This window comes from Tursiops truncatus, chromosome 15 (genome assembly GCF_011762595.2).
Source record: "Tursiops truncatus isolate mTurTru1 chromosome 15, mTurTru1.mat.Y, whole genome shotgun sequence".
Lineage (NCBI taxonomy): Eukaryota > Metazoa > Chordata > Mammalia > Artiodactyla > Delphinidae > Tursiops > Tursiops truncatus.
The window spans coordinates 24,987,614-25,111,582 of record NC_047048.1 but is presented as its reverse complement, the minus strand read 5'-3'; the positions used below and the strand labels follow the sequence as shown (position 1 = coordinate 25,111,582).

Here is a 123,969-nt window from a genome sequence, read left to right as displayed (position 1 = left end):
AAGGAAGGAAGCCCCTTCCTGTGGTAACTGATGTCATTTCTCAGTTTTGGATAGTGGGGGAGGAAGACCGGGGTGTTGGGATCTGAGTTCGTATTGGTGAGTCTGGACAGTGAGGAATGCCAGGATTTGGGGAGCACACACCCCAGGACCATGCTCCAAGGACACATGCAGGTGGAGCGGCCAGCGCTGGCTGCGTGTCCCCTACCCGCCCCCCGCCTCCAGGCTGCCTTGTCTGAGGAGCTGGGAGGTGAAGGTGCTCAACGAAAAGCAGCAGCGAGGTTGTCACCCTTAGAATGAGAAGCACTTGGATGTGCCTTGTGGGGAGTCGACTTTAGATGTGGGTGTGTTTCTGTCTCAGGGCCTGGCCCTGAGTATTAAAATCCTGGGTCAGATGCTAAATGAGTGTGCGATCGGCATGTGCCTTCCACGTCAGGAAGAGGGGCGGGTGCAGCATTAACCCTGAAGAGAGTGAGCCAGGGTGTGGAGGGGGGTGGGAGGGGGCCTGCACACCTGCTCTTCCAGGTGAGTGCCCCAGCGCCGTGGAAGAAGGGGAGAAGCAAGCTTTGTTGTGCACCTGCTGCGTGCCAGGCCCGGGGCTCAGCGCTTTGCACAGCTCTCCTCGTGGGAAAGGAGCCCCGGGCCAGAGAGCATCCCCAGCAACGCTTGCCTGCTCACCTCGCTGCTCTTCTTCCAACCTCAGGGTCCTCTCTCTCTTCCCAGACGTCTGCGTCACCTGCTCCTTTCCCTATTTGACAGGGGCAGCTCTGTGCAAGCAAGGCTGTAATCTCTTTATTTCTTGCTGAAGGCTCATCTCTAGAGCAGGGCATGTGGCACGTGCTTAGTGACTGCATTCTCCAACCTGGGACTGTGCTGTCCCTGTGCCGGGCCGGAACCCAGAGTGAAGTCACTCGGGCCCTAGAACTTGCCCTTCTGGAGTTGCAGCTTCCTTGCTGGTACAACTGGGATCTTTGTAGCCACCTGGCCAGGTGGCTGTGAGGATGAAGACAGTCATGCCTTGCCCTTAGGATGCCTTCATACGTGGTGATGCCGTCCATGCATTCATTTGTCTGTTCATCCATCCACCTATTCATTCCCTCCATCCATCCAGTCATACAGTCAGTATCTATTGACCCCTCCTACGTGCTGTGTACCACGCTGGGTGCAAGGGAAAGCACAGCCAATACAAATGCACAGATCTCTCGTCTCAGTTCAAGAAGGAAAGGAGCCCTTTCCTTCCCTTCTGGTGGGATTCTAGAGTGGAATTCAGCTCTTATCCATGAGCGATGTGCTAGAGCTAAAGGAATGTGCGAGAGGGAGTGTGGTACAGTGGTTAGGACGTGGGCGGCTCTGGCACCAGCCTTCCTGGGTTCAGATCCCTACTTGCTTACACTCTGTCTCAGTTTTGTCACCTGTAAAAGGGGCCTAATGATAGTACCTTCCTCAGCACAGCATCCTAGTAAGGTGTGGGGTGACTACTGGAAGGTAGTCACCCTCCAATTGTGAGGATTAACTGGGTGACAGGCATTTAGAGCAGGGCTTTGTGTTTGCTGTGACCAGTGGGACTCGGGTGAGGTTTAAGGACTTACCGAGAGAGGCACTGACCAAGGAAGGTCTGTACACAGCTTTCCTGCCTCTTAGCTGTGCTCACTCGCCAGCCAGGCGCTGCTGGCAGGAGCCACAGCCAGGGGATTAATGGCCCGGGTGGCCCGCTGGCTGATGTCCAAGGAGCCATGGGGTGGGCCCAACAGCAGCCTTGTTAGTGGGCTCTTGCGGGCGCTGGTTCCACGGCCCACACTCTGCTTCCTGGCAAAACACCTCCCTCCATGAAGGAGGCTCTTGTGGCCCTGGAACAACACCACGTGACCATGCCAAGCACACAGCTGCCACCTTTGCCTTTAGTCGCTTTGCCAGGGCATCAGCTGACTCGGCTCCAGGAGGAGACATGAGAAGTGCTGTGTCTGGCCCCTTCCCACGCCTCGCAGTAGGACAGACACCCACACAAGATGACTTGGACTTTGGTGTTAGGCCCAAGGGGAGATCCCCGCTCTGCCACTTACTAGCCAGGTGGCCTTGCCAGGTCACGTCCGCTGACCGAGCCTCAGTTTTCTCATCTGCAAGATGGAGCAAAATCACTAGTAATGATGGCATTTTGTTGGCATGACAGGGGGCGGGCAAGGGATGCAGGCCCCTACCCCATTTTGAAGGTGTCAAAATGAACTATGAAAAAAAAAAAATGAACTATGGTCACATCTTGAAAAGGGGAGGCAGCCATGACTGGACCTGGATTTAGATTCCTCTGGGCCAAAAACCCTAAGTCAGGATGGACAATCAGAAAGTCCCCATGAGGTTAGGAGGTCAATAGGCACAATGAAAAAGTGTATACAGAACAAAGATGACAACTCAAGCCTTAAACTATTCAAAGGAATATAGAAAAAAAAAAAAATGTCCCCATGAGCTGTCTGGGACAGGGCAGGCCCTGTGTCCGGGCAAGTAGGTGTGTGTCCATGGGCCTCTCCTGACACACCAACACAGCCGTTGCCCAGGTATCGGTGCATTATTGATGGTGGAGACCCATGACTCAACTGGCAGTGTCTGGAGACATTTTTGTCACAACTAGAGGAGAAGGTGCTCCTGGCTTCAAGTGGGTGGAGGCCAGGGAGGCTGCTGAACATCTGACAGTAAGCAGGGTGCCTCCACATGGAATTACCCACCCCGCATATCAATAGTGAAGAGGTTAAAAAGAAATCCTGTTGTATCTACCCTCCTCTGCTGCCCCTCAGAGGCCCGTAAACACAACAGTATCAAGAACAATAGCGAACGGTTATTGAGCACTTACTTTGTACCCTGCTCGGCTCCGACCCTCTCTGAGTATTAACTTGCTCTCTCCCAGCTGCAGTGCCGGGCGTCAGTGCAGACCCCTGGGCAGCCGTAGTTATGATCCGGGGATTTGTCTCATTTCTCATGCTGTGCTTTTCAGCTGTGTCCCTGTGACCTCGGGCTTGGCTACTTCAGGCTCTCACCTCTTTCCTGGTGCCTGAAGCCATTTTTATTAGAATGCTGATCGCTGTCACAACCGGGCCTGAGCCTTGTGCACTGTGTACTGCCCTTCATGGAAGCAAGCGCTGGACCTTGACCCACCCCTGACCTCGGCCTTCCAACAGCGTCTCCCCCACGGTGCCTGGCGGGTGGAAGTGTGACCAGAAACGCCCGAGGTGTTCCAACAGCTGCTGGGGCAGATTTAGTCCTGAATAAACAAATGGATGAAATGCACCAAATCCTGAGCAAATTCTCCCGGTAGAGCCCAGGAGACCTGGCTCTTCTCATCTCCCTTTTGGAATTGAACTGTGTGCTGGGCGAGGGCTTGTGCCCAGAGAGGCTCTTCCCTGGTGTGGGCTGTGGCTTGTGCATCTGTTCAGACATGATGCTCCCTGGAGCTCATGCATGAGGGTGAAGTAGCAGTTCTCAGTCCTGGCTGCACGTTGGAATCATTTGGGCTGGAGACCACACCAGTGGTTGTGAGGGCAGGGGGAGGTGGGTGTGGTTACAAAATGGCAATTTGAGGGGTCCACGTGGAGACGGAAGCAGTCAGCGTCCCGACTGTGGTGGTGGATGCAGGAACCTGTACGTATGATGCAATTACATAGAAGTAAACACACACACACCCAGTGAGTACAAGTAAAACTGGGGAATCTGAACAGGATCGGTGGATTGTACCAATGTCAATTTCCTGATTGTGATATTGAGCTGTCGTCTTTTAAGATGTTACTGTTGGTTTCTCAGGTGAATTCTACCAAACATACAAAGAAGACTCACACCCATCCTTCTCAAACTCTTGCAAAAAATTGAAGAGGAGGGAACACTCCCAAAGATATTCAATGAAGCCACCATCACCCTGATACCAAAACCAGACAAAAAGACCACCAAAAAGGAAAATTACAGGCCAATATCTTTGATGCATATAGATGCAAAAATTCTCAACAAAACATTAGCAAACCAAATCCAGCAACACATAAAAAAGATCATACATCACAACCAAGTGGGATTCGACAAAGTGGGATTCACCCAAGTTCACAAGGACGGTTCAACATATGTAAATCAATGTGATAGGCCACGTAAACAAAAGAAAAGACAAAAACCACACGGTCATCTCAATAGATGCAGAAAAAGCATTTGACAAAATTCAACATCCATTCATGAGAAAAGCTCTTACCAAAGTGCATATAGAGGGAACATGTCTCAAGATAATAAAAGCCATTTATGACAAACCCACAGCCAATATAATACTCAATGATGAAAAGCTGAAAGCCTTCCTGCTAAAATCTGGAACAAGACAAGGATGCCCACTCTCACCTCTTCAACATAGTATTGGAAGTCCTATCCACAGCAATCAGACAAGAAAAAGAAATTAAAAGATACCTACATTGGAAGGGAGGAGGCAAAACTCATTATATGCAGATGATATGGTATATAGAAAACCCTAAAGACTGCACACAAAACTGCTAGAGTTGATAAATTCAGCAAGGTAGTAGGATACAAGATTCACATACAGAAATCAGTTGCATTTCTTTACACCAAAATGAAATATTAGAAAGGGAATGTTTAAAAAAAAAAAAACTTTTAAAATCACAACCCCAAAAATAAAATACTTAGAAATAAACCTTACCAAGGAGGTGAAAGACTTATATGCTGAGAACTATAAAACATTAAAGGAAATTAAAGATGATTCAAAGAAATGGAAAGATATCCCATGCTCTTGGATTGGAAGAATTACTATTGTTCAAATGGCCATACCACCCAAAGCAATCTGTAGATTTAATGCGATCCCTATCAAATTACCCATGACATTATTCACAGAACTAGAAAAAAATAATCCTCAAATTCATATGAAACCATAAAAGACCCAGAATTGCCAAAGCAACCCTGAAGAAAAAGAAAAAAGCAGAAGGCATAATTGTCCCAGACATCAGACAATACTACAAGGCTACAGTAATCAAAATAATATGGTACTGGCACAAAAACAGGCATATGGATCAATGGAACAGAATAGAGAGCCCAGAAATAAACCCACACACCTACAGCCAATTAATCTTCAACAAAGGAGGTAAGAGTATACAATGGGAAAAAGAGTGTCTTCAGCAAGTGGTATTGGGAAAGTTGGATAGCTGCATGTAAATCAATGAAGTTAGAACACATCCTCTCACCATGTACAAAAATAAAATGGCTTAAAGACTTAAACGTTAAGACATGACACCATAAAACTTCTAGAAGAGAACATAGGCGAAACATTCTCTGACATAAATCGTACCTATGTCTTCTTAGGTCAGTCTCCCAAGGCAATAGAAATGAAAACAAAAATGAACAAATGAGACCTAATCAATTTACAAGCTTTTGCACAGCAAAGGAAACCATAAGCAAAAGGAGAAGACAACCTACAGAATGAAGAAAACATTTGCAAATGCTGCAACCAACAAGGGCTTAATTTCCAAAATACACACACAGCTCATACAACTCAACAACAAAAAACCCCAAAACAACCCAATCCAAAAATGGGCAGAAGACCTAAATAGACATTTCTCCAGAGAAGAAATACAAATGGCCAATAGGCACATGAAAAGATGCTCAACATTGCTAAATATTAGAGAAATGCAAATCAAAATGCGGTACCACCTCACACCAGTCAGAATGGCCATCATTAAAAAGTCTACAAATAACAAATGCTGGAGAGGATGTGGAGAAGAGGGAACCTTCCTACACTGTTGGTGGGAATGTAAGTTGGTGCAGCCACTGTGGAAAACAGTATGGAGGTTCCTCAGAAAACTAAAAATAAAATTACCATATGATCCAGCAGTCCCACTCCTGAGTATATATCTGGACAAAACTGTAATTCAAAAAGATACATGTACCCCTATGTTCATAGCAGCACTATTCACAATAGCCAAGACATGGAAACAACCTAAATGTCCATCGACAGATAAATGGATAAAAAAAGATGTGGTACATATATACAATGGAATATTACTCAGCCATAACAAAGAATGAAATAATGCCATTTGCGTCAACATGGATGCAACTAGAGATTATCATACTAAGTGAAGTAAGTCAGAAGAGAAAGACAAATACCATATGGTGTCACTTATATGTGGAATCTAAAGTATGACACACATGAACCCATCTATGAAACAGAATCATGGACATAGAGAACAGACTCTGCCAAGGGGGAGGGATGGAGCGGGAGGTTGGGGTGAGCAGATGTAAGCTTTTATATATGGAATGGATAAACAACAAGGTCCTGCTGTAGAGCACAGGGAACTATATTCCATATCCTATGATAAAACATAGTGGAAAAGAATATTTTTAAAAAGAATGTATATATATATGTATGACTGAATCACTTTGCTGTACAGCAGTAATTATCACATTGTCAATCAACTATACTTCAAAAATAAAAAAGATGTTCTTATTGGGGAAAAGTAGTAAAGGGTACACAAGTAGTTTTCTGGATTATTTTTTACTGCTTGTCAATCTACAATCATCTCAAAATAAAAGGTTACTCTGTAAAAGGTACACACACCATTGTTCCAGCCCCAGCCCCAGGGATTCTCATTTCATTGGTCTATGGTGGAGCCTGGGCACAGGCAGTTTTTTGGGGTCCCCAGGTGAGTCCAGTGGGCAGCCAGGGCAGAGAGCTGCTGTCGACTTTGGCTCCAGGGTAGATGGGGCTGGATGAGCCCTGATCAGGCTGACCTGTGGGTTGCTGTGTCCTCTTGGGTCTGGGGTGATCGGGCATTTTCTCCTCCCAGAGAGCAGAGAGGGGTCTAGACTCAATTCCATGGGGCCACTGATGACCCCGGGTCACTGTGTCTCCAGGGCCTGGCAGACTCTCCGGGTTGGTGGGGCGGGAGGAGGATCCAGGGGCTGGGCTCAGACCAGGCCTGACTCCTGCGCCAGCCTGTAAAACAGGCCCCTCTGGGCCAGCAGCTGGGCCGGGCTGCCGCTCTCTGCCAGCTGCCCCTCGTCCATGACCAGCACCCTGCAAGGGAGAGGGACACAGCCAGCTCTTTGGACCCCAGCCCAGGGTCTTGGCCGCTCTGAATGCCCAGTGTGTCTGCTCTAAGCAAGTCTGGGCTTCCACGCGGCTTACTGACCCCGACGGCCCAGTTGGAAGCATCTGCTGGGCATGTGTCTTCGGGCTTATCCTTCCCCTGTGGGCATCAGTCTTGCCACCTGTACAACGGGCACTTCATAATCTATTCCAGTGCCCTTCCAGCTCTAAACCCTGATGCCTTCCTCTGCCTGCAGGGGTGCCCTGGGGGCCAGCTGCGAGGGGTGGGGTGTGGGGGCCTACCTGGCACAGTCCAGCACGGAGCGCAGGCGGTGGGCGATGAGTAGTACCGTGCACTGCGCAAACCAGCTCCCCAGGGCGGCCTGCATCTGGCGCTCCGTCCCCGGGTCCACAGCAGCCGTGGCCTCATCCAGGATGAGGATCTGGGTTTTTCGGAGAAGGGCACGTGCCAGACAAAGGAGCTGCTTCTGGCCTAGGCTGGGAATGAGTGGGACAGGCCAGATGTTTGCACATCAGGACTGACCTGCAGGGGGTGCCCACAAATGTGTCCTCATGGCAGCTGCGGGAGTGGGGGATGTGTGCCTGTGTGTCCCCAGACGTGGGTCCCTAGTCTACAGAGCTGGTAGGAATCCCCATCCTGCCATTTTTGAGCAGAGTGACATTAGGCAAGTCATTGAAACCCTCTGGGCCTCAGTTTCCCCATCCGTGCAATGGCTATCTCTGTTTCTATTCTGTGGTCTTCACTATGTGCCAGACACATCCTATATGCTTATGTATATTAACTCATAAAGACCACAAAGGTAGGTATTGTGTCAATGAGTCCTTCCACACTGGGTTGTGAGGATAAGACAAATCATATAAAAGCCATGCATGTCACAGAGTAAACCCTTCTTTTACTCCAGTTACAGATGAGAAAGTTGAGAGTCAAGGTCACACAGTCAGTGAGCCCCCAGAGCCTGGAGACTCAAGGGTGTTTGGGGCTGTTTCCTGCCATGTTCAGCTTCCTCAGAGTAAACCCTTTAGGGAACCAGGACCTACTACGGCCATGTGGGTGTCAGGTGCCTGGGCTTTGCTCCAGACTCACCACTTATGGGGTAGGTGAGTTGGCAACTCTCAAGCCTCAGATTCCAATTCTGTGAAATGGGATTAGTGAAAGTGCAGCTTTGAGGATTAAAATGAATATTGAAATGAATATTTCTTACATGCCAGGCACTGTTGCAACAACTTTACACATAGCACTCATTTAATCCTTGCACAGATAGGCAGGTTCTAACTATTATTCCCATTTTACAGATAAGGAAACTGAGGCACTGAAGATTAAGCAACCTGCCCAAGATCCTACAACTATGTCTATGCTCCTGGCTACCAAGCCCTGCTGCCCTTCTAGTGCCATTACCACCCACGGTCCCTCACCCTAACATCTTCTGGGTCAGGTGGGTTTTAGAATCCAGAATGTCTTGACTTTTAAAAAGGCACACACCTGTACATCTGTGTTCACAGCAGCACTATTCACAATAGCCAAAAGGTAGAAACAACCCAAGCGTCCATCAATGGATGAACGGATAAGAAAAATGTGGTCTATCCATACAATGGAATATTATTCAGCCTTAAAACTGGAGGAAATTCTGGCACATGTTACATCATGGATGAACACGGAGGACATTATGCTGTGTGAGATAAGCCAGTCACAAAAAGACAAATACTATAATATTCCACCTAAATGAAGTACCTAGAGAAACAAAGTGAAATGGGGGTTGGTGGGAGGGAAGAATAAAGAATTGTTGTTTAATGGCTACAGAATTTCGGTTTCACAAAATGAAAAAGTTCTGGAGGTTTATTGCACAATGATGTGAATGTACTGAACACTATGGAATTGGACACTAAAAAATGGTTAAGATGCTATGTGTATTTTACTACGATTTCTTAAAGCTTTTAAAGGCGTACACCCTATGTTACTTGACGACCCCAGTGAGCGTGGGGTTAGCACCCAATATCAAACACAGTATCTTTGCAGCAAAATAAATGCTGAGTGAGATAAATACAGACCAGAAGTAGCCTCGTGTCAGTAGAGGTTGAGTTTTGCCACCAAATAAACTTAGAAACAAATTTAGGAAAAAGAAAAAATATCTCTTGATATTCAGAGATTGTGTTGGAGTTTGGAACGGCTGATGAGGGATGGGATTTGTACTGTGATTAGGAATAGAATGGGGTTGATCATCCTATGTGGGGAGGTGACTTCCAGGGCATATTACCCTGGGGGGGACCTTGGCCACACCTGCCTCTCCCCCAGCATCTCACAGGGTTTGGCTGGGGTGCGGCGACCCTACCTCAGGTTGTCGCCTTGGTCGGCACACTCATAGTGCAGCTGGCCGGGCAGGCTGGCCACCGCGGCTCTGAGCTGCACCGTCTCCAGGGCCGCCCAGATGGCTTCGTCTGAGTGCTCGTGTAGCATGTCGAGGTTCATTCGCAGAGAGCCGGGGAACAGGATGGGGTCCTGGCCGGAAGGGACAGTGGGTCAGAGCTGGGCCAGCCATGCCTCCCACCTATCCCCCTCCCCCCACCTCTGCCCACCCCTCCCCAGGCCTCACCTGGGGGATGATGGTGATCCTGGACCGAAGTGTGTGCAGCCCCACTTGGGCGATGGGGACCCCGTCGATCCAGATCCCGCCCTCAGCCGCCTCTAGGAGCCGCAGCAGGCCCCCAGCCAGGGAGGACTTTCCTGCCCCTGTCCTGCCGACGATGCCCACCTGCCGGGGGATGGGGGAGTAAGGCCCATTCTGACCAGGCCCGGCCAGAAGGCAGGCCATAGCCCACAGGGTTCCTGGGCATGTCTTTGCTAGATGTTTCCCCTGCACCCAAGACCCATCCATCTATCCATCATCCTTTGAGCATCCATCCTTCCATCTGTCCATCTGTCCACCTGTCCATATATCCATTCATCAATCCATCCAACCTTCTGTCTGTGCATTCTTCTCTATCTTCCCCTCATCCTGATACACCTCTCCCATCTTTTCATCCACTTCCCCACCCTTCCTCCTATTCCTTCATCCTTCCTCTTCCTTCCATCCATACCCTCATCCTTCCCTCTGTCCTTCATCCTTCCTTCCACACACCATCCTTCCATCCATATTCCTATCCTGCCTTCCATCTCTCATCCTTTCTTCCACTTCATCCTATCCATCCATTCATCCTTCCATCCATGCCTCTTTCTTCTTTCCATCCAGCCCCCAATCCCAGCCATCCATCCTTCATCCTTCCATCTATCTGCCCATCTTTCTATCCATCCCCCATCCTTCCTTGACACTTGGTGGGGGTTCAACACTCTTTGTTTAATAAGTGAACGAAGCATGTGTGTCGCCCACTGTATGACAGGCACTCTTTTAGGCACCAGGAATACAGAAATTAAGGAGTCCTTGCTCCAAAGGGCTCACCATCTGGTCTTGGAAACAGTGCACCTGAGTAAACTTGAATACAGTGTGATGAACAAGCACTCTCTATAACCAGGCTCTGGCCTGCAGCAATGGAGGTAAGCATGGAGGTGCTGCTGTTCATGTTGCCTGGGATGGAGGTTGATGGGGTAATCAGAGAAGGCTTCATGGAGGAGAAGATACTTGAGTGGAATCTTGAAGGATGACTAGGAGTTCAGGGAGGGGGAAGATGCCAGGTGAACCACACCAACTGCTAGCCTGTAAGCTCCTCGAGGGCAGTACCATGTACCCACCTGGCCCAGAGGCTGCTGCTCCACAAATGTTGGCTAAGCCCTGGCAGGGCAATGAATGAAGTGGAGAAAGGGCCTTGAATGCCAAGCTCAGGAGTTTGGGCTTTACCAGAAGGAAGCTGGGAGAGAGAGGAAGGTCTGGAGCAGGGAAATGACATGCTCAAATCAAGATCACAGGAGAATAGATTGGAGGGGGTGAAACAGGAAGCTGAGGGCCTGGAGCAGTGGAGGGGAGGGCAGGGAGGAAGTGTCACCAGGTGGGGAGGGCAGAGAAGGATTCAATGAAGCAGCCTGACTAATCATCTGTAAATGAGGTGATATTAGGTGTGTTGTCAGAGTGAAAATGCAAATAATAATGAATAAAAGCATTGGTGAGCACTTCTGTAGCATTTGCTATGTGCCAGGCACTGTTCCAGGCAGTTTCTATGTATTAACCCAGGTAAACTTCTCAACAACTCTATGAGGTTGACATTATTATTCCCACTTTACAGATGGGAAACTGAGACCAAGGCATGCAGTGACTTGTCCAAGGTCAGGCACGGCAAAGCAAGGAACTGAGCCCATGCAAACTGGATAAGTATGTGGAACATTCAGCACCTCACCCAGCACATAGTAGGTGTTCAACTAATGATAGAGAAAGAAGAAAGAAGTTGGGGTGATGCCTCCTCATCTGGGACACCAAGGTGGGTGGGTTTCACCAAGATGGAAGCAGGTTTGGGGAAGATGATAAGTTCCCTTTAGGGCGTGGTGGGTCTGAAGACTGGGGGACCTGAGGTGCGGACGTGGAGCAGGCAGCCGGTGCTCAGGACCTGGACTCTGGGTGATGCCCAGCCTGGCCACGGCCCTGAGGCCTCTCCAGCCGCCCTGTGGCCTGGCCACCACGAGGAGGAAGTTGTAGGTGAGCCACTCACCTTCTCTCCTGCGTGGATCTTGAAGGACACTCCCCGCACGGCCAGCGGGAGCTCGGGTCGGTATCTCAGCCCAAAGTCCCGGAACTCGATCTGCCCCCCACGAGGCCAGGGGGGCCGGGCTGCACAGGTGGCCGGCCTCCAGGGTGCCTAGGGCAGGAGGGGACATTGGGTCAGAGGAGCCTTTCTCCAGGCTTCTCACAAAAGGGCCTGCCTCTCTGACCCTCAGTTTCCTCTTCCGTAAAGTGGGCTTATTTACTGCTACTTTACAGGGTTGTTATGGGGCATGGAATGCAGCAAGGCTAAAAACAAATAATATTTGGTATAGTGAAAATAAAAAAATAATGATGTTGGCTACTCTTTATCTATTTTTGTTATTAGCCATTATTAATTTTCAAATATTCTCTCTTTCGCTAGTAGAGGTAGACACTCTCCTTTTAGGGAAAAGGGCAAGTCTGTGCAGTGGGGAGACCAGTGCTGCCATTTGCTATTCCTGTGACCTTGAACAGGTCACTCCACTCCCTTGAGCCTTGGTTTCCCCATCTGTGAAATGGGGCTAATTAGAGTGTGGACATGTATTGAGTGTTTGCGGTGTGCCAGACACTGTATGAAGTCCTTTATTGTGGGATGACCTCCTAGTACACCCAGCACCGTTACGTTGCTGCTATGTTTCTCTACTGTTCCTGCTATTCTGTTTCAGTAGTGCTATCGTGTTACTGTTGTGCTGCTGTCATGTTTCTATAATGTTGCTACCAAGCTGCTGTTATGTTACTGTCATGTTGCTGTTACTCCTGGTCCCCTGTCACTCAGAGTGCCCTGCCTTGCCATTCAGAGGAACCAGGATTTGACCTCGTCTCAGACCCTACCCTCTTAACCATTCCTGCCACCTTGGCTGTGACTGCAGTCTGCAGTGGTGGGGGCTCTAAAGCCGGTGGCAGATGTCAACATGGGTCCACCGTCCTCTGCTGTAAGTCCTGGATGGTGCCCGCTCCCCCTCCATCTCTTGCCCATCACCTCCTTGGGCGTCTGGGCGTAGTCCTTCAATCGTTCCACCGACACGATGCTGCTCTCCAGGTCTGTCCAGCTGCGAACAGCCCACTGCAGCGTCTGGGTCACCTGGTTCGAGAAGACACCTCAGGACAGCTTCAGCAAGGCCACCCCACAGGTGAGGCAGGGGCTGGGAGGCGGGACCCGGAGCAGACGAGGGGGCAGAATTTGGCTGTAGCCACAAGGATCCCTCTTTTCCTTTAGTTGAACTGGAGTATATGGACCAGAAAGGAGCCCTCGGACATCAGCTTATCCAACCCTTCTTGAAACAGGTAGGGAGACAGGACCAGAGAAGGTGTGTGGCCCTCTCAAGGACACCCAGCAGGATCCAGCCCAAAGACTTCCATTCAGAGAGGTTTCCCTCCACTTAACACTGATTTCCCACTTGGTACCACACCAAGCTCCTCCCCAGAGTCTGCTCGCCCTGCCCCCACCCCTTCCCAACCTCATTTCCCTCCAGTTTTGTCCTCACACTCTCTCCAGCCACACCGCTTTCTTGTTGTTCCTCTAACACACCAGTCGCACCCCTCCCGCCATCGCAGGGCCTTTCCTCCTGCTGTTCCCTCCACCAGGACTGCTCCTCCCCTACTCCCCCACTTCCTTTAGGCCACAGATCTCAAGCCCCCTTCTCAGAGAGGTCTTCTGGGCCATGCAAAAGAAAAGCACCCTCCCCCCAATCATGTTCCCTCCTGTTACTTGCTTTAGCCTTAAGCTTAGTTGCCTCAACTGTAAAATGAGGACAGTAATAGTACCCCTGGTGGGCTTGTGGGCAGGATTAAATGAGCTAATATTTATAAAGCTCTTAGAACAATGTCTCATTCATAATGAATGCTATTTACATATATGTATATATATATATATTTTTTCCTTTACAGATGTCATAACCTGACATTAAATATTGTTATTAATAGTTAACAAAACGTTAACAATGCACTGGAAATGGACTCTGTCTACTTTATCTCAATGAGTCTTTATAGTGTCTGAAGTGAAGGGATTACTGCCCATTTTTCAGAGGAGCACAGCGAGGCTCCAAGGTCCAGCCTAGGCTCTTGCAGAGCCGTGTCTTCCTCACTGGTTGGTAGTTTGGACTCAGGTCCTTGAAGGTCCCACTGGCGGAGGTCTGTGTCCATTCTGCCCGCACCCCAGAGCCCAGGTTGGGGTGTCGGAAGTACCTGCAGGGCGGCTGAGACAGAGAAGCCCACGAGGCCGGGGCTGAGGTGGGCCTTGCTCAGGACTGCGCACAGGGCGGCCGCAAACACCAGCCCATTCCCCACGAGCTCCAGGTTGGAAGCGAGCCACCTGCGAGGGGACAGGTAAGAGTGGGGTCAGTGGGGCCTCTCTGTGCTACCTGCCTCCCTGGGCACAAGGCCTGGACAGCATGCCGGCTCGAGTGCCCATGGGGTCCCAGCAATGGTCTCCTCCACACCCAGGCCCCACAGTAGGTGCTCAAGTAAGCTCTGCTGTGCTGCCACTTTTCTGTCCCCAGGCTATGCCAAGCCATGTCCCCTGTGTTCCCCCTGCCTGAATCCGACCTCCTTCTTCACATGGCCAACATCTTACCCTCACACAGCCAGCTCAAGCCTCACCTCCTCAGAGAGCCCTCAGGACGACTCCTCCCTTTTATCACTCTGTATAGCTAAACTAGTTAATCAGTCCTTGACTGTCGGCCTCCATCAGCAGGCTCATGAGGGCAGCAACTTTGTCTTTTTTTTTAATTAACTAATTAATTAATATTTCATTTTTGGCTGCATTGGGTCTTCATTGCTGTGCGTGGGCTTCCTCTAGTTGCAGCGTGTGGGGGCCACTCCTCGTTGAGATGCGCGGGCTTATTGCGGTGGCTTCTCTTGTCGCGGAGCATGGGCTGTAGGCGTGCGGGCTTCAGTAGTTGTGGCACGTGGGCTTCAGTAGTTTTGGCTCGTGGACTCTAGAGTGCAGACTCAGTAGTTGTGGCGCATGGGCTTAGTTGGTCCGCGTCATGTGGGATCTTCCCGGCCCAGGGCTCGAACCTGTGTCACCTGCACTGGCATGTGGATTCTTAACTACTGCACCAGCAGGGAAGTCCATCAACTTTTGTCTTGTTCATGGCTCTGTCCCCAGGACCCAGCACAGGACTGAGCACGTAGTAGGTTCTCAACAAATACATATTGAATGGATGAGGAAATTGAATTCCTACTTCTTTTTCCTTTTATTGAATTCCTACTTGACCATTCATTCATGCATTCATTCAGCAGATATGTATTCAGCACCTACTGTGTGCCATGCATGCTGGAGATGCTGGGGACACAGCCGCAAACCAAACAGATAAAAATCCCTGTCTTCAGGGAACTCTGGGCTTCACTGCATATAACACCTAGTCCTCTTAACAACCCCACGATGGGAGGACTGTTGTCCCCATTGGACAGATGAGGACACCAGAAGGGTTAGGTACTTGCCCAAGTCCACAAACATAACAAACACCGGGATTTGAAGCCACATCTGCCTGACTGAGGGTCTGCCACTTCCTAGATGGCTGACCTTGGGGGAGTCCCTTCACTTCTCCGAACCCCAGTTTACCCATCTGTGGGATGAAGTAACGTCTGGCTCATTATAGTTGTGAGGATTAAATGAGATACACCCATCGTATATGGCGCAGAAATCATTGACCCTTCCACAAAGTAGGTGCTTTGTAAATGTTTGTAAGGTCCCTCCTCCCTAGGCTAGGACCCCAGGAAGGGGCAGGGCAGCTCACCCAGAAGGCACATGGCATTGAGACACTGCCCACAGCTGCAGGGCCTCATAGCCCCAGCTGGCTGGAGATCTGGGCAGAAAGAAGGAAGGAACTGACATTTATTGAATTCACACCCACTGTGTGCTTGACCCTCTCCACACTCTGGCACCAGACTGACTGGATTCAAATCCTCACTCCACCATGTATTTGCTGTGTGGCCCTGGGCAAGTTCCTAAATCTCTCTGTGCCTAAGATTCATCATCTATAAAAGGGTCTCTGCCTGGTGGAGTTGTTAATAGGATTAAATAAATTAATCCACAGAGGATGCTGAGGACTGTGCTGGGCATGTGGTAAGCACATTACAAGGATTAGCTGTGAGTGTATTTGTTTAATCTCAGTAGCCACTCCATGAGTGCAAACTCACTTTGACAAATGAGGCTCAGAGAGGTTATGTGACTTGCCCAAGATCATCCAGCTAGTAAGTTGCAGAGCTGGGATTTGCACCTGTGTCTGTCTGTGCTCAAAATTTGTGTTCTTATTCTTGCTTAGTACCGAAAGGAGGCCGAGGATGCTTATGTAGCTCCTTTGTCACCAAGGCAACAGAGGCTGGTCTAGTGGCCTGGCAACAGAGGCTTCTTCCCTTTTGCTGACACCTGTACTTCCTGCCCATCTGTGGTTGGGGATCCCTCAGGCCAAGGTCCATCTGCTCACACTGTGAGCCATGTGCACCCATGGGGTCTAGGCTCTGCTTTACCCTCGACTCGCTGTGTGACCTTGAGCAGGCCACGTGACCTCTCTGACCACACAGTATGACCTTAGGTCTCATCCTCTGGGGACACAGAAGGATTATAGGTTCTTCTCTGCCCCCTTCCTACCTGTCAGCCACCAGCCGCGGGAAACTGACTCTCTGGCTTTCATCCATGTGTGCGTCGTTCTGAGCCACAAAGCAGCCCTGGACCCGGAAGGCCCTGACCACTGCTCCGCCCTGGAATGTCTCGGCCACATGGGAACACACGGATGAGTACCTGGCTGATTCCAGGCGTCTGAGCTGGCATGAGCTGGCCACATACAGGCTCTGAAGTGGGACAGTGGGGAGCAGAGAGGTCACAAACACAGAGAGACAGTTTGAGAAGCATAGGGAGCTCTGTTACCAGCTTGCTGTGTGACCTTGGGTCAGTGGCCTCTCTTCTCTGGGCTCCAATTTCCTTGTAGAATCAGAGTTCCATGGGTCTTTTTAAAAATCACCTGAGAATCTTCAAAAACTCCCAATGCCTCACCCCCGAACTATTGAATCAGAATCTCTGGTGGCATCAACCTCTCTGGTGGCATCACCTTGGCCTTGGAATTTTTAAAAAGCCTTCGAGTGATTCTCATGTACGGCCAGGATGGAGTCTGGTCTATTTACTATAGACCTAGTCTATAGTAAATATCTCATTCTCAGCTCTAAGGCCAACTGCTTCACTTAGGGCCAGTCATTGTGGGAACAAAGCCACAAAGGGCAAGGAAGGCAGCTTGACAAGTCAAATTCATTCACTTAACTCGAAGGTTACATGCCAGGTGCTGCGAACACCATGACGCACAAACAATATATATCGTTATTTGGTTTGAGGTTGGAAGCTGTCTGCGGCTGGCAGGCAGGAAAGAACCTGCATTTGCTGATCACCCAGGCTGCATGCCAGGCGCTTTCCAAATACAGTTGACCCTCGAACAACATGGGCTTGAACTGCACAGGTCCACTTATTTGTGGATACTTTTCAATAGTAAATACTACAGTGCTACGTTCTGCACTTGGCTGAATCTGTGGCTATGGAGGAACTGTGTATGCAGAGGGCCAGCTATAACTTCTAAGCAGATTTTTAATTGCAAGGAGGGTCAGTGCCCCTAATCCCCACGTCGTTCAAGGGTCAACTGCAGTATTCAGTCATTGTGAGGTGGGCATTAGGGTCGTTCACAGTTTATAGGTAAGAACACCAGAGGCTCAGAGGGATTAAGCAGCTGGTCTAAGCCTCTATAGCAAGCAAGTGGCAGGACCTGGATTCAAACACATCTCTGTCCGACTCCAAAGCTCTAGAGAAGCAGTTCCTCCCCCAGGTCAAGAGGCTATAGAAAAGACTTGGGATAGTTGTGGAGGGCAGCGATGGCCATGGTTTTTGTCTGGCTACCATGTTTTGTTTTGTTTTTTCTACTTCTGATTTTTGTCTGGCTACCATGGTTTCTTCTACTTCTGATTTCCTTGGTGGGGATGGGGGGTTGGCGGTCAATCATGAGACCTGATCATGGAGGTAGTCACATGACACAGCCCTGCTAGGCAGAGTAAACTATTCCTTTGGTCACAGTGATGAGCTCAGGGATGACACATGCCTCATGAAAGGCCAATCAGAATCTTCCCTGGGATGGATGTGTGAATGCTGAGCTGGAGAAAAGTTGCTTTGTGTCGGGGGTTGCTGAGGTGGGAGGCTGTGAGTATAGGGTTGCAAGGGGGCCATCAGACCTGCCCCCTAGAAAAGGAGTGTGTGCAAAGTTAGGCCAAGCAGAGCTGAGCCAGTGATTCTTAAATATTAGCATGGATCAGAATTACCTGGAAGGTTCATTAAAACCCAGATTTCTGGGCCGCAGCTCCATAGTATCTGAGTCAGTAGGTCTTGAATGGGGCCTGCGAATGTGCATTTCTAACTAGTTCCCAGGTGAAACTGATGCTGCTGGTCTGATACCACACTTCAAGAACCACTGAGGGAAGATATGGAAAGAGTGACAGCATCCTAGTAAGAGCTGACCCCCTGCACCCTGGGAGCATAAGCCATTAATTCTGTTCTTGTGTTTAAGCTAATTTAAGTTGGTCTCTGGTTCTGGCAACTGAAAGAGTCGAGCCTAATACAACGGTCTTTGAGAGCTTGCAATGCCTTCTTGGTTTCCAGATCACTGAGGAAGAGAGAGCTGATTTCAGCAACAGCAGCAGGATAAACTGTTAGACGTTAAGAACTTTGATGTGAACATTTGGGAGACAGAGATGAGAGTAAGTGTTAGAAACAGACTGTGGTGTCTCTGTCTCTGAGAATTCTTCTAGGGGCAGCTCCTAGATGTCCAGCTGGGCAGAACTTCTTACACTGAGTCCTGCCCAGAGACAGGGGACTGGTGGAGGTGACCTCGGCTGGCCCCAGGAGCCTCTCCAACCTCCCCTTACCTGAAACCCAGCATAGAAGAGCAGCAGTGGCACGATGGCCACGACAGCCAGCGGGGTGGTCACTGTCACCACCAGGCCAACCTCCAGGAGTCCGAAGGCATACATCAGTAGAGACCGGAATTTGTCTGGGATGTCCACGTCTACTATGTCTGTCTCTTTGGAGAAGCGGTTCAGCAGGTTCCCAATGGGCGTCCGCTCAAAGAAGCCAATAGGAGACTGTGCTACGTCCCACAGGAGCCCCCGGAAGAGCAGGCTGGATGCCCGGATCCCTCCTAGGAGCACTGTGGCCATGGAGGCAAAGAGCCCGATTGCTGGGGAGAGAGAAGGGGTCAAGGCATAAGGGCTGGAGACCCCCATCACCCTGTGGTGGCTATGTTATGAACTGGCCACCCTGATTTATCCTTTGATGGGACCACCATGCAGTGGGTTAAATAGTGTCTCCCCCCAAATTCATGTCCACCAGGAACCTCAGAATGTGACCTTATTTGGAAAGACAGCCTTTGGGGCTTCCCTGATGGCACAGTGGTTGAGAGTCCGCCTGCCGATGCAGGGGACACGGGTTCGTGCCCCGGTCTGGGAAGATCCCACATGCTGCGGAGCGGCTGGGCCCGTGAGCCATGGCCGCTGAGCCTGCGCGTCCGGAGCCTGTGCTCCGCAACGGGAGAGGCCACGCGTACCGCAAAAAAAAAAAAAAAAAAAAAAAGAGGCCGTTTGAAGATGTTATTAGTGAAAGAGCTTGAGGTGAAATCCTGGATTTAGGGCGGCTTCTAAATCTGATGACTAGTGTCCTTATAAGAAGAGGAGAGGACACACAGAGACACAGAGAAGAAGATGATGTGAAGACGGAGACAGAGACTGGAGTGATACACCACAAGCCCAGGAATGCCAAGGATGGCTGGCAACCAGCAGAAGCTAGGAGAAAGGCATGGGACAGTTTCTCCTTCAGAGCCTCCAAGAGGGACCAATTTTTGCTGACACCTTGATTTTGGACTTCTGGCTTCAGAACTGTGAGAGAATAAAAATTTCTGTTGTTCTAAACTACCAAGTTTGTGGTAATCCGTTTTATGGCAGCCCTAGGAAACTAATACACCCCCTTCCTCCCAATGCCAATCTGTGTGCTTGGAACGGAGCTAACTTCACTCTCTGTTTCTGGGGTGGGGAAAATTTCATCCCTAGCCAATCCGAACCATTGCAGTTGGCTCGGGGTGAACACATGACCCAAGTCAGGCCAATGAGACCTGGGACTCTGCTGGGACTTCTGGGAAGAGGTACTCACTTTGTGGGATACTATGTTAGCACCAGGGGAAGTAGCCTGCCTGGACAGGAAGCTATTATAGAGGAAGAAAATGAAGCTAATCTTCCAGTATTTGCTGGACCCGTGGATCCAGCCATACCTCAAGCTAGTTACCTATGGATTCCAGTCCACAAGCCAATAAATTCTCTTGTTGCTTAAGCTAGTCTGAGACATATAGTTTTAAATAGTTAGTATATTATACCTGTATAGTTTGTAGCTATATTAACCTCAAATAGAGCAGACTTTAGAGTAAGAAAAGTTATCAGGGATAAAGAGGGGCATTACATAATGATAAAGGGGTCAGTTACTCAAGAAGACTTAACAATCCTTAATGTGTATTGCCTAACAAAAGGGCATCAAAATATGTGAGGCAAAAACTGATAGAACTGCAAGGAGAAATAAATGAATCCATTATCATAGCTGGAGATTTCAACACCCCTCTATCAGAAAAGGCAGAAAATCCAGCAGGGAGAAAATCAGTAAGGACAGAGATGAACTCAACAACACCATCAATCAACTGGATATAATGGACATAAACAGACCACTTCATCTAACAGCAGCAGAACACAAATTCCTAAGCTCACATGAAACATTCACTAAGATAGACCACAATTCTGGACTATAGAATACACCTTAACAAATTTAAAAGAAGAGAAATTATACAATGTCTGTTCTTAGACCACAGTGGAATTATACTAGAAATAACAAATACCTGGAAAATCCCCAATACTTGAATATTAACACATTTCTAAGTAACACGTGGGTCAAAGAAGAAACCTCATGAGCAATTTTAAAATATTTTGAACTAAATGAAAATAAAAACACAACTTATCAAATTTTGGGCATGTAATAAAAGCAGTACTTAGAGGGAAATGTTTAGCACTGAATAAATATATATTAGAAAAAAGAAAGCTCTAAAATCCATCGTCTAAGCTTCTACTTTAGGAAACTAGAAAAAGAAGAGAAAATTGAATCCAAAGTGAGCAGAAGAAAAGAAACAATAAAAATTACAGTAGAAATCAGTGAAATTGAAAACAGGAAGTCAATGAAACCAAAGCCTAGTTCTTTGAAAAGATCAGAAAATTGATAAGCTTCTAGCCAGGCTAAGAAGAAAGAGAGAAGACACAAATTACTAATATCTGAAAAAATTTTAAAAGGGACATCACTACAGATCCCATGGATATTAAAAGTATAAAAAAGGAATACCACAAACAACTCTCTGCCCATAAATTTGAAAACCTAGGAGAAATGGACCAGTTCCTTGATAGACGCAATCTACTAAAACTTATGCAAGAAGAAATAGACAATCTGAATAGGCCTATAACTATTAAAGAAATTGAAGTGACAATTAATAACTTTCCAAAACAGGAACTGCCAGTCCCAGATGAGTTCACTAACAAATATTTAAGGAGAAATTATACCAATTCCCTACACTCTCTTTCAGAGGGTTGAAGCTGAGGGAATACTTTCTAACTTATTCTATGAGGGCAACATTTCCTAATACCAAAATCAGACAGACAGTACAAGAAAACTGTATAGACCAATATCTCTCAAGAACGTACATGTAAAAATCTTCAACAAAATATTAGCAAATTAAATCCAACAATGTATGAAAAGAATCGTACATCATGAACAGGTGGAATTTACCCCAGATATGCAAGGCTGCTTCAACATTTGAAAATTTGGGACTTCCCTGGTGGTCCAGTTGTTAAGACTCCGTGCTCCCAATGCAGGGGGCCCGGGTTTGATCCCTGGTCAGGGAACTAGATCCTGCATGCCACAACTAAAGATCCCGCCTGCGACAATGAAGATCTTGCACGTGGCAATGAAGATCCTGCGTGTGACAACTAAGACCCAGTGCAGCCAAATAAATAAATAAATATTTTAAAAATCTGAAAAATCAATTAATGTAATCTATCACATCAATAGGCTAAAAAAGAAAAATCACCTGACCATATCAATAGATGCAGAAAAAGATTAGACAACATCCAGTACCTATTCATGATAAAACAAATAAACAAAAACAACCCCCCCAAAACAAAACCCAAAACCTCTCTCAGTAAAATAGGAATCGAGAACTTCCTCAACTTGATAAAGAATATCTATTAAAAACCTAATGGTGAGAAGCTAACCTAATGGTGAGAAGCTTGGTGCTTTCCCAGTAAGATCTGGAACAAGGCAAGAATGTCCCCTCTTACCACTCTTCTTCAACACCCTGCTAGAAGTCCTAGTTAATGCAATAAGATAAGGAAATAAAAGGTATGCAGATTTCCAAGGAAGAAATAAAGCTGTATTTGTTTGCAGATCTCATGATCATCTATGTAGAAAATCTAAAAGAACTGACCAAAAACTCCTGAAACTAATAAGCAATTATAGCAACATTCCAGGATGCAAGGTTAGTATGAAAAATTCAATCACTTTCCTATATGCCAGCAAAAAAAGGAAAGCCCACAACTAGAAATACAAACTGTACGAAAGGAAAAATCTCATTGGTAAAAGCAAATATACAGTAAAAGTGCTAAACCAACCACATATAACGCGAATAGGAAGATTAAAAGATGAAAGTCATAAAATCATCTATATCCACAATAAGTAGTTAAGGGATATACAAAACAAAAAGATGTAAAATATGATGTCAAAAACAGTAAATGTGGCAGGGAGAGGAAAAAAAAAAGCAAGGTTGTTAAATGCTTTCGAACTTAAGAGATCAACAACTTAAAAAACCCACACATATATGGATTGCTATATTTAAACCACATGCTAACCACAAACCAAAAACCTATAATAGACACACACACAAAAAAAGAGAAAGAAATTCAAAAATAACACCAAAGATAGTCATCAAATCACATGGGAAGAGAACAAAAGAAGAAGAAAGGAACAGAAAAGAACTATAAAAATAACCCCAAAATAATGAACAAAATGGCAGTAAGTACATTAAATGTAATGGACTAAATGCTCCAATTAAAAGACATAAAGTGGCTGAGTGGATATAAAAAAAGACCCACATGTATGCTGCCTACAAGAGACTCATTTTAGACCTAAAGACACACAGAGATTGAAAGTGAGGGGATGGAAAAAGCTATTCCATGCAAATGGAAATGATTATAATAGATGACTATGAACAATTATATGCCAATAAAATGGACAACCTAGAAGAAATGGACAAATCCTGGAAATGTACAACCTCCCAAGACTGAACAGGAAGAAATAGAAAATATGAACAGACCAATTACCAGGAATGAAATTGAATAAGTAATAAAAAAAAAAAAGTCCAGAACCAGATGGTCCAGACTCTTTAGAGACAAGTTAATACATATCCTTATCAAACTATTCAAAAAATTGCAGAGGAACGAACACTTCCAAAATCATTCTACAAGGCCAGCATCATCCAGATACCAAAATCAGACAAAGATAGAACAAAAAAAGAAAATTACAGGCCAACATCACTGGTGAACATAAATGCAAAAATTCTCAACAAAATATTCGCAAACCAAATTCAACAATACATTAAAAGGACCATACACCATGATCAAGTGGGATTTATCCCAGGGATGCAAAGATGGTTTAATATCCACAAAGCAAGCAATGTGATACACCACATTAACAAACTGAAGAGTAAAAATCACACAATCATCTCAATAGGTATGGAAAAACCATTTGACAAACTACAACATCCATTTATGATAAAAATTCTCAACAAAGCAGAGGGAATACACCTCAACATAATAAAGGCCATACACAACAAGCCCACAGCTAACATCATACACTGTGTTGAAAAGCTCAAAGCATTTACTCTAGGGTCAGGAACAAGACAAGGATGCCCATTATCACCATTTTTATTCAACATAATATTGGAAGTCTTAACCACAGCAATTAGACAAGAAAAAGAAATAAAAGGAGTCCAAATTGGAAAGGAAGAAGTAAAACTCACCATTTAGAGATGACATGGTACTATACATAGAAAATCCTAAAGATGCCACCAAAAAACTACTAGAACCCAACAATGAATTCAGTAAAGTTGCAGAATACAAATTTAATATACAGAAATATGTTGCATTTCTATACACTAACAGTGAACTATTAGAAAGGAATTTAACAATCCCATTTACAGTTGCATCAAAAAGAATAAAATATCTCAGAATAAATCTAGCTAAGGAGGTAAAAGACCTTTACTTGGAAAACTGTAAGACACTGTTGAAAGAAACTGAAGATGACACAGATGGAAAGATATACCATACTCATGGATTGGAAGAATTAATATTGTTAAAATCCTCATACTACCCAAGGTAATCAACAGGTTCAATGCAATCCCTATCAAAATACCAATGGCATTTTTCACAGAATTAGAAAAAAATAATTCTAAAATTTGTATGGAAACACAGAAGATCCTGAATGGCCAAAACAATTTTGAGAAAGAAGAATAAAGCTGGAGGTATCACACTCCCTGATTTCAAACTATATTACGAAGTTACAGTCATCAAAACCATATGGTACTGGCACAAAAACAGACACACAGATCAATGGAACAGAATAGAGAGCCCAGAAATAAACCCACATTATATGGGCAATTAATCTACAAAAAAATATGCAAGAATATACAATGGGGAAAAGATACCCTCTTCAATATTACTCAGCCATAAAAAGGAAGGAAACTGGGTCATTTGTAGAGACATGGATGGACCTAGAGACTGTCATACAGAGTGAAGTAAGTCAGAAAGAGAAAAACAAATATCGTATATTAACACATATATGTGGAATCTAGAAAAATGGTACAGATGAACTGGTGTTTGCAAGGCAGAAATAGAGACACAGATGTAGAGAACAAACGTATGGACACCAAGAGGGGAAAGCGGGGGTGGGGGTGGGATGAATTGGGAGATTGGGATTGACATATATACACTAATATGTATAAAATAGATAACTAATAAGAACTTGCTGTATAGCACAGGGAACTCTACTTCACTGTACAGGAGAAACTAACACAACATTGTAAAACAACTATACCCCAATTAAAAAAAAAGACATAAGGTTGGATTGGATTAAAAAAAAAAAGACAGCCTCTTCAATAAATGGTACTGGGAAACATGGACACTACATGCAAAAGAATCAAACTGGTACCTGCAAAAGAATCAAACTGGACTACTTTCTCATACCATATACAAAAATAAATTCAATATGGATTAAAGGCTTAAACATAAGACCTGAAACCATAAAACTTTTAGAAGAAAACAGGCAGTATGCTCTTTGACATTGGCCTTAGTAATATTTTTTTGGATATGTTCCCTCAGAGATGGGGGAATGCGGGGAGGGGGAACTGGATGAAGGCCGTCAAAAGGTACAAACTTGCAGTTATAAAATAACTAAGCACTAGGAATGTAATGTATAACATGATAAATATAATAAACACTGCTGTGTGCTATGTATGAAAGTTGTTAAGAGAGTAAATCCTAAGAGTTCTCATCACAAGGAAATGTTTTTTCTATTTCTTTAATTTCATATTTATATGAGATGACGGATGTTCACTAAACTCACTGTGGTCATCATTTCATGATGTAGGTAAGCCAAATCATTATGCTCTACATCTTAAACTTACACAGTGCTGTAAGTCAACTATATCAACAAAACTGGGACGAAATATTATGGTATACAACTCAGGAAAAAAAGACTCTGTGGTATTGGTGAAAGAATAGACAACGAGATCAGTGAAACAGAGATGAATAGGTGGAGAACAGAGAATTTTAGGGCAGTGAAACTATTCTGTATGATACTGTAACAGTGGATATATGTCATTATACATTTGTCCATCCCATGGAATGTACAACACCAAGAGTGAACCCTGATGAAAACTGCAGACTTTGGCTAACTAGGATGTGTGGATATAGGTTCATTTGTAACAAATGTACCACTCTGGTGGGGGGATGTTGGTAATGATGGAGGTTATAGATGAGTGGGGAAATCTCTGTACCTTCTGCTCAATTTTGCTGTGAATGTAAAACTGCTCTAAAAAAATAAATCTATTTTTTAAAAAGGAAGAGAAGATGGGAGGAGATGATGGTGGGGATGTGATGCAGGGCTCTACCTCCTATGGGGGATGGGGGTGGGGCAGTGGCAGAAGCATGGGATTGGGGTGGGGTGCTGGAAGTCACCAGCAGTCAGACTTGGGGCTGTCCTCAGCTTGGGAGAGGGGCAGAGTCCAGTGGACCTGCTGCCCCACCTAAGTGCTCAGCTGCCCCATCATCTGCAGGTCAAGATTCTGCCTTTGCTGATGAGGCTGGAAGAGACTCTGAGGCTTCTGTAAAAGTAGGGATGTCCCCCACTTCCCCAGCCCCATCTTAAGGATGCAGGTCTGTGTTTGGACCCAGGACATTTGCACAGATGTTCAGGAAGGACAGGGTGAGCCAGGGAGGTGTGGGTGAAGGAGCCCTGAGAAACCCTTGGGTGGAGCTGGAGGATGGAGAGTGAGGAAGGCTGGCAGGGGTACCTTGGAGGCAGCCCAGGAGCCCAAAGACCCAGCCCCGCAGGGCTGCGTGAGTCTGCCGTCCGTCCACGGTGGGGTCATCTGCCCACAGGCTCAGCCAGTAGCCACGGCAGAAGGAGGCCACTTGCTGGCATAGGAAGAGGAAAAGTGCATGGAGGCAGAGCGGGGTGCCCACAGCTCGTAGGTAGGTCAGGTACATGGTAGCCTTCACCTGTAGCACACGTAGGAGAGATGGGGGCACAGAGACACCCCAGGGGGAGAGAGGAAAGGCCAGGTGGGGCTCCCAAAACTTGCCAGTGGGGCAGATGGAACCACCATGCAGTACCTCCCACCTGGAGCATCCTCTCCCCTCCAGGCCCACCCAGCCTCAGGACCCCCTTCCTCTATGGCTCCCAGATGGCAGTGGGAGCCTTAAAGGGGACAGGCTGTGGCACTTTCTGAGTTTGGAGTGATTTATTGAACACCTACTATGGGACAAGCATGTGTCTCCATCCTCATCATAATTCCCACCTGACAGATAGGGAAACTGAGGCACAGAGAGGTTAAGCCACTTGTTTAAAGTCTGGTTCCTACAAATCTGAAATTCTCCATGCAGCTGCAGCCAGAGTGAACTTTTGAAAACATCCACTTGCTGTTGAAAACATCTTGCTGTTGCTAACCTGCCCTGGACTTTCTCTTGCTCTGAGAAGAAATTCTAAACCTCTTGTACACTCTTTCACCTTACCGTCTACGCACTATCCGCTGGTTTCATGGGATCCCTTTCTTTTCTCTGGCACCCTGAGCTCCTTCTCACCTCAGAGTCTCTGCCCCTGCTGTTCCCTCTGCCTGGAATGCTCCTCCCCCTGCTCTTTCCATGGCTACTTCCTTCGCATCCTTCAGGGATGTCAAATGTCACTCCTCAGAGCATCCTATCCAAGCAGGTCCCTGATCCTTGGTCGGTCCCTGTCTCATCACTTTCTTTATTTTGTTTATAGCATTTATCACTACCTGATATCACCTTGCTTATTAGCATAATTGTTTTCTCACTCTCTCCCCTGCCCCCCACCACTAGCCTGCAAGGTCCACCAAGGCAGAAACTTTGTCTGGCACACAGTGGGGGTTCTGCAAATGTCTTCTGGATGGATGAGTAGGTGGATGGTTGAGTGGGCGAATGGGTGAGTAAATGGGTAGGTGGGTGGGTGGATGAATAAATGAGTGGGTCTGTAGGAGGGTGGGTGGATAAATGAGCGGATGGATGGATGGATGGCAGGGTGGCAGATGGGTGGATGGTTGTGTGAGATGGATAGAAGAGTGAGTAGATGGGTAGATGGATGGATGGGTGAGTGGGATGGATGGGTGAATAGGTGGAAAGGTAAATGGATGGATGGATGAATGAGTAGGTAGGTGGGTGAATGGGTGGGGGATGGGTGGACAAAGCAGCATAGGAGAGAAGAAGTAGTACAAGTTTCAGATTCAGACTGTCCTAGGTTTGAGTCCCAAGTTGCTCACTTGCTAGCTGTGAGAACACAAACGTCTAAACTCTTTAAGAACCCAGTTTCTTCATCTCTACAATGGAGCTATCACCATCTGATTTTAGGGTGGTTGTGGGCATTAAGAAGTATGAAGTATCTAGAATCTTACGTGGCACATAGTAGGTGTTCAATAAAGGTGAGTCGTCCCCCCAGCCCCATCCCCCCCCAAGTGCTGTATCTCTTGGGAGGTCCTGAGTCCCCAGGGGCAGCAGCGGCAGTGGATGTGGAGAGGGGGAGGGAGCAGCGGGTGGTTACCCTGCCATATTGCATGCTGTCCTCTCCTTTTGGCTGTCCTGCCCCCTCAGGATCATCTAGGGGAACCCCTCTCTGGGCCTCTGAAGTGGCGCTGTCCTTCTCAGGGACTAACTTCATGGACCTGTCATTTAGAGGAAATGAGGAAAAATCAGTGTCTCTCTTCATGGGGTGTATATGCCCAACCCTCATGGCCACTGGAAGCCACTGAGCCACTCTCTCATTCATTCATTCAACTAACGTACTGAGCACCAACTAGGTGCCATGCCCCAGTCCTCCCTCTGTGGTGCCCAGCTAGATGCCACCTATCACCCCAGAGTCAGGCAAGCCTGTTCTTCCGACGCCATCTCATTGAATGAACTTATTTGCCAACTTTGGAACCTGGTTTTCATTTTGGTCTAAGCTTTGCTGCAATCATTTTGCACCTGCTGTTTATTCTCAGATTTGTCAGTCCAGGTTTGCAGGAAGTCAGCTTTGCACAATTCAGATGCTGAAGGTTTCTTGAGTGTTCCTTTTATCTGTGGCTGAGTAGGCTGACAACCTTAAATGTGAATTACCATCTGCTAACTGTGAAACCATGGGCAGCTGACAATCTCTCTGTGCCTCAGTTTCCTCAGGTGTAAAATGGGGATAATCTATGTCTCCCTGGCTGCCTATCTGTCTGTCTATCAATCAATCTATTTATTCACCTATCCATCTTTGTGATATTGTGATTTATGTTAAGAAATATATACTTGGTCTTTGACCCCATCCCTGGCACAGAGTTCCTAAAACCCTTGTAAATTCCTAAGTGATAAGAGCCCTAGGAGCATCTTTTGTTCTACTGAGGTGACTCTGGGTGGGCTCCTGGGTGGCTCCTGGTTGGGGGCTGGTCACCAGAAAGACTAAGCCATGACTAGAAGCTTGGAATTTTCAGCCCCACCCACATTCTCCAGAGAGGGAAGAGGGGCTGGAAATGGAGTTAATAATGGATGATGCCCACACGAGGAAGCCTCCATAAAACCCCAACAGTATGGGATTCGGGGTGCTTCCAGGTTAGTGGACACATCCACATACCCAGAGATTGATACACCAAGCTCCACGGGGACAGAAGCTCCTGCATGTGGGACCCTCCCAGACCTCGTCCTGTGAATCTCCTCAGCTGGCTGTTCTGTCTCCTTTGTCACATCCTTTAATAGACTGCCAAATGTACGTGTTTCCCTGAGTTCTGTGAGCTGTTCTGGCAAATTACTTGAACTCGAGGAGGGGGTGATGCAAACCCCCATTTTGTCCCCAAGTAGGACAGAAGTTGTGGAAACCCTGGAGACCTACTACTTGCAATTGGCATCTGAAGTGGGGGGAGCAGACTTGAGGGACTGAGCCCTTAACCTGTGGGATCTGACATCTCCAGATAGTGTCAGAACTGAGTTGTGGAGAATTGCTTGGTGTGAAGGTTTGCGGGGGGGCAGGGGGCACCCATCTGGTGTCAGAGTGAACGTTGTAGTTGTGTGAGAGTAGTGGAGAGAAAGAGGGAAGACTAGCAGGTTTTTCCAATACAATATTTATCTATCTACATCCATCTGTCTATGAACTCTACCTATCATCTATCTGTCTATTCATCCATTCATCATCTATCTGTTTGTCTGTCACCCTATTTGTCTACCTACCTACTTACCTCTCTACCTATTATCTACCTATCTGGTCTTACTTAGGATACTGTGCACTGTGAAGACGGTGGGCCGGTCCAGTGTGTGGCCCAGGAGTACTCTGGCTGGCTAGCTGGGATGGGAGGAACTGGGGCCCAACCTCAGGGACCGAGGCCCTCCGGTTCCCCCTGCAGTTCCCTAACAGCTGGCACTTAAGCTCACACTCTCTGGTTCCCAGTAGTCTGTTGTTCTGTTTCACAAGGTCACTTTCCATAAAAAGGGAGAGCACAGGAGTCCAGCTATGGCCTGGCTAAAGGGGGCAGCAGGCCTCCTCCTGGTGGCCCCCACCAGCACCAAGCGATGCTGATGTCCTTCAGAGCATGAATGACAGGGCCTGGCACGGACATTAACAACTATGGCGTGGATCCTTCTTTGGAGCTGGCCCTGCCCCACTCCAGCCATGACAACTCTGATAAACTTTAAGGGATTCATCACATCTGAGGGCAAACTGGTCATCCTGTGAACAGAACATGTGGGGACTTAATCATTGTGGCTAATTGACTGTCAAATAGTCTCTGGTGAATTATCCCACGGCTGAGCCCCATGGTGGGTCTTAAGCAGATGTTCAATCCAGAATGGTTGAGATGCAGGTGGTGACACAGCCGCCTTGCTTCAGCCTCAGCTTTTGTGCCCTCCCCAAGCTCTGCACCAGAGCAAACTCACCTCTCCGGTCCACCCTCAGGCCTCCCACCTCCAGCAGAGCCTCTGCGGTCCTTGGCACTGGCCGGGGGTTCCGTTTCTGCAAGGTCAAGGGAGCCGTGTCACTCTATGGGGGTCGGTACCTCGGAGTCTGGATGCCAGCTTTGACACCCATGGGCTGTGCAGCCTCCGCTCGCTGAGCGTCCATTTTCTCTGATCTGCCCCCTCCCCCCTCTCTCCATCCTCCCTGGGTTCTTCCAGGAACATTATTCATTCATTCACTTATTCAGTTGGCAAATATAATCAAGCATCGGCTATGAACTTGGGGCTGGGAAACAGCAGGAAACACTGCACATAGTCCAAAAGCTCGGGTCTCCCCAATACCCTTGCATAAGCAATCCATTGTGTCTGCGATGTTCTTTTCCAGGTAGCTCTCACCCAACCTCAGGTGTCATCTCCCCCAGGGAAGGACCCTCCTGCCCACCATCCCCAAGCCGGGAGGGTTCCATCTTCAAGCTCCAGGAGGTTGACACCGTGAACCAACACTTAGGGTTTTTACCGGGGTGAGCCAGGGCTCAACAGAGGAGGCAGAGCCTGGGACGGGGGACCTGGCTGTGAAACCCCCTCTGTCATGCGGGGACAGCACACAGCCTGCAGTTGGAGGTTCAAAGCCCAACACTGCCACTTATGAGCCGGGTAAACTTGGACGAGTTCCTTAACTTCTGGGCCTCAGTCCTCATCTGTAAAGTGGAGCTAAGTACAGTACTGACCTCACAGGGGCTAAGTGGTGATTAAATGAGTGAATGGAGGGGCCCCTGGCTGTTCTTTATCACTCACTGTGGCTGCGCTTGGATCACTGACTTCACTTCCAGAACACTGTCATTTTTCCAGTGGGCACTGTGTTCTCTGGATTAGTAGAAGCCCTAGCTGGCATGTTGGGGGTCTCTGGCCTCAAGGCACCAAATGACCTCTTTGCTCAGTCTCTGTAGCAGTTTCAAGCACAGACCCTGGAGTTGAACACACCCAAATTCTAATGTGACCTTGGGCAAATTATTTAACTCTCTTCGGCCTGAGTTGCTTATCTGAAAAGTGGCAGCCGTAATTGCAGGGGTCCCCCAGGGGTGTTGTGGAGACCACATGAGACAATGCATGTTTATAGAAGCACTTAGCACAGCCCCTGGCTCACAGAAGGTGCCACGGGCTCTTACTGGGGGCTGGGTGGCCTTGTGGGAGAGTGTCTGCCTCCAGGCCTGGGCCTGCAGGGAGGGTGTGGCCAGAGTGCTTCACTAGCCAGTGGGATCTGTGGAACCTTCTCCCCAAGGGTGACAGAAGCCAGGCACAGGGTAGCCCAGCCAGTACCTCCTTCTCCTCCATCTCCTGGCTGTCTGGCTCCATCCAGAAGGCCCGCCAGGGTCCCCTTCCTGTGCAGAAGCTCCTGGAAGGAACCCATCTCTGCAATGGCCCCATCTTCCAGCACCACGATCCAATCAGCCTGGGGCAGGACGTGGAGTGCGTGGGTGACGAGAATCCGTGTCTGGGCAGGAAGGGATGGAATTTACACTCGTGCGCTTGACCACTGTTCCAGAGCTGGGGGAATGGGCCGGGAATGTCCTGGGGCTCAGAGTGGGGAAAGCTCTCCTTCTTGTGCTCCTGCCCTTTTTCTCAAAAATAGCATGTCCCAACAGTGAAATAGAGGGACTCCTTCAACCTGTCTCGAAACCAGAAGACACGGAGTTCAACTGAACGTGGCCAGTGACCTGAGGCAGAGCTGTGGTAGTTTAACCACAGACCCAGAAGCAAGAAATGACTGCTTGGACTTCCCTGGTGGCGCAGTGGTTAAGAATATGCCTGCCAATGCAGGAGACACGGGTTTTGATCCCTGGTCTGGGAAGATCCCACATGCCACGGAGCAACAAAGCCCATGTGCCACAACTACTGAGCCTGTGCTCTAGGACTCATGTGCCATAACTACTGAAGCCTGTGCACCTAGAGCCTGTGCTCTGCAACAAGAGAAGCCACCACAATGAGAAGCCCGTGCACCGCAACAAAGAGTAGCCCCTGCTCACTGCCCGCACAGCAGTGAAGACCCAGCACAGCCAACAAAAGAAATGACTGCTGCTGTGAGCCACTGACATTTGGGGGTTGTTTGTTATGCAGCACTGTCACAGCAAAAGCTGACCATTACAAAGAGGAACACTGGATTCATGGAGAATGGTGGTAAGTAGACTTGGGTTAGGACTATCTCTGCCTTTGCTCTATGCCCTCTGAGACATTTTCCCAAACTTACCGTTCCCTGGAGCAGCCCATCAGGCCCAATGACCTGTTTGAAGACATGCTGGCCAACATGGGCGTCCAGGGCTGCCAGGGGGTCATCCAGCAGGTACACAGCAGCCTTCCTGTACACAGCCCGGGCCAGGCTCAGCCGCTGCTTCTGGCCCCCAGAGAGATTCATGCCCTGTGGCCATAAGAGAGAGACAGGGACCTGCGTCTACGCCTGCTGGGTGAAGCTGGTGTGACAGGGGCCAGGTCTGCTCATCAAAGTGAGCTGTGGCTCATGGGGCCTGTCCTCTAGGGCCACCTCCAGCTTGAAACGCTTGCTCTCAAGCCAACATCCCCCCCAGCTTCCACCCTGCCTGGCTTCTCCCCTTTCCAGACAAGCTTCCTGCACCCACTGCTCCCTCCACTTGAGTCTGGCTTCTGTTCCCATTTCTCCACTGATGCAGCCTTCCTCAAGGACACTGGTCACTCCCCTGTTGCCTAATCCAGTGGTAGCTTTTCAGTCCTTATGTTCTTATTTCCTTCCTTCCTTTCTTTTCTTTTCTTTTCTTTTCTTTTTTCTTCCATTCTCTTCCTCCCTTCCTCTCTTCCTTCCTTTTGTTCTTTCACTTGTTCATTCATTCCACTCATATTTACTGCATGGCTATTATGTACCCAGCAGTGTTCTAGGCTCTGGGGACACAGCAATGAACAAAACCTCATCCCTGCTTTCATGGATCCTTCACTCTAATGAGGATGGGGTGGGATAGAGATAATCAATAAACAAACACATAAAATGTTATCACCTATCAGATGGTGTTATACACCATGAAGAATAATAGAGAAGGGGAAGGGTGTAGGGTGTACTGGCATGAGCAGGGTTGCTGTGCTGGGTAAGGTGGTCAGGGAAAGCTACTCTCCACTAAGAGACTTGACGGGATGAACCATGTGAACTCCTGAGAAACAGCTTTACAAGCAGAGAGAACAGCAGGTGCAAAGGCCCTGAGGTAGGAGCATACTTTGGGTGTTCCAGGAACATCGTGGAGATCCATGTGGCTGGAGAGAAGCAGGAAAGAGGGAGCATGATGGGAGATGAAGTCGGAGATAACTGGGGTCAGATCGTGGGGTTGCGCCTTGTCAGTGATGGTCAGCACTGTGGCTATAACTCTGAGGGGATGGGGAGACCTGGAGGGTTCTGAGCAGACAAAGGACATGAACTGACAGATCTGAAAAGAATCCCTTTGGCTGCTGCACTGGGATTAGCCTGTTAGGGGTGAGGACAGAAACAAGGAGGGCAGTCAGGGGCTCCTGCAGCAATGTGGGAGAGCTGATGTGGGGACTGGAACATTCTGGATCTGCCTCAAAGGTGGATCCAACAGGATTTGCTGATGAATTAGATGTGGGTGTAAGAAAAAGAGAGGAATTGAGGAGGACACCAAGGTTTTGGATCTGAGCTCTGAAAGGATGGAACTTCCACCACCCAGGATGGGGCGAGCTTCGGGGGAGGAGGTAACGGGAAATCACGTTTGGTTTAGGATGTGACACAGCTGGACAGACGTAGCCGGCAGCAGGCACCCCCTCCTGATACCCCTTTCCCTTGGCTGCACGATGCCTCATCCTCCTCCCTAGATGTTCCTTCTCAGCTGATCTCTCTGGCTCCTCCAGACCCTTTCCAGGGCCCTCTCCTCTACCCTAGAGGAAACCTCACCCATTTACTTGACTTAAACTTCCACTATTCCACTCTCAATTCCCTAATCTGGGGGTCAGGAAGTGTTTTCTGTAAAGGACCAGAAAGTAACTACTTAAAGCTTTGTGGGCACCCCACCCCACCCCCACTGCCCTGGTCTCTGTCACAACTGCTCATCTCTGCCCTTATCGTGCAAGAGCAGCCATGGACCACAGGTAAATGAATGTGCATGGCTGGGTCCCAATAAAACTTTATTTACAAACCCAGACGGTGGGCCAGATTCGACCTGTGGGTCATAAGTTGCCATCCCTGCCCAACCCACAGCTCCGGATGCATACATCCTGTTTATTGGACATCTCTGCCCAGACCCTTTGGTGAGGTCCAGAGAGGAGAAGCAGTTTGACCAGTGTCACCCAGAGAGGCAAGGCAGGAGCCTGGATCACCTCATTCCCAGTTGTTGGAGAGCCCCTCACCACCAAGCCCTGCCATGTCTCCCAGCCTCTCCTCGGTCTCTATTTTCAACCATTCACTCATTAATAACTATTTATTGAGTGCCTGCTATGTGCTTGGCTCTGAGCTGGGCCCCTTTTCTCCCCTACCTCCCTGCCCCCACCCCAGTGACCCTCCCACCACACCAACCCACAGGTCAGGGTGGCAAATGACCCTCAGCCGCCATGCCTCCCTGGCCCAAGAAGGCCCTGAGACCCTCACCTGCTCCCCAGTTTGGGTGTGGACTCCTGCAGGGAAGCTGCCCACGTCTGGCCACAGGGCACAGGCCTCTAGGACCCTCTCCAGCCACGGCAGGTCCAGCTCCTGCCCAAAGCACACGTTGTCTACCACGGACATGTTCTGGACCCAGGCCTCCTGCGGCACGTAAGCCACCGGACCCTAAAACACAAGGAGGCTGATGGGGACGGAGGAGGAACGGTGGGAGCTAGGCTCTTGGTGGTGGTGGAAGGCGGCAGGGAGCTTAGCTGTGAGACGGGGAACGGAGGAGCAGAGACGGGGACATTCCAGCAGACAGGCAGGGGTGCAGCCTCACCTTGATGCTCACGGACCCCTCCACCTTTGACAGCTCCCCAAGGAGGGCGGAGAGCAGGGAGGACTTTCCTGCCCCCACTGGACCGACGACAGCCAGGAGGCAGCCCTGGGGCACCGTAAGGTTGATCCTGGCAACACAGAAGGGGTGACGTGTCCCTGGGTAGGATTCAGCCCGAGTCTGCGCAGAATTAGTGAACCCCAGACAGAGCCAGCCTCGGCTGCTGATGACACACCCGGGGTGGGGGGGCCGCTGAGAGGATGTCTGGGGGCCATCCTTCCCTCTCCCGATCCCTGTCTGGCTATGCGAGCAGCCATTCTGCATGTGATCATACATGTGCCCACATACATGCACGCACATGTGTATGTGCACACTCACTACACCACACATGCATGCATGACAAGCACAGACGCATGCAAGCACACATAGGGCACATGTGTCTGTGCACACATATACTACATACACAGACTGCACACACACAGATACACACCCTCACACAAGTGCACATATGCACACCATATGTGTGTACACACAGACATATGCACACAACATATACACAATCCATGCACACACAAGTGCATGCACACACACAAACATGCTCTCACACACGCCCGTGCATACACACATCTGCACGCACGCATGTACACCCGTGTGTAAACATGTACCCACACTCACACAGGGTTTATTGGGTAGGAGGTTTAACCAGCATCTCCTCTTGCCCAGGTCATTGCCACAAGCTCCTCACCACTCTTCCTGCTTCTGCCCTCCCTCCCCGCCCCTTTCTGTGTCATGCAGTCTGTCCTCCATGCAGGGGCCCAAGGGACCTGTTCAAACCCAAGCCGGCTCATGACACTCCCCCGCTGAATCCCCTGGCGGTTCCTGTTTCACTCAGGGTAAAAGCTGAGGTCCTAACAATCATGAAGGACACCCAGCATCCCATTGCTGCAGCCATGCTGACTTCCTGCTTCCCAAACACACCTGGGGGGGTTGTGCCCTGCAGGTGTCACGCAGCAATGTCTAGAGACACTTTCAGTTGTTACACCTGGTGTGGCTGCTGCTGGAATCTAGTGGGTAGATACTGGGGGTTCTGCTAATCATGCTACAGTGCACAGGACAGCCCCCATGACAAAGAACTATCCAGCCCTGAACATCAGCAGTGCTGAGCTGGAGAATCCTGGGTCCAGGCATACTCCTGCCTCAGGACCTTTGCACTTGCTGTTCCCACTGCTTAGAAAGCTCCTCTCCCAGGCACGTGCAAGGCTCATTCCTTCCCCTCATTTGACCTCTGTTTAAATGCCAAGCCTTCCCTCACCGCACACACCCCTCCTTTGACATCGTGCTCTGCCTCCCGACCCTGATTTCTCATTTGTGCACCCTCCCACCCCCGATCAGAACATCAGCCCCAAGAGCACAGGGTTCTTATCTGTTTTCTTCACTCTATTCCCAGTTCCTAGAACAAGGCCTGGCACATAGCAAGTACTCAATAAATACAATGAAATGAGCAAATGACAAGAAACACAAATACGGCCCTGGGTGTTTTCTTTCCCTTCACAGGGAGTTTTGGGGTTGGCGGGGGTTTTCTGCCACAGAGACCCAGCCAAATAGTTGGGGGCTGGAGGTGACAATGACCAGTCTGACACAGGAGGCACATAAGCGCCCACAGCTGACTGGGCCGGGCCTTGGAGCTGTTCTTGGCCAGGCCTCCCTTGGCATCATCGTGACCAGCCTGGGGACCAGACAGCCATCTCCTCCCTGTTGGGCAAGGCTCAGATGCCCTGTTCCCCCTCCGTGGGCAGGAGCTCTCCCTTTCCCAGCTTTCCCATCCTCCCCCACTTCGTCAACGGCAACAGGAAGGTTGTTACCAGGGAAACCACCTGTACCTGTGCAGGCAGGGAGGGCTTTCCTGGGACCAAGCGAAGGTGCCTTCCTGTATTCTGATGTAATCCTCTCCAGTGGCTGCAGGGCATTAAAGACCAGTTATAAGAAATGCTCCCGGCTGGCCCCTCCTCTAAGAGACCCCCAGGCAACAGGAAATCTCTTCCACTAAACAAACTGTCCCGCCACTCACTGGCTTGTGTGTGACCCTGTGATGGTCATGTTCTCTCCCTGCCGGATGGTTATACAACTCGGGTCGGCAAACCATGGCCCAGGGGCCAGATCCTGTCTGCTGCCTATTTTTATAAAGTTTTATTGGAACACAGCCATGATCATTCATTTATGTAGTGCTATGGCTGCTTTCACACTACAAAGGCAAAAGTGAGCAGTTACAACAGAGAACAAAGGGCCTTGGAAAGCCTAAAATATGTACAATTGGGTCCTTCATAGAAAAGGTTAGTGGGCTTCTGATACAATTTATCACCTGATCCGGGACTCTGGAGAGTGAAGGGAGTGTTATTAATTCCACTGGGACCACAGATGTAACCAGGGACATATGGTCTCCCTATGTCCCTGGGTCTCAGATGTTTTATCTATATAATGAGGGAGGAGCCAGATTTAGTGGTTTTGGACACTGAATACACATTTAGAATCACCTGGAAAGATTTTTTAAAACACAAAGCTCTCCATGGCTCAGCCCAAACCAATAAATGACAATCTCCATGGGGGTGGGGCCTGAGAATCTTACATCTAATGAGCAGTTGACACCCGTTGACACCCCCTGGACTGGATGGTCTCTAGGGGAGGGTTGCAGACAAAATGCAGGACGTCCAGTTACATCTGAATTTTGAATAAACAATGAGTACTTTTTTAGGATAATTATGCCGCCACATATTGCATGGGAGCTACTAAGACTAAAAAAACCTATTTTCTGAGTATGCGAAATTCAAATTTAACTGGGAGTCCTATGTTTTTCTTTTGTGAATCTGGCTACCCTACTCTGGGGTCTTGTCTTTTCTTAATGGTCTGGGGTGTGGGGATGCTTCTCCATTTCCCCATCTGTAAAATGGGTGGGTCGTAGAGGTACCCACCCCATAGTGCTGGGTGAGGAGCGAGGGGGTCTCCACTAAGTAAAGCACTTTGAATGTGCTGGCTCGTGGTAAACACTTGGTCAGCATTAGCTGTCGGTGTCTGTGTTCATCTCACTGTCACACACCTTTGGGGGAACAGCAGGGACTGAGACTGTGGGGGGCGGTATGAGGCTCTGGCCGCAGGCAGGTGACCAGGTGTGTCAAAGTCATGACTCAAATAACCCTTAGGGGTCTCTGGTCCAGGGTCCGTGGGGCCCTCCTGTGGGGATAAAGGCACGACATCACGGACCCTAAGCTATTTATTGGGCAGCTCCTGAGACCGGGGACCTGCTATCTTTTGGTGGCCCTCAGGGTGATCCTGGTGGAGATGGGGTGACACAGTGGGGAACGGAGCCAGCAGTGGGGGAGTTACTGCCCAGGGCCACACAGCTGGGTGAGGCAGACCTGGGGTTTGAATGCAGAGCCCACCTCTGAATGCCCACATCGCACTGCTTTGGCTGAACAAAGCTTTGCCCGGCTGAAAACGTGCCCGGAGCCGTGAGGAGCCTCAGAAACAGCAATTTTGGGTTACTTAGAGGCCTCTTTGCTGACTTCTGTGGGGTTTTCTCCTAATAATAATTCTAACTAAAATGCACTGAATGCTGACTTTGTGCAGGGCCCTGCTCTAACTGCGATGCTTCAAAGGACTCATTTAACCCTCACAACAATCCTATGCAGAGGTGCTGTGATGATCATCATGTCCATTTTGCAGATGGGAACACTGAGGCTCAGAGAGATTAATAACTGGCCAAGGTCTCCCATGTTGGGGTCAGTGCTGGAGCCAGAGTTTGGATTCAGGCACAATGTCACAGGATATATTTCTAATCACCATGTGGGTGATTTCTAGGTAAGCAGCTTGATGCTTTCTTAGGTACAAGGGGAGAGCCCTTACATGGCATCTGTTTCCTAGTCACACGGCCGATGGCCTGGTCTGCACATGCCAGCACACGCCAGCAGCCCCTCAGCTGGGCCTGGCATTCCATCTGTGGGAAAGGGGAGCCCTGCTGGTTCCCTCATCCCTCCCACCCCCTTCCTGCTGAACTCAGCTCTCACCACATCTGCAGGACCTTGAGTCCACGGCCTCAGGGTCAATTTCTTCCAGGCAGAGGAAGGCAGCCAGACGGTCAAAGGACACCCGGGCCTGGAAAAACCAAAGCCCTAGGTCAACTGTGCCATAAGGGCAAAAAAAGAACTCGGGCGTTGGGTGCCTCAAGATGGTGGGAAAGCTTCCGGACTACCGAGTCCTACACATTTGCAAGGCATCAACACAAAGCTTTCTGGGTCACGGAAAACGATGCACGTGAGGTTGGCACAATGAGGTAGTGGTGACCTCCCACCTCCTTGCTTCCATTCTGCAGACCAGACCCGGGAAGAGGATGGTGGCTTTTCCAGTTGGCCATCATCAGGAATGATTGCAAACTTTGTCCACCTTGGAGGCACCCTCTCCACTCCCAGCCCCAACCCCATCTTCCGTGATGAAAGGATAGTTAAATAGGGATGGCTCAGCTGGACCACTTTTCTCATTTTCATCACACGGTGTGAGTGCAGACAGTAGAGGAAGAGAAATGAAGTGAAATTGCTTTGTATAAAAAGGGAACCGGACTGAATTCTTGCATGTGGAATTGCTGGAAAGGTGAGGCTGCCTATTTTGAGGATGTTTGCTGGCATCTTCCCGCTGTTCCCTGTGCCCTCCTGTCTCTTTCCCTGCTTCGTTTCCTTGCCCCGGCACAGCCTGCTACACCCCTACACGGCTCCTCCAAGACGGCCTCCCCTCCCTGCCACCTCACCTGGACAACGGAGTGGATGGAGAAGGGCAGGAAAGCCTGGGCCTTGTTGAGAATGTTGAGAACCGTGAGGGTCACGAAGGCCTTCTCAGCGTCCATGGCATTCTCCTCGGCCACCAGAGTATGGACAGCAAACACAACCAGTGCCACCTGGGTGGGAGACACAGGAGGTGACATTGAGCTGCTAAACGTGGCCAGGAAAGGCAGGCCAGCTGTGGTATCTCAAAGGGTCCTTGTGGCCACACCTGCCATGTGGGAATGGGTTCCCCTCCACCCAGATCTCCCCCCAAATTCTTCTACTGATGAAAGGAGTTGCGTGCATGTGACCCCTGTTCTAAGAATCAGAAACTCTTGGTTCCAGGCTTTGGGGGACACCACAGTTTTCCATCTTGGTGGCATTTGTGTGGTTCTAGACATGGGTGGAACTTGTGACTCTAGACTCTCTGGGAAGATGACTCTGAAGTTGCAGGTATCAACAGCCACGGAGGGCTCTAGGTCCTGGTGGCATTTGTAGTTCCGGATGTCACTAGGGGGTGGTTCTGTTCCAGGGGTTGGTGGTGTTTTGGTTCCAGGTGTCGTCGATATGATGATGATGATATGATGACCAGCAGGTCAGTGCCCCTGTGATCCTATATGGGGAGCCCTTATCCCCACATCCAGCACTCCCTCCCCCAGTCCATGCTCTGCAGGGAGACCAGAGTGACATCACCAGAAACGTGGACACTTGGAAGGACACCAGAGACACAGAGAAGAGGAGGCTGGAGGTCCTCAAGGCGCCCAGCTCCTGGGCCCGGATGCTCAGGACTCTGTCCAGAAAGGCTCCCTCCCAGCCGTGGTACTTGACCGTCCTCACGTTCCTGAGGATGCAGTTGGTGAGCCGTGCCCGAGAGTCCTTCTTTCTCATTTGCTCTTCCTGGGACCAGAGGGAAGAAGAGAAGAGGGGACAGGGGCAAGTCCGGGATTTTCCTTCTCTGCAACCGCCGCAAGCCGCCACCACGCCCACCCCACACCTCTCTCCTCCCCACTGCCATGCACCAGTGCAGGGCCCAGGACCTGCAGGCTTCCTGCCCCCTTCCTGCCTGGAGTGTCCCTTCTTCCAAATGCCAAACCTGATGGTGGTTCCTCTTCTTGGTGATGAAGAAATTCAGAGGGAGAAGGCTCAGGAAGACGGCGATGGCGGTGAGGGCAGAGGGTCCTAGAAGCTGGAGACAAAGGGCAGGATGTCACGAGACAATTCCAGAAGCCCAGCTGTCAGTACAGGGGTGGAGGGAGGCTCAGACTTGGGCCCTAAGGCAGGGAGGTGTCAGAGAGTCCAATGAGTGCAGCCACCAGGTCTTAGAGACCAGGACTCATGGGCTCCTTAGAAGGAAATACCTGTGGAAGATGGAGTCCATCTTCATTAGGGAGGGGAGAGAGGGGGAAATGATGCACCTCACACAATGGAGTGGGAACGGGGTCATAGTCAAGATGAGTCATGCACCTAGATGGGCAGGGCAAGGGCGGCGCCTGGCTAGAACGTGAAGACAGACTCTGGAATCGGGATCTGGGTTCAAATCCTGACTTTACACATACTGGTGTGGCCTTGGGCAAGTTACTGACCCTCCCTAAGCTGCAGTTTCTCACATTAAATGGAAATGGAGCTGTTCCCACTGCCAGTAGTGAATGCTGGTGTCATACAATCAATGATTATCCCCTGACAAGGGTTGCCAGATTTAGCAAATAAATATATTTAACGGCCTGCCCAGTGAAATTTGAATTTCAGATAAACAGCAAATAAGTTTTTAGTATAAGTATATCCCATGTCATGTTTGGGATATATTTATGATAAGAAATTCTTCTGTTTATCTGAAATTCATCTTTAACTGGACGTCCTGTATTTTGTCTGGCAGCCCTACCCCCCAGCTTTGTGACTTGGGACAGTTATCTTCCCTCCCTCGTTTGTTTCTCTATCTGGAAAATGTGGAGGTGGCGAGTAGGGTAAATGATTTTTAAGTGGCTATGATTTGAGATTCCTCCTGAGGTCATTTGGGTCCATTCTCTAGACAAGCCCCACCCCCCTCTTCAGTCTGTGGGCCTCATTTTCCCCTCTCAGCCCCTAAGAATGTTTACTTTCTAATCTTGACGCCCTAGCGAGCCAGTGTTTCATTTACGCAGCAATTGCGCCTCCCAATGGCCAAATGGAGAGATGCCCAGAAGGCAAACACCTGCCTACAGCCAGGGCTGGGAGAGTATTCAAAGGAATGTGAACAGAAGGTTAAATAAACTCTCTCTGGCAAAAATGCTACAAATGCTAACTGTAGCAACCCCAATTCCTACCCCTCCCCCTTTACCAGGGCCTCATGGTTACTTTCTGATGTTAGGACCACCTGCCAAGGGTCAGGGAAAGTGATGGGTGTGTTGTCTGCAGTTTCACTTGAGTCACCCATCGGCCTGCTTAACTGCCCTGCATTTTCCCCAGTGTCCTTCCTCCCTTTCTCTCTAATAATAACAGCTAACATTTATGCACTTACTGAGCACCCTTTGTATGCTAGGTCCTAGACTGCAAGGTAGCAAGTCAAAAAGTGTCCAGGCCCCAAGCCCTTATGGTGGGGGCACTGGAGCAGTAGCAGAGGTACAATAATGATGATAACACACAGCTGATATTCTGGAGCATTCCACACTCACTCACAATCAATATGCTGTTGATACACCCACCCAGGGGCCTGTGAAACACAGCACATGGGCCAGATCTCTCCTGTTTATATGCCGACCTCAAGCCATACAAAGATTGGTAATCGGTCTTACATTTTAAAGTGATTGAAGTAAATCAAACGATGATGATTTCATGATATGTGTTAATTACATGAAATTCAAACTTCAGTGTCCATAAGTAATTTTATTGGAACACCACCAGGCCTGTTTGATTAGTATTGTCTGTGGCTGCTTGCGCACTAGAAGGGCAGAGTTAAATAGTTTTGAGAGAGACCCTATGGCCCCTAACGTCTAAAATATCTACAATCTTCTCCTTTACAGAAAAGTCTGTGAGCCTGGAACCAGCCCACATGGAGCAGAGCTGAAGAAGATCTTCAAATGAACTGCCCCATCCCCATGCATAACCAACAAGACAATTAAACACCTATAGGGTATAGCTGTGTCCCAGATGCTATCTAAGTGCTTCACAGGTATTAGCTCATTTAATTCCTCAGCAACTCAAGGGCTGGGGCACTTCGGTTAATTATAATCCTCACTTTGCCGATGAGGAAATGAGGCACCGAGAGGCTAAGTTACTTACCGGGAGGTTTTACAACTAGCAAGTGGTGAAAGCAGGATTCGAACCCAGGCAGTCCCACTACAAAGTCTGTGATTTTAATTAAAAAGAAAATCCTGCACCACAAAACAGACGTAAGAAAGTTAGAAAAAGTTCTGATTTTTTTTTGCCTGGTTGGCTACTTTATGCTCTTTGAAAACCAAGTAGTAAATTCTTTCCCCTAAATTTTCTTTCCATTTTTTTTGTTGTTGGTAGTGGTGGTGGTGATGATGCCCTACCATTACTGGTAACTTCAAAACATGCCTAATCCGCCCACTTGGTACCCCGATATCACACCCAAAAAGTGCCAATGTCATCACCATCATCATCATATAGACAAGGAAACTGAGGCCCCAAGAGGTGAGCATCCTGCCCGAGGTGAAGTGAAGGTCATCCTCGTCTAAGACTTTGCCCATTACGTCAGCCCGCAGGGTGCAGGTGGAGATAGGATTAAGAAGGAGGCGAGGAAGGGTGGGGGAGGATTCAACTCAAATCCCAGCTCCCTCTGCCCCAGCACACCTGCCAGAGGTAGAGAAAGCAGATGATGATCCAGATGAGCGGCAGCCACAGCCCGTTGAGGTAGGTGATGCTCTCCGTCAGCCGCTGCACATCCACAGACACCAGGTTGACCACGTCCCCCACTGCGCTGGCCTTTCTGGAGCTGCTAGACAGAGCCAGGACCTGGGAGGGGCAGAAGGTGGAGACCTGAGTCAGGAAGGAGGGAAGGAGTGGGTGAGGGGCAGTTAGGGAGGCCCATGGAGGCAGGGAGACCCACGGAGGGAGGAAGGGCCCAGGAGGGAGGGAGGCCCACGGCTTGGACTGAGCAAGAGAACAGCCACCCAGCAGGCCGGGGTCTAAGCTGTGCTGCCCCTGCTGGCTGAGGCAGATTTCTTTACCATCTGAGCCTCAGTTCACTCATCTGTAAAGTGGGCTAATAAAATCTCCTCAGCTAACTTCCCATTGTGAGACTCCGGGGAGAAGACAAAAATGAAAATACCCTGAAACCCCTAAAGCACTGGACTAATAACAATTAATAGCATACTACATAAAAACCTTGGATTCATGCTGATAATGGTGGTCATCTGCTGAGCACTAGATCCTAGGCACTGTGCTAAATAAACTAACAGTTTCACCATTTTCCATGATGGGGCACATCAGACAACAGTATGGAGCAGGTACTGCCATATTTCATTCAATCCAAAACACTGTGGATAAAGTACTCTCTATTTTTGTATCACTATGGGAAAAAAATCAATGCCAACTAAATTAAAACATCTTGATTTCAGAAGTTGAAAAGAGAAAAAAAAGTGAGACTAGAATCAGTGAGATGCAGAATTATTAACCCCATTTCACAGCTAAGGAAACTGAGGCACAAAGAAATTGACCAATTTGCCCAAAGCCAGAGGGCTCCTAAGTGGCTGGGCCAGGATTGGAATCCAGGATGACAGAGGCACGACGTGGGCTAGACAGGGTGTTAGACTGACCCCTGCAGGCATTCAGTGTGCCTCTCAGACACCAAGCTGGTTTTCTGGCAGCCCCAAATTTGCCCTAACTCTGGGGTCACAGTGGACCCCTTCCAGACTGTTGAATGCTACGTGCTACTCGCAATCCTCTCTCTGCTGAGTGTGTCAGGGAAGAAGTGAGGGGGTGAAGTGGTGAGCTGGAAATGATTGAGTGTAGAAATTCTGAAAAAAAACCTTCAAATCTTTACTGAGCACCTGCTCTGTAGGGCCTCACTCTGAGGTGAGTACTGTGATCAAGAGAGGCAGGGCCCTTGCTCTCTTCGGAGTGGAGTTTGAGCTGGGGAACAAAATTAAATAAAGATTTACATAGTTCATCCTTTAATAGTAATTATGATGAGTGCCATGAAGAAGTGTTTTAAAATATAGGCTTTATCATTATTCAGGCATGGCAAACCCACAGATCAGAGAAGACTGCCCTTGACAAGAGGGTTTATTATACTCACAGATCTCAAGAGGAGGGGGCACCCCACGCTATGAGGGGCCACTTGGGGAAGCACCAGGATGCTGCAGGGTTGGGGGGACCACAGGCAAGAGCTTGTTGTGGTTTTCATGGGAAGGTCAGGCAGGGTAAGCAGGCTTAGGATTGGCTAGTTTGAATAATTCCACCAGGCTCTGGGCATAGGAGCTGGGCCTCATTGTCTGGTACCCTGCCCTGGGGCGATTAGGGCAGGGGATAGTGGCCTAGAGTGTTAGGGCCCAAAAAGGAGGCAGTTGGGGTGTGAGCTCTGGATTGGTTGGCTTGCATGTGAAAGAGATGCTTTCAGATGAGTCACTTAGCATCTCTGGGAACTGGCTGACCCTGGGAGGGACAGAGGGGCAGCCCCTCCAGGGTCAGCAAGACCCCAGATGTCAAAGCACCAGATACAGAAAATAGGAAGACACAGTTAAAACAGAAGCAGCCCAGAGGGCAGAGTGGAGGGGTATGGCCTCATAAGGTGATGAAGGCGGCTGCCCCAAGGGTGGGGACGGGAAGAGCAAAGGCTTCAAGTCATCTTCCTGCAGCCTCAGCTCCATGTGTGGACTCCCAAGACTGGACAGGCCATACCAGCTCAGGGGGATGTGGCCTGAAACTCAGGAGCCAGTCACATGGCCATCCAGGAGCTGATCCCTTTGCCCCCTTCTTTCCCAAGTGCCTTCTTTCCCAAGTGACAGCTCAGGTGTGAGAGAAAGGGGCTTACACAGGACTGGGTTGCCCTTGCTCAGATGCTCCAGACCCCAGAGGGGCCAACGTCTCTTAGAGCAGCAGCCTCATGGGTTTCGGTTCCAAGGTCCCCCAAGGGGACAAGAATCACTGCACAGAGAGAAGCCCAGTGCTATGGCTTACCTCCGGGTATCATAGTTCATTGGCAGAACTTCCAGCCCAGATGCAATTTACCAGTGGGTCAGGGGTCATTTTCACTGTAAGCAGTGTTACCTGGTAAAATAGCTGACAGTCCACCTTTATCCAGTTTCCACACAGCCTGTAGGTTAGCCCTTTATCCTCAGGGGGGTGAGTGTTCACTACATGAAGAGTTGTGGAAAGGGTGCCCAGGCAGTGGGAACAGCAAGTGCAAAGGCCCTGAGGTGGGAGATTGTTTGGCGTGCTTGAGGAACTGAAAGAAGACCTGTGGGGCTGGAGGAAAGTGAAAGAAGTGTGAAGGAAGTGTGTGATGTAATCAGATAGAAGAGGTCCCAGGGTCAGATCATGCAAGGCCTTATAGAAATAGCCAAGAAGGTGAGGGTGTAGTGTGAGCAACTATGAGTAACGTGATGAATGAGTGTGGTTTTAGGCACTGATGACAGTAACGGTTCAGGAACATTCCTCTTCTTGGCTGGAACACTTGTCTGTAAATTGGGACAGGATGGAGAGAGAGGAAAGGCCACACCACTCCCCTGGGGCTCACCTTTCTGTACACCAGGCCCGTGATGGCCATTCGCAGCCTCATCTGTAGCACCTTGAGTCTGTACATGTGCTGCTGCTCGAACAGTGTTTGCAGGCAGGCGGAGAGGAACATCAGCACGGCGAGAAGATAGCCCTTCCAGGCCGGGGTCTTGGGGTCACCAATAAACTCCAGGAAGAGGCTGGTGAGAAAGGGCACCCATGGCTATTGCCTCTGCCTAAGCCTGGTCAGGTCTGGAGGACCAGAGAAACTCTAATTTGAAAGGAAACGTGCATCCCAGTGTTTACTGCAGCTTTATTTACAATAATAGCCAAGACATGGAAGCAACCTAAATGTCCACTGAATGGATAAAGAAGATGTGGTATAGATATACAATGGAATATTACTCAGCCATAAAAAGAATAAAATAGTGCCATTTGCAGCAACATGGATGGACCTAGAGATTATCATACTAAGTGAAGTAAGTCAGAGAAAGACAAATATCATATGATGTCACTTATACGTGGAATCTAAAAAAAATGATACAAATGAACTTATATACAAAACAGAAATAGACCCATAGACATAGAAGAGAAGCTCATGGTTACCAAAGGGAAAAGGGGTGGGGATAAATTAGGAGTTTGGGATTAACATATATACACTACTATTACAAAATAGATAACCAACAAGACCTACTGTATAGCACAGGGAACTATACTCAATATTTTGTAATAAGCTGTAAGGGAAAAGAACCTGAAAAAGAATATATTTACAATATAACTGAATCGTTTTGCTGTACACCTGAAACTAACACAACATTGTAAATCAACTGTACTTCAATAAGAAAAAGAAAAGAAAGAAAGAACAGTAGAAAAGATAAGCACCAGAAAAAAATTTCTGTTGTTTAGGTCACCCAGTTTGTAGTACTTTGTTATGGCAGCCCTAATGCGCCACCTCTTGAGTCTGGGCTGGCTGTGCAACCAGCTTTGGCCTCAGGAGAAAATGCAACTTTTGCTTTGTCTTGGAACCCTGCCAAATGGCCCTGTGAACAGGCTGGAATCAATCTTTTGAGGATGAGAGACCACCAGAGCAGAGACAAGATGTCCCAGCTGGGACTGTCTTGGACCAGCCAGTCCCCAGCCAGCCCCACAGGTGACTGCAGACAGATGAGTGAACCCAGCCAAGAAAAGAAGAATCGCCCAGCTGAACCCAGCTTGAATTTGCTGACCCACAGGATCATGAGCTAAAGAAGTGGCTTTAAGCCCCTCACTTTTGAGGGGCTTTGTTGTATAGCAAAAGCAAACTGATACAGTCAGGCTAGAATTCACTCGTTTTCCCTCCTCCCCAAGATCACTCACTTTCTCGTTTAATTGGTCCTTCCTGAGTATCCTTTTCACCCACCCTCAGTGCCCTGAGCACCAGAGGTCTAGGCAGAGGCAGAAGGAGGGCTTCTTCTCCTTCTCCAGGGGACCTTCAGCCCTCCTGGCCCTGGACGGACACCGTTAAAGGGACCACCAGCCTCAGCGAGGCACCCAAGGCCTGGACCCACCTGAGGAGCTTGGGCACCGTGAACCTGAAGACATCACTGATGATGAGGCTGAGGGTCCCCAGGAGGAAGGTGGAGCGGCCCACCTGCCAGATGGCCCTCAGCAGTGGGCCCCTCTTGCCCCCTTGTTGCTGTAGGAGGGTCTCCGTCTCTGGGGTCTCCGCACCACGGTTTCCTTTCCTTTTAAATGCTGTCGCCTTGGTGTGCCTTAGGGGAGAGGAGAAATCAGCTCTGGGTCCTTGTAATAGACTGAATGTTTGGGTCTCCCCCACCCCCACCCCCTCACCACCACCCAAATTCATGTTGAAACTAATCCCCAGTGTGATGGTATTAGGAGGTGAGACCTTTGGGAGGTGATTAGGTTATGCAGGTGCAGCCCTCATGAATGGGATTAGTGCCCTTGTAAGAAAAAAACCTAGAGAGTGCCCTCAGGTGTAACCCCATTTCATACATGAGGAAACTGAGGTTCAGAAGTAAACTTGTCCAAGGGCACACAGCTGAGAAGTGTAAGAACTGGGATTCGATCCCAACCTTCAGAGCTCAGCACTTTTTTTTTTTTTCTTGCGGTATGCAGGCCTCTCACTGTTGTGGCCTCTCCCGTCGTGGAGCACAGGCTCCGGAAGCGCAGGCTCAGCGGCCACGGCTCACGGGCCCAGCCGCTCCGCGGCATGTGGGATCTTCCCGGGCCGGGGCACGAACCCGTTTTCCCTGCATCGGCAGGCGGACTCTCAACCACTGCGCCACTAGGGAAGCCCTGTTGGTTGCTTTTACTAGAACCGGGTGCAACTAGTCTCTTGGCCCACTTTTAACAGATATGAGTTTCCTGTTGTCCAGCAAAGCAAACCGCCTAGCCCCACTCCACCTGAACGAGCTGAAGGATCAGTGGTGTGCCTGGGTCTCATTTTTCAGAGAGGTGGGTTGAGACCCCAGAAGTCAGCCTTTTTACCCCCAAGGCCCAGCCAGCAGTGTGAATACCCCTCCACCACAAGCCAGTCGTCCAGTCCCTCCCTCCCTCCCCCTCAAGAATACTCTCAGCATCTCCTCAGGATGGAGGGGAGGGACAAATCTCAGCAGGCAGTCCAAAGGAAAAGTGGTATTTTTAGCACAAGAGGCTATAAGGAACCAGTCTTTACCACCCGGTTAGCTAAGAAATAAGCAAATGTTAATCTTCTACCCCTGTCTTGAAGCCTACCCCCGCCCCCCAGCCTCCCCTTCCGGTATTTGCAATTCAGCCATTTTTCTAAGCCTGCACTCACCTCTCTCCCTTGTCACCTCTGTAGCCCTGAAATGTGCTCTCCTTGGCGCCCACAATTTGCCTGGGGTCGGGCAGGTCAGAGGCAAGGCCAGCGTGGCGTCCGGGCCGCGCACCTCGATGCCAAATGTTGGGTGCTTGTCCTGACTCGACTGGTGCTGCACACCCACTGGGCTGGACGACCACTGGGCAAGTGCCAAGCAGGGCCACCCCCACCTCCGGCCCCACCCCAACTGGGACCCAGGTGGGTAGACTTTTTGCTTGTATTTTCTTTTTACTTGTATTTCCCCCAGCACCTAGTTCAGCACCTGAATGTATAGGTGCTCAATAAATACTTGTCCAGTGAATGGGAAAAAACAGATGGAGTGATGTGTGCAAAGGGCCTACTGCTTGATATTAATAAAGATTTGTGGAAGGAAGGAAGGAAGGGAAGGAGGGAGGGCGGGAGGAAGGAAATGATTTGGTTTGGTTGATAGAACCTGGCCTTTGAGCAGGAAAACTGAGGTCCAAATGCCCTTCCCTCTGAGCCTCAGTGTTCTCATCCATAAAATGGGGTGGGTGAAGAGACCACTGTGAAAGCCTCTTTCCAGCTGGATGTTTTGCTCTGTTCTGTTCTAGCTGCTCACCCCAAAATTCTGAGTCACTGTGTTCAGCCTGCAGGCTTGGGAAAAAACTTCTTCCTTTCTAGCTGGTCTCACTTTCCATCAGGGAAGGTCTCTAGACTGGTGGCTGGTCTTTGGTCTGTGGCCCCAAAGCCATTTAGTGCAGGACCCAAAAATGACCACAGGCCAAGGCAGGAGGTGTGAGTGAGTGGCCAGGTGTAAGCTGGGGGATATAAAAGGGAGTGGTGGCGACTGCAGCTCATATGCCCTGTTCAATGGGGAAGCTGCTACCCAGATCCACCCTCCTGTTGCCATGCAGGGATGTGGCCATTCTACTTTAAGAGAGGCCAAAATTCCAGATTTTCATGTGACATCTCCAACATTTTAAATGTTCATGACTTATTAGAAAGCAAAACAAAGAAAAATCCTTAAACAACAAGACACCGTGCTGGCCAAACACACCTGTGACCCTGACTTGGCCAGCAGACAGATTGGTCTGTGACCTCTTAAGATGACGTCCTCTCCCTTCCCCCAAAGGTTGCAAAATATTTTAGAAATAAAACCAAAGTTCTCTTGGTGTGTAATCAGTCAGCTTAGAAAATGCCTGAACCAGATCTGCCATCCTCCTCTCTTTCTGTCAGTTGTTCACGGATCCTCAAACTCTTCTGGAGAATGTTTCTGTGTGCTATAGCTCTAACACTGGGTGACTATCATTCCCAGGCTGGCAGGGGAGGTGAGAGCTGGGAGAGGGTGGACAAGACCTCCAGGGTCCTTTTGAATTAATTCTGCCACTCAAAACTCACTTAAGCTGTACTTAAACTCACAGTACAGTAAGATATGCCTGGGGTGAGAGTGAGAGCTGCTGTTTTGAGTTGCTCATATTACTTACCCCTTTTGGAAAACATACTCCCTTCCTTTGGGGAGCAGCTCCTCCCTGTGTGGCTCTGAAGGGACTGCCAATTATGGGTCCTGCTCTCCAGCCCTGGGATTGGCCCCTGAGAGGCACAGGATTCAAGCCAGCCAATAAAAGGCCTTCCTTGGGATTTTCTATGTGGATGGTAGTAGGGGTTGCTGAGTTGGCATGATACAGGACAAGCGTCATGGAGAGACCAGTGCCCAGACAACAGCTGAGCTGAGAGATGGAGGGAAAGAATTTGGACATCATTCAAGTCCTGGATCCAGCCACACCTGAGGCCAGACCTACCTTCTCAGCTATGTGAGCCAGCAGACTCTGTCTCTCTCTGGCTCCTTCTAATTTGTGGGATTTAGCCACCTACAACAACCACCACAAAATCATAGAGTATGCAGGGGGACCCTGTAACTCTTCCCACAGAGCTACTTTTGTCTGTGCCCTGAAATACCTGGCTCCAGGGAGGTCAAGCGACTTGTCCAAGGTCATCTACCACTCGATGGCAGGGCTACATTTAACCCGGGTTTAATTAATCCTATTGGAGGGCTTATTTCTCTAGACCAAAGTTTCACAAACCAGGTTCCTCAGGCTCTGAGCACTTCTCAGAAGTTTCCAGAGATGCCAGAGAGGGCAAGAGTGAGGCAGAGTGGGCAGGACTAGTAAAAGATTGAAATCCTCTGGATAACTGATATTGCTGGACCTTTTACCATTTTTAAGAAATTCGCTAAGTTCTTTACTATGAATCATTTTTTTTTTTTTTCATCTCCCACAAGCTATGAGCTAGGGCTAATGGCATCCCCCTTGAACAGATAAGAAAACTAAAGGCCAGGAAACTAATCACTCAGGTTAAGTAATAAGTGAGTAGTTGCCTGCATGTTATGGACCATACCTACCTCTCCACCCCCAGTCTTAAAATAGTCCTTCTGTTCCCTGCCTCCATCCCACCATCCGAGCTTCCTTCTGGGAGCCTGGAGAGGTTCCCCCTCTGTCAATATCCTTTTGGAACCTGCAAAGCACTCTGGGAGGAAAAGCATCTTGAGCCCGGCCTGCTAATGCTTAGTGAGGTGAGCTGACAGGGAGGGGACCGTGGTGGTTGGAGCCTGGAGTAGGGGCGTGGTTGTATTTGGGGTCGAGTGATTTGCTGACCGAGCTTTGGGCTGAGCTCCCATCTTCCACACACTCACCGCTGGGCTGCACTGCAGTTCCTTGTCCATTCCTTTTCAAGCTGGGAAACAAGTTCTTTTGAGGAGTTTTCTCTCGCAAGCGACCAGAGGTCTTTTGGTCCCAGCGGCCTCCAGTAGCCCCTCCAAACTAACCTGTAAAAGAGGATCACCAGAGCAAGCTCCTCCTGTGTCTGCCCCTGAAGGGTCCTGGCTTGGTAGCTGTGTGACCCTAGGTAAGTCACTTCACCTCTCTGCACCTCTGCTGGCCCCTCGGTACAAGGAAAGCAATTTACCTAACTGCACTAACACTGGGGGGCACTTCTCGGTCTACAAAGAACATCTCATTTAATTCTCATGTGAGCCTATACAGTAGATTACTATTGATCCATTTTACAGAAAAGAAAGAAAACAGAGGCTCAGGGAGATTAAGTGACTTAACCAAAGGTTGACATGTGACAGGGGAAATAAACCTCCCTAGGAGTCAGAAGTCCAGAGTTGAAAACTATTACTGTGGAGGAAACCTGAACTCCTCCCTCAGCTTTAAATGTACCCATTCTCCTCCTCGGTCACTGCTCCAGCCACCTGGCCTCAGGACCTTTGCACATGCACGTCACTCTGCTTAAAACTTTTTCCCTGCCACTTCTTACTTGCCCTTCACCTCTGGCCTAGACGTTATTTCCTTAAAAGCCCACTTGATGACCCACAACACCCAAGTCCTGGTAGATTCTCCCATTGCAAGATCCTCTAGTTTCCTGAGCTTTTTCTTTATAATGCTTGCTGCAATTATCATTATTTAATTTTTCAGTCTGATTATTTATTTAGTCTTTCTCCTCCACTGGACAGTAAGCTCCATAGGGGCAAAGACAGTACTTGCCTTGATTCTCCCTCTTCTGTATCCTCACATCCTGGCTCAGGGCACAAGATTTGTCAAATAAAAATCACTACTTTTCAGCCCTGTGACCTTGGGCAAGTCACTGCCCAGCAATGGACCTCAATTTTCTCACCTTAAAATAAGAGTGTTTCCCATCACTTGGGACTGGTATATGAGATGACTGTAGTTGGTGCATTGTTGGAGGAGGTCATCGAGAGGATGTGACCACTTGTGGACCTGTGACCTGGACCCAGGCAATCTGAGGCTCCTCCCTCCCCTGTCCTTGGAATGTACATTCCGCCCACTGTTCTCACACTAGGAGCTACTTCAAGGATGCAGTAGTTAAGTGTTATAGCATCTGGACGGTGTATGTGTCTGAACCCTGTTAAGGCCTCTCTGTAAACTGTTGAGATTCTGGTGGGCAGGTGTGGAGATCTACTTATATTGCGGCACTCAAGACAAGCCTCATATGTAAGTTCTCTTCCTTGTTAACCCTGCCTCCTACCAGTCTGGAGTGGCTGCCTCTTTCTTCCGTCTCTCCAAGCCTACCGTCTATTGGGGCCAGTTTTCAAACCAACACGCACACACAAGAAATTAACGACTGCAGACTTCCACAGCAGGAGTGTTCTTATCTTTTTAGGTCTCTTTCATCTTTCTCATGACACCAAGGAGAAGGTGTTGTTTGGAGCTGGTCTTGAGCTCCTCTTTGAGACTTTCCAGTTCCCTTTTCTAATGCAGAGCAAACTCAGGCAAGCAACAGTTTGGATCCAGAAATTATTCACAATACTTGGTTTTCACTAAAATTATTTTTGGTGTTCTACATGGCAAGGGATTCTAGATTTTTCTGATTTTGGTAGCGATAGAAAGTTTCCTTTTTAAAAGGTTATTAAAGTAGAAAAAAATGAGTTGATTCAAAGAAAATTCATTAAGTAAATAGAGTTTGAGCGATACCCCAATAAGGCAAAAAGCTTGAAGAATGGTCCATAAGTGCCTACATTTGGGAAACAGAGGGCTAGATTCTCTCTAGAGATGTTTAGCAGATTTCTATGCTCTTTTCACCAATTCCACACCCTCAGAGTATCCTATTCTTCATTTATTTAACAACCACTTTATATAATACTCATTATGGGCCACATCCTTTTCTAAGTGTTTCATAAACCTTATCTCACTTAATCCTCAAAACCCTATGAGGTAGATGCTATTATGATCCTCATTCTACTAGTGCAGAGACTGAGGCACAGAGAGGTTAAGTAGCTTGCCCAAGGACACACAGCCAGGAAGTGGTGGGGCTTGGATTCAAATCTGAGTGCGACTGTGATCTGACTGTGGTGTGGTCAGGAGAGGGCCCAGTAGGTGGGTGCATCCTCAGTACCTGGTGTGCTGACCCTGGGGAAACATCTCTCTTCTCCACCAGCCTGGAAGCCTCTAGTGAATAAAGAATTGGTGTTTTACATCCTCATCCTCGGTGCTTAGCACATAATAGGTGCTTATTAAATGTTGGTGGAATGACTAAATAGATAGAGATATGATTTTATTGAGTGCCTTCCATGTACAGGCACTAAGCACTTTACATTTAATGAAGGCAGTGATGTTCCCATTTTACAGAGGGGAAAACTGAGACTCCAAATGCTTGTGATATGGCCATCTAAGAGACAGAGCCAGGATTCAAACTCAGATCTCACCCCAGTGAGTGAGTGGGAATGGGATGTGGATGGTGGACACACTAAAATCTGAGAAGGAAGCATGGAGTCTGGGATGGAGAAAGCCAGGCTGACCTTGGTAGGCTTCGGAGGAAACCTCCTGGGGGAAAAGCTGTGATGACAAATAAGAGGAGCAAATGCAGGTGGGTGGGAGCACCACCCCAGCCCCTTCCCTCCTACTTTACTTACCCAGAAACCCACCAGAACATGGCCTTGGAGGGGAAGGAGGCCCCAGCCTTTGGACATGGATTCTGCAAAGACAAATGATTTAGAAGGGGGAGGACTTGGTCTCATAATCCATGGCCAGTATGTGGTAAGGAGAACCAAGGGCAGGAAGACAGGATGAACTGGCCATGAGCTTAATACTGAAAGCACAGACTGAGATGTCCTGCCTACTTATCTACAGTAGATACCAAAGGGCATGGTGCTTCCTAGCAGGCAAGGCAAAAAAGGGATTTGGCCACAGGACTGAAAGTGCCTACAAGGTAAGAATGAACAGTTGCTCAGAACAACTTTAATAATACTGAGACCAAGAAGTTCTCAAAGCAAGGACCATGCATGACACAGACAAGAATGTCCTCAACAATATCCTTCAGTGAATGTGGGAAGGAGGTGAAGAGGAAGTGAGATTTTACCAGCAGCTCCAGGAAGACTGCACAGATTACACTCTTCACCAATAGGGCCTGAGAGTGCCCATTTTACCACGTCTTTGCCATCGCAGCTTGTTACCAATTTTTAATTTTTTTCCTGCTACTCTCATTGGAAAAAGTCCTATACAGTTTTAACTTAATTATTCAAATTGTTGAGCATCCTTTTAGATGATTTCTCAGCTCAGCTGTCTTTTTCTCAGAGAATTCTTTCCTGATTTCACAGACTTATTCAGGGTTACCTGTTGTAAACTCTCATAGACCATGGACTTCTCCTGCAGAGCATTTCTATTGGGCAAGTCACTTTAATCTTGAATCTTTACAACCAGTCCCAGTTGCAGTTTTCCACACGTTTGTGTAATTGTGTGATTAATGTCTAGTTCCCCTACTTGGGTGTTAGCTGCATGAGGACAGAGACATCGCTTGTTCACCATAGATCCTCAGTACCGAGCTGGGGCATAGAGCATGTTGGCAAACTGCAGCGCCCAGGCCAAATCCGGCCCACTGCCTGTCTCTGTGAATAACATTTTATTGGAACACAGCCATGCTCCTTTGTTGACATAGTGTCTGTGTCTGCTTTTGTGCTATGAAAGCAGGCTTGAGTAGTTGCCATACAGACACTATATGGCCCACAAAGCCTAAAATATTCTCTATCTTGGACAGAAAGAGTTGGCCAACCCATGGAATAGGGTAGACATGTAATATGCTTTTGGCTGAATGAATAAAAAAATTAAAGGCCTGTGCTCTAGTTTAACTTCCTTCCATCACTTGGGGGCGCTGAGATGGAACAGAAGAGGAACAGGGACAAGCAAGGCACTGGGTTGGAGGTGTGGTGACTTACAGGCTGCGGGGGACTTTTAGGGAAGAAGGGGGGTTGATCGGCGAAGCAAGACAGCACAAACTCTGCCACCACCAGAGACAAGTATAGGTAGGTTGACAGGTGGCGGAAGGGGTCGCTCTGGAAATCCTGTGGGAGAGAAAGCAGAAGACCCACTGAGTCTGAGCTCTTGAGGAACAGAGATTGGGGAGGGTGTGGGGAAGGGGAGAAGGGGTGGAGGCTGAACAGGGTTTCTGATGCTGGGAGCAGTGACCAGGCAGGGGGCCGGAGCCGCCAGTTTTGAAAGTCAGAACCCCCAGTGTTCCTGGCCTTCTCGAAAACACCTGGTTTATGCATATTCTGTCCATACAAATGGCAGGTGGGGTGTTTGCCCTTAGCCAGGTGACAGCTGGCTTTAGGTACCCGGACATGAGTTGAAGGGACACTTTGACTTTCTCCTTGTGCAATAAAGGACCCCCTTCCCCTCCCCCCACAATCTCCGGTCCCACTCCCTTGTGGCTAGTGTTCTCTGGTTTAAGAAGGGAGCTGGTTTCATGGAGCATTTACTCTGCCTCGGGCACATGCTGGAGTCTTTACATGCACTGTCTCGTCAAGTTCCTCCCGACCCTGACCCCAGCTGGGGTTTACCTGCTCTGTGTTACTCGTTGGGAAACCAAAGCTCAGGGGAGTGATAGCACCTTGATCAAGGTCACACAGATGATCTGATCTAGATCATGAGCTTTTGCTGCCGTGCCATGATTGCTTTCGCATCCCTTGCCCCTTCTGGCCAGAGGACCCTAATTTTTTTCCCCATGCTCAGGTATGGGGTTTATGCAGAACTGATTCCATCCCAGGGGGTGGGCAGGTGATGGAGGCCTGACTAATGAGTACCATCTAGTCCCCTGGCTACTGATGGAACATAAGTCTGGAGCAATTGGGGCTTTTCTTGCCATCCCAGTGGAAAATGAAGCAGAACCAAGGGACAGAGAGAAATGGAGATCTGGTGGTGTTATCTAAAGGTCTAAAGGTCAGAATGCCTGGCAGGTCCCACATCTATGAGCTAATAGATTCCCTTGGACTTTTTTGCTTAAGCTAGTGTGAGTTGAGTTTTTGTGGCTTAAAACAAGAGCCCTAGCTTCAAATCACAATTTTTCTACTAAATTTTTTATACTTCTTTGTTTTTATTTTTGTTTTTTGGGGGCAGATAGTAGACAGTTTGATATTCCAACTACATTATTCCCCATAGTGTCATTTTTACCATCGTTTCTATTGGAAAGTTTGTTCTGAATTTGGGTGAGATGGACTTGGCTCTGCAGACCTGAGCTGCATGACCTTGAGGAATTCACTCACTTCTCTCAGCCTTAGTCTCCTCATCTTTAAAACAGGACGATTAGAGTCTTCACTGGATTCCTGATGTCAAGTGCTTGCCACAGGGCCTGGCACATGGAGCTCCAGAGCATAGGTGGTCCCAATAGTATTATTTCTACGCTGTGTTCCAAACAGCTAACTGATAAGTCAACTGTGGAAACCCATCCTTTCATAAATCAGTGGATGGCCTGTGGAATTTTCCCATTAGTTACGAAAATTGCTTTGTAAAGAAATCTGTCCTTAAGGACAGAAGGTGTTTCTCTGCCTTCTACTTTTTTTTTTTTTTTTTTCGCGGTACGCGGGGCTCTCATTGTTGTGGCCTCTCCTGTTGCGGAGCACAGGCTCCGGACACGCAGGCTCAACAGCCATGGCTCACGGGCCCAGCCGCTCCGCGGCATGTGGGATCTTCCCAGACCGGGGCACGAACCCATGTCCCCTGCATCGGCAGGCAGACTCTCAACCACTGCGCCACCAGGGAAGCCCTCTGCCTTCTACTTTGACGAGCAGGACAGAGTAACCATTTGGCTCTTGAAATGATGACCAGCAGCCTCTGATTGGTTTCCTTATCCGACGTCCTGGGTGAGTGCGCCAGCTATGCAAGTGGTTGTCAATTGGGGAGATTTTGCCCCCAGGGGACATTTGCCATTGTCTGTAGACACAGGTTACCATAATGGGGTGGTACTACTGGCATCTAGTGGGTGGAGGCCAGGGATGCTGTGCAACATCCTACAGTGCACAGGACACCTCCCCCCGCCCCCACCCAAAAGAGAATTACGTAAAGGGTGCTGAGGTTGAGAAACCCTTGTTGAGGTTATATATTTTTCTCTGTGCAGATCATGCCCCCTAACATGGAAACGCTGCCTCCCAGGTAGGGAAACAAATATGGGTGAGTGTGCAAAATGAGTGTGTAAATATGGGTAAATGGGAGCATGGGTGAGGGTGAGAATAGGTGAGAATGAGGGGAAACGTGCAGGTACATGGAGTCAGAGTGAGTGCAGGTGTGTGCTGGAGGAGGCCATCCAGAGGTCGTGACCGCTGGCTGACCTGTGAGCTGGACCCAGCAATTGGAGGCTCCTCCCCCCTCCCCTGTCCTTGAAATGTGCATTGTGGCCACACTGTTCCTGCACTAGGAACTACTTCAAGGATGCAGCCTTTCCTTGAAAGAGCAATGTGTTGATGAGACCCTCTGGACAGTACATGTGACTGAACCCTGTTAAATCTTCTAAAAACTGTTAAGATTCTGGCAGGTGGGTGCAGAGATCAACTTCTCTTGCATCACCCAAGACAAGCCTCGTAGGTAAGTTCCCTTGCTCGTTAAAATCGTCACCTACTGATCTGCAGTGGCTGCCTCTTTCTTTGGTCTCTCCAGGCCCTCCGTGTATGGGGCCGGCTTCTAATTTCACCCGGGAACCCCTGAGGTTTCAAACCAACAGTGTTTCAATGCCTACGCAGTGTGTGTGAGTGTGTGCATGTGGGACATTTGTGCCTGAGTCCTGTAGGAGCTTGAAGGCATAGCCACACCTGGGTGGCAGTAAGTGTGAGTGGACGTGTGCAGGCGAGTGTGTGTGTGTCTGTGCGTTTGTGTGTGATGTTTCAGAGTCTGTGGTTGTGTGATGCGTGAATGGGTTCATACAAGTGTGTGCAAGTGAAGTGTGTGACTTGAGTGTGTAAGACAATGGGAATTTGTGTTGCTAAAAAGGTATGGGATGATGGGAACTTCGATGTGAAATGTGTTTGTGTGTCACTTGAGTTTAAGCACTTGTGGTGTGTGTGTCTCTGTGTAGAGAGTAAGCCATGGGTGGAAAGGCGAGGAGGAAGGATGGGACCCAAGGCCTGAAACTGCCCTACTGGTTCCCAGGTGGCCCAGGCCCCCACTTACCCCTTGTGAGGCCTGCTGGGCGGTGCTGGTGGCTGGGAAGAGAAAGCAGAGCAGCCAGTACCCAAAGAGCACCCCGGACGCCTGGACCCCCTTCTTCCTCTCAGTGTGGATCAGGAACACGGCGAAGCTCTGGATCAGAGAGTCAGGTGGGAGGTGGACAGAGGCAGGGAAGGGTGGGGGAAGAGAGGGTAGAGAAGGAGCCCCGCTTTGCCCCATGCCCTCCACCAGGGCACGAAAAGCAGCAGCTAGGGACAAGCCAGCATGTCTGGGGATGTCATTTACCATTGTGGTGAGCCACACGGTGGGGTGTATGAGGAACTCTAGGGCCTGGGGTGTTCCCTGCTGGATTCTCCAAAGAGTCACAGACACGCTGGAGGTGCACAGGATTATGAGGGCGAAGCCAAGCACCTGGGGAAACAAATTTGGATAAGGCTGGTGGGAGGCTGGGAAGAAAGATGGCAGCCAACTGGACAGTGCCCCCACATCCAATTGGACAGTGGCTCTGGATGGGGCACTGTAACGTACCAATGTGATCATTAAACAGTGCTGACGTGAAAGAAAAAGTTGTAAGGGGTGATGCAGTTCAATCTTGACCTGTAACTGTCATATAAATAATGCACCACAAGGGCCCAAGCCAACTCGGTGGTTTCCAAAATGCCAGCGGCGCTCCCATAATGCACGGGAGGATGCTTTAGGGATGAAGGAACAGCATGAAATGAAATTTACTCTCTAGGTGAAAAAGTTATACCCTCTTTAAGTCTCTTTCCCTCCCTACTATTAAATCAAGGAGGAACTCTCTGTTGGGACTGATATGTCTCCAGGCCTGCTCTAAGACACATTGGTCTCTCTTTTGAACAAGAGAAATCAAGAAAGTGGGCAGACCTGGGCACACTGGAGAAACTATTGAACATTTCAGTTAGTCTCAAGCAGGGGTCAAACTACCACCTGCAGGCTGAGTTTGGCCTCCTGCCTGTTTTTGTATCACCTCTGAGCTAAGAATGGTTTTGACATTTTTCAATCACTGAACAAGACTTTAAAAAGTCTAATATGTCATGACATGTGAAAATTATATGAAATGCAAATTTTAGTGACTATAAATAAACTTTTATTGAAACACGGTCACATCTATTTGTTTACCGTTGTCTGTGGCTGCTGCAAGAACAGAATTGAGTAGTGGGGACAGAGACCACATGATCCTCAAAGCCTCAGACATGTACTATCTGGCCCTTTAAGGAAGAGTGTGCCAACCCTGGATAGGTGGTGGGCAACAGGTCAAAAATTTACAAGGTGGTATGGGAATAAATGAACCTTGGAGGGCATTCTTGTAGAAGTCTGGAAAACGGGAGGATGAGCAGAAAAGCTCACACTTGCAATGCCAGTGTTTTTCTAACACTGTCAAATAAATACATAACAATTTTAAGAACTGTTCTTTAGTACCGCCAGTGGGGAAACACAAAAATCAATGCATAGCTGTTAAACATTTAAAAGGTTCATCCTAGCATGGCCCTAGAATCACCTTGTGTATCCCAGGAGTGTACACTGCACACTTTGGGGAATGCTGGGCTGTGATGGCCATAAACTGGATGTGTGGGTGTCCGGGGCTGTGTTTGTGGATATATGGTTTTTATTATTACCAGATCTGTTTGGGAGAATCTATTCCACTGAGTTTCCCTCTGTAGCCTCTGGAGTATTGCTCTGTTTGATTAACAGGGTCCCTTCTTGTCCCCACACTGTGTGCTCCTTGATAGAAGAAGTGCCTACTTTGGGGTCTCTGCCAGGTTCCAGCCTGTTTCCCCCGACCCCCTACTATTGTCTGGTTACAGGCTCCCAGGGGCAGTGGCTACCATTTTGGCCTTGAAGAGGTGGGACATCTGGAGGTAGCCCTTGTCATGGCGGTGGATGTAGAGGAGGTAGATGGGGCCAAGGACCCAGAGGTACATGGGGGGCACCCAGACCCCTGCTGTTTTCAGGAAGCACAGGCTCAGCAGGCGGTCAGCGGCGGGCTGGGGCTCCGTCTGGTTCCAGACCTGAGGGAACACCAGGGTGACTCTTATGATGGTACAACACAGGGATCCCAAACTCACCTGCTTAGGGGGCCAGGCAACTCTTTGGACCCCTAACATTTACATGAAAATGTGCTAAGCACTCTTTAGAGTACTTCATAATTCTCAACTTCTTTAGCCCTAACCCCAATCTTATGAAGTAGATGCAGTCATACTGATTTTGCAGATGAGGCAGCTGAGGCCCAGAGAGGCTGAGTAAGTTGGCTGATGTCACCCAGTTGGACAGTGGTGGTGCTGGGATCTGAACAAAGGCAGTCCGGTCCTAGAATCTGGGAGACCTGGGCTCTCTGACGAGTGTTGGGCACAGACTCATAACCACTGTAGGAGGTGGGTATTACTGTCCCCATTTCATAGACCAGAAACTGAGGCACGGGCTTGGGGGGTAGGGGAACAGACTCCTTCAGGCTCACACAAATAGAAGTGGCAGAGCTGAGTCCATGCTGGCCTGTCTGAGCCCGCAGCTTGTTCTACTGGAGATCGCCATCTGTAATTCTTAACTCAGACCTTCTGCTGGCCTTTCCTTATCTGAGAAGTGTGAATGTGAGTTTAGAAGACGCTGCTTTAATTCTCCCCCTACTGCATCACTGCCACCCTCCCACTAAAACCCTTTGATGAGACAGGAACCAGAGAGGGGTGGGGGGTGGGGTCTTGTAGGCCCCTTTAACAGGGCTGGGTTCTTCGGGGGACCAGCTTGGTTGAGGGGGTCGCCCCGCCCTGCGGTTAGACTGGCAGGTCTCTTCCCCTCCCGGCCGGGAGTTTGGAGGTCTCTCCCCTCCCCTGCCCAAGAGATCTCTCGAGCCCGAAAAGGAGAGTGGGGCGGGATGGAGACACTCACCTCCGGGCCCGCGCAGGGCTCGCCAGGCGCGGCCATCGGGCGCCGTGCGTCCGTCAGTCCGTCTGTCAGACTGTCGGTGGGTCCCTGGACAGCTTCCTTGGCCGCGCTCCGCCGTGCAAGGGGCGGGGATTCGAGCGCCGGGATTGCAAGGCCTCGGGCAAGGTCCGGCCGCGCGGCGGGGGTGGGGCGCAAAGGGGTGAAAGGAGGCGAGGTGGAGGGGCGCTAAGGGAGGCCCCAGCAGGCAGCGGGGGAGGGGTTCCCGGAGCCCCAGAAAGTGCAGCGGCATCCCCATATGACCCCCCTTCTCCCTGGAACAAATGTCATCGCAAGCTTCCCGAATACTGTGGACCAACAATTCCAGGAATTTATCCTGATAAGTGAACCCAACAGGTGTGCACATGTCCAACAACCGGCACGGGGGATGGGGGCACTGCCTGGTTAGTTAGAGCCGCAGTCTCCTCACCTGTGGGATGGACATTGTCTGCCTCTACGGTGGGGGGAAGATTTTAAGATGACTAACAAAGCGTCTAGCACAGTGCCAGGCACACAGTAAACGCGCAAGCGGAGTTAGCTCTTATTAGCATTAGTAGTATTATTTCATCCCTAGGTTACTAAGCTGTGGTTCAAAGCGCCATTGCAGAAGCCTGTGATATGTTTCCAAAGGAAAGAAGTATATGCTTAAATTGGGGAAAGTGGGGAAGGAAGTCAAGTCATTTACCTTCTTCCTCTGGGTCTTAAAGCAAGGTGTGTCCCCAGCCACGAGTTCTTTTGAGAGATGACTCTATGTAACATATATGCATAGATGAAAAGATGGAAATGCTCTAAAGCAGTGGTCATGGGAATCCTAATTTTCCTTTTTCCTTGCATTCCCTTTTCTATTTTCTTTCCTTCTGCAATGAGCATGTATTCCTTTCAAAATAGGAAGGAAAGACTCAGCTTTTTCAGACCGACAAGCACAGGTGCTCAGTTTGAGTGAAGAATTCAAATCCTTTGCGCTCTCCATGCTGCCCTGTTACTTCTTGTCTTCTTTTTTGTGCCTCCGGCAGGGCTTCCACAGCATGGGTTCCCTGGCCTTTTCCCCTTTCCTTTTCTGAGTTTCTCCAGCCCTGGCCTGGGGCCTAGGCAGTATGCCTTCAGCTGTCCTCCTGCCTGGGAGTTCTGGAAGAGCAGGGACACAGAAACTCAAGGATCTGTCTTGAGGCTGAGTGTGGATGGTCTGCTGTTTACATTCAGATCACGTCTGTTTATTTGAGGTGGTTTTGGTGGAGGCTGATGGAAATTATGGGGAGGCTTGAGCCCCCTCTCCCTGAAACCCCCGCTGCAGTTGGCATTGCCACAGTCCTAGTGCTTTATTTCTTTGTATACCTGAAGATGAATTTGAGGGGAATGGTGAAAGTTTGAGGGAGAATGGTTAGGAAGGCAGGAAGAACACAGAGGAAATCAGTAGGTGAGCCAAGAACAGAACTCGGGCATCCCAAAGCCTGCTTTCCAGCTCTCTGAACAACACATGGCTGTGTGCCGAGCCCTAGATAAGTCCCTTTCCCTCTCTGGGCCTTGGTTTACCATTCTGTAAGATAAGAGGATTCCATAGGCCAGCATTTCCTAATCGATGGCTTTCACCCGCCTGGTAATTTGCTAAGACAAACCAGGGATTTATGTTAGGGACAGTAAAGGGCATCTGTTTCCATTGTAATGATAAATAATGAACCTCAGAAAATAAAACCATTATTTAAATAGTTTCTCTTTATAATTGAACAGTTGAGAATCTCACTGTATTTGTAGTGAGAATGCAGAGTGAGAAGCAGAAATCTGATGCGCTCATGATTGAAATCCTCAGTGGGTGTATCGTTGCATTGTAGCCAATGTGAAGGTTTTGACAATTGTGTAGTTTAAAATCATTGTGATTCATAATTGTATTATATTGCTTGAGTTTTAGCCACAATGGCAAATTTCAGTGGGAAATCTTCTCTCTTACCTCATCACTTAGAAACAAAGTATTAAAAACTATCAAAGTAAAGCACTTGATGTTTTCAGGAATAAAATGGAAGACTTTCAAATATCAGGTCAGAAAAGCAATTTTTGTCTATTTTGATGTGGTGACTTGTAGTTCATCTACACTATGTTATACATTCAGTCTTAGGACAAAATATAACGTGCTGATTTTTGAACTTATTTGCAGACAAATCATGCATCGTCTCACGGAGCTAGTTCAAAGTAAATCAAACTGCATGCATCTCTTGCTTACTGGGGGAAAACCCTCAAAGTTTGTTTCTATACAAATGTAATTAGAGCTGGGATTAAATAAAATTTAAATACCTTTTAACTATTATGCTGAACTTAAATGACATGTTTTTCTTTTAAAAAAAAAAAGCTAATTCATCATTTATCACGGAAAAATACATCAGTTGACACAAATCCCTAAAAGGGGTTTGAGATTATACTTGTGAAATTTACCGTCAAAAAGATTTGGGAAAGTTGTTGGATACTTCGATCAACAGTCTCTCGTCCTTTCCAGTTTCAGTGCTACTGAATTCCAAAGTAGGGTTTAGCTTTGTAGTTTATGACTGTATGCACACACCTTGCAACTGCACCTGCCAGACGGTGCGCGGAGTCCTCCAGGCCTCCAGAGGGCACAAATGGTCTCGTTTTGTTGCTGAGCATGCGCCATAATTCTTTTGCCTGGGGGAGTGGGCGTGGGGCCGGATCGCGCACGCGCGGCCGAGTCGGGGCGGGGACTGGGCTGTCAGCCGCCAGCGGAGGAGGAAGCCGCGGTCCGCGTGCGGTTTGAGGGGCGGGACCTGGAGGCCTGCGGAGGGTCTGGCAGCAGAGGCAGGGCCATGCGGGAGCGCCGGCGCGTGGGGCCGCCGGGGTCGGTGGTGGTGGTCGCCACCGTGATGCTGCTGCTGAGCGGCGTGGGGCCGGCGCGCGGCTCCGAGGACATCGTGGTGGGCTGCGGGGGCTTCGTCAAGTCGGACGTGGAGATCAACTACTCGCTCATCGAGGTGAGCGCCCGCCCCGCGGCCCAGAGCTCGCTGTGTGACCCCGGGCCAATCGCTCAACCTCTCTGAGCCGCGGTGGCCTCGCTTCTGACACCAGGCAGTTGCCACCAGCCCCCCACTCTGGGAGTCCTTTCCTTTTTAAAGGCGCCGCTCTCCGCGGGTCTCCACTATCTCCTCCCCAGTCGCGCTGGAGTGGGGGTTCTTATCTTGGGGTCAGCTACGGAGTGGGGGCGGGGTCGGGGCCCCGAAGGTATGTGCACATGGGTGTGAGGGACATTTTTGGTGACGATGATGGTGGTCTAAAACTTTTATTAGGTCACGCAAAACTAAGGATCCTGCAAATCAAGACCCCAGATTCTTCAAAACCTAAACTCCAGATCCGCAGAATCCAGGCCCCAGATCTCTTAAAACCCAGTCTCAGCAGGACCCAGACCCCTTAGGACTGATACCCCAGATGCTCAAACTCCCAGGAACCCAGACTTCCTGAAACTCAGATTTCTGAAACCTATATTCCAGAACCTAGAGACAGCAAGTCTTACCCACACAACAGAGAGTCCCTGCAAAGTTCTAATCCACTGCTCCTCCAACCACCCTGGGGAGCTTTTAAAGAGCATGGATTCCCATCCCAGAGATCCTGACCCAGTAGATCTCTCTTGGCATCTCTGGGGCTGGGAAACTGTATTTTTAATTTCCCTGGTTTCTCCCATGGGACCCCTTTTCCTCTGAAAATGGAGAGTTGTCAGCTGCCTGTACTGGGTAGTTATTGGAATTACGCTAGAGATTTGTGCAGAAGTCTTTTTATTAAGTTGCAAAGCCCTGTTCAGTTAGATGATTATTAGCCTAGTGGAATTATGACCCAGAAAGCTTGTGAGAGGAAGGGAGATAGATAGAGGTAGGGATAGAAAGTCACTTGCAGGACAGATGGAGGGAGGGCTGGCCTCTGTTTCAGGAGGTTACTGATGATGGGGCAGAAAAGGGAATTTGAGAGAGAAAAAAGGAAGTGGCTGAAAAAGAGAAGGGAGAGGGGACTAAGACCCCAAAGGCTGTCTGTCTGAAAGCACATTGAGCTGCTTCTGTGCTGGTAGCTGGATGGCTGCAAGGGTTGGACCATTGTGTTCTACAAAGTAGGTTACTGAGGATTGGGGGAGGGGTAGGAAGTAGATTCCCATCCCACTAGCTCTTTGACCTGGCCTTGCTCCAAGTCCCAATTTTTATTCCTGTAAGATGGTGTTGGGTGAGAGGCAGCAGAACCCAGCATCATGTATTTTCTGAAGAAGTTAATCAATCGTCACCTTCAAGATGATTGGTCTTAAGAAGTCAGGCGTTTAATGAATCTACCCACTGACAGTGGCAGGGCTCCTAGGATCTCTGGGTGCCCATGCCACCTCCTGGGTTGTGGGCACAGGACATTCCAGAAGCCGCCTGGAAAGGCTTTGCAACTTGTAGTTTCCTGGGGCTCCAGGAGGGAAGTGAAGGCAGTAAGGGGCACTCCCACCCCACACACTAATAGTGACCTTGAGAGCAGAGGGCAGGTTTTGTGACCTGGTATGAAATGTGTTCCCTGAGCCCTAGGGCTGCCTGTCCAGGTGGTCTGAGACACTCATTCTTTCTTAATTTCCGATTGTGAAATGAGGTGTTTCATACGTGTAATGTATATTGCCATTCTGTACCCTGACCTGTGCTTTATGAAAGAAATGTAAGTAAGATATTTCACAATCATTTCTTGATTGTGTTTTCTGTGTCCCAGTAAAACTACCTTCACTCTTCTCCAGCTCTCTTCCCTTCTGGGTGTTTTTCCATCATATTCATTCAGTCAGTAACTGTTGAGTGAGCCCCGGCATGTGCAAAAGCCTTGTGTCTGGTGGGGATATTCAGTTCAGTGAACAGAGCAGACAGAAATCCCTAAAAAAGAAAAACTATATTGGTTGCTAATTCTTTAACAATCAGGAGATTTCACATTAAAAACTGCATTCCTGATTTCTCTGGAAAACCAGCTGATCTTTGGGCTGCAAAACTTGGCTTGGGTTAAGTAGCGATCTGTCTCTCTTTAGGTGAATGCCCCTTGATAGGACTTCCATGGCCCCTCTGGACAGCTGGATTTTCAGTCCCTGCTTTCAGTGCATGCATCTGAATTTCTTTATGGCCTGTGAACAAGTTTGAGTATTTATTGAATACTTACACTAAATAAGACACTGACCCAGGCGCCATGGAATGTAAGCTGTGGTCACCGCCCACGGGGAGCTTGCAGTCTGTACGTAATTTCACTGTGTTCCTTTCCTAAGTGCGCGCGTTCTGAGTCTGCTGCTTTATACATCTTCTTAGCTGGTGTGACCCAATTCTGTTATCATAGTTACGGATTATTAACATTAAAAGTTTCTAGATGGATGTTACTCCAAGCATTGGGACTCTTTGGGGTAAATAATACAGATCCCTGGCCCTCACCTCAGACCTTCTATTTTAGAAACAGACGTGGGGCTCAGAAATTGCATTTTTTTTAAGGTACTTTACAAAAAATTGAAGTATAGTTGATTTACAGTGTTGTGTTTAGTTCCTGGTGTACAACAAAGTGATTCAGTTATACATATATATATATTCTTTTTCATATTCTTTTCCATTAAGGTTTATTACAGGATATTGAAAATAGATCCCTGTGCTATACAGTAGGACCTGTTTTTTATCCATTCTATATATAATAGCTTGCATCTGCTAGCCCCAAACTTCCAATCCAACCCGCCCCAGGAATTGCATTTTAACAAGCCCCTTACTAACAGCAAACTTTGAAAATTTGTTTTAGACCCAGAAACAACGTAGAGACAGACACTAAAATAAACTGAAAAACATTGAAAAAAATGACTTTGGGAGATAGTTTCTAACCTGAAAAATATCAAATCACATTATTTTGGGGATACTTGTCTTATTTCCCTCTGTCCTAATGCCTAGTGTTAGTAGCTTCATATGGTGGGTCCTCAGCAAATGCATTTTGACTGAATGCATTCAGGTGCATTATATGTAGCTAATTCTCAACAGTGATATTATGACTTCTCTTTTCTTTCCTTCCTTTCTAGATAAAGTTGTACACCAAGCATGGGACTTTGAAATACCAGACAGACTGTGCCCCTAACAATGGTTACTTTATGATCCCCTTGTATGATAAGGTAAGAGGGGAGAGTACTTTAGTCTTTTATGATGGGAAGTTGTCAGTGTGACCCACAGGGCTGCGCTAACTAGGAGAGTGGCTTTCCTACGTGTGCAAATACTCATGTTTTGTAAGTTGTAAGTGGAGTATGGTAATTCTGGCCAAATTCTGGCCAAGCTTATGAACTGGTTTGATTGAATGCAGTGATTCTCAATGTCTCCAGGGACATTTGGCAACGTCTGGAGACATTTTTGGTCGTTACAACCGTAAGGGAGGGAGAGTGGTGCAGTTATCTCGTCAGTGGAGGCCAGGAATGGAGCTAAACATCCTGCCATGCTATACGGGACAGACCAAATGTCACCAGTGCCAAGGCTGAGAAACCCTGATCTACTAGAACCCTTTACTTGCAAGCAGCTTAAAATATTGTTAAAAAGAATTATATAAGTAATATGTGAATTCATGAGCTTTGTGAAAAAAATCAAGGTGTTTAGAAGTATATGAAGTAAATTTTATCTTTTATCCCTCAAAACCCCCTCCCTCTGTAGTGATAACCTCTGATAAAAGTTTCAGTGTGTATCCTAGCAGATGGCTTTCTCTGTATTTAGAGTTATACAGATATCCACGAATATACATGCATGGACATATATGCAGATACACAAACACATGTGCACATATATGGGTATCCATGCATACCCATTCTCCCACCCCTCATTCTCCCCACATTTCAACTTTTTATTTGGAAACATAGATTCACAGGAAGTTGCAAAAGTAGTTAATATACTGTGTAGTTTTGCTTTTGATTAAAAAAAAATACAAATGGACTCAAACACTAGGCATTGTTCTGCAATGTGATTTTTTTTTCCCTGTGGTGATGTTTTGGCACACTTTGGACATCAGCATGTATGGACCTTCCTTTTTTTTTGCAGTACGCAGGCCCCTCACTGTTGTGGCCTCTCCCATTGAGGAGCACAGGCTCCGGACGCGCAGGCTCAGCGGCCATGGCTCACGGGCCCAGCTGCTCCGCGGCATGTGGGATCTTTCCAGACGGGGGCACGAACCCATGTCCCTGGCATTGGCAGGCAGACTCTCAGCCACTGCGCCACCAGGGAAGCCCTGGACCTTCCTTTTAACGGCTGCACGCACGTCAGAGGCAGGCCAAACTAATTTATTCCCAATTTCTCTATAGACACAGAGGCTTTTTCCCAGTTTTTAAAATTATTACTAACCACACAGCAATAAATATTCTTGAACTTACATCTTTATGCACAATACATAAGATTGATTTCTAGAGGTAGACTAGTTGGGTCTTGAAATCTGTTTTTGTTTTTCTTTTTAAACTGTTAAAACATTCTCAAGGAACCCTTCACTCAAGGGTGTATGTAAAATCTAGTTTTAAGAAATGACTTTAGTTCCTGAAGATCTGGCTGACACTGGCAACCTTAGTCATATGAGGGTTTAACAGGAGACTGGATCAATAGAATGTAATCAGAAGACCAAGAGCACTGAATACAGAGTCTTTGTAACTCTTTGATGGGTTAAATGGGAGATTCGGGGGTTGAGATTGCAGCACATGAAGGGAATCAAGAGCTCACTACCATTTACAAGTACAAAGTTTATGATTGGAATTCCATTTCAGGTGTGAAAATTCTAGATAATAGGCTAGCACTGAACTAAATTAAACTAGTTGAATAGTCATCAGTTCTTAGTCCTTTGCAGTGATTTTTTTTTTTCTCCTTGTAGGGAGATTTCATTCTGAAGATTGAGCCTCCTCTAGGGTGGAGTTTTGGTAAGTTAACAAATAACCAGGTATACTCTGTAAAGGATTAGGTTATATGCTGAATATTAATTTAAATTGACAGAACGCATAGATTGTTAAAATATTAAGGATTCCTTTCTAGTGTGGAAGAGGGTTTTTTTGTGTTTTTTTTTAACCGCCTTGCCCCTATTACTTTAGAGTAGATTGGATTTACTTTAGACCTACTTTAAGATTTTCTGTCACGTTTCTTACAGTTGGCATCTTTTCTTGTACCCCTCAGAAAACTCCACCTTAGCAGCTTCGTTCATTAAGTGTCAGTAGAACTTGATGAATATAGAGGTCAGGAGTGGGGACTTGGTTCCTCTTCCAGGACAGCTTCTTTCTTAGCCCCCTCAGTGTTTTGTTTTGTTTTTTGTTGTTTTTTTTTTTTTCCCCTCAGTGTTTTAAAAAAATTTTTTTCAGTGAATTAATGGCAACATTAAACATTGTGAGACTTGACATAAAAATCCAGATTTACTTCTCTTAAGAGATCAGAAGATCTGACAACCTTGGGCCTTACCAGCTCTGTGACGACCTTGGACGAGTTACTTCCGCTGGGTTGGCGTCCGTCTTCTCACTAGGGGTCAGGAGAGTAGTAGTACCCGCCTCACAGGCTACTGGAGGATTAATGGACCAGTGTAGTTATGTGTTCAGAATCGCTGGCACATAATTGGCAATTAATTAGTAAACACTTAAAAGCAGTCTTTCCGCACACATACAAACAAAAGCTCCAGACTTTCCTGAGGTGACTGTCTTTTAGCAAAGTCAGAGGAGTGGGAGTGGGCTGGATCAGAAGAAGGGGTCCTGCTGTGACGTGGCTGGTGTTTTTGGAGAGCAGAGCCTTGACGTTTCGGTAGAGGGTGTGTGACCCCAGTTCTGTAGCTTGTGGGGAGACGTGGAGGGCCCAGTTGTTCCTACCAGGCCTGCCTGTGAGTTAGAGGGGGAAGAACTGAGTCCCTGCTGTCACAGTGGCAGCGACAGCCAACTCGCATCTGGGCGACAAGCTCTTTCTCAGTTCACGGCCGGGAGTGCCTGGCTGGTGCGGTCCAGAAAAGTGGAGGGGAGTCAAAGCCAACCCACGGCCAGAGAGACGACAAATAGGCCAGAGAGGTCACAGATCGGTGGTTTGCACGAGTGTTTTGTTTGAATCCCCTCCCTTCTTGTCAGTTCTTTTTCTTTAATAAGTTTTTAAATTAAATTATAGCATACTTTCCGAAAATTGTACTCATCACAGGGATATCAGGCGATGAATTTTCACAAAACGAACACACTCACGTAACCACCACTTAGATGACAAGACAGAACCTGACCAGCACCCAGAAGTGCCCCATCCCAGGCACTTGCTAATCGCGCCGCCCGACCTAAAATTATAGATTATTTTGTCTGTTTTGAACTTCATGTAAATAGAATCGCACAGGGTACATATTTGTGCCTGGTTTCTCTCTCTTGACAATTTTCACAGAATTCGTCCTTATTATGTGTTGTTATGTGTTAGTATATTAGTTCATTCTACTGCTGTGTGAATATCAAATGATTTACCCCCTCTACTGTTGGTGGACATTTGGGTTGCACCCCAGTTTTGGCCACTAGGAGCAGTGCTCCTGCGAACATCCTTGTACATATCTTGTGGTGCACACATGTCTACATTTCTGTTGAGTATATACCCGGGTGGAATTGCTGGGCGATAGACTTTTTACATGTTCAGCCCTAGTAGAGATTGCCGGACAGCCAAGGTTGATGTCGCAGAACTTTGCTCTACCAGCCGTGTGTAAGAGTTCAGACCTCCACATCCTCTGGCTGTCAGTCTCTTTCATCTTAGCTGTCCTGGTGGTGGAGTGGTGGCCTCGCACTGTGCTTTTGATTTGCATTTCCTGATGGTCCATGAGATTGAGCACTTTTTCATATGTTTCCTGGCCATTTGGATATCGTCTTTTTGTGAGCTGCCTGTTCAAGGTTTTGTCCATTTTTCACTGGTGCTTTCCCCTGTGTATGTGCGTCATTCTTCATTTTACCAGAAATTCTCTTGACTGCTTCAGTTTTTCCTCTGCTTCTCACTTCACAGTCTTCCGAACCTTTTAAAAACTCAACTTTAACCCCTATTATAATGAACTCTTCAGTTTTTTTTTAAATTTGACTTAGTTGCTAATATTGAAAAATCAGGACACGGCACATAAAATCCAGATTTCCAGTTGTTCTTGAGAAGGTGGAAGCTTGGGCAGCGCTGGGTCACGTGGCAGTAGTTGGTAGAAGCTGTCCCCCTTTTTCCATTTGCTGCAGTCCGCACCTGGCCAGTCTGCTGACTTCTAATCCACCGGGTTACTATGGACATTGGAGTTTACAGTCCTGGTATAATGTGGCCGAACTCCTGTACTTGGTCAGGAGACAGATGCGGAGCCAGACTTTTGGGGTTGAATTTGGGCTCTGTCCCTCACAAGCTCTGTGATTTTAGGAGATTCTTTAACCTTCCTGTGCCCCACTTTACACCTCAATCGGCTGCAGATGTTACTACCTACCTCTAAGATAGTTGTCAGGATTAAGTGTACTTAGCTCAGTGCCTGGTCTCTGGTGGGCGTTCAGTAATAAAACTCTTTGGCACTCACTGGATTTTCCATGGGACTCTGAGATACAGCTCAGCTGCAAGACTGTTACAAAAGTATATTACACCGTAAACTCTGGTTCCCTTTGGGGTGGGGGAGTGGGTGTCAGGATGTAGGGGTGGGAAGGAGACTTTTCCCTGTGTACCTCCTTGTGCCTTCGGATTTCAAGCCATGTAAGTGGCTCAAAAGTGCATACAGTTAAACAGTTCAATGTGTTTTACGCAGACAGTTTCATCCTGTCGCAGAACTCAGCTTGCTCTTGTGTCCTGTACCCTGTTCCCCCCTCCCCCTGTCATTGGGCAGAGCCAACCACCGTGGAGCTCTACGTGGATGGTGTGAGCGACATCTGCACGAAGGGCGGGGACGTCAACTTCGTGTTCACGGGCTTCTCCGTGAATGGAAAGGTTTGGCATTTGTCACATTTGCTCTGTGGTACATACTGGGTCTTCTCTTACCTTTAAAAAAGCAAGATGTTTTTAAACTGGGGGCTTTGAGCCCACAAGGGACCCACAGATAAGCTTCAAGAGGGCCTGGGAGCTCAATGAAATTGCATGTAAAACATAGAGGGTGTTTTTAGGGGCCGGGTCTAGGTTGCTGGTCACTCCCCTGTCCGAGTATAGATACCAGGATGGCTTTTTAGAGGGACAGGTTCTCGGGGGAGAGTTCCCCCTCCCTGCACCCAGCACCGTGGCTGAGATGTGCATATTTATTGCCTTCCTTTTCTTCATGGTGGGTTTATTCTCCTTTCCCTTGACCCTGAGAGTGAGGGCCTTTGGTCTCGGCTTTTTGTGTGGGTTTCTTGTTAGAGATGGGGACCCTGGGTATTTATTCTTTCGCAGTGGTTTGTAAAATAATTGTGCATCTTTAATTGAAGGTGTCTTAGAGCCAATGAAACAAAGTGTCATTTTACTGTTGCTGTTCCCTCTCCCTGTCCCCAAGCCTCCCTGGGAAGGGTATCCACAATCTCTACCATCTTTTCCAAGGAAACTTGACCCAAAGAAGGTCATGGGCTTCGTGTGGGGAGCAGGATGGACCGTGCGGCTGGGAGGAGGACGTTGCTGCTGGGTGGCTCCTAACTCCTCCGTCTCCACGGCAGGTTCTCAGCAAAGGGCAGCCCCTGGGGCCCGCAGGAGTTCAGGTGTCTCTGAGAAACACAGGCACAGAAGCAAAGATCCAGTCCACAGTCACACAGCCTGGCGGAAAGTGAGTCATGCATGTTACGCCCTGCCCCGAGGCTAGAGCCGGGCCCTGATGTGGGGGGAGCTTTGGATTTAGGGAGACCTGCGTTCAAATCCTGTTTCGGCCTCTTAACTTCAGTCGGGTTCCTGCCCCTCAGGGCCTCAAGTTCCTCATCTGTAAAATGGAAGTCATTTGACCCATTACATCTAGCGTTGATGCAATGATTAAATATGAGATAAATAAAGCACCTGCTGCAGGGCCTGGCACATGGTAGCCCTTCATTTACTGGTTGGGACTGGCTCTGGAGCCCGACAGCCTGGGTTTGAATCCTGGTTCCCCCATTTGCTAGCTGTCTGCCCCGGAGCAAGTTACTTAACGCCTCTGTGCCTTGGTTTCCTCATTTATAAATGAGGATAATCATGGAACCTACCTCTTAAGGTTATTGAGAAGATTAAATTACGATATTCTCGTTTCAAGCTGTCTGGCATAGAATATGTGCTTAAGAACTTAGCTCAATACAGATTAGCTCAATTACAATTTTTAAAAATCATTTTATCGGGCTTCCCTGGTGGCGCAGTGGTTAAGAGTCCGCCTGCCGATGCAGGGGACACGGGTTCGTACCCTGGTCCGGGAAGATCCCACATGCCGCGGAGCGGCTGGGCCCGTGAGCCATGGCTGCTGAGCCTGCGCGTCCAGAGCGCGTCCAGAGCCTGTGCTCCGCGACAGGAGAGGCTGCAGCAGTGAGAGGCCCGCGTACCGCAAAAAAAAAAAATCATTTTATCACTATTACATCACAGTCATTTTGTAGTTGGAACTAATGACTATTTAATTAACCTTGCTGAGTCATATTTAAAGCATTTATGTAATGGATTTATATCGTTGAGTTGTAAATGTTAATAGATATGCCAAGATTAATATCAGAATAGTTCCACCTGATAATGTTGGAAGCATGCAAATCACCACTGACTACTTCAATACACAAATATGACTAAACTGCAGAATAGAAGTTTGTAATGAGTCTGTCAAGTACATCATCCAATTTTTAAATGATGATTGTTGAAATTATATTTCAGTTTTGAAAAATACTTATTGATGCCTCTCCAACCCCCTCCCCTGATCTGTAGAGGATCAGAGGAGGGGGTTGAATGTGGGACTTGCATTTTTTCTAGTTTCAGTAATTTGCTGCTGACCGTGCTGGGAAAAGTGACTTGAACTTTCCAAATCACTTTCCAAATCTCTTTCCTGTGCGCTAACTAAACTGACAGTAACGTGCAGAACCGGGATGCTATGAACGTGAGGTAGAGGCTGAATCTTACCCAGGCCAAAATCCAGTGGCAGTGTCAACTCTTTTGTAGCAAATTGATTTCCAAGCTCTATCCAGTTATTACAGGCAACATTGGATGTAATAAAATACCACCACAGAAGAAGAAATTGCATGAAATTTTTGGAGTTCATATTGCTGGAATTAGCCCTTTCATGGTCTGATGCTTTGCAAATCTAAAGGGCTAAATGTGTCAGAATCCTGGTAGTGGTGCTTCCATCCTCAGCTCATCCCACTCTGGTCTTGGTGTGTTCACAGCTGCTAGAATAATCTTTGTCAGCTTCTGGTTTCATCACAGTTGCTTTGTGCAAGAACCCAGATTGGCTTCTATTCGTGTCTGATAACAGGTCTTAATAAACTCTGGGGTAGGAGTCAAGCTCATTTTCACCTGCCCTCCCCTAATGCTTAGTGTCATCTTGTGTAAGCGTCCGTCTCAGCTTATTGGGTCTGTCCTCTGTTCTTTATCCACCTCTCGTCCATTCCCACTTCTTCTGCTTTGGATGCTTCCCTTCTCTCCTGTTCATGCCTCTCACTCTGTCAACACACACTTGAATGTTCTGTGACTGATCCTTGCTGAACCACAGGGACTGGTTTTTAGGCCAGAAATTTCTGGGGTTAAGGGAAGCATGAGCCTTCCTTCCCATTAGCACACGAACCCCTCTCCTTGCACACAGCCAGTGCCCAATAAGTGTTGTCTGATGAGGATTTGTACAGCGAAGGATTGAATTTCATTTATGCTCATTTAACTGGCTAAGGGCAAGTTCGTGATAACTCAAACATTATTTTCTTATGCTTCCAGTAGTTGTCCTAAAATTATAAGTGCTCGAGTTGTTGGCAGAAAGTGAAGTGGTATTTTGTACTTCTCAGGTTTGCGTTTTTTAAAGTTCTTCCTGGAGATTATGAAATCCTTGCAACTCATCCAACCTGGCCATTGAAAGAGGTGAGCATTTATTTCAGTTATGCCGATGGCCATGCCAACAGTGTGCTGGTTTGGGGACAAATGTAGAGGTTTTCAATTCTAGGTATGAAATGATTTTATGGTTCTTCTAGAAGTCGATGGAAAAAAACAATGGTGCTGCTGATTAGTTTGGTGGTACTTATACAGGAAAACTCCCTCCATGTAGCAGATGTTGCTTATATTGGTTTCAGTTTTAGGTAACAACATTGTCATCCTGCTGTGAAATTGGTCTGTTATTAACTATAGCTATTTTAAGCCAAGTCAACACCAGAAGGACCCGATGAGATTATTTTATTGTTCTTTTTTTAGTCTGTAATAGCAATCTATAAATATACTTAACAATTTAGAAACTCTTGTACATGTGCCCAAGGAGAATGTATAAGAATGTTTATTGCAGCTTTGTTTGTAGTAACAGAATACTATAAACAACCTAAATGTCCATTAAGAGGAGAATGGATTGTGGTTTCATCACACAGCAGAATTCTGTATGTCAGCAATAATGAATGAACCAGAGCTATGCATATCAATATGACTGTGCTTAAAAGCATAAAGTTGAAGGGAAAAGGCAAATTGCTGAAGGATAAGGAAATATGATACCATTTATATAGTCATTAAAAACACTTATGATAATACCACTTATGGATACATTCACATGTAGAAAATTGTAAAGACGTGAGTGGGAATGGCAAACAGTATATTCATTATGGTACTGATGTTTGTAGAGGGAGGGAGGAAGGGGACGTGGGCATCTGCAAGGGTCTAGAATTGTGTTTCTTCTCTTTTATTCTTTAGCTGGTTGGAACTTATATAGGTGTTCTTTGGTATAGATCCCTATATCTATTTTTTGTTTGACTGAAATAGTTTATAACAAAAGATCAAAAAAGGAAGAAAAATACTAAGCGAGGTTCTGTAATAACTGTGAAGAAACAAATTGAAGTTAAGACTTAAAGAACATTTTGACAGGCTTAGTTTTTATATTAGTTTTGAGGCTGCGTCTCCTTTTTTTGCTAAAGAAGCATCAATATTTCAGTTTTTACCTTGTAAGTTTTACGCATTTATAATTGATGATATAGTTTCACACCTAGATATGTCTGTATTCTTTTTATGACTTTGTTTTCAGGATTTTTCTCTTCTGGGCAACATTGAAAAATGTTTCATTTGAAACTCCATAGCTTACACATTATAAATAGAATACATTTTAAGGTTTGCATTGTCTGTTAATTTTATACATAAAGGAATTTGAGTTTATTCATGTAAAATTGTGTTTTAAAGTAAAGCAGGCTGTTAAAAGTCAGGATAATGGCTGCCCTTTGGGGGAGTAGTGACTGGAAATGAGCATGAGGGGAGCTTCTAGGGTGCTGGTTCTGTTCTGTGTCTGGGTGTTGGATGCATGGTGAGTTTGGGAAAATCACTGTGCTGGACGCTGAGACTGTGTGCAGTGTTCCCCATGTGAATTATACTTTGACAAAGAGCTTAAAAATACACACATACATACCATTAAACATGGAAAAAAATAAAGCATGTTCATTAAAAAAATTGGAACATACAGAAGAGCATAAAGGAGCGGAAGTGGAAAATCTGGAAGGTGGAAAACTGTAAAAGAGGTAAATTGTTACCATCTAAACGAAATCACCATCATCTCCATTTTGCCACAGTTCCCTTCACTTCATTTTGCGAATTAAAAAACAGTTGTTATGGTACTACACGTGCAATTTTGTATGTTGCTTCCCCCCAGTTAATATTTTAGTGTCAGCATGTCCTCGTGTTGTTAAACGCTTTGTGTTTATTCTTTTGGAAGTTGACATCTTCTCTTGTAGGCGAGCACCACTGTACGAGTAACGACCTCCAACGCCAATGCCGCGGGCCCCCTCATAGTGGCTGGCTACAACGTGTCTGGCTCTGTCCGCAGTGACGGGGAACCCATGAAAGGGGTGAAGTTTCTTCTCTTCTCTTCTTTAGTAACCAAAGAGGTAAGCAAAGAAGAGTGAAGAACAAGAGAGATTGTGGGCAGGGCTGGGGGCACGGGGGATCACAGACTAAGAATACACGGTTTCAAATGCAGGTCAGTTTCAGACTAGAAGACAAACGTACGGTTACCAAAGGGGAAAGCGGGAGGTGGGGAGGGATAAATTAGGAGCTTGGGATTAACAGATAAACACACCACTACATATAAAATAGATAAACAGCAAGGTTCTACTGTGTAGCACAGGGCACTATATTCAATATCTTGTAATAAGCTATAATGGTGAAAGAATCTGAAAAAGAATATATATATGTGTAACTGAATCACTTTGCTGTACACCAGAAACTAACTCAACATTGTAAACCAACTATACTTCAATTTAAAAAAAATTAAATAAAAAATAAAATGCAGGTCAAGGTTGATTTATAGTTTCAGCATTTAAGAACCTTGTGTTTCTCTGTTGACTCACAAGAAATTGAATGTCTGCACTGGGAGGCAGTGGAATTCAGTGGAAAGTGCACTGGCTTTGAAATCAGACAGACCCAAGTTCAGACAAATCCCAGCTCTGCCGCTGACCAGCTGTGTGAACTTGGGCCACTCCGGTTTCTTACCTGGAGGATGGTGACCATTTTTAACTTTTCAAACTTGAATGTAAAGATTTTATAATCTACTATGTCCTCTGCTCTGTCCTAGGTTTCAGAAACATATATTTTGTGAAATAAAACTTATACAAGTATTTTTTTTAATTAATTAATTTATTTATGGCTGTGTTGGGTCTTCGTTTCTGTGCGAGGGCTTTCTCTAGTTGTGGCAAGTGGGGGCCACTCTTCATCGCGATGCGCGGGCCTCTCACTATCGCGGCCTCTCTTGTTGCAGAGCACAGGCTCCAGATGCGCAGGCTCAGTAATTGTGGCTCACGGGCCCAGTTGCTCCGTGGCATGTGGGATCTTCCCAGACCAGGGCTCAAACCCGTGTCACCTGCATTGGCAGACAGATTCTCAACCACTGGGCCACCAGGGAAGCCCCTACAAGTATTTTTAAAGCATGACTATTTGATAATAATCAGAACATGTAAGTGGAAAAGGAAGTCATTTTGAGTTTTTTCTCCTGGCCTAGGATGTCCTGGGCTGCAACATCTCCCCAGTGCCTGGATTCCAACCCCAAGACGAGAGTCTGGTGTATTTGTGCCACACGGTCTCCAAAGAAGACGGCTCCTTCTCCTTCTCTTCGTTGCCGAGTGGAGGCTATACTGTGGTGAGTGAAGCCGACTTCCGTTCTGTTTATGTTTGGGACACATATCAACGGGAAAAGTCAGTGCCATTTGGATATCAAAGGACTGAATGGTTGGCCTGCAGTTCCATAAACATTTTATTTAGCAGTTACTGAAGATGTAACTGTCCCCTCAGTAACAGCTGGGAATAGTGCAAGTCTTTCTCTTGCACAAATCTGAAACAGTTATGATTAATAGTGTCTCTTTGCCTGCTTTGAACCCCTAGTTATTTGTGGGCTGCTGGATTGAGTGTTAATATTGATGGTTGAATCATGTTATTGGCTCTTGGTAATTAACCGACTTTTTCTTCCAGATTCCATTCTATAGAGGGGAGAGGATTACCTTTGACGTTGCTCCTTCTAGACTTGACTTTACAGTGGAACATGACAGCCTGAAAATTGAGGTAAGGCCTCTCTGTTGGAGTTCCCATCCCTGGGCACAGGTGTTGCAAATGTGTTAAAAAAAAATCAGTTTATCTAGAAGTACTGTTGGAAAAAACAGAATGTTGTACTCTCTTCCACTTCATTCTGGGATCCACTAGATCCTTCACTTCTCTCACATAATGTCTTTATCTTAGAGAATCAGAGCCCTATTTACATCTACTTCATTCAATGAAATATATTTACCAAGTGTCAATGACATATATTTTAGGTACTATTCTAGCGCTGGGCATATAGCAGTGACCCAAAGAGGCAAAAGTTCCTGTTTTTGTGGAATTCATGTTCTAATGGCAGAAAGAGACAATATACTTACAAATAAGTAAATAAGAAAGTATATGAGAAAGTCTTTGTTCTTTAGAAACATAAAGCAAGAAAGGAGATTATATAGTTTCAAGGTTAAGATAGGGTTGAGGTCTCATAGGTTGTTCTTGGGAAGGCCTTAGGGTGAAGGTGACTTTTGAGTAACAACCTGAAGGGGAAGAGGCAACGAACTGTACTTACATCTGTGGGAAGAGTGTTTAAGACAGGGAATGGCAGGTGCAAAGGTCCTGAGGCAGGAGTGTGGCCAGAAGGTTTAGGGAACCCCAGAAAGGCCAGGGTGGCTGGAATGGAGCAAGTGAAGAAGGGAGGAAGAGGAGAGAGTGTCAGAGAGATGGTCGGGTAGGTTGTGCAGGTCCTGGTGGGCCATTCTGGGTAACAGTTGGCACCACTGAAAGGTTCTGAGCAGAAGAAGAGGTGTGTCCCCTCCAGCTGCCATGTTGAGAAGAGTCTGCAGGGGGCAAGGTGGAAGTGAGGGACCAGTTGAATAGGTGAGAGCTGATAGAGCCCGCAGTGGAATGACAGGTGGGGTGATGGATGGGGTGATACAGGCCCTAAAATAGATGGTAAATGTGTTTTTCATCATAGTTCTATCTTTAATTACAGACGTAGAAAATGGTTACTGTAGAAAATTTGCTAGATAGAGCAGATCCCCAAAGAAAACAGCAGTCTGTCATAAGTGGACCACCCAGTGTTACAGTTATTGAAAAAATTAAATTTAATCGTTTTATTTTAATGTTACATTAGAAAGTACTGTGTTAAAGTAGCTTAAACTGGTGGGAGCTAGCTTTTAGGTCACATTCTCAGTGGGGTTCTCACTCTGCCTTTTAAGATTCAGTAAAGCATTTGACTGTAGCGCTGTGCCCTGGAGGGGGGATGGAAGGGTGAAGGTCAAGTCCTTCGTGCTTCAAGGGGCTTGCACAGAAGGATGGGGGCAGGTGAGTGGGGAAAGACATTTCCCAGATCACAACCAAATGCAAGGTTTTAAACAGACATGAATGGAATTTCAGGGAGTGGCTTGTAAGCTGTATGAGGTCGGGACCGTTGAGTCTTATTCCTTACTGTATTCCTAACACGTGATTTAGTGCCAGGTACGTGGTAGGTGCCTAATAAAAGTGATTGTTGAGTGAATATATAATTTAATAGGTGGGTTAACCACGCCTTTTTAGAAGGATGAAGAAGAGCTACCTGGGCTTCCCTGGTGGCGCAGTGGTTGAGAGTCCGCCTGCCGATGCAGGGGACACGGGTTCGTGCCCCGGTCCGGGAGGATCCCACATGCCGCAGAGCGGCTGGGCCCGTGAGCCATGGCCGCTGAGCCTGCGCATCCGGAGCCTGTGCTCCGCAGCGGGAGAGGCTACAGCGGTGAGAGGCCTGTGTACCAAAAAAAAAAAAAAAAAAAAAAAAGGAGAAGAGCTACCTGACTAAAGAGGAAGCCATTTTATTTTCTTAGAGCTCAAATGCTCTTGCATATATGTGTGCATGCATGCATCCATCCCTTCATTCAGGAGTCATTTATTGAGTGCCTACTGTGTAGCAGGTGACTGAGTCAGAACAGGTCCCTATCTTCATGAAGCTCACATTCTAGTGGGAGGTAGACAAACTAGAAGAAATCAAACAAGGACATACCAGATATTGGGGAGGTTTTTGCTGAAGCCTAGAAAGTAGGTTAGTGTGATGGACAGTAACTGGCTGGGGCGTGAGGCAGGGGCTCCTGAGAAAGGGTAGTTAGAGCATCTCAGAGGTGGTGACAGTTTGAGCTAAACCTGAAGGACGAGAAGGGGCGGCCTCTCCCCAGTCCTCTGCAGGTGTGGGAGGAGATCCAGGCTGAGGGAGCAGCTGGTGTGAAAGCCCCTCGTGGGGAAAGCATGCAGGAACCCAAGATCAGGGTGGCTGGAGCCCAGCTGAGTGCAGAGAGCCAAGCCCTGGCCCTCACAAGTGAGGAGGACCCAGACACATAAACCAAGCGGAAGACAAGACGTGGGAAGGGGCTGCGGGTGGGTGAGCTGGGAGGGAGCTGGCTGGCATGGGGCACCAGGAGAAGGCAGCGTAGGCAGGGGTGCTGAGTGGTGGCGTGAGGGGCATGAGGGGGGCTTCTGCAGCTCAAGCACATGACAGCGTCCTCCCTGTTCTTCATCTTCTAGCCTGTGTTCCACGTCATGGGATTCTCTGTCACTGGGAGGGTCTTGAACGGACCTGAAGGAGAGGGTGTCCCAGATGCGGTGGTCACCCTGAACAACCAGATCAAAGGTGGGCAGACACGTTGGGCCCTGGCCTGTTTGTCTGGGCTGGGTTTTGCTCACAGAGAGGAATGGAAAGGAAAGAAAATCTTAACGACTCTATGAAAACATGCCAGCTTTTGGTCTCGAGTATCCCTGTGTAGATGAGGGCTACACAGTTGTTTTTGTCTCATCCTTTGTTGGCCTGTTTTTGTTTTACAGTCAAAACAAAAGCCGATGGCTCGTTCCGTCTGGAGAACATAACAACCGGGACGTACACCATCCACGCCCAGAAGGAGCACCTCTACTTTGAAACCGTCTCAATCAAAATCGCACCCAACACGCCTCAGCTGGCTGACATCATCGCCACAGGGTAAGGCGGGCGTGCGGGGCCTGGAAGCGCTGGTGCTTACGTTGGCGGCCAGCGGAGGACAAGACCACCTTCTATCTGACCGTGCGTTTCTGCCAAGGGTCCACATCCAGTCTCAGACACCTATGGAGAAACTCAGGCTGGCTTCTTTAGAAAGATCAGAGCTAAGTGTTATAAACTGAAGGTGCTTAACTGTTAGCTGCTTCAAGAAAGTCATCTTACTCCAAAGTTAAAATGGGTTCAAGTTAGGAGAAGATCTGTTACGCCTGACTTCACATCTGTGAGGCCTGCCTTGGCTTCACTGGAAGATAATGTAGTTGGTTAAGAACGTTTGCTGTAAGATGCTTCGGGTCGTTGTCACAGTTCTTCCCACTTTGTACTTATTGTGAGTTGTGAGGGGATATCCTGTGGTTGAATTCCTGTAGTTTTACCAAGTAGTGACAGTGCCTAGTGCAGAGAACCCTGGCCTTGGAGTCAGAGTTTGGGTCTTTCTCTTATCCGTGTGTCACCTATAGAATGGGGAGGCTGCTATCCCTCCTTGGCAATAGGTGCTCAGTAAACAGTAACTTAACGGGGTGGGGATTGGTGAGCAGGGTCTGCGTGGAGAGAGGCCTCTCAGAGCAGCGCGGTGCAGATGGGGGCATAGCACTTGGTGTTGCTGGAGTGTAAAGTGCTGGGTGGATGAAGGGGGCAGATGTCAGAGGGGCTCCTCACTCCCTGTTGGAAGACGGGGATTTTCTCCACCAGGGAGAAAAGTCAAGGGGCCGGTGAACGGTGTGAGCACGGAGGTAACGTGGTTAGATTTTTGTCTTCAGTGAGACACTGTGGTGCCACGGCTGCGGGGAAGGCCTCGAAGGGGACAGGAGAGGGTGCAGGAGGCCTGAAAGCAGAGTTGATGAGGGCCTGTCTTATGGGGAAGTCAGGGACAGATCGGGAAGATGTCTCAGGGTTCCCAGCCTGAGAGGCAGGATGGCTGTGGACGGGGAGAGGAGCCTGTTGGGGATGAAGCTTCAGTTTTGGCCGTGGCGGTCCATAGGCCCACTAGGTGGCGCTCTCCACCACGTGCTTGGATAGATTGTAAATCGGGAAGACTCGGCCGGCCGCAGGTGGCAGCCAGAACCTCGAATGTGTAAGAGCAGGTAGAAGTGGATCAGTGGACCGGAAATAGAATGTCAGCCTTCGAGGGGTGGCCTTAGGAGAACCTGGGGCGGGGGTTTAGGTGTGACCTCCCGACGGTCTCGGAGGTCCAGGAGCTGAGCCCTGACGGCATGCTTTATTGGCTTGGTCGCTGAGGAGGTGACCATTGTCTGTAGGCAGGCGGGGGGTCCGGGTCCGGGGTTCAGTGTTGAAAGGCAGGTGAGGAAGCAGAGCACCCGTGGAGCCTGCTGCCGTGTGTGCCGTGGTGGAGCCTCAGGAAGTGACTCCTGGGCTGCAGTTCTCCCTGCTTCCCTCATAAACAGTTCTGAGCAGCGACTCCAGGTGAGCCACCATGATAAGTGCTGGGTGTGTACAGGGAACCAGGCTAACGTCACAAAGGCAGGGGTCCAGGAGGCAGACTGAAGATGAGGAGTCAGTGACGGTAAGTTGGGGTGGGTGTGCAGGAAGAGCTCGGGGACTCCGAGGGGACTTCGTTTAGGTGGGGCGCTGTGGAAGCCGAGACCTTTGGGAGGACCGAAAAGTAGCCGAGTGGAGGGCTTGGCAGGCAGAGGGGACAGCGTGTGCCAGGGCCTGGAGGGGACAGAGGAGCTCTGGGGTCGGGGTGGGGACAGCCAGCGTGGCTGGGGGCGATGGTGAGGCTGGAGGGCCACGTGGCCTTGTAGCCACCTTGTGGGGATGGGCTTCTCCCCAAGTGAAGTGGGAAACCATTGATGAGTTTTCATCAAGGGAGCCGCGTGGATCAGGGCATTTTGGAAAGTTTTGGGGTTCTTTTGTCTTTTTTTTCTCCCGACTGCTGTGTGAAGAGTGGATTGGAGGAAAGCCCGAGTATAAGTGGAGGGCGTAGATGGGAGGTGTGACAGTTGTCTGGAGGAGCTGGTGACCGGTGGGACCTGGGACCCTGCTGGTGGGGGAAGGAGGAGACGTCGGTGGATTTGATGAGTGATGTGGAGGCTTTGTGCATCAGAGCCCAGGTTTCCTATTTGAGCATCAGGGTAGATTGAGGAGGTGCCATTCATGGAGATGAGGAAACATAATTTAATTTTATATTTATTTTCTTCTTTAAAGTGGAATATTTGGGTCAAAGAAAGAGAAACAACATTTGTTGAGCATAATTGGAAAAATTCATCATTTTCCTTTTGGTCCGTTTGCCTTTTAATTCATTGATATTTCTTACTCTTTCTGTTTTTCCCTTTTAAAAAAATTATTTGCTAATTTATTTGAAAATCAAACTCTGGCTTCTGTCTAAATGGCAACGAGAATATAGTTGTCTTACGATGCACCAAAATTCCTGATTTCTCTTCATTAATGTATTAAATCCTGATGAAATAATTTATTGACACATCAATTTTTAAGAGCTTCAGTATAACAAAACATTGTCTTACTGGCTTTTTAGTTCTTTTTCTAAACTAAAACAATATATATTTGAGGTTTAGGGTAATTGGACACTTATCTTTAATTGAGAGTACGAGCTAAAACTGATTGTATGGTTAAAATATTTAAAACTTAGGCAAAGAGGTTCAACTTGGAATGAATAAGGGGACTTGCCCCCCGACATGGGCACAAATGAAGGGAATATGGACGGTCCTTGAGAATAATTCCGTCAGTAGTCCCTTCCTATCCATTTTCTCTGATAGTACACAGTAGGGAACCAAAAGGCAAACCTTTGAATCTAGATCAGGGGCTGGCACACTTTGTCAAGGACCAGAGAATAAATATTTCAGACTTCATGGGCTGATAAGGTCTCTGTGACGAAACCCGCTACAGACAGTTCATAAATGAACGGGCTTGGCTGTGTTCCAGGAAAACTTTATGTGTGGACACTGACGTCATAGTAGCATGTCGTTTATTATGTCATGAAATAATCTTTTGATTTTTTTTTTTTCCCCTTTAAAAGTGTGAAAACCATCTTAGCTCACGGTCTCTCCCGAAACAGGTGGCTGGTGTGACTTGGCCTGTGGGCTGTGGCGTCTTGCCCCTCACTGTCCAGCCTGAGCCCCCATGGCCAGGCTGGTCACATCCCTTTAGGGAGACAGATGTGCTCTCCTTCGCTCCCAGACTTCACACACACAGCGTACTACCGCCTTCTTGTTCCTTCTGCTGTTTTTTCTTTGCAGCATAGTGGGTGTGCCAGCATTTAGTGCACCCCATAATTATCCAGCGCTAAATCCGGCATTTTTTATTCTCCTTCTGTCAAAAGGCACAACTGATTTTTTATCTAAAGTGATTCTCTTTAAGATTAGAAAATATTATCTTTAGGCAGTTGAAGAAGCGATTGTGGCCTCCAGCTGTGGGACATTATTACACTTAAACGCACCAACTGTCTAAAAATGAAGACGGTCACTCCACGGACGCCGGACTTCGTTGGTGTTTATTAGTGAGCAGATGTGCCTTTCATGTGCTTCTGGAGGTGTGCCTTGTAGCACTTTACACACTGCTCATTGCAGTCTCCAGTCTGAGCCATTACCTTAATAGGGCTTTTCACTTATAAGTTGCTTCTGTGGCTCCTAGCTCCTAGAGTTCAGTTTTAGCTCTGCATTTTTGTTTAACTTAATTACCTTTACTATTCAGGTCTCTCAGATTGCTTTTATCTGTGCATTATATATAATCACAGGCAAGGAAGGCGTCTTTGATAACCCTGCCTTGTTTTATCCCCTGGGTAATACCACACTTTCATAGGCAGCTTACAGCTCTTGCTTTTTTTTATTTTTTATTTTTTTTGCCGTACGCGGACCTCTCACTGTTGTGGCCTCTCCCATTGCAGAGCACAGGCTCCAGACGCACAGGCTCAGCGGCCAGGCTCACAGGCCTAGCAGCTCCGCGGCATGTGGGATCTTCCCGGACCGGGGCACCAACCCGTGTCCCCTGCATCGGCAGGCGGACTCTCAACCACTGCGCCACCAGGGAAGCCCAGCTCTTGCTTTTAAGGACGAGTCCACATTCTCAGTTCGAGGCTGCTCCACCATCCACGACCCAATTATCTGAAGCATTTTTATCATCCACAGATTGTTTGAAACTTGCCTCTGCAGTGGGAGATGGCCAGATGTCACCCAGAACATACAAACAGCCCTGCCCCGGGCCCTCGCTCTGCCTTTTCCTTATGCAGAAAGAGGTCTAATCTTCTTTCTAAAGGTTGCTTTTAAAACTGGAGTCATTTTGGCTACATTCCTGTCTCTTCATTAAGATCATACTAGTCTTAGGGACGAGGGCTGAAAGAGGGATGCATAGTTTGGGTTGCTAAGCACCTTTCCTGTGATAATTGAGTTCTCATGCTGGAATGAACGGTCCCCTTGTTGCAGGTTCAGTGTCTGTGGCCAGATATCAATCATTCGCTTCCCCGACACTATCAAGCAGATGAGTAAATACAAAGTTGTCCTGTCCTCTCAAGACAAGGACAAGTCTTTGGTCACCGTGGAGATGGATGCTCAGGGATCATTCTGTTTTAAAGCAAAACCAGGGACCTACAAAGTCCAGGTATGACGAGTTTTGTTCTATTTAAGATATTTGAAAAAAACACCAATGATTTAAAAAGGGTTATTTTAAAATGGGGTTAGAGAAGGAGCATTTCCATTCCCAACTTCTTATTTTGAAATCTTTACATTCCTGCATGTCACAGTTAGAGCAGACAGGCAGCTGGTTTGAAGGTGATACAACAGGCCTTTCTCTTTTCCAGTCCTGATGTTTATTAGGGGTTAGTATCAGGCTGCCAGTCATGCCTCCACCTTCTCAGGCTTCTGGCTGCTGTTGAATATCCACGGGTCCCCAAAGGAGATCGCAGTGAACTCTTTATTCTTGGCAGCTCAGTAACATCCACAGAGCATGGCTTCTGGACCCTGAGGCCAAACAGAGCTTCCCTTTTCCTGCCTTGCTGTAAATTGAAGACGCTGGGCAGGCACCACCTAATTTCTCCATCCAGGCAGGTGGAGAAGCAGGGGAGACCCTGCCTTGTAGTCTCCCCGCCAGGGTGAAAGCCTGAGCACTGGTGGAGGCAGTGGGCAAGAGATGAGACAGAAGCGGAGGTCAGGCCACCGGCCCCTTGGGGTCTCAGGCTCTCACCCGTCAAGTCAGCTGCTCCCTGGGGAAGAGCAGGGGAGGGGACTGGGAAGGGTCCTTCTAAGACTTTGCTCTCCTGTAGGGCCAGTGGGATCCCCCCTGCCCCCGCTAAGCAGATGGGGTGGGCGCACAGCCTTGCCCCTGCTTCCACGAACAGCATACTGTGTGGGTGGGCAGCTCCTTTACCAGCCAGCCAGTGTCTTGTGACGTTGGCCACACGGACAAGCCTTTAGAGGCCCTTTCAGAGGCATAATCAGGCCCTTTTCCAGGGAAGGGCAATTCCAGAATGTGATCTCTACCAGGGATGAAGAAGGCGAGCACCGCCTCCTCTCCCAGTCCCTCTTGTGAGCTTGACAAAGGCACACAGAAATGAGGGAAGAAGAAATGGCCCAGTTCCACTGTTGGTCATCCACGTGGCCTCCACAAGTTCACAGCTTGTGTCACGAGTGACCTCAAGCCAGGATCAGGTTCTGGGATTTCGTACGGTTTCCACCTGGGTGCACATGATCAATGACAGCTTTGCGTGCCCTGATACGCTTCTGTGTACACCTGGTGCTGCTGAAGGCTAGTGCTTTATGTCTGCCTAGAAATACGTTTCCTTCACACCGGCTGTATGCAGATTTGTTGTGATTATAAAACTAGGCCTAGGAATGAACCTTCGTCCTACAGAATCCGTTTAGCCTTGGGCCCAGGTGGATGTTCTGGTGCCACGTCGGCCAGGGAGCAGCGGCCCTGATGCAGCCGCTGACCTTGTTCTGTGTGTCCCGCAGGTGATGGTTCCTGAGGCGGAGACCAGAGCGGGGCTGATGTTGAAGCCTCAGATGCTGCTTCTGGCTGTGACTGACAGGCCTGTGATGGACGTGGCCTTCGTGCAGTTTTTGGCATCGGTTTCGGGGAAAGTCTCTTGTTTGGGTAAGATGTCAACTGAAAGCAAGAACAGATAGGTTCAAAGAAGTAAGTGGGGAGAGGTGGGATTTTGGTGAGCTTTTCCTCACTGGGCGGCATTGAAGGTAAAAGCAGAAGCTGCTCCAGGGGAGTGGTGTCTGTCTGAGAGTCTGTGTCGTGTGCAGTTCTTTCTGAATAATTGCCACAAACACCATAACATTTCTCTTTGAGTAATGCTGCCTTGGCTCCCAGAAGAACATGTGGGTTTCTTTTTATTGCCCTCTGACTCTGAAAGGAAGATGGTAGTTGGGCCCAGGTTTCCATCCTAGCTCTGTCACTTACCACTGTGAGACTGTAAGCATGTACTTGCCCAGCCTAGGTTTTTCTTCTGTAAAATGGGAATACTCCTGCTCTCGGGGTTTTAATGAGGCTTAAATGCGGTCATGTCAAGAGGCAGTGTAGCACAGTGGTTAAGATGTTAGACTCTGGAACCAGACCGCATGGGCTTGAACATTCGCTGTGTGACCTGGGGTAAGTTACTTAACCTCTCTGTGCTTTGAGTCCCTCATCTGTAATGTAGAGGTGTTAATGGTACCTACCTCACAGGGTAGTTGTGAGGATCAAATGAGTTACTGTATGTATAGCCGTTGGAAGTACCTGGAACACAGCAAGAGCCATATAAATCTTTGCCATTATTAGTAATATTATTATGATGATGATAAAGGGCCCAGTTCTATACCTGGTATGAAGTGGATTTTCAATAAAGTTTCATCACCTCTGTCTATTTTTCTCTTGCTCCTGTTGATGCTCCATAGATATTACTTCCCCTAATGCAATAATTGCTGGGTGGCTTCATTGTTTGGTACCGATGACAAGCATAGGGGGAGACTTCCTAGAATCAAGTAGATGCATGTTAGCTTTGAAGGAACCTCCTGGCACTGTCCTTCAGGAGCTAAGGGGTGGGAAGCAGCACACAGAGATTGAGGGTTCGAACGGGTGCTATGGTTCACAAGGCAGTCAAGTGAGGCCCCCGCATCTTTTCTCTGCAGACACCTGCGGTGACCTGCTGGTGACCCTGCAGTCCCTGAGCCGCCAGGGCGAGAAGCGGAGCCTCCAGCTCTCCGGCAAGGTCAACTCGATGACTTTCACGTTTGACAACGTGCTGCCCGGAAAATACAAAAGTAAGAACCAAAGGCAGCACTTCCTGTCTTTCTAAACTTTCTAGAAACCTGCTCTCAGGTTGCATCCCAGCTGTACAGTTGTACTTGTTTAACTCTTCTTTACCCCTTGACCTTGAATGTGCATTATTTAGCCTTGGGCATTAATGCAGAAGTTGAGGCTTTATGAGCTAACTGCCGCCTCATCAGGATGACCCACACACTTCTTCTCATGCCATTTTATTTCTAAATGCCGGAAAAGAGTGTGAAATAATTACACGGAAGTGTTCTACCACTTAGCAGCTGTGTGAGCGAGGCAGCTTACTTGATCTCCCTGAGACTCAGTTTCCCCTTTTGAAATAGGAGTCATAGAACCTTTCTGCAGAATGTAGGACTCATGAAATCCAGTATGTGAAGCCCCTTGCACAGGGCCTGGGAAGCAGAAGGTGCTGGCGAATGTTGTTTCTCTTTTCTCCGCCTTTCTTGAGAAGCTCCCATTGCTTGTATTTTTGCTATGTCAGAGTTTAGCTGGGAGCTGCTGGCAGTGAATGGCTTATAAAGTAGGCTGATTTTTCTGGGGAATTATATTTTCTATTATGTCAGGTGTTGGCAAACTATGAGCCGAGGGCGACTGCCTGTTCTTATGAATAAAGTTTTATTGGAACACAGCCACGCCCACTTGTTTGTTTATCGTCTGTGGCTGCTTGTGTGCTGCAGATGCAGAGTTGAATAGTTGAGACCATGTGGCCCACAAAGGTGAAAATATTTGCTCTTTCGCACCTTACAGAAAAAGTTTGCCAATCCCTGAATGTCTTACTTGTAGTCTGCTCTTAGGCCCAGTTGAATTTCTTTCTTGGTGATTTTAATGGCCACTGGTTTCAGTTTTTCTTTAGCAGTTACTTATTCCCAGTGTGATTAGCTCTATGTGTACACTGACACACACACACACACACACACACACACACACACACATACATATTTGTTGGTATGTATGTGTATAGAGGCCCACACATAGGATTCATTAGCACTGTTTTTCTGGGGGCATTCAGGGAGGCGGTGTGCTCTGTTCCCACGGGGGTGTGTGTTGTGTCCTTTGCAGTCAGCATCCTGCATGAAGATTGGTGCTGGAAGAACAAGAGTCTAGAGGTGGAGGTTCTGGAGGACGATGTGTCAGCGATTGAGTTCAGGCAGACGGGCTATATGCTGAGATGCTCCCTGTCTCACGCCATCACTCTGGTAAGCGGAGCTTCTGAGGATTCTCTTATGTGGAATGACACTCGCCTTTTGGAGAGCGAGAAGAACTAGCATGCTAAGAGTGTTATCAGCATAGATAGTCAAGGCGGATTCCCTTTTCTGCCCCTCGACTCACCCACCTATTATGGAAAGCACCATGAGGAAGCATTTTAAGTCCCTTATTGGAAAGATGCCTTTGTTTGGGAGATTTCCTTGTCCTGGCTCCACATTAAATTTTAACTTTGACTAGTGATTTGGGGAAGCTGTTGCCGTAGTGCAAAGCACGTGGGCTCTGTAGCATCGGGCAAGTTCATTTAGTGTTTGTGAGCCTCAGTTTTCTCCTCTAAAATTGAGATCATAATACTCACTCCCCAGGGGCATGGTAAGGTTTAAGTAACCCTCTTACGTATTTGAAGTTTTCCTGGCCATACACTGCTATTGTTTATGAACAGGTGCAGCTGAGGACAGAGTTGGTTATTCTCTTGTAGTCACTGAAGCTGGATTGGCAGTGTACGCAGTGGATTTCAGGAAAGGGAGCACCTGTGTACACCTATGTAGACCCAGTCATGAACTTTATATAATTTTTTGACTTCCAGCATTGGCAGATGTCACTGTAAGGTCCCAGTGGAGAAATGGAGGCAAATGGCAATTAAGTGGCCACTTATATTAGACACCAGAGGCAGTGAGACTGGTGTCTCCAACACCAGTTGAATGCTCTAACCGCTTAACTACAAGTGCTCAACAAACAGCTTTGTTACGAGAGATGGGTTGATTAATATCCAGTTGAGAATAAGTAATAGACATTTAGGAAACCATTCCTTCCCTTAAACCCTCCAGTGGATTTCCATTTCCCTTAGACGGAGATCCATCTTCCTTAACAGTGGCCAGCCCTTCGTTAACTCGTACCTTACCCCTTACCCCTCTCCCCTTCACTCACTGGGCCGTGGCATACTGGCCGCCTCGGCCAGTTCCACACCAAGCTCGGTCCCTTCTCTGGGCCTTTGCACATACTCTTCTCTGCCTGGAATGACGTGTCTTCTGCACAGCTGAGTGTATTTGCTTTTTCTCATTACTCAGGCTGCAGCCCCAATGTTACCTGCTCAGGAGGGGTCTGTTCTGAGCCCAGGCTGAACAGGCCTCTGTGGTGGTCCCTCTCTATCCTGCTCCCTGTTTATTTCTCTGTAAGCTCTGTTACTTCCTAGCTGAAATCTACTGACTTCTTTGTTGACTACCTGGGTTTTCTCTCTTCCTATTATTAGAATGTAAGCCTCCCTGAAAATAAGAGCCACGGCAGCAACCAAGGCCCAGCCTTGAGCCTGCCGCATAGCAGGTGCTCAATAAATATTAGTTGATTGAATGAAAAAGATCACGTTTTTGTTGGAAGTTTTGGAAGCTTTTTGATTTTCCTGTGGCACCCAGCTGCTCACATGATTAATGGGCAAAACAGATGACTGGTTCAGAAACAGAAATATTATTAATCATCGCTGTGTCTCCATGTCCCCTAGTAAGTCATTGTATTGGCTTTGGTCCCTTAGGAATTTTATCAGGATGGAAATGGACCTGAGAACGTGGGGATTTATAACCTCTCCAAAGGCGTCAACCGATTCTGCCTGTCCAAGCCCGGTGAGTCTGGAAGGATTGATGTGCTACGAGTGAGAGAAATGGAAAGGCACCAGAGGGTGGTTTTAAAGGCATTTTTCCCTATCTCGGTTCAGTTTGCATCAAGCTGTCAACTTTGGCCGTGGTTAGCTCCTCTGGAGGGAGCAGCGTTTTTACCCAAAGAAATAGAGGTGGGGGCTGGCATGTGTTCGCAGGCTCTCGGGTTGGAGTTGGGGCCAGACCACTGGGCCCTTTTCACTTCTAAAAGGATTGCACCATCAGCCCATGACCTCTCCTGACGAGTGATCTTTTTAAAATAAAGATTGGATCATCTCCCGCCTTGCTTAAAGTCCTTCAGTGGCTTCTCTGTCAATGACTTTATTGAGATGCAATTTGCAGACCATAAAATTCACCTATTTAAAATGTGTTCAGTACAGTGATGTTGAGTAACTATACCTAGCTTTACAACCATCATTATAATCCAGTTCAGAACATTTGCATCACCCCAGTAATATCCTTCCTGCATGTTTACATTTGATCTCTATTCCCAGCTCTAGGCAGCCACTAATTTATTTTCTGTCTCTATGGATTTGCCTTTTTTTGGACATTTCATATAATGAAATCATACAATACTGTTATTTTTTAGGCTTCTTTCACTTAGCGTAATGTTTTTGAAGTTCACCCAGGTAGTAGCAGGTATTAATAATTGGTTCCTTTTTATTGGTGAATAGTAGCCCATTGCATGGCTATATTACAGTTTGTGTATCTGTTCCCTGGTCGGTGGGTATGTGAGCTGTTTCCAGCTTGGGGCTATTAGGAATAACGTTGCTGTGAACATTTGTGTACTAGTCTTGGTTTGGACATTTGTTGGGTAGATACCTAGGAATGGAATCATATAATAAATTTATGTTTAATTTTTAAAGAAGCTGCCAAATTGTTTTCTGAAAAGGCTGTATTTGCCATTTGCTGTTCCTCCCGGCCATGCCTGAGGGTTCATGTTTTTCCACATCTTTACCAATATTTGTTGCTCTCTTTTTGATTTTTAGCCATCCTGGTGGGTGTAAAGTAGTATCTCATTGTGGTTTTATTTTGCATTTTCCTAATGAACAATTCAGTGACTTCTCTTGGTTCTCAAGATAAGATACAGTAATCCCCACTCACCCATGGTTTCACTTTCCACAGTGTCAGGTACCTGTGGTCAACTGTGGTCCAAAAATATTAAATGGGAAATTCCAGAAATAAACAGTTCATAAGTTTTAAATTGCATGCCATTCTGAGTAGCGTGATGAAATCTCTCACCATCCTGCTCCCGTCCAGCCCGGAGATGTGAATCGTCCCTTTGTCTGGCACGTCCACGCTGTATACATTACCCACCTATTAGTGTACGTGAAAACATAATATGTACAGGGTTTGGTACTACCTGTGGTTTCAGGCATCCACTGGGGTCTTAGAACGTATACCCCACAGATAGGGGGTACTCTTATACAAAACCCTTCATCAGACCTTGAGCTCCTGTATAATCTGGCTCTACCTGTCACACTCTGCTCCAGCCACTCTGTCCTGTGTCTTAATCAGGATGCCATTGGCTGCAGGTAACAAAATCTATACGACAGCCCCCAACAAGCGGAGTTAATTTGGCTCAGTAGCAAAGTCTGGCAGCACCAGGCATGGGTTCAGCAGCTGGTAGATGTTAGGGTTGGTGTCTTTGTGATTCTTTTAGCTCTTTCCCTGGTATTTCTTACCTTGTGTTTTCAAAGTGCCTACTGTTGCCCCAGAAAACTTATGTTTAAGGCAGGAAGATGAGGAGAGGGGCGGGCAAACATTTTCCGTGCCGCATCCTCCAGGAAACTTCATGTCTTACCGGCAAGAACCGTGTCACAAGGCCACTTTTAGCTGAAAGGGAGCCTGGGGAGGTTGGATTTGCTGCCTGAGGCTGGGCGCATTTTCACCCTAAACGTAAGCAGGAAGGACAGCTGTTAGGGAGACAGCCAGCAAGCCTGTGGTTCAGATGCTGTGCTCTACCTCAGTGCTTTCCCTGCCCCACCCCCTCTTCACCCAGCTTTGCCTGCCTGCCCATCACTTCTTGGTTCCAATGTTACTCCCCAGGGAGACTGGCCCCACAGTGTCGTTGAGAGCTCCCTGCTGTGCTCGTGTCCACAGTGCCCAGTTCCTCCCCTGCCCATACCCGTCACACCTGGTGTGCACGTGGCTGTCGAATGCTCTCTCTGTAGATGGCAAGCCCCGCGAAGGCAGGGACCGTATCTGTCCCCACCGTGTACCAACACCTGGCACAATACCCGGCCCGAGTGTTGCCCTGTCAGTGTTCGTCAAATGAAAGAACAAACAAAATGAATGAAGAAACCTAGTAATTTTTTTTCTACTCGTAACTGCATTGAGGCTTGATCAGTGTGACAGAAACAGCAGAGGTGATTTGAACTAATTTCATGTTTTGGTCGGTCATATGGCCAAAATGTTGGTTAAAGACCATTTGGGAGAATCCACTGTTACACTTTGCTCCTTCCTGAAACTATTCTTCTGGCAAATGACATCATATGCCCCTAATCTGAGTGTACCCCACGTGAGCTCATGGCATGAAAGTGTTTTTGCAGTTGTTGCATAATTTTCTGGGCCTTCCCCTGCCCCATGCCCCCTCTTAGGAATATTTATAGGAAGGAGTCCAGGCTGTGGCTGTCTTTTGGATCTTTAACAGAATCTATTAGGTAGAAGATTCTCAGTCTGATTCGCAGTAGAAATGTACTTCCTGTTCCTCCTCGTGCACGTGTCTGTTAGCTTGGTCTGTGTAGACTCAAGTGCTGTGACTTGTTAAATTATGCAAAATGAAAATCCTTGCTTTGTGAGTGGGCCTTTAAGTGGATCAGGTCATTGGTAAGAAGCCATCGTAGGCAGCGGAAAAGGTTCTGATCCCGTGTTGCACATCCATGATAGGTTGTAAGTGAGAGGCACCGCCTTTGGATTTCGGATGTTGGAATTGCTCAGCATAATAGACGCTCTTCTCTGAAAATTACTTTTGATTTCCTGGCTGCAGGCGTGTACAAGGTGACCCCTCGCTCCTGCCACCGGTTCGAGCAAGCGTTCTACACCTATGACACGTAAGCCGGGCGCCGACTGCTCCGGGGTGTCTGTGTGTCTCCTGTGGAGGAGAGTGAGCGTGACTCTCTTCTTCACTCATTGCTGAGAACACGGGAGTTTTTTGTATTTTTTCTGGAAGCGGTAAGGTTAGGCATGGAAAAGAATTTCTAGACAAGGATTTTAAGACAGTTGGGTAAATTACTGAGGAAATGAAGGTAAAGCTCTCTTTCCCAAGAATTCTGTAAACCCAGGACGGAAGGCTGTGGTTTGGAAGTGGCTTAAATACAATGTTTGTTGAATCTTCCAGCCTCACTGATGAGAATTTCTCAAGCTCAAGTCTACCATTTTTCTATTTTTACAAATGCTTGTGGGTTTCACAGGGAATTGGAGGTGTAAAGTTTTGGTGTGGAGAATCAGTTTACTCTTAAAGACACTTGTATGTATTTCAGGAGTTCTGAAGTGCTAAGAGCAGTGTCACATAGTATATTTCAGGGTCAGGAAGGTCGCCCATAAGTGATGTTGTTTGTGATCCTTTGAGAACCATGAGGTGATGTGGTGTTTTCTTTCCACTTCTCTAATTTATAGGTCTTCACCCAGTATCTTGACGTTGACAGCCATTCGCCACCACGTCCTTGGAACTATCACCACTGACAAAATGATGGATGTTACCGTGACTATCAAGTAAGGCTAGTGTTCCATGGTGGGCTGAGCACGGGAGGGTGGTGGACCAGACCTTCTCTAATGGACGCTCTGAAAATTATTCTTGATTTCTTATCTCTAGGCGTAGTACAAACAGCCTTCGCTCTTATACTTATGTGACATAGCTGTAAATTCACAACAGCCTGTTCCTTTCCTTTTATGACTCAGGAATTAACTGTGGATGAGGAAGAGTCTCCTGACAGCTCGTTTCAGCGTCTTAAATTTCTGTTTGAACTCGTTACACTTCCTGTCTTTGCTAAGGAAAAAAAGAATCTCTGGTTTGTTCACTGTATTTCAAGCGTTTTAGCAAATTCAAAAAAAATTGCCTATTTTTCTTTAGAGCCTTTCTCGAAGGCTTGGGAAATAGAGATGACACCTTATATGAGAAGGGTCATGAGAGAAAGTGTATGAAAGGCAGTCCCTCACTGAGGGTCAGGTTTGTGTGAATGTCACCTTTGAGAGGAATTTTTGCGGTGGGTGCATCTGATACCCTAATTTTCTCAAGAAAGGAAAGAATTTTGACAATATGACCATCTTTGTCAAATAGAATGGAAATCTGAGTAACTTTCTCCCAGCTTACCTTATTTGAAGTTGCCTTTCCAGCAGTGTCTCCATCTTTCTGTCCACCCGTCCTTCCGTGAAGAAAATATGGATGGAGAATCCTCAGTGGTTAGGCACTGGGCGTAGGTGATAGCCCCTGCCCTCGTGGAACTTAGAGTCTCATGGGGGCAGCGGACAGTAGTCCAAGAGTCACATACAGAACTGTAAAATAAAAGCTGTCATAAGTGCTTTGACTTTGACCTTGTCAGGGGGTTGAGGTCCATGCAGGAGAGGTGGGCTTCTGGGGGCCAGCCACGTTAAGGGTCTTAGCTGTGTCCCGTGGACACTCTGACATATTTCAAGTAGAGGGATCACTTTCTCTTTGTTTCAAGAAGGTCCCCCTGGCTGCTGAGTGGAGAACAGATAGAAGAGGCGCAAGAGTTGAAGTCGATCGAGGTGGGGGCAGAGGCTCTTGTAGGAGTCCAGGCGAGGGAGGATGGGGCTTCAGCCAGGCGGATGGCGGTGGGGATGGAGAGAAGCGGACGGGTTGGAGAGTTGTCAGGGAGATTGAGTTGAAGGGACGCGGCAGCAGTCTGACCACGTGGGGTCAGGGAGGGAGGAGTGTCAGGGGCAGCCCGTGGTCTCTGACTGAATTGATGGGATACCTATTCACCAGGGTGACATGGTTTCTAGGAGAAGGACTTGCTGCGTTTGTCTTGTGGGCCTGGCACTTTGCCTGATGCTGGAGCAATGTCTTTTAGTATTTTCCTGCTTGGAAAGTATGAATTACTGGTATGACTAGAAAGTCATATTTTTACCAGTAGTGACTCCGTGTTACGTTGTTTTCAGTCTTTATTAACTTTATTTTTGTAACCTCAGAAGAGTTTTTGTTTGGTTTGGTTTTGCTGAAAATTATGTGAAATGCATCTTCCAGCTGGGCATGGCCGGGGGTGGGGTCCCTAATGGGGATCTTGTACTTCCCGGATCCAAAACCAGATTCCTGGTGGTCGCCCTCCACAGACCTCCTCTGTAGCCTTCCCTGTTTCAGAAATGGCAGCTCCATCTTTCTCGTTGGTCCTTGATTCTTCTTTCTCTTGCATCCCATACCCAACCAATCCATCTGCAAATCCTCAACTGTACAATCCTCGTTATCCATGGGGTTTGGTTCCAGGACCCCCCCGTGGTTACCAAAATCCACAGATGCTCAAGTCCCTTATAAAATGGAGTCGTATTTGCATATAATCTATGCACATTCTCCTGTATAGTTTAAATATACTTTAAGTCATCTCTAGATTACTTATAATATCCAACGCGATGTAAATGCAATGTAAATAGTTGTAAATACAATGTAAATGCTATGTAAATAGTTGCCAGCATGTGGCAAAATCAAGGTTTACTTTATGGAACTTTCTGGAATATCTTTTCCCCCAAATATTTTCCATCTGCGGTTGGTTGAATCCTCGGATGCGGAACCTGCGGAAATGGAGGGCCAACTGTATATCCGTCATCCAGTCCTTTCTTAGCACCTGGCCTCTATACTTTGGTTCCACCCACCCTTGTCTCTTGCTGGGATTGTTGCCGCAGCTTCCTGTCTGGCGTCCGAGTTTTGGCTGTTGCTTTATAACAGTGTGTTGTTCATGGGGAAGTCCAAGTGATCTTTAAAAGTGGAGACCCTGTCATTCCTCTGTTTAAAACTCCATCCCCTCAGGGTCCACACCAAGGTTTTCCAAGCCCTAGTCTGACACCTGATCTGGCTCTACCTGATCTGGCTCTGCCTGGGTCCCTCTGCCCAGGCCTCCCTGTTCTCCTCCTTGCTGTCCCTTGAGCATGGCAGGGAGCTGCCTCCAAGGCTTCGAGAGACTTTGCACTCGACACCTTCTTGCCTGAGGCCTCACCCAGAGCCAAGTGGTTTGCTCTCTGTCGCCCTTCCTTCAGGTGGCAGTGGTGTCACCTTATCAGAAGGGACTTGGCTCAGCCCCTAATAAAAAGTAGTGCCCCTTGCCTCCCACCAGCTCTTTTATGTTTCCACGCTGCTTTATTTTTCCTTATTGTACTTATCACCTGACAACGTTTTTCTGTTGATTGTCTGCCTCTTCCCACTAGAATGTGGATTCCATGAGGTTGGGGAATGTTGTCTGTCCTGTGTACAGTCTCCCCAGTGCCTGGTTCTCTTGCAGAGTATGTTCTCAATAAAGGTTGAAAGAGAGACAGAAGATGGTGGTGTGGTGTGGGAAGGACTCCATGTCCTACGGGAAATCTGATGTTTCCTTCAAGTCATAAAGTCAGTGGTATTTCATCCCAGCCCAGATCTATCAGATACGTCCACCATGGCAAAGAAGTTCAGTTTTTTGTTTTTAAAAAGCTATTAGTTTATTCAAAACAGGAGAAGAATGTGTTGGTGGCTTTATGAGGTGCTTGGGTTTTTTTTACTGCTGGATCTCTGCTTGCAGAAATGTCTGATTCCCACTGACTACAGGGATACGTGACTTCGTCTTCTGGACCGCTCCTTCCTTTCTTCCAGATCTTCCATCGACAGCGAACCTGCCCTGGTCCTCGGCCCTCTGAGGTCCATGCAGGAGCTGCGGAGGGAGCAGCAGCTGGCCGAGATCGAGAGCCGCAGGCAAGAGAGGGAGAAGACCGGTGGAGAGGAGGGGGTTGAGGGAAGGACCAAGCCCCCTGTGCAGGAGATGGTGGACGAGTTACAGGGCCCCTTCTCCTACGACTTCTCCTACTGGGCACGGTAAGCGCTCTCCGGCTTTCCCTGCAGGGTCGTCTGTTCTGATGTCCTTCCTCATGGGGGGACAGACCAGCCACATTGAAGTATCTTACTTATTTTAGGTCTGGGGAGAAAATCACTGTCACACCCTCGTCTAAAGAGCTGCTCTTTTATCCTCCTTCCATGGAAGCCACCGTCAGTGGAGGTAAATGTCAGCTCAGTGAGCCGATGACACACCTTTGCAAGTGTTTCTTTCCCTGCAATTAAAATTTTATTCTGTGCTGCTGTTATAGTGAAACCATCTTTGTAAGGCACTTCAGTCCCCTTTGGCACATAGATCTTACTACTTGATGAGTGAGTGGATGAACGAAAGGTCTAAATCAGTAAACGTAACTTTCACTATTAGAATTGGGGGATCTTTTTGGAAAAGGACTCAGTTTTCCTTGATGTTATCAGGTTGACACCAGAAGGGAGATAAAAAGCAAAAGCATCAGTTGTTGAAACGTCTGAAATGTCTTCGTGTGTCCGAACTGTTTGTGATGTTTATGTTTTTTGGTCGGGGTTATGGGAGGGTCTTTTGGGGACTGGATAACCAGAAGTGATTGCTGGCGGAATATTTAGGCTACCAATAGCTTTTCCCAGCATCGTGGGTTCATTAAACCCTGGACGTTTCTGTATTTGGAAGGAGAGTATTGAAGGGCGTGGCTGTCCAGCAGGCAGCCTGTCCGGGGCAGCCTTCCATACCAGTCCTCTGAGGTCCAGCCGCACAGGCTCTGACCTGCAGTAACGGCTTCTCTCCTCACCTGTGGCCTGTGAGAGCCAAGGGAGAGGAGCAGGGGAAAGCCAGCTTTGTAGGCTGTACCTGCTAACATTCCTGGCAGTTGAACAAGGCCATTCGTCAATGGTGAGAGGCTTGGGCCACTTGCAGTCACTGAGGATTCTGGTACAGACAGCAGCCTCATTGGAGCTGGCTTCCAATATCTCCGTTTTAGGCCCTTCTTTAATGGGAAGCCCCAACCTAGTCTTCTGTTTATCTCTTCCCTTTTTAGAAAGCTGCCCAGGGAAGTTGATTGAGATACAAGGGAAAGCAGGCTTATTTCTGGAAGGCCAGATCCACCCAGAGTTGGAAGGAGTGGAGATTGTCATCAGTGAAAAGGGGGCGAGTTCACCCCTGATCACAGTCTTTACTGACGACAAAGGTGCCTATAGGTAAGGCCGTGACTAAGAAACATTTGCTTGGGATCAGTCGGGGAGCCTAGAAAGAAACTGGGGAGCCAGGTTTCCTTGGGGCAGGTGATGCTTCTTCCAGGATTTGAAGCAAAGCCATCTCCAGTGTTTCTTTTTTACTCAGTGTTGGGCCACTGCACAGTGACCTGGAGTATACCGTGTCTTCGCAGAAGGAGGGCTACGTTTTGACTGCGGTGGAAGGAACCATAGGAGACTTTAAGGCTTATGCCTTGGCAGGCGTGAGCTTTGAGGTAACACTGTGTGCTTTTAAAAAGCAGCTTTATGGGGTATAATAGACATACAGTAAGCTGCACATAAAGTGTATAATTTGACAGTTTTGACATATGATGACCCCCATGAAAACACTACCACAGTCAAAATGGTGGCCACATCCGTCACCCTCCAAAATTTCCTCATACCCTTGGCAACCCGTCTCTCCTGCCCCTCCCCACTGCTCTGATCTGCCTTCTTTCACTTTGGATCATTTCGCATTTCCTAGAGTTTTATATAAATGGAATCATTCAGGATGTACTCTTTTTTTGGTCTGGCTTCTTTCACTTGTAATTAGGAGATCTGTTGACTTAAGCTTGTGTGCATACCTTTTGGGAAGTATTTTAAGCTTTCATCCTTGACTCTGTTCTCTGTTGAAGGATGCAGAATGTCTTTCTCTCTTGCCTCAGTCCTTCTTGGGAAGAAGCATGCTGTGTAATGGACAGAGTGAGTCTGGAGATCTTGAGGCTGAATATTTTCAACATAGAGGCCAAATAAATTAAAATTCTATATTGCAGAATGCATTTTAAACCAAACTGAAAGATAGTCAAACTGGGAAGAAATATCTGTACCATAAATAACATTCCCTGTTTACCAGGGTCTCCTAAAATCTATAAGAAAAAGACAGCCCAACATGGGACTCCCCTGGTGGCGCAGTGGGTTCAGAATCTGCCTGCCAATGCAGGGGACATGGGTTTGAGCCCTGGTCCAGGAAGATCCCACACGCTGTGGAGCAACTAAGCCCGTGCTCCACAACTACTGAGCCTGCGTTCTAGAGCCCGTGTGCCACAGGTAATGAACCCTGTGTGCCTAGAGCCTGTGCTCTTCAACAAGAGAAAGCCCATGCTCGCCGCAACTAGAGAAAGCCCGTGCATAGAAACAAAGACCCAATGCAGCCAAAAATAAATAAATAATTAAATTAAAAAAAAAAAAAAGACAACCCAACAGAGAAAAGATGAACCAAGGATATGAAAGGCAGTTCACGGAAATCATCCAAGTCACTCATAAACATACAGGAAACACTCGACTTCGGTAGTCACTGGGGAAATGCAAAGGAACACTGGGTCTGGGGTGAGATTTGCAGTAATCAAGACAATATCCATCTTCTTGGCGAGCACGCATTTTCCCACACATAGGTAATTTGTTGGAGCTGGAAATGGTTACAGCCACCATGGAGGGCAGTTTGGGGGTTTCTTTCTGAATTTCGAGTGCACACTTCCGACAATTCTACTCCTAGGAATTGACTGTTCGGAAAAAGAAAAACTTAAGTGCACAAGGATACACACGCTCAGGGACATTCAGATCGTCTCTCCTTTTCCATCACTAAACTCGATGGCTAGCCTGTGTGCCATTGTTGGCTGACCTCTGCTTTAGAATGATGTGCAGCTGTTCCGAAGCAGCGAGGCTGATCGGTGGGGACTGGTGGACGAGGGCAGCCGGGAAAGTGGCTGAGGGCAGAGAAAGCAACTTGCAGTTACAGAACCGTACAGTTTAGGGGGCCTCCCCCAGCCCCACCAGATCACTTATGAAGTCCGTCAACAGCAGCCATAATGCTGATAAGATTTGTGTGGGCACAGGGAGTTCTGGAAGGCTGCACACCAAACTATTAACATTGGTTACCCTGGGGATGAAGAGGAGACCTTTTGTCTCCCCCAGTGAATAACGGTAAAAGAAAAACAACCCATTAAGGATTACCTCTTGACTTGTTCATGGTTAATATGAATTAACCTTGCTCTGGGGTTCCTTTTTCCACCCCCAGATAAAAGCTGAAGACGACCAGCCCCTCCCTGGGGTCCTCTTATCCCTCAGCGGTGGTGTGTTTCGTTCCAACCTCTTGACTCAGGACAACGGCATTCTGACCTTCTCAAACCTGGTAAGGTGTCTGGTAGTTTACTGCCTGCCTGACTCCCCCGTGAGAGTGCCGGGACACGGCGGCCGTGACTTGTGTGTTGCTTGACAACGTGAGAACAGAAAACCAGCCTGGAGTGTTTTACGTTTCTTCGGGGACCAGACGTAATTAGAGGATTGCTCTCACTAGAACTTAATGCTGCTGATTCGTGTTCCCTTCTGCACAGACTTCTTGTTTTCTGGTCACCCCCTTGTCACTGAGACAGTGTAATTAATTACCCCGGCCACAGCGGCTCCTGTCTCAGGCATCCCTTTGTTTCACCACAGGATCGTGCTGTTTATAATGCCGAGTCTCGTTTGGGGGTTGAGCTTGTGTTTCTTCTGCAAAGCACACGCCCCATGGTGGGAGGATAGCACCCATTTTTCACTGGGGATGTACAATGAGGCCCTGAGTGGTGGGCACTCAGGAGTGCACGTCAATTGGCCATCTTGTCAGTCCTGGGAATAAAGTGACTGTTACAGGGATGTGGCAAACAGGCAGTGAGGTGTATCCGAAAGATCACATGCTGTGCAGTGATGCGCACCCAGCTTCAAATCTTCCATCTGCTACTTACTTGCTGGGTCATCTCAGGCAAGTTACTTGACCTCTCTGAGCCTCAGTTGCTTCCTTCATAAAATTCACATATGATTTCTACCCCACAGCGTTCTTGTAGGCACACCATGATGACAGCTGCTGTTAGACTTGTAATTGCTGTCACTGTAATGATTTATTGTAGAGTTAGAGTTACCATTTCTGGGTGTCTAGGAAGCCATGGAGCTCTTGGGCCTAATTCTGGTCCATCATGACTTCAGCCGCCCCCTTTGAAGCCATACCTAGATTTGCAGCAGAGGCTCAGTTTGTGGTTGTCTCTCGGCAGAGCCCCGGCCAGTATTACTTCAAGCCCATGATGAAAGAATTCCGGTTTGAGCCATCCTCGCAGATGATCGAGGTGCAGGAGGGGCAGAACTTGAAGATCACCATCACCGGCTACCGCACGGCCTACAGGTAGGCAGCCCCACCTGCACCCCCCTCTCCCAAGCCCGGGCTGTGGGATCACACTCACGCTTCTATTCTCTAGAAACTCATCCCAGTCTTCATACTGATTTTATTTGGAAGACAAGGGATATAAGATATGAGGTCCACAGGCTCCTGACTGCTGCCGTTTTCTTCTAATATCTCCAACAAGTGTACACCCCCCCTTTTTTTTTCTTAATTTTAATTTTGGCCATGCCGGGCAGCTTGCAGGATCTCAGTTCCCTGACTAGGGATCGAGCCCAGGCCACAGCAGTGACAGTGCTGAATCCTAACAACTAGGCCAACAGGGAACTCCCTTCAAACGAATGATTCAGTCACAAAGTTCCTATTTTGAAATTGGCCTGAAAGACCCTATTTAGTTCCTAAAAATTTTCATTTTTTAAAAAAGTCTGAAACTTGAGGGAGTTACATTTTGAAAAGGAGGAAATGCATTCACTTGAGTGAAACTTGGAAATGCTGGAAAGAGTCTGTACAATGTGAAGTTTCCCTCCTATCCTGGTCTCTGAGCTACCTAGGTTTTCCAGTGTTTCTGAATACTTTCAGAGACAGTTTATACAAATATTAATAAATATATTTATACACATTTACAAAAGCACTCGAGGCAAAGATCGATTAATCAGAAAGAGTGGGTTTAGAAAAACGGACCATTTTCAATCGAATATAAAAATGGAATGAAAGGGGAAGTGACTTATTTTCATTTTATTGGATGCTTCATTATTTAAATTAAAGCTTAACAAAATACAATAAAGTGGAATAAAATAAAGCTTATCCTTTTTTAATTACAATTTTCTGGAGCATCCTTTAGAATGTACAAGAAGAGAAATTGATGACAGCCTTCTGGCTGGCCTGAGCCCTCCGGCAGGAAGGCTCGATTTGCAAGTGACACAGCTAGAACTGAGTTGTCTGGGTCATTTGGGGCAGTTCTCCACTGAGCTATTTTGCACTGTAAATTGTTAGTAAATGCAGGACACTTTCCCTGAAATCTTTTGTGTGCTTCAGAAAACCCCAAGAATGTCATGTTCTGTTTCTTCTCTCGTCCCTCTAGTTGCTATGGTACAGTTTCTTCCTTAAATGGAGAACCAGAACAGGGTGTTGCCGTGGAAGCAGTGGGCCAGAACGACTGCAGTATTTATGGAGAAGACACCGTGACAGACGAAGAAGGGAAGTTCAGGTTACGTGGATTGCTGGTGAGCCTTTGGACGTGTTTCATTAGTGGATTTTTGCATACCGGGTTCAGCAGTGCCTTGTGGTACCCCCAAGACTACTAGGAATGGGGTCGAGAGCATTGCCAGGGCAGCGTAGGTTCTGGAACTCTTCCCAATCCCTATTGTAGCTGACATACTTACCTTTTACGTAGCTGATGTACTGGGTTGGGGGTTTTGTAGTGAAATAAAGGTGGAAAACCATGGGTTTGGGGCACCTTTTGCCTAGCATGGGTAGTGTGGCTCAGGCCAGGGCTCTCAAACCAGATGCCTGTGGCGCCAGAAGACAAGTGTGAAAGGCTGGAGGATGCTGGGTGCCTGGTAGGGAGTGGTGTGGACTGCGGGGCCCTGGAGAGGGCCTGGCCCACGAGAAGGGGGCAGCTGCCACTCAGCTCCAGCTCTACACAGCTGTGTGGGAAGACAGACTCAGGGTTGCCAGATCGTTTTGAGTTTGTAAAAATGTGAAAACTTCTGGTTTTTAGAAGGTTAACAACCAATTAAAAAAAAAAAACAACCCACAACTCTGTGCAGGCCAAATAACCGACTTATTTGTCCTTTTGGCTGCTCAATTGCAACATTTGGTTCAGAATTTATGGTGCCTTTTTCCTCACTTTTACTTGCACATCCATGCATTCATTTGCTCATTCAGCAGACACTAAGTAGGAGTCACCAAACCAGAATGTGGGTTGATGGCACCCACTGGACAGGGCCACTTGGATCCAGGGTTTGGTCCTCAGCCTTTCAGATTCACAAACTGGATGTTCTTAGTTGACCCCAGGGATAGTCGTACACCTCTTGGCAACTGACTGATGTTTGCCTGAATCGCATGAGCTGAGGTGCAAATCCGTTTGCCAGTTTACTTAGGTATGTTGGGGCGATGCTGTCCTTTCCCAAAGGTAAGAACATCCATGTCCATTGTCCGCCCATCCCCACCCGCAGATATGGGGAAGTCAGGTCAGGAGGTTGCTTGGTGAGTGAGGAGGGTTCAAAAAGCTGAAGGAGGAAGATGGGCTTGGGGAGGACTGGAGAACGTATGCTCTGATGGCCCAGCCGGATGCACACCCACAGGTGGGCTCCCTGTGCCCTCTGCCCACCACTCCCCGTCTTCAGTATCTTCTCCTCAGACTCGGCGAGACAGTGGCGCTCTTGCTCCCGCAGGAGTCTGGATGGCCTGACCGCGACGCTCCCTTCTCGCTCTCCTCTGCCCTTGGAGAGGCCCACCCTCTGTGGAGCATGCTGCCACCGGGACACTGCTCCCTGCTGTCCCCCAGGCCTGCTTTCCTTCCTCGTAGCAGTGGTTCCAGAGAGCACAGAGTGGTGGCGGCAGCATGGATGTCCCCCGCCCCCCAGGCCGGCTGTAGCCAGGGCCCCGGGAGGGGCGACGGGTCCTTAGAGCCAGCTTCTCTGTCTCCTGCCTTCAGTGCAGGCCCAGCCTTTGAAATTTAGTCCTTCGTGGGCTGCACTAATGCCTTTCTCCCTGCCTCCGTCATTTCTTAGCTGTGTAAGTTCAGGCAAGTGTCTCATGCTTTTTATGTGTTTCATCATCTGTAAAGTGAGGATGAGAATAATGTCTACCTTCCAGGATGGCTGTGAGTATTAAGTGAGTTAATACACGTAAAACACATGGAGCAGTGTGTGATACACTGACTCCGTAAGTGGTAAAAGCAAGAACAGACAGCACCTTCCCCTGAGGTGGTCCTCACCAGAACTGCCAGCTTAGGTGTTTGCTTGCAGCTTTTCTTGGTCTAAGTTAGCAGCAGGTGGATGGCCTCGCAGGAGCCTGTGCACTTCAGTCTGCCTTCCCCTGGCCGGGGCTGGGGGGACTCGGTGTTTCAGGCTCACCTCCCTCTTATGGTTGTAGGAATGCAGATTCCGCATCACCGTGTTGGTTCTTCCGAGGGTCTTAGTGGCCCAGACATGTTTCTCTAAACTCACCAACTTAACACATTTTATTTAACTAAATCGAATATCGTTTTCTTCTCCACGACAATAGATTTCCGTTTTAAATGATGCTGCCCCACACCCTCCTCGTAATAGGTGTTAATTCATTAGTGGTTTCAGTGTTGTTTAGAGTCGCCCCCTTGTGGCAGCCCACGCCTTTTTCACGTGCCAGGCCTCAGATTCTGGAGGAATAGCCTAAGGCTAGACGTTTCCCATCTAGGGTTTAGATTTGAGTTTTCCAGTCTCCCAGAGGATGCCGGGCTGGAGAGCCCTTGTTGAACATTTCCCAAAGATTTCAACCCCCGTTAGAATTCATTTCCCCAGTTGATCTTTCCGGTCAGTGTACTTGTCAAGGCATCTTGGGTGAGAAGCTGCATCCCTAGGTGTTGCTGCCAGAGGCTGAAGGTGAATCCCAGAGTCAGCCGGCCAGGAGCGAGGAGTCGGGCCGGTTAGGATGGGAGCAGCTGCCCGATGGGCTCCTGCCCGGCTGGGCATGGGCATGAGAGGGCAGTGCCCATTGTTCCCATCTTCAGCAGTGCCCGTCCCTTCTTTTCTTTACAAATCGCTATGCATGTCTTTCCTTTCTGAGGTGCAGGTAGATATTTTGAACCAGACCCAATGCTGCTAGTCCTCACTGAGCTATAAAGTGAATTAATGCAATCACCATTGGTGATCATAAATTTGATTGTTCTTGTTTTTTTAATAATAGCTTTATTGTCTCTGTAAAGGTACCCGTGTGCTCATTATAAAATAGTTCAAGCAACATATCAAAAAGGATAAAATTTTGAAAGGGAAAAAAAAAATCACCCTTAAGCTACCACCTGGAAGGGCCCCTGGTTAATGTAGAGCGAATGCCGTTTCGGACACTGCTCTGCCCGCACACAGAGAAGAAGGTAACAGTGCACACGATTTTAGGAGACCAGGGCCGTGTTATCCTCGCTAACGTATAGATCAACAGTTACGATCTCAGGGTTGTCCCCTCTTGGATGCACACGGTCAACTTTGAACTTGGCCCCGGCTCTAGATCCTAATGTGTCATCGGGTCCAGTGTGCAGTTGATGATCAGCAATTGGTTGTTTTAAAAGTTTTTAAAACCCCGCTAGTATAAGTGATCTGTCATCCTTTGCAGAAAGATGCAGGTCTTTTCTTTTAATAAGTGTGTAAGAAAAAAAGTAGTTCAGAAGTTGACAAACAGTGGGTTCTTTTATACTCTTAAAGCCTTGCGTAAAGCTAATTTTGTCTGATTTGCAGCCTTCCGAGAAGGCTCATATCTTGAACTCATATCTTTCTTTATTAAGAGTTGCAACTAGCCCATACAGCAATGTGAGAAACAAACAAAAAACTTCATTTCTTTAAGGCAGTTTACTTCCCTCTATTGGAAAATTGTCATAATCTGCTGGCTTTATTAGAACAAAGTACTTTACTGCTATCTGCCAAAAAATTATCTAAGTAAATAATATACATCCTTCATGTGTGCAGTGTCAACAAAAAAAGTTTTTTTAGAAAAGTGTGGGGTTTTTTTTTTTGGTAAACATCATATATGCCTATACATTTGAGGAATAGAATAAAATGTATAAAGAAGAAATTTGTTTTAAAAAAGGGAAAACCTCAAATCCCACTCCCCAGAAATAATACCCCTTTGGGAATGTCATTCCAGATACCATTCAGTGCACATACACAGCTAGAGGGGCGGGCTGGGCAGCAAGGGAAGAATAATTTTATCAGAATAAGCATATCACACTTGCAGTTTTGGAATCAGAAACCACATTTAATTTCCGTTGGGTAGGAGAAACTGAATGGGGTTTGAAGGAATTGTAGAACTTCAGGAAAATGTTTCTGCATCAGGGTGCTTTTTCAAGGAACTCTTAAGAAGGTTAACAGGCCACATCTTAGGAACTGAGGTGGAACAGGAAGGCACCCTTCTGATGGGGGCCTGCAGGCAGAGCAGGCTCAGATCAGGTCTCGTGACAAGCCCCTTTCCAAAGAAGTGACTCCTGCTTTTGTTTGCAGCCGGGATGTGTATACCACGTTCAGCTCAAGGCAGAAGGCAACGACCACATTGAACGGGCCCTGCCTCACCACCGGGTCATTGCGGTATGACATGAAATTCTTCAGTGGAATCGTGGCATGATTGCTTCCCTGATCAAAAATCCTTCAGCACTCCTGTGGCTGTCTGCCTTTCATCTGTTTCGGCTGGGGCGGGGTGCGGGGGGCGCTTTAAATCCTAATTAAGGGCCCTCTTGGAATAGTGTCATTTTCACAAGCAGCATTTTCTTGGGCTTTTAATGAATAGCATCGCTGTCGTGCGTACAGAGAAGAAATCCCAGCTGTTGTTTCCCCACTTCCCCTGCAAGTTCCCATCATTATTCTGCAAGTTAAGGATCTTAAGGGCTAAGTAGCATTTCAAATCAAGGGAGGGTAATAAAGAGAACATGGGCTTAATTGGTGATGGGGCTGCCCACTTTTCTTATATTTAGATGACCTTGTTTTCCCACCAAGGAGAGCCTCTTGATCTTTAGGATCACAACTTAGCTAATTGATCCCTAAAGAGGCAGCCCTCCAGGTCCCAGGAAGTGGCCTTGGAATCATTTTCAGTGAGGTTTTCTTCCATAGAATAAGTCTTGTTCGCTAGAGTAGAGGGCTTGGGTGGACGAGAGGGCCTGCCTCTTGCTGGCTTTATTAGGTGGCATTAAGCATAAAGATTATGAGGGGTTAGGAGGCCGGTGGGCCATTTAGGACTTTTTGGCCTAGAAAGTGAGTTTTCTTCATGTCTTTATGGCATCTGGCATTTTAAATGGTTGTGATGGCTATGTCTTATAATTTTGTATTTCCCTGCCATGGGGACTCAGACCAGGATCACAGGCAGCCATGTGGACTATGGTCCCACATATGAAAAGGTCAAAAACGGGGGCACCCACCCACCCGGGGGGGGGCAGCTGGAGCTTGGCTCCTGCCAATCCCTGCCAGGCAAGAACATCTTTCCCTTTTTTCAAGAAAAGCTGGGAAATCTGGCTTTTTTTAAATGAAATTGCTTTTTTTGAATGTTGACAAGTCATTAAAAGTTAGAAAAAGAAAAAAACTGTGCTTGTCAAACAAAGCGTGCCCATGGGCCAGGTGTCGCCCATCTCCTGTCAGTTTGGGACCATAGACTCAGGCTGCTGGAACGGCAAGCTTTGCTCCCTGAATACAAAGTGAAGTCAGCTAGGAAATAGCTCCTAGGAGATCCCCCGGCTGGAGTAGAGGTCCCCCTTCCAGCGTCCTCAACCCCAGTCTTCCTTCTCTCTTCTCAGGTTGGGAATAACGACATTGATGATGTGAACATCATAGTTTTCCGACAGATAAATCAGTTTGACTTGAGTGGAAATGTGATCACTTCATCCGAGTATCTTCCTACATTATGGGTAAGGCCAGATTTTTAAGGTTCAAGTGCTCTGTTCTTTCCGGCTTCAAGATGAGAGGGAGCAGGATATCCGGGCCTGTCTAGCGCTTGCTTTAGCTGAGGGTTGAGGTTGAGATTTAAGAATCTTCAATCCCAGCATGCCTCTGGGGGAATGATTCCTGATTGCTGGAGAGACACGTGGTCCAGTTTCAGATCACTGTTTTGCCAGCCGTGTGTGTCTTTGGAAGCATCACAGTAGAAACCTAATGAACGAGCAATACAATCTGGAGTCTAAAACGGAAAGATGGTTTTAGGGCAAAGCACCTCGTCACTTTCTAGATTCTGTCCCCTGCTCTGTGATACCACGGAGTTGGACTCAGTGGCCTCTTAAGACCTGCTGGAGCTCTAACAGAACCCGCATGTCTGCAGTTAAGGAAGAAGTGTCTGTACAGTGCCCTGTGATGCCTGGAACGATGTTAATGAATCGCCATGGGGAAGTATTTTTCAGAGGCACATGTAATATATACAATGAAGCATTTGACTTGAGTGAGAACATGTGCTTAGGTTAACTCACCTCAGCTGCCCTTCAGGGGCTGCGGGCATGTTGTCTGTGGGCCTGGTGGGTGATGCCCAAGTGTGAAGAGGCCTGGGCAGGGATGGGGAAACTGGAGGGAGGGTATGGTGCCAGGGCTGTACCTCCCGTGTCTCACGCCCCATTGCAGATGGTAGTGGGAACAGGCAGCGAACCTGGGCTGGAGAGAAAGAAGGGCCACCAACAAAGCACTGAATTGCTTCTGGAAGCAGCCAAAGAACCAAACGCAAAATGGGAATGCATTTCAAGTTTAAGGAATACCTGTGGGGTTGAGGATACAGCATGTGGGAGGCCACGCCAGGTGGGCGAGGCCAGCAGTGAGGAGGGCTGGGTCCCAGGCTCTACCAGGCGATAACTGTGCGACCTTAGGTGACGCAGGCTCTCTGAGTCTCCATGGGGATGACTACCATGCCTGTTTAATAGCCAAGGTTGGTGACGATGTATGTGAAGTGCCTGTAGCAGGCCTGGCATGTTATAGACATGTTAGAAGCTATTCTCTTCAATAGTATCACTACACTATTTTGAGTGTTAACATAAGTTATCAGAATCTATTTTAAAATCTTAACATTTCAACACGTGTCACGTCACTGGCATCTCAGATGCGTTAGGAATGGCCTGTCAGGGGTGGACGGTTGCTCTTTCAAAGATCCATGTTTCCAGAGATCCTCTCCCCACAAGAGATAAGCTGACCCGAGGGTGTCTGAAATGCAATGTTTATCGTGTTTTCAGTTTTAAAAGCACGCCCTCTTTGTCTCTGCTCTCCAGGTAAAGCTTTACAAAAGTGACAACCTGGACAACCCGATCCAGACGGTCTCCCTGGGCCAATCCCTCTTCTTCCACTTCCCGCCCCTGCTCAGAGACGGCCAGGTGATGCCCGCTCCACTCTGCTTTCCGTCTTTGTCATAGTGGTTGCACTTTTCAGCTAAGGAAACACAGTTCTCCCATTTCCCCCTCATACCACCTTGCTGGCACAGTTGATGTCGTGCTTTCTGAATCAGAGGAGGTGGGGCTCTCTAAGGATTATTTTTTTGGAATTAGCTCTTTTTCTATTTACAAAAATAATACACATTCATGGCAGGAGATTGGGGAGGGGGGTGGAAATCAGACATAATCCCGTCATCCAGAAGTAACCACTGTTAATGTGCTGGTAGGTTTCCTTTTGGTCTTTTTTTGATTCATGTGCACATGTGTGTATAAATATAAATACACATATATATTTATTTTGATAATGGAAAGCTGGGACTTTTTCGTACATTGTTTTGTAGTCTTTGCTTGTACATTGTTTTGTAGTCTTTGCTTTTCAATGAAAACTGTATCACAAATAATTTCCCCATCGTTAAATCTTCCATAGCATGATATTTAACGGTTGCACAGTAGTCCATGATAGAGGAAATACCATAATCTATTTAACCGAGGCCTTAATGTTCATCACTTACTGATTATAGGATGTTTCCTATCCATTTTAATTGGGCAGAGCAAGCTATCGTGGCTGGCGCGGTGGCAGCAAACTTTGCAGAGAACTTGGTCCCTTTCCGGGGGACTTAGCCTGAGGGTGTGAGTAGCGAGCCTGTGTGTGTGTGGTCCCTCCCCCGGCTTCTTACCATTTGCCACGGGGATGATACTCTATGGCCTTTTTCAGCATGAAATGGCTGTGAAATAACGAAGCAGGTTGTGATGGAGTTTGGGGCCTCCTCCCCACTTCTCCAGGTGCCCTTTGTAATCAAGCCACTTTCGGCAGCACAACACCATGGACACAGACTCCCCTGGGCTCACAGCCTGCTCGGTACCCTACAGCTGAGAGACCCTGGGCATGTCATGCTTCACTTCTTCAGGCCTCGCTCTCCCCATCTGTGAAATGGGGGCAATAATCCTGATCTTGTCAGTGGTTGAGAGCAGAACAGGCATTTGCCTAATGTGCTCATGGCACCGGGCCCCTGGTCGGGGCTCAGCACACCAGGACCATGACCGTCACTGGAACCACTGCAGAGACGCTGCGTCTTAGAACTCGCCAGCTAATGAGCCACTTAAGTATCGTCCCTTGAAAGTCAACCTCGTTTTAGATTAAAAACAGTCTTCCTCAGTTTGATCATGTGCCCCCCTCATCAGAACTGACTCATCAGAACTGTATGTGTTTCATAAAGTCAGATTCTCCAAGGACCACCGTAGGTGCAGTGGTTGGATACGCTTGTAAAAACAAGCTCTGAGCGCCTCTTCAGAGACGTCAGGGACGCACGGCTGTCAGTGCTGGAATAGCCTGCTGAGGCCGCCCCTTGGGAGTTAGCAACCTAGGCTTGGAAGTGTAAACTTGGGGATTTCTTTAGAAATATAAAGTCCTTTACATCACAGTCATACGTTAGGAGTTAGTTTTCTTTTGCTTTGCCCCAGCTGTCCTTTATGAAAACAACAACTTCTTCCCTGTGCACAGAATTACGTGGTGCTTCTGGACTCCACGCTGCCCAGGTCCCAGTATGACTACGTCCTGCCGCAAGTATCCTTCACGGCAGTGGGCTATCATAAACACATCACCTTGATCTTTAATCCCACGGTAAGGAGGAAGGAGTTTCTGGGCGTAGGGTGTGAAGAATGGTTCCAGGTACCACTGAGTGCTTTTCAGAGCCCATCCCGTGTAGGAAGTTGGTGGGAGTCATCATCCCTGATGTAGAGAGAAGGCTGGGGGCTCGTGCGTGGCAGAGCCCAGACTCGAACGTGGCTCCTCTGCTGGTTTCTGGCTCGTGCTCGATGACCTGGCCCATGATCTTACCTGAATAGAGGGTTCCTCCCAGTTCCGCTCAGCGGAGACTCGGTCACAAAGTGCCAAATAGATGAGCACGTAGGGGAACTATTTGTCTCCGAGTGGAGGTGCATGGTGACCCTAGGGGAGGGAGAGAGCCTCTATGGACGGCGCTAGGGCTGCAGCCTGGGACACCTACCAGGGCTCGCCAGGACACTCCCTCGGTGCAGGGAGCCACGTAGGCGGCCTGGGCAGAACAGAGGTGCCACTTGGTGGGGGCTGAGCAGCCAGGCCTCGTAGCTGCTGCCAGGAGTGTGGTCCCACATCTGAGACGGTGAGAGTAGGGCCATGTGCCAGGGAAGGGATGGCCTGGCGGGGTGTCCTGCTGGTCCTCACGACAATCCTTCCATGGGGAGGTGCCATTCTTCCATTTTTTATGGAGGCTCAGAGAGGCTGAGTAACTTACCTGGGAGTGGTCAGCAGATCCGGGTTTTACCACGTTCCAGCCGTCTGCTGGACAGCTCATTGCTATACGCTTATGAGAGCCGTAAGGGCGCTTTGCTTTATCCCGTGTTGAATGTCAGTACCGACAGCCACGTTGTTGTTGCCTGACCCAGTATTTCACGCACTGCTGACCGCCCCACACACCTCATCTTGTTGAACTTTCACAACATTCGCCTGCAGTAGGTGTTGTCTGTATTATCCCCATTTTATAGTTGAATCAACTTAGTCTTAAAGTGACTGCCCGAGATTACACGGGAAGACCTGGCCTGGAGCCTGGACCGCGGTCCTCAAAACTTCTTCTCATAATCGCTCTGTAACTTCCCGCTGACTTCAACTTCTCCTTAAGGATTTACTTTAATGGAAAATGGTCTGGGATCTAAGACATGTCAAAAAATGTTGAAATAGGCAGTTAGGGATGGAAATCTGTTCCTGCCCTTCTGTTTATTAAGGGACCATGTCACTCTGCCTCACTCATCTCAGGTCAAAAGGCCCCTCAGTCATTCCCCAGCCTACGTGTTCTCAGATATTTTGGTCTTGGGACCCCTTTACACTGTTAAAAATTGTTGCGAATCTCAAAGAGCTGTGATTTATATGGGTTATATATATATTTATCATATTAGAAATTAAAACTGAGAAATGCTGAAAACACAAGAATCCATAAGTCACACGTCCCATTACCTGTTACAGTCATGACATCATCACATTTGCAGCCTCTGGGGAAGTCCACTGTACACTTGTAAGAGCATGAAAATGGCACGTAATATCTTAGTATTATTATGAGAATAGTTTGGACCGTGCAGATCTCCTGAAAGGGAGGCCCCTGGGCTGTATCTTGAGAACCAGTGCTCTGGCCCGTTAACCTGTTTCATCGTCAACCGAAAGTTATCTTTTAATTTATTTGTTTCTGTTGTCAGGGTGGAGTGGGCTAGTTAGGATATAGGTTCATTTGCTGTTACAGAGACCCAGCATTTCAGGGGCTTTAGCAAGAGGGAAGTTTCTGTCTTATGTCAGCACCAGGAGTGAGCAGTCCAGGGGTCATATGGCAGCTCCAAGGTGCCGGGGCCTGCAGCTCCTTCTCTCCCGTGGCTCTGCCATCCTCCAGCACGTCTCCAACCTTCCGAAATGGCGCACTTGGCTGGAGGCTGTCTGGCCAGCAAGGAGGGAGGGCCCACCATTTCTCTCTGAGAGTACAGCCTGGGTGTTGCACCGTCACTTCTCTTCCTGTACCGTTGGCCAGAACTGGTTCCAGGGCCCCACCTGGCTGCGAGGGAGGCTGGGGAATGTGGTCTGTTCTGACTGGCCCAGATGAAAGTCAGTCCTTCCACTGGAAGGAAGCGTGAATGGCCCCTGGGACCCAAGCGCTGCCTCTCCTCCTCAATGGGTATGACCTCTGGGACTAGCTTGCTGCTCACTGTGTCCCTAAGCCTGGAACAGTGGGTTCTCGATGCCTCCTTGTAGGAAAGAGTCCATGTGTGCGGCTGGGACCCAACAAAATGAGACCCTTCTACTTTTCAACCACAGGGGTCCCCTGCGGCCCGCAGCTGTTTGTCCTGTCAGTTTAGACAGTGAAGGGTGCGGGGCTGAGTAGCACCTTTTTATCGGAATCTGGTTATTCCGGAGCTTCAGAGAGCAAGTGAGGAGGGTTTGTGCAGCAGAGGATTCACTTGAGATTTATCTGCGTCGCTTCGGTTCCTTACTTTGGGTACTGAGTGTGCCGGGGGTCCCGGGGGGGGGCCGGCTCAGAAGCCGGGCACATCAGGGCTGTGGATGGAGCACTGGTGTCTGGGGGTGACGATGCTCTCGATGTTTGCAGAGGAAGCTGCCCGAGCAGGACATCGCGCAGGGATCCTACATCGCCCTGCCTCTGACGCTGCTCATCCTGCTGGCTGGCTACAACCACGACAGGGTAGGGGGTCCCGAGACCTCATGGGCAGCAGATGTGTCGGGGGGAGGGATCCTTCATGACTGGGACGTGGCAGTGGAAGAACGTCCACTGTTACAGAGTTTACAGCATTTTAGGTCATGTCCAATTCCTAAGGCCTCCTTGCAAGGCCATAACCCTCTTGTAACAGCTCTCCTAACCTTTAAACCTGGAGTACCTCTGGGTCTCTGGTGGCCGTCTCTAGTACAAAGACCTTCCCTGGTCTGAACTGAGATCTGCCTGAGAGCACAGAGCAGGTGGTGACGGGGCCTGGGAGGGAGCGGCATGGGGGAGGGTCTCTGATGTCCCACTGGACGGAAGTCTTCTCCTGGCGTCCCCCTCTCTCATACTCTCTCTCTTTCCAGCTCATTCCCTTGCTGTTGCAGCTGACAAGTCGCCTGCAGGGAGTCCGAGCTCTCGGCCAGGCAGCCTCTGACAGTAGTGGCCCGGAAGACGCTAAGAGACAAGCCAAGAAACAGAAGACGAGGCGGACGTGAGGGGAAGAGGCCAGGAAGTCTCCCTTGGGACAGGCCCCTGGCGTGGAGGACATGCTGCCTGTCCCCACCCGCCCCTCGCCCAGCCCCGGTGCCATACCATGAATGGACCCTCCTGTCACTCTGCTGAGCACAATTGATTTTCTGAGTTGAAGATAATTTATTATTATTATTTTTGTCAAAGAAGTATTTAAGCTGTGCCGGTGGTGTGCGAATGTAATCCTCAGTCTTCTGCTTCATTTTCAAGAAGAGTTCTAGTAAATGGGGGCTCTGGCCCCCTAATCAAGCACCTGTTGGATTGACCTTCCCCTTAATTTCCCTGTGCAGTTGAGGTCCCTGCTAGAAACCACACAGCCCGTGTCTACTACTGGGAGGGTGTGTTAGGAGGTAAAACTCAATAAAGTTGCCCGTTTGTTTGTGTTGTAGGTCATCTCAGGTGTAGTCCTTGGATGACATGGGCTAATGCTGGGGTCACCGACTAAGCCGCCTGGAGGGGCACGTGAGTCCTGAGTGAAGGCGAGAGGACACACGGCAGCTGGCTTTTGGCCTCAGCGGTGGTAGGAAGACAGGGGAGGAGGGGTTGTGGCACAGCGAAGAGCCCCACCCCCACCTGATCTAAAGGAGCCTGAGGTTCTCAGGGGCTCTGGCTCCCCGGTGCCCTGCGGGAACATGCGTTCATTTTTCTAGAGAAGCCAGGAAGACAGTTTTATGTGAACTCTTCCACGTTTTAAATGTTAGAGACAAACAAAATGCATACGTAGGATGTGTGAAGCTTGAAGGCTGCGGGTTTGCATAAGGGATCCACAGGAATGCTCACCATTTGAACAGCATTAGTTTAATTCTTATAGGAAGTAATTAAGTTAATAAGTTATATTGGAAGCGGGGACATCCATCCATCCAATGTTTATTGAGTCCCATGTGTGACAGGCACCGGGGTATGCGATGAGCAGAGTAGACGACGGTATAAACGGAGCTGGACGAGGACAGGGCCCCTCTGCTTTGTTCCTCATCGTGTCCCCAGCGCTTGGTGTGGAGTAGGCATTCTAGAAGGAATGAATGAGTGAATGCATGCGTGCTTGCAGGAATGAACAAGCACAGGGCACGGGGCCCCGCCCCCCCAAGCGCACGACCCAGCCATCGTTGGGTGGAAGACAAGCCAGCAGGTCGACGAGGGCCGTGTGGAGAGCTGAAGGCCTCCTGGTGGAGGAGGCTCACATGGCCGAGGGGTCACAGAGCAGAGGTCCGATCCCACCTGAGAGCTTAGGGAAGCTTCCCAGGCATGATGTTTAGGCCAACTCTGGAAGGACCCAGAACGGAAAGAGGAAAAATAAGGCAGAAGGTCTTGTTGGGTGCCACGACCAGTGCAGACAGTCAGCTGGAGGGTTCCCGGCCCCTTGGTGGCCACCCGAAGAGCTGCTGTGTTTCCAGCCAGCGGCTGTTGAGCTGTTGGCCATTTCACGGGTGTTACTTTTTCACCATGAAAGGAAATAAACTCTTAGAGATCTGGGACAGTTGAGATACATAATCCATTTCTTGGAGTGTGTTCTAACTCTTATTCCAAATGGACGCCCAGAAACATCCCTTTTAAATGTTAATGGGGCTTTTTATTGACACAGTGTAAAGGTTAAGAGCTCCTGAAAGATACGACTAAATGTCAATATGTTCCATCCAGTTCCAGGCGCTGCCATTAAGTGGCAGTCTACCCCCGTCACTGCTACATGTCACCCTTGGTGGTGGTGGGTCTTCTAAAGGGCTCCGTTCCTGGAAAAGGCTGCTGTCTTTCTCGGTCCATTTGGAAGTTGGGCCTACTCTGTTGCCTGTAGTTGTCTTCATTTGCTGGCAATCTCAGGACAGCTCCCCTGATTCCCCTGTGAGGTGTAAGTATGAATAGTTAGAGGCTTTTGAACGGGGCAAAAGTTATATGAGACAGATTTTTTTTTCCCTGAGAAAAATGTCTAAAATGGCGGTCTTCCCTGAAGACCTCCATTGCTTGCACATTTTTTTGCTTATTAAAGTAGCCCCAACCTCAGTGAGGACACCCCAAAGACCGACAGGGAAGTGCCCTTCCAAGGTGCTGGCTTCACCTCAGTCTTTCCTGGTTTACTTGTTTGGAATGTTATCAACCAACCAGCAAGGATGGTTGGAGTAGGGGGTGGGAAGGGGTGGGTGTGAGGAATGTGTAGTGGGGAGGAGCTGGTGGCTGCAAGAGAGGTGGAGGGAAGAGGCGGTCCTTGTGCCCAACTCTCAGTGGTCTGTAAGGAAAGAAGATTCGTGAAAGTAGGGAAAAGTGAATGACTACCTCCCTGAGTTAAGAGCACTCGCGGAAAGACTAGCCTTTCTCAAGTGGTGACCATGTGCCAGGTGCCATGCTGAGTCGTTTCATGCATGAACTGCTTTGTCCACATGACCTTATGACACAGGTATGTTTTCAACCCTACTTTACAGAGGAGGAAACTGAGACTTAAAGATCTGGCAGCTACCAAGTAGCAGAGGTGGGATTTGAACCCAGGTGCAAGAGTTCTTGACCACTGTGCTCTGCTAACTCCTGCTGCACAAAATGAGTCGGTGCATTTGTGTGCCAGGTTGTCTGGGAATAATTCAGGGGTTTAGAAAGTGAATGTCATCTGCCAGAGATGTGGGCATAAGCTGTGATAAATTTAGTCAAGGCACAGTGACATGCAGCCGTGTGTGCAATGGAGCATCGGGCCATAGGACCTTTTAACTGTTCCGTCAGCATTGTTTCCAGAACCAGTTATGTGACTAAATGCTTAAATCCAATTCCCTAAACACAAATCCAAATCCAGTGGGTGAGATTCCCCTTTCCTCAAAAGCTGGAGCAACCTGATGAGGAGAGTTGGGAAGGATTTTTCGGACAAAGTGTGCATAGTTGCATTCCGTTCTGTCTAGGCTGAGTGTTCACTGGGAGTGAGGACTGTGTCTCAATCATCTGCATTTCCAGTCCCTCACACGTGGCGGGTGCCTGAGGTAGGGAGCCAGCCTCAAGATCATCCCCCTGATGATCCCCACTGCCTTTGTGTGTGGTCCCCTCGCGTGCTGAGTCAGGGCTGGCACTCAGATGTGAGTGATGATGTGTGCCTTCTCAGGCGGGGTCATAAAGGGCATTGCACAAACATGAAAACAACCTAAATGTCCATCAACAGATCATAGAGAAGATGTGGTGTATATATACAATGGAATACCACTCAGCCATAAAAAAGAACAAAATTATGCCATTTGTAGCAACACGGCTGCAAGTAGAGATTATCATACTAAGTAAGTCAGAAAGAGAAAGACAAATACCATATGATATCACTATGTGTGGAATCTAAAATATGACACAAATGAACCTATCTATGAAACAAACAGAATCACGGACGTAGAGAACAGACTGGTGGTTGCCATGGGGGAGGGGGGGAGGGAGACGGATGCACTGGGAGTTTGGGGTTGGTAGATGCAAACTATTCCATATAGAATGGATGAACAACAAGGTCCTACTGTGTAGCATAGGGAGCTATACTCAATATCCTGTGGTAAACCATAATGGAAAAGCATATAAAAAAAAGAATGTATGTAGTGTATGTGTATAACTGAGTCACTTTGCTGTACAGCAGAGATTGGCACAGCATTGTAAATCAACTCTACTTCAATAAAAAAAAATTCAAGGGCACTGCACTTCCCACTTTGGCCCTGGGGGAAGCCAGCCGCCTTGCGTGAGGGTACGCAGACAGCCTTCGGAGAGCTGAGGTCCCTGGACAGCAGCCAGTCCAGCTTGCGAGCCATGCGCTTCAGGAGCCCTGGACGTGGATCCTCCAGCCCCAGTCAAGCCTTTGGTTGACTGCAGCCCCAGCTGACGTCTAACTGCAGCTGCTTCAGAGACCCCCCAGGTGACACTGCCTGGCTGAGCTCTCCCCAAATTCCTGACTCACAGAATCTGGGAACATGATATATGACTGTATTAGGCCTCTAAGTTTTGGGGTTATGCAACATTAGGTAACATTAGGTAACATTAGGTATGCGACATTAGGTAACAGGAACAGTACTCACTAAAGGTCTGTCATGAATGGACAGTGACTGAGAGACTCCCAGTAAATCGATGCATTTCTACTTGTATTAGTCAAGGCTCTTTTGGTTTAAGTGACAGGAACCCAACTCCAACTAGCTTAAGCAAAATGGGGCATTTCACTGCCTATGTAGTTGAGAAACCAAGGAGTGTCTGGCTCCGTGCATGGCTGGATCTAGGGCATGTCTTAGCCTCCTGGCTCTGCTTCCCTTTGTGTGTTGACTATGCTCTTCCCCCCATCAAGGCTCTACGCCACCTCTCAGTGATTACCTCTTAAAGACCCCTTTGCTGGAAACTGACAGACATTGAAACCGGGTCCTTTTCTATTTGTTCAGTCACTGCTCTGCCTGAGGCAGTGGCAGGGGCAGATGTGGAACGGACTCCACTATGAGTAGAATTTGGGAAAACTGGCTTTTGACTTCTGATTTTTCTGCTTCTGTGGAAGATGGTCACCCAGCAGCGTTGGGCCTGTGTCATCCCAATTTGCAGACCGAACAGAAAGAGAACTTCCATCTCACAGACCCTGTGTCCATCTGGGGAAGGTGAAGGAGTGATGGGCAAACTGCTCATGGGGCCCTGGCCAGCGCTGAGCCACACCTCCGTCCATGCCATACGAAGCTCCTGCAGGGGGTCGCTGTGTTTCCCAGAGAAACAAGGGATCCCGGGTGGGCAAAACCAATAGGAGTCAGCTCCACTCCCTTCAAAACTTGATGACAGGGCCTGGTCGAAGTCACCCACCATTTTTGGCTTTATTTTTTCATTAGCAAATAACTGTGACCTTATCATGACATGCCTAGGGGAGGGGAGAAACTCATCTTCTTGTGGGCCTACTGTGTTGAGTGGGGGAAGGTGTGAGGGGACCCCCTCCCTCCCCCCTTCTCAGTGGGAGCGTTTATGCTTCATGATACAGTGGTAGGATTTTGGATGGATAACGACCATTGTCACTACAGCCCTTCTGTCCCCACACCTGGGGTTGTTTACGATGCTGCCCGCTTACATACCCTTTCGGATGAGTGACTGTTTCACTGTTCCACCTTGTGGATGAAACAGCAGCCCATCTTGCATTTGCTTTTTGGAATTTGAAGATTCTGTAAAATAGATGAATGCATTGGAACAAGTGGTCCCCAAGTCTGTGTGGAATCCCTTCCTCTGAGGACTGATGGCTACCCCTCCCTGCCTAGTCTCTGCAGGGGAGGCGGCTGGCAAGAGGAGGGAAGCTGACAGCTGCTGCATTTTTATCCTGTTACTGCTCTTAGAGCCGAGAGGAAGAGATGGCTAACCGCCGCTGAGTGATCAAACTTGAGATGGGCCTCTCTCGCTTCCTTTTCATGGGCTGGGGTGGGCGGGAATACAGAGAAAGAACATTTTGTTGCCTACTAAAAATGCTTCTTCCCTTGTACAGTTTCGAGAATGCCTCACCTAAGTGATGACTGATACTCAGTTAATGATGGCAAAGAACTGATCACATATGAAGATGAGGTCTAAGACTGACACTGGTTGATGGCAGGGGTCAGCAAACTCTGGCCCCCAGAGTCTATTTCTGTTTTGTAAATAAGTTCACTTGTATCATTTTTTTTTAGATTCCACATATAAGTGATGTCATATAATATTTGCCTTTCTCTGTCTGACTTCATTTAGTATGATAATCTCTTATGTCCATCCATGTTGCTGCAAATGGCATTATCTCATTCTTTTTTATGGCTGAGTAATATTCCATTGTGCATATATACCACGTCTTCTTTATCCATTCATCTGTTGAGGGACCCTCAGGTTGCTTCCATGTCCTGGTTATTGTAAACAGTGCTGCTATGAACACTGGGTTGCATGTATCTTTTTGAAAAGTTTTCATCTTTTCTGGATATATTCCCAGGATTGGGATTGCTGGATCATACAGTAGCTCTATTTTTAGTTTTTTAACGAACCTCTATACTGTTCTGCATAGTAGCTGCTCACAGACATGGAAAACAAACTTATGGTTACCAAAGGGGAAGGGGGGGTGGGGGAAGGATAAATTAGAAGTTTGGGATTAACAGGTACACACTACTATATAAAAAACAGATAAACAGGGACCTACTATATAGTACAGGGAACCATATTCCATATCTTGTAATAACCTATAGTGAAAAAATATATATATAAAACTGAATCACTTTGCTGTACACATGAAACTAACACAACGTTGTAAATCAACTATACTTCAATTAAAAAAAAATTACAAATTGCCAAAAAAAAAAAACCCCCAAAACTATGCCTCCCCCACCCCTGCCAAATCTGGTCTGCCACTGTGTTTGTATATAAAGCGTTATGGGAACACAGCCACACCCATTCATCTACAAATTGTCCGTGGCTATTTTCATCCTACAACAGTGGAGATGAGTAGCTGTGGCAAAGACTGGAATGCCCCACAAAGCCTAAACTATTTACTATCTGCCCCTTTATAGAAAAGGTCGCTGACCCC

General features: G+C 47.8%; 2 protein-coding genes and 1 long non-coding RNA gene across 5 annotated transcripts; 2 read left to right on the top strand and 1 right to left on the bottom strand.

Moving 5' to 3' along the window:
* Window positions 1–6,878: 6,878 nt before the first annotated feature.
* ABCC6 (ATP binding cassette subfamily C member 6) lies at window positions 6,879–62,614 on the bottom strand. Its single transcript, XM_019928631.3, has 31 exons — window positions 62,579–62,614; window positions 61,525–61,707; window positions 59,963–60,088; window positions 59,681–59,809; window positions 56,458–56,583; window positions 55,159–55,220; window positions 52,420–52,551; window positions 48,475–48,678; window positions 46,950–47,127; window positions 44,063–44,224; window positions 41,367–41,459; window positions 40,967–41,170; window positions 40,261–40,407; window positions 39,527–39,614; window positions 37,349–37,424; window positions 35,472–35,598; window positions 35,141–35,317; window positions 32,774–32,941; window positions 31,846–32,020; window positions 30,511–30,586; window positions 28,166–28,286; window positions 26,403–26,610; window positions 18,625–18,935; window positions 16,319–16,518; window positions 13,909–14,035; window positions 12,704–12,805; window positions 11,693–11,839; window positions 9,652–9,810; window positions 9,391–9,557; window positions 7,346–7,540; window positions 6,879–7,030 (listed from the first exon to the last, which is right to left on the bottom strand). The coding sequence occupies exons 1-31, from the start codon at window positions 62,612–62,614 to the stop codon at window positions 6,922–6,924; spliced, it is 4,515 nt and encodes a 1,504-aa protein (XP_019784190.1). The 3' UTR covers window positions 6,879–6,921.
* LOC117308319 (uncharacterized) lies at window positions 11,000–14,665 on the top strand. The gene is made up of 3 exons (XR_004522287.2): window positions 11,000–12,656; window positions 12,764–12,854; window positions 12,941–14,665. It is a non-coding gene; the product is annotated as an uncharacterized lncRNA (long non-coding RNA).
* A 2,712-nt stretch (window positions 62,615–65,326) lies between the features above and the next one.
* LOC101317021 (BOS complex subunit NOMO1) lies at window positions 65,327–117,876 on the top strand. Of its 3 annotated transcripts, XR_012326093.1 has the most exons (32): window positions 65,327–65,580; window positions 68,643–68,732; window positions 70,454–70,499; window positions 73,409–73,509; window positions 74,202–74,308; window positions 76,473–76,545; window positions 78,381–78,533; window positions 79,643–79,780; window positions 80,110–80,199; window positions 82,696–82,801; window positions 82,993–83,143; window positions 87,595–87,769; window positions 89,119–89,260; window positions 90,283–90,414; window positions 91,490–91,626; window positions 93,159–93,246; window positions 96,269–96,332; window positions 96,898–96,993; window positions 100,073–100,291; window positions 100,390–100,472; window positions 101,317–101,476; window positions 101,619–101,745; window positions 103,524–103,637; window positions 104,530–104,657; window positions 105,733–105,874; window positions 109,841–109,924; window positions 111,121–111,231; window positions 112,567–112,668; window positions 113,276–113,355; window positions 114,227–114,346; window positions 116,850–116,942; window positions 117,323–117,451. XR_012326093.1 is itself a non-coding variant. In XM_033841154.2 (31 exons), exons 1-31 carry the CDS (start codon window positions 65,416–65,418, stop codon window positions 117,452–117,454), a joined length of 3,669 nt encoding a protein of 1,222 aa, XP_033697045.1. In that variant the 5' UTR covers window positions 65,329–65,415; the 3' UTR covers window positions 117,455–117,876. The 3 variants fall into 3 exon arrangements, 2 of the variants coding, with proteins under 2 accessions (XP_033697046.1, XP_033697045.1); XM_033841154.2 differs by lacking the exon at window positions 113,276–113,355 and having other exon boundaries at window positions 65,329–65,580; window positions 117,323–117,876; XM_033841155.2 differs by lacking the exons at window positions 113,276–113,355; window positions 114,227–114,346 and having other exon boundaries at window positions 65,328–65,580; window positions 117,323–117,876.
* The last annotated feature ends 6,093 nt before the right edge of the window (window positions 117,877–123,969 follow it).

What these genes read in the sequence shown, in the direction of transcription:
- ABCC6 (XM_019928631.3), bottom strand. Translation starts at nt 62,614, where the DNA reads ATGGCCGCGCCTGGCGAGCCCTGCGCGGGCCCGGAG. An exon ending in ACACCCAAACTGGGGAGCAG is followed by an intron (nt 32,942 to 35,140) that starts GTGAGGGTCTCA and finishes TTATGGCCACAG; the next exon opens with GGCATGAATCTCTCTGGGGG. An exon ending in GCTCCTGGGCTGCCTCCAAG is followed by an intron (nt 18,936 to 26,402) that starts GTACCCCTGCCA and finishes CTCTCTCCCCAG; the next exon opens with CAATCGGGCTCTTTGCCTCC.
- LOC101317021 (XM_033841154.2), top strand. Translation starts at nt 65,416, where the DNA reads ATGCGGGAGCGCCGGCGCGTGGGGCCGCCGGGGTCGGTGGTGGTGGTC. An exon ending in GGGGAAAGTCTCTTGTTTGG is followed by an intron (nt 89,261 to 90,282) that starts GTAAGATGTCAA and finishes TTTTCTCTGCAG; the next exon opens with ACACCTGCGGTGACCTGCTG. An exon ending in GCGTTCTACACCTATGACAC is followed by an intron (nt 96,333 to 96,897) that starts GTAAGCCGGGCG and finishes TCTAATTTATAG; the next exon opens with GTCTTCACCCAGTATCTTGA.